The 144179-nt window shown below is 37.7% G+C and overlaps 5 protein-coding genes across 8 annotated transcripts in view; 4 read left to right on the top strand and 1 right to left on the bottom strand.

The window, feature by feature from the left end:
• Positions 1–6266, bottom strand: part of LOC148426802 (collectin-10-like) — an 8678-nt gene extending 2412 nt beyond the window's left edge. The window contains exons 1-3 of the mRNA XM_088412015.1: positions 6083–6266; positions 4223–4294; positions 875–946 (exon numbers count right to left, since the gene is read on the bottom strand). Of these exons, the coding sequence (XP_088268141.1) occupies positions 875–946; positions 4223–4294; positions 6083–6194 (256 nt within the window). The 5' untranslated portion in view covers positions 6195–6266. The remainder of the gene's footprint in view (positions 1–874; positions 947–4222; positions 4295–6082) is intronic.
• A 40361-nt stretch (positions 6267–46627) lies between these two features.
• On the top strand, positions 46628–69801 carry LOC148426801 (tumor necrosis factor receptor superfamily member 11B-like). The gene is made up of 6 exons (XM_088409355.1): positions 46628–46751; positions 59109–59336; positions 61456–61600; positions 64806–65021; positions 66525–66749; positions 67474–69801. The coding sequence occupies exons 1-6, from the start codon at positions 46668–46670 to the stop codon at positions 67866–67868; spliced, it is 1293 nt and encodes a 430-aa protein (XP_088265481.1). The 5' UTR covers positions 46628–46667; the 3' UTR covers positions 67869–69801.
• A 3145-nt stretch (positions 69802–72946) lies between these two features.
• Positions 72947–75381, top strand: LOC148426800 (uncharacterized). Its single transcript, XM_088409356.1, has 5 exons — positions 72947–72957; positions 73021–73435; positions 74130–74309; positions 74895–74976; positions 75064–75381. Exons 1-5 carry the CDS (start codon positions 72955–72957, stop codon positions 75317–75319), a joined length of 936 nt encoding a protein of 311 aa, XP_088265482.1. The 5' UTR covers positions 72947–72954; the 3' UTR covers positions 75320–75381.
• Positions 75382–76080: 699 nt separating this feature from the next.
• On the top strand, positions 76081–127827 carry LOC148426799 (F-actin-uncapping protein LRRC16A-like). 3 transcript variants are annotated; one of them, XM_088410795.1, is made up of 39 exons: positions 76081–76469; positions 80246–80343; positions 89882–89936; positions 96648–96703; positions 97498–97619; positions 98070–98167; positions 98340–98410; positions 98708–98781; positions 98871–98946; positions 103146–103234; positions 103445–103539; positions 103696–103782; positions 105683–105786; positions 106154–106231; positions 107140–107216; positions 107962–108066; positions 108155–108224; positions 111330–111411; positions 111497–111596; positions 111768–111822; positions 113674–113846; positions 113925–113993; positions 116290–116383; positions 116571–116669; positions 117970–118098; positions 118286–118417; positions 119061–119236; positions 119323–119410; positions 119522–119662; positions 119973–119990; positions 121000–121066; positions 121340–121566; positions 121642–121751; positions 121823–122071; positions 122314–122524; positions 123341–123377; positions 124221–124415; positions 124505–124651; positions 125688–127827. In XM_088410795.1, the coding sequence occupies exons 1-39, from the start codon at positions 76430–76432 to the stop codon at positions 125861–125863; spliced, it is 4170 nt and encodes a 1389-aa protein (XP_088266921.1). In that variant the 5' UTR covers positions 76081–76429; the 3' UTR covers positions 125864–127827. The 3 variants fall into 3 exon arrangements, with proteins under 3 accessions (XP_088266921.1, XP_088266922.1, XP_088266920.1); XM_088410796.1 differs by lacking the exon at positions 119973–119990; XM_088410794.1 differs by lacking the exon at positions 119973–119990 and having other exon boundaries at positions 121340–121751.
• Positions 127828–129051: 1224 nt separating this feature from the next.
• On the top strand, positions 129052–140840 carry LOC148426798 (secretagogin-like). 2 transcript variants are annotated; one of them, XM_088411896.1, is made up of 11 exons: positions 129052–129206; positions 129401–129471; positions 131774–131866; positions 135476–135565; positions 137036–137092; positions 137375–137452; positions 137553–137608; positions 138508–138553; positions 138660–138719; positions 140031–140099; positions 140269–140840. In XM_088411896.1, exons 1-11 carry the CDS (start codon positions 129137–129139, stop codon positions 140395–140397), a joined length of 819 nt encoding a protein of 272 aa, XP_088268022.1. In that variant the 5' UTR covers positions 129052–129136; the 3' UTR covers positions 140398–140840. The 2 variants fall into 2 exon arrangements, with proteins under 2 accessions (XP_088268022.1, XP_088268023.1); XM_088411897.1 differs by lacking the exon at positions 129401–129471 and having other exon boundaries at positions 129095–129206.
• Positions 140841–144179: the final 3339 nt, after the last annotated feature.

The following is a 144179-nucleotide window of genomic DNA, read 5'->3' as shown; positions in this document are numbered from 1 at the left end:
AATACTATATGGCAAATGCAACAAAAAAAATATATATAAATATGAAATAAATAATTTGGGGGCTTGGTACAAAATTGCAAGGCAAAACACCTGGAGAATTGAAATGGTCTACTTAAATTTACATTAAAATTGTCTTTCATCATTATCTGGGCCTGTTTTTAAACACAAGGCTATTCTGTTATGGGGATCAAAACCGGTAGCTCCACCGTTTTTTTTTTTTGTTTTTTGTACCTTCTGCCATCTAGTGGAAGAACATTTAATTCTTTTGCCTGTAAATTGACTGGCATTAGAACTTATATAAACAAAGACACATCATATTTGGTAACTACATAATGCCATTACAAATTATGTAAAGATTGACCTTATTTTTTGTTTTTAATTATCCTGAATTCATGATAATCTCTCATGGTTCAGGTTACAGGCAGCTGCCCACAAAGCACAGGCCAATTTAAAAACAACGAATGGGATAAAATCTAATGTAATTCTTGGTCGGTGGGGTATTTTGAAAATGTCCTGGTACTAACTGCGGCTATTTAAACAGTGTCTGGCCAACACGTTTGACAGGTGCCATCTTGCAGCCCAAGCGGCATGATACATGTTTTGCAATGCAGCAGTATTCTTTGTTAAGGCATATTTTGGAAACAGCCAGTGTAGTGCATGACTGTTAACGCTTACCTAATATGGCAGCCAGTTAGTGTCCGGTCTATCGTTTTTGTTTTTTTCTTAACTTGCAACATTTTTGCAGACACTTTCAAAACGTTATTATGCCTGCAATAATAAATTACAAAAAGTAACATAGGTTATAGCTATGATTAAGCAATGAATATGTACTGTATTAGAGTGGAATATATGAATGACTTTATCGATGTCATACCTTGATCTCCACTAGGTCCCATCTTTCCAATGTGACCAACATCACCCTTGAGCCCCACTTCCCCTGACATTCCTGGCAATACAGAAAAAGAGTGAAAAGAAAAGAAAAAGAACAGAAGAGATATTCTCAACATCTTTAAAAAAAAGTTAACACATCATGCAAAGAAAAGATGGCACAGTGTTTTTTGTTCCTGATATTTTACAAGAGCAATAATAATAACAATAATAATAAAAATAATAATACATATGGCAACATTTTCTTTCATTAATATGTGATTTTCGTGGTTCGCATGTCCACAGCACAGTTAAGGGACCCGAGTTAATTTTCATCTGGCTCCGGCCTCCCTGTGTGGAGTTTGTATTTTCTCTCTGAACTCGCATGGGTTCTCTCTGGGCACTCCGGCTTCCTCCCACACTCGCAAAAACATGCGTGGCAGGTGTATTGGACACACTAAATTGTGATTATGATTGTGTGCGTAAAAGGTTGTTCACCCCTCTGTGCCCTTCATTAAGCTGGCAACAAATTCAAGGTGTGCCCTGCCTAATGCCAGGCACCAGCAAGCCGGCGACCCTAGTGAAGATAATTTAATTTTTTTCCACAAAAAACTTGGTGTAATGGTCAGAGGCACTGCAAGACATTGTTCTATGGGGTGGCCTGGGTCAAACAATTGCAACCTCAGTGAGGGGCAGCCAAATTTGGCATGTAGAGTCAGGGTTAAACAAAATGATTGTGTTTTGTTAAATTAGGTTAAATGTAAATGTGCCATTTATAACATATAACTGGCAGTTGTCAATGAGTATGACAATAGTGCGTGTATGCTACTGCAAAAATGGCAGAATAATCTGGAAAAAAAAAAAAATTCTGTGTGTGAGCATGGTCACAAAGACAGTGGCCCTGGTAGTGGTGCGACATGGACCAAAGAAGACATTATCGCTTCATGCCATCCTTTAACAGTCATGTAAATGCAGTTAATTGGGGTGTTTTTTTTTTTTTTTTTTCCATATTCATGGAGGTACCCAGATCGGTGCTGCTCCGAATTTGTTTGAGCCAGACAAAAGCATGTGCCCTAGTATCTCATCCTATCTTTCAATTTGATATTTGCAGTTTGGCAGGTTGTTATTAATTCTCCTTTTAAGTTTGAAGTGAGAAAATGGCTGTATTTTAATAATGTAAGTAATTATCCATGTCAGCACACACACACAAAAAAAAACATTTAAGTCAAACCTCGTTATATTCTGCATGGAAAACTCCTTTTTTTCTGACCAAAACCCACAGATTCCAACAACTTCGTACTCAAGGGTTTAAAGTGTGTGTGTGTTTGTGTGTGCGTGTGTGTGCATGTGTATATAAAGTACAGCCAAGCCATGGCCTTCTGCTGTGATTATTTCCTCAGGAAACTATTCCACTGGAAATTAATGATTTTTGAAATAGAAAGTGACACATTGGAGAGGACTGTTGCTTTAAAAGAGAAGTGGCACACAACCTCACACACACAATTACAAGTTTATTTGCTTCTTGATGATGTGTAAGAAATGCTGTTGAAATTATACAGTAGAATAAAAATACAGTAGAAAATATCTATTAAATACAAGTAGTACTAAATGTATAAGTTAAAATGGTTTTAAAATGAATACAGTATTATGATTCTCTGCTTTTTTTAGAAAGTGGATGTGTAGCTTTGTCTTCGTTGTGTTAAGAGTTGACAAATGTTGTTTTTTGTCTGCTTACACTAGCCAGTTAAACTGTTCATCCATCTTTCAGATAACACTTGTTCCTATCGCTGCTGTTGCTTTTTATAATGGCCAAACCCTCCAACTGGCTTAACGTCTGGATTCCCCATGCAGCTGCTCGGGGATAAAGAGGTGAAAGGCCTCATTTTTCATTATGAAGGCCCATTTGAAACCACTTAGAGCTAGTTAAATACAATCACATGGATGGTGAAGGGACATTCCAAACTGCGACAAAAGCCTGAATTTTATATTGCTTTTTCAGTTGTCTAACTCTTGTATACTGAGCCAAATTTTTCATTTGTCAACGTTTGCTTCAATGCTGGCTTCCACATAACGGTAGTTAACTCCCACAATAACAAATTCACAGCTCAAATGAGAGTTTTAACTTAAATGAGGGGATGGAGGGGGCGTTCACTACTGTTTGTTGACATTAATATACCAAGAGCAACGCATTGTTTTTGTTTCCAGGGCATTAGCTCTCCTTTAGTCCCTCTTAAAATTCCCAAATTAAGCCACGTTTTCCTGTAAAATCTCTTCAATTAAAAAGGGGAATTTATGCGTCATCTGCTCTTGACATTCTGCAGTTAAGATGTTGGAGGCTACGTTGGTGCTACAATAAGTTAGTGTACACACAGAAACCATAATGGCCGACTACACGGCACTGAAGTCACTCCAAGTTGAATAATATTTACATTTAGTACTTACATTTATGAGATTACTTGAGGATTTGTGGACAGTCATCGTGTGTCTGCGCGAATGTCTGTGTGTGTCTATTGGTGTTTTACTCTGTTGTCACTGGCGATCCAATAGAAGGGCAGCATTAAAATAATGTTTTCACTTGAAAAGCTCTATTGTTGATCTCAAATCATGCACCTTTTATAAAGTATCAGGTAACTACAATGGTTTTAGGCATGTTGTTAATGGAATACCTCTCTGATAATCTGTCAATCAAAACCTAAAATTTTGGGGGGTAAAATTCAAGATGTCTTGTTCACTATGGAATTATATTTGTGCCACAATCGCGAGCGAGCAAAGAAAGATTTTGAGCGAGCAAAAACAGATGTTGAGTGCAGAAAAAAACTGAGTGAGCAAAAATAGATTTTGAGCTCAGAAAAAATTATTGAGCGCAAAATGATAAGCGTTTGAGTGGGCAACGATGGATTTTGAGCACAGAAAAAAATTGCTCGCTCAAAATCTCTGATTGCTCGCTTGCGGTAGCCCCCTCTCTCTCGCTCAACATCTTGCTCTCGCTTGCCCGAGATGTGTCCCCTCTGCGCGCGCGCTTTTGTACCTTTTATACCTTCTGAGGTCGTATCAGACCCATAGATGACAGCTGCAAATCAGGGAATCACCTATGTGGATTTTACACCTACCCATTTCACAAGCGCCTATTGTGTTGAACGTTGTTCCTGCTGTCTTGCAATTAAAAGAATGTTTGACCTCAGTGAGATAGTGAGGTTCTATTTTTACAGAACGTTCTCACTTGAAATGTCTTCAGTTTGTAGAGGGAATGTGGTGACTTTGTTTGGGGCTTGTTGCCTTTGTTCAACAGGATGGGTTACAATATGGAGGGCAAAGGTAATGCAGACAATGATAAAAATGATCCTAGTCATGCTACCTGGATGTCCTGGTGGTCCTTCCTTTCCCATTCTGCCCTCATCTCCATCGTATCCAATCGTACCTTGGTCTCCTGCATACAGGAAGAGGATAAAAGAAGAGGAGGTTACGCCAAACAAATTGGATTTATCATATTGTGTATATAAAATTCTCTTGTGTGCACATACTTGATAACTGATCTGGAATTCAAAATTGAGGGATGTGATGGTATGCAAGTTCTAATGTAAGTTTAATCCTTTGTGGATGTGTTTTTTTTTATTCTGAATGTCTAAAAAAAACGGCCTATTTCTTGTTTTAAGCAAAAAGTTCCATTGACCTATTAATTATGACATCATCTTTTGAAGTTAAAAACAAAAATGAGGTGTACAAGAGAGGTTTTGGCTACATGGGATGTCTGATGTCACTGCCAAGGACACTTTGTAACCTAGGTGCTGGGCAAATGCAGGATAGCAACAAACATTTTTGAACTGGGGCATATTAAGACTCTTACTTCTGGAAGGCTTATTGGCTTAATTAGTTTAGAATGATTTTCTTTTCTGTACGCCAAAATGAAATGTACACAGTAAGCTAAGTAATTCAGGCTCTGCTTTACTTAGATGGCAATTATTGCGGTTATTTATGGTGTAATGTAGCTTACCATCAAGGATTTAGAATTTAGGCATCAAGAAATACAATAAAGGGAATTATTTCCAGACTCAAACAGCAAATTAACCACTACATATTTGAATCAAAATAAAGTTAAATGTGAAATATCTTTCTTTTGGTGCTTTGGACTTGTAATTATTATACTATTTTGCTCAATATATGTAGGTGTATAAGATGAGATGGGTACAACTAATTGAACAAAGAACACTCATTATTTCTCCAATAAGCCGCCAAACAACATTATAAAGTAAATCTTGTGTAAACACCCATCTTTGCTGTTAGTTGCAAAGTTCCCAGAGTTCATCTTCCACACGAAGTAAATATAACTGAGGTAAATCAGTTTTTTTTTTTTAACTTTTTATGAAATTTAATCTCTAAGTTAATACTTTATTTTTGACAGCCCAATTTGATCCCTAACAGTCAGTGTTCCGTTGCTTACATCTTGTGGCCATCTAAAAATAGGGTGCCATGCACATCTATGTAAAAGTACGAGGTAATATGAAGCTTGAAAAAGAGGCACCGAGAAAGAAAAGTGACAAAGCGTGACGGCTGTGTGCACCACAAAACTCACTTTGCGGATCACTCGTATAATACTTCGGCAGTTATTTGTGTCAGGGAGTCTTGTTCAAATAATCAGTTTAGTTCAGTGGCAGCTGTCTAAATACACACCGTTTCAATGGGACTTTTTCAGTGCCACCACACACACAAACAGGTTCTAACTTCCTCACTCACTCTCTCCACGTCATCTTGGCACAAAAGTGGGAAAAAAATGCTGCTTGACTTTGCCTGGTGTGTGTTTTATTAGCTCTGTCTGAATCAGCAGGGGAATAGGCTACTGGATGTTGTAAAATGGAAAGGCATTCCCTCCTAAAAATCTGTGGGGTAGCAGTCAGCTCGCTGTTAAATGACAGGACATTACATGCTGGGTACCTTTATCAACAACCCTATAAAGCTCTTCAGAAATTATCCTTGGTGTTTCCTTGGAATTTTCCATTCCGTCTTTCTTCTGACCACATACAGACATTAACAAAACCAAATTGGAAGAGACAAGTCAACTTGTTAAATAGCCTTGTCTGAAATGAAAAAGTATTTGCATCGCTGTAGCCCCCGTTTATTGAGAGTTATAATAACCTAGGTGGAAGTGTACTATTTTAACCCTTTTGTTGTCATGCATAAGCAAGGCTCACATTAACAGCATCCTGTATACGTGTTTTACCTTTAGCTCCAGGTATGAGGGAGTTGTTGCAGACCTGAGGAGATGCAGAAACAGAAAAGAACGCCGCTGTAACACAAAATAAAAATAACCCACTTGTGTGTCTTGCCATCATGTACCAAAGGAAATTTGTGAGAATTGTATATGAATAACGCCTCCTCTATGTTAGTGTGTGTCTACCGGGAGATGTAAGTCAGTGTTAGACTAACAAGCAGATATCTTTTGGTTAGAAAACACTCTGTATCTCACACACCCGCGAACACACACACGCACGCACACACACACACGCATGCACACACGCACAAACATTCTTGTTTACATGGCCTTATCAGACCCTTGTCATACTATCAAATAACACTTACCAGAGTGTGGCATTCCTCTAAACTCAAGTCATGTTAATTAACATGAAATTCACCAGCTTGGAATCACAAGCTACTGTATACTTTTTTTTTTTTTTTTTTGTCATTTTACTTTGATACACTATGATTTATGGCCTTCATTCTTCAACGTCAAATCCAGGTACTGTGGACTGTGCATCTTTAAATTATTTCAAAAACAGGTACTTATTTCACATTAATGCTACGTTCACAACCAACACCAAAGAAGCATTTCACCACACTTCATTCGCTAGTGTTTCATCATGGAGGTGAACAGGGAACTGGATGCTTTATTTGTGTGCACCGGCAAAAGGGAAGGGCGTCGCTTTTGTGCAGTTTACAGTACGTCGGGAAAGCGGAGCACCGCTGACCACTTCCACTTTTTTTCTGTGAGTGTGGCGGAGCCAATCTTTTCTCCTACAAGACCTTCAGTTTTTCCTTGAGTCGTGTGTCCCTCACTTTGCGGAAAAACTCAGCTGACTAAAACTGTGCTAAATACGTTGGTTAATGCTGAACTATTCCCATTTTGGCACAATCCAACCGCTGCTAAAAAAAGAAGTAAATGTGCATACCAGGTATCCCAAGTTTTATTTTATACAATTGTCCTCATTCAGGTTGATGAAAGGTGGGCAAGGTGGATACTCCATCAACTGGTTGCAAAATAATGACAAGCAACCACTGACACCTTGATTTTACAGGGAACTTAGAATCTATCAACCAAGTGTATGGGCAGCATGGAGGAGTTTGCATGTTTTCACCATGCCCAGGTGACTTTTCTCCAGGTACTCTGTTTCTCTTCCACATTCCTAAAACATGCATGGTTGGTATAATGGACACTCTATATTGTCCTTAGGTGTGTTTATGAGTGTGAATGGTTGTTTACCTTTGTATGCCCTTTGATTTGATGGTAACCAATGTGGCCCGAAAACAGCTGGGATAGGCTCCAGTGTGCCATGACTCTTGTGAGCATGCTTTTGTGTACGCTGATTGTAATGTTCTGTATATAGGGCAGAAATGCAAATGTAAAAGAATTTGTGATCATGCCTTCATTGAAGGTAACAGAATCAAATATTTTACCCTATAATTGACAGGTAATCTCTTGCTCAAAGTTTACCTGTGATCATGAGGGCAAGACAATAGTGGTTGACAACAGTCCAAAAAACAAAGGGGAAGAATGAATGTTTGCTTGGATTTTCAAAATGATTGTTTAAAAAAAAAAAAAAAAAAAAAGCGATGGATCTGCTTTAAAACTGTATTTTTATTTTGGCCCATACCACACCCCTACACATAATTTAGTGGAAATTGGTTCCATATTTCTTAGCTGTGTGTTGGCCATCTCCTGAGCCGATATTGAAACAGACCCAAGGATGAATAGGCCCTCTGTTTTTCTTTTCGTATCACACCGAATGTCATCAGATCAAAAGGCTTTTTTGAGCTCCGAACTGTTGCCAATATGTGTTTGGCAGACCAGTAAGACAACACAGGCACAAAACCTATGCATGAACAAACTCTGGTTTCTCAGTATGCAGCCATGCCTGTGATTAGAGGAATTGAAGGAGGAAAACAAGAAAAGAGACAAAAAGGAAGTTAATCTGAAAAAAAGAGGACTAATTAAAGAAGAAGACATTGGAAGGGCAGCGAGAAGAAAATATATTGTGGTTGCTGCAACATGTTTTTGCCCCTGACAACAAGAAGACTGCTTCTAGATTTTTTTTTCCTTCTGGAGTGGCTTTTACTTTACTTTTGTGGCTTTGCAAGGATCATCCATGTGTGCTACTCTCTGAGGGACAACAAGAGTTTGATCATATCAAACGAATATTAATCAGAAAGAAAACAAATTCCTCATTGTCAAGTGCTTCCTTGGGGATTGGCTCAGAAGTCATGACTTTGAAACGTAACAATTTGACCTGGTGCTCATTTTTTCACAGCTTTTGCTATGTTTGGCATTTGTGATCGTCATTTGTATTTGCAGGCGCACAAAAAAAAAAAAAAAAAAAAGATTGGCCAAATACGCCCAGATCTGTTGGGAAATGCCAAAACAACCTTTGTTAGCAGTCATGGAATGACCTAATTTAACTGTGGAGGAAATGGTACAGGGCTGTATCAATGAAGTCAGTCATTTATGACTTCTTGATCCTCATTTTGAGCTACATTTAGTTTCTTTTTCCACATTCTGAACACTATTTCATGCCTTGCACAGACTATAGACTAGAAAACAAGTCAGGCTTCTTGCTCGTGATATCACTGATAGAGAAAGTTTCTTTTGGCCTCAACTGATGTTTGTTCAAAACTTCGAAGACTTCAGGATATAGTTTCTGCTGAGGAATTTATGGATTTCAAAATCTGTGTATTTTGGGTCAGCAGCTCCTTTTATGGCCCTGGCTTTTAGTGTTGCTGACAATAGCTGGCTGGTTGGGGAGACATGCTGTGAAGAACAACCACAGCCAACAACATGTCTTTGTGAGGCCAACATCGTGCTTATAAACTGCTAAGCGTCAGAGGCCATCTTGTTTAACCCTTCAACTGATGACATTGATGGACTTTCATGGATCATATTGTCTGGCTACAAAGAGAATTTGGGATTTCTTTACAGCAATAATACTGTTGCTCTGACGACAAACGGGTTTGTATTACAGATGAATAAATGGGTTGCACATTCATCTTTGTACATTTGGAGAAAAAAAAGACAGATGAAAAAAAGCAGAAGAAAAACGCCCAATGCAATCAAAATGTTTATTGGTTTTTAGTTTTTGGCCCAAATGATTCCCCAATTCCTAAAATTTTAGTTTGCCTTGGTGACTTAGTATTTAGCATGGACAATCCCAAGGCTAGATAAAAAAAAAAACAAAAAAAAAAAACCCAACAACTTTGGATTACTTCAGGAAGGGGATGCGGCATAAAAACCGCACTAAAAAACTAATGCATGTAGCAAAAAAGGGTGCAAAAATCCAACCTTAGAAAAGACAGTACATTTTTAATACATTTGCATGAGTGCGTCGCCACACTCATTTTTCATCGCTTTAAATGGTCTTTCGCTTCATTCCTGCCTGATGAGAACAACCCACACAAACGTACTTTACAAGCATCCTGAATCTAATTGTTTACATGTGGTTCATGTTGCTTTTTAATTAAGTGTGTGTTCACGCCCCGAGAATGAGAGGTGACTATAGTGGCCAACATCACAAAACATGATATGTTGCCTGACTCGCAGTATCGCTTACTGACTCAAATTCATCAACTGCCACTTTAATTTGTCTTCTCTAACTTGACTTGCTGAGTGACTTCATGTCTTAGAGGGCTGTCAGAAACAGTACAACTGTGATAATGATGCGCTGCAGTCAGACCTTTGAGCCAAGATGATGAATGATTAATCATCAAAGAAGGCTTTTTACCAGAAATCAATCAGAGCACAGTGGTTTTTGCTGTCATTTCCAGCTCAGAACTGGATGGTTTAGTCAAGCAGGAATCAAAATTTAAAAAAGGAACATAACTTGGAACAACAAAACTTACTAGTCGAAAGGCGCAACATCTACAGTAAAAGACCACATATAGCTACTTCTCTTAACCACCTAAACTTCTACTACTACTAGTGGCCAGTTTAAAAGTCAGCATACTGTATGAATACCAAATGTCTTCACCAATGATAGAACGTATGTAACACAATGAAACCAACCCAAACCACATTTTAAACAACAATAGGAGATCTGACGACACCATGACACTGATGACGCTATTCATCTTAATATACAAAGGCTGTACCAAAATGAACATGTTTGGCCTAAACTGAAAATGAGAGAAGCTTGGCTGAAAACCATAACTTTCTTAGCACATTGTCTTGTGGCAGATTATTGACTTCAGGAACAGACATCACAAGCAGTGTCCTACACAGGTCTAAATATTTAATTAAAATAAAATTAAAGTGTACTCTCCAGCTCTGAATATTGTTCTTGTGTTTTAACGCTTGTTTAAAGGAGGCTAAATTTATGTGCTGCGATTTTTCGTCTTTAATGTTATTCACCCACATCATTCCTCAATATACAAAGTAAAATCCACATTATATGGACAGAGTCTTTTTCTGTCTTAGTTTGAAATGACTGTTTGCATGCAAAACATGCACTGCATAAATAGTTAGCAGGTAGCACTCACTCTGGAGACTTGTGCTATATCAGAGGTCCCCAACCGCCGGTTCTCAACGGTCCGTGGGTCAACTGGTACTGGGCCGCATGGGCCACACCCGAAATAATGATGTTTTGGAACTGATTTCTTTTATCCTTTAACAGTTCTCTTACTTGTGGTTTGTTTAGCTTGATCTATTTTTTAGCGCTGCCCCTGGCCGTTGTTGATATTACATTTGGTTGTGAGGAAGGACTTTGTGGCTTCAATTAAGAGCCGTCACTGTCGGTGATGCACACGTTGTTTAGTCCCTCTGTGAAATCTGGCCAAAGAGTATCTGTAATTTGTACTTTTTAGAATGTTGTCATTTATAATAAGCCCAAAATTATTGTTTGTTGATCCAACAACATGTGACTGTGAATAAAAGCTAATGCTTATGTTAATGTTAAATTTATTTATGTAATTATTTTCTTAAGCATGTTATAAAATGCTGCCTTGTATGCGTTTAGCTTGTTAGCATTTTTATTTGTGCCAGATATTTCCCTTTGGTATATGTTAGCATATGCAAAGGTTTGCAAATGTTTTATATTGAAATAAATAGCATTTATAATTCAGCTATATGTTCTTGTACAGTTTGGTACATTTTGAGCCGGCGGCCTAAAAAGTATTTTTGAGACTCAAGCAAGCTGAGGACTCCCATTAGTTTATCGTTAATGGTGAGCTGATATTTTATGTGCCCTTTATATTGCCCATGCGAAGACCCCCCTCGGTCCACAATAATAATCTCAAGCGTTGACCAGTCTGTGGTGATAAAAATTTTTGGGACCCCTGTGCTATATCATACAATGACAGAGTAATTAATTAGTGGCTTCTTAGCATCCTTAATTTGTGGCTGAATATGATTTAGTGTTGATGTTGGTGGCGCTCTGATATGACCCCAATAAAACGTCACAAGTTGCGAGGACTCAAGCTAGCCACTTCGCGACCACAGCCACAAAGCAAAATGTCAAAGTGATTGCCTTCTACTGCATTGCATTGATGTCCATTGATGTCTTTTTATTGAAGTTGGCCTTCGCAACATAGTGTTGGCATGTGACGTGATGTTCTTCAGCTTTCTTGGTAGATCTTTTTTGGCTTGCCTGTAGTGCATTTTTTTGCCATTTTGGCTGAAAATTTTAGGTACGTGTATTTTTGATGCATTCCTATATTATACAGTATGAAAGGAATTTATCCATTGATTTTAGAATGGGTTATGTTAGTTTGGTGTAACACAGGATGAGTTCACATTTTTGCTTGCTCTGGCAAGGATTTCACTTCTGATTGAACATGACACAAGAATGGTGTCGACATGAAAAACATGGAGAGAAGCAAAGGTTGCGGGAAACGTTTTGTAGTCATTTCACACGTGTTGTGAAATCTCAACTAACCAAAAATAAATCTGGGGAGACAAAAGCATTTCCAAGTTTTCATTCCTCACTTGAATTTCCTGAAAATACAAGCAATCACCATGAGGAATTTAAAAACAGGCATAATCTGAGCCCAACTAGTACAGTTCACCCACAGGAATTGTTGAGCTATGATGATCAAGGCAACTCAGCATTCATAACATAATTTCATTTCATTAGAAAACCCACTAACATTTCCGTTTTATCAGCCCCTGTAGCGTATTACTCATGGTGGGCAACTCCATGACCGCCTGGATGCTAGTGAATCAAACGCAGACACAGACACATCTGGTAAGAACAAATGCATGAATCGAACACCAAATGGAACAATGATATCTAAACTTCATGTAGATTTTCTTTGAAACTCAGATGAGGTAATGACACGGCCTGGGCTTGCATGGATTTTTCTGGGACTGGTTCTTCAATTCTTCAGTAACAAATAAAGCCAGCAACAAATGGAAATCAGACGTCTACAGAATTGCTTGATTGATTGAATTGATTGCTGTTTAAAGAGTTGAGCAAGCAAAGTGATATGAAAATGATATGAAACACATAAAAAATAAAAGAGGGTGACAAATAGAAAGATTTTGACTAACCAAGTTGATCTGTAGGCATAAACTCAATAGCGTATGTGCAGGGTAACTTTTGAACTTTTTAACAATACTACAAAACCAAAAATGATGGAAGAAAAACTTTAAATTTAAAACATTTTCTTTCAAAAATTTTTATCTTATGAATTGAATGCTTTAGGCTCCGTAAGACAGAGCTGCGTACAACATCAATGTTCCATGGAGTACAAGCACTTCTTGGTCATCCTGTTGGTTTCTCTTAAGAGCAGATCCAGTCTCCTCAAAGTTAATAATCCAACATTTTATTGCATTTTTAATTTTATTCTTATTGCATTTTATTGCATGTTTTGATGGAACAGAACCATCACGTCTTTAAATTGTAAAAACATCGGAAATCCCGCTGCGCAGCTGTCAAACTATCACCGATTTTTAAAACATTTTTATGGCTATCGTATGCTGATGTCCGTTCCACTGATTCATTCTCAACAACATCTACAGATGTGCAATTCAAAATGTCCTCTCCACCTCCATCACAGTCTGGTATGGCAGCTGTACAGCACAAGACAGGAAGGCTCTTCAGCATGTGATCAAGACCTCACAGCACATCTGTGGAGCAGCCTTCCCCTCACTGCAGAACATTTCCCACACCAGGGTTCTAAAGAGGACACACAACATCATCAGGGACAATACTCACCCACAACACAATCTGTTTGAACTGCTGCCATCAGGCAGATGCTACAGGAGCTGAAGGGCCAGGACTGCCAGGTTTGCAAATGGCTTCTACCCACAGGCCATCTGGATTCTGCGCAAATCCCTCACACACTAATCTGTACCTTACAACCCTACACAGTGCAGGAAAGCTGCTAAATACATAATATTTGCGCTAAATGGTATTTTGCAATATCTTCCTCATATATATACCGTTTCTTCCACTCAATCTACTCCATAATATGCTCAGAATGTAACTCTATTCATTTATTAGTGTCTCATTATTACTGCCCTTATTGCTCTATTTTTGTTTTTTTTGTTTTTGTTTTTCGTTTTTGTTTTATTGCCTAACTTGCTACTTGCTAGATTATGTATGTCTACTCGGGCAAGTGAACAGAGTAAGAATTTCATTCTTTGGTATTACTAAGCATATGACAATAAAACTCTCGAATCTTGAAAATGGCAAAGTATTTACTTGTTCAAGGCCACTTTTGCGCAGTGTTGCCACTTGTTCATGTCTAGCGATATGCATTTCAAATATTACCTTTTTCTGGGGTCACCCTGTACTGTAAATGTGTATGTAAAAGAAAATTTGGTGCATATAAAATATGTTAATCTCCAACCGTCTGCAGGTTCACTTTAACAGAGATTATAGAAAGGTCAAGGCACACATTTGATTGACATGGAAATATACTGTAGTATGTATGACTCAAAATACTAGTCTTGAACCACAACAGCAGTATTTGTGAAGGACTGGGTATTTACATCAGCCTGAAAGTTTGCTGACTTTGGTTCAATGTCCAGCGCTTCTTCCAGGAAGCATTTTATAGAAAACACATTTCGTTTTAAGACAAAAGTTTGTCTTCTTCATCCATGACCAGTGGCTTTCCACATGTTTAGAGAAACTCCTCTGTTTCTAAACCTCAGCCATTGGTTTATTGCCTTAACCCAATCTTAACCTTGACTCAAGTTGTCATACTTGCTTTCCTTGTGTTGCCCGTTTGTCTATTTTCAGTTTCGAACACACATGAAACCCATTTTACCGTATGTTTAGGTCGGGAATGGTGCTTGAATCCAGTCTGACAATGTGATGCGCCCACCGGGAGCATCAGAAGCACCTAAGTGAATAATCGATACGGTCGTCCAGTTTGTGATGATGTGTATCAATAATGCAGCACATCATCAGCCATTTTCAGAACCACAGTCTAATTTTATTCCTAATAATGTGCTTTGTTTTACTATTGGCATTTGTTTTTGGAGAACTGACATGCGTAAAAAATTGATAAAACATAACGAGATTAAATAATATACAAGATTATTATTGCATCATATTTGTTGCCTTTATTGGCTATGTGACCCGAGTTCACTCGATTTGTTATACTTGATCACACTACAATACGACCGTCCATTCTGAATGCTCAAAAATGATCAGTAAATCTTAAAGTAGCTCTAAAGCTAAATTAAATGTCATGCAGATTCGACTCTCTACACACAAAGAGTGTTAGTAACAGACATTGCCTCATTTAGTGATTATAAAACTGCAAGTATATAAAATGAGGACTGAAAAATATGACAAAATAAAGGACTGATTTCCATTGTCAAAGGTTGTGGGCTTGTCTGACGAATGCGCTGAAGTGACTCCTCACTCAGCGGTCACCTGTCAATGAAATAACACTACATCTGGGATTTTTCTCATGCCTACACATTCTTACATGCTGCAGACACAAAAATACAGCCATTTAAAGCCTCTGGCGGCTGGAATATATCCCATGATTGGGTCAGCGCGGGACTTTCCATGCCATGATGAGAGGCACTATACACTAACTAGGTTGCGTGTTAACCGGTCTTCTGTCAGTGGGCTTGTCTGCTGTGTTACCTTCTCGCGTAGTCAAAATAACAGAGAAAATTCAAAATTGGAATGCCGGAAAATATTTTAACGCCATATCTCCACAACTGAATACTACATACTATACAGTTCCAAGCATTTGTCCAATTTCAGCAATTATCTTCAATCATACATTCTGTATTTAGAAACAAAGTTCAGATTTCACGAAACAGTGTCATTAAGAGATTAATGAAATATCAGTTCAGAAAGCTCAGAAAAACAGCAGCATGAACACCATATATGGCCGTGCATCATCATCTTCATGGTTAGAAGAGAAGCCAGACCTTTCGTTCATCAGCTAAATGTTATGAAAAATTCTGCTTGAATGGAAACAATGGAAGTTTGAAAATACTTTGATTAAATCCAAATTCTCGCTTTAGTTTAAGGCACCATTCCATTTGGAGCCTTTTCCCTCAAATTGTCACAGTCTTGATGAAATATCAGATGGGGTAAGATGCAAGCACGTCAAGTGGGCGTAGTTGTCAGATGGATGTTAAGAAAACAACTTCACTCTTTCTCATGCCTCCACCTCTCAGTTTTGGGTGTCACTCTGTTTTTCTAGCATACTTCATCCAGACATGTGGTTGCGTTTCTACACGAAACATCCCTCATATTCCTAATGATTGACATATTGCATTACATCTAATTCCTTCTGTGTGAATGTAAACTACACCTCTAAAAATGGGAAATAGGCTCTAGTTTACAGATGTTGAAACAACAGATTTCTTTGCGTTTCTTTCATTTGAACAAAAACACATTGCACATTTAAGTATAGGTCATTAATCAGTACACTTAAAGTCAAATGACTGGTCATGCTATAGCAAGATCTGCAGTACTGTAATGTATATCCATCCATCCATCCATCCATCCACACATATACCAGTAAACAATCACTTACATTCCTACCGATGAAAAATTCTCAGTCTTTAGTTAAACCAGTCCTTCTTAAAGGACCGGCATGGCTCGGTGGTAGAGTGCTCGTCTCTGTGGGTTCGATCCCCCGACCATCGAAACCATGTCGAAATGTCGACACAAAGTAGAAAAACGCTATATAAGTGAAAGTCCGTAAGTCCGTTCTTAAATAGTGGGGTGGACCCCCTTTGGTTTTGCCACATGAAGTAAAACTGCAATAAAATAGACTTGGCTTTTTTTTTTTTTTTTTTAATTTCAGGCACTTTGATGCACTTGAGAGTTTGTTTATGCTTTGGAATAACCTGCAACCTGTATAAAAGCTGTAAAAAGTAGTTAACAGTTGTTGAACATCACACCACATTAACACCTGTATAAAAGCTGTAAAAAGTAGTTAACAGTTGTTGAACATCAAATTATATTGCTTTTTTCTTATGTTAATGTTAAAAAGAATACAGTTTTCTATATGCATATATACAGTACATATTTTATTGACAATAATCTTATTTATCATGGGCAAGTTTTTATTTTTAGTTGATACATTCCCATATAAGGAGTTTAAACTTTATGTAATATGCTTGAATTCATCTGCTCCTTGTGTAGTATCAGCCACTTTGCGAGCATCCTAGCTGAGGATTGGGCTAGGATGGGGGGCAAGAACTTCTAGCACCCTCCCTAATGTTCTGAAAATAATTCTTTTTTGAAATGCAAAGAAAACACAGCTGAACGTTGACTGTTGCTATTCCCTGATTTATGAAAGTGAGAGGAAGAAGACTACAACCGAGTTCTTGGCTTGAAATCTGTATCTTATGCCGCACTGCATAAATCACTGGCATTCTAAATTTAATTTCGGGACCGTTGACTTGACAGAATGACAACAGAAAGTTGGATTTGCATTTGAGGACTGATGTTGAAGACTGCCATGTTGCTTTAGGCAACGCTAATCATGCATGTGTGTTTTATATTTGCTGGATCGAGGCAGAAGTCACGCTAGCAGTCATTACTTTATTGATGCAGATTTAACAGGTGCGTCATCGTTGGCCAAAAAAATTCTCTATTTTGTATTTGACCACCAAGGACTGTGCATTTATGGCTGGCAGAGAGAAGTGCAGTATAGCACAATGTGTGGGATGATCTCCTATTGTGTGGGAAAAGTGATGTACAGTTTCGAAGGGCTGCGTGACATATGAGTCCATGACAGTCTGCTCCACGCTCCCACACTCGACCCTATAAATCCTCCCTGTGATGCGGTGGTTGTACGCTGACAAAAAAAAAAAAAAAAAAAGCTTGAGATTCCAAATGTTGACTCTAAGACGATGACGAGTAATTGATTCCAACTCGGAAACAAATTGATGTAAAGCCACAGCAAAAGCGGTGAGCTTACAAACATGATTTCAAAAAGTACAGGGATGAGAGACAAAAAACATGCATCATGGATGTATAACATTTTTCCCATGGCCCAAAGTTACACCACATTTTCTTTTTAGGGGGAGGGGAGGGGTGTTATGTCTGCATTGGGGTCTTGAAAACAATAGACTATGCACAATAGTTTATGTACTAATACTGAAAAAGGAAACACAAGAAAAACAAACACTATCCGCTTTAAAACTTACGTTGGATTTTCATCCACTTTTCACATCTTGTCCTTATTAGTCATGGGTGAGCTGGAGGCTTTTCCCGCCAACTTTATGTAAAAATGAGATGAGTTGAGTAAGGAAAAAGTGGGCAACAGGGTCACAGAATTGCATATACATTAGGATATGCAATTGTGTGAACCTGTGGGAAGCGTTAACTATTTCACCGGACGCGACATAACAGAGTCACGGCACTCAACTAAGTTGATTTTAGTTTGAAACGCTAACTGAAGATTTCGGTTCGACAGTAAATTAAAGGCACTTCACTGTATTTCGTTCCTTGCATTTAGTTGGAACAGTGAAAAACAGTATGTACTTCTTGAACATGCGTTAATCTTATAAATACTTTTTAGTGCCTTTCCTCCTACCAGTCTCCTTCAATTTTCTGATGCAATAAGGACAAAGGACAATTTCCATACAATTGAGCAAAACTGGGAACAGTTGCTTTTTGACAGACATAACGTTGTTGGACAGAATTTAAACTTGTGGTTGTCATTGCCATTTTTTTTTTCTGACATATTTACATGTCTACCATTCAGGCATACGCCGCCTTGGCTCTCATTCTGCATTTTTTTTTTCTTTTCGGATTTATTAAACTGGATTTACATATGCATTCAACAAATCCATATTATTTACCATTTCTGTGTTCTGTCTTATTCTTTCTCCAGCCAAACAGTGATGACAGCATGTCAGTCACAGACTTGCGTTTTGCGTACATTCCACAGGGAATACGGCAAAACGCGGCATACAGCAAACAGGAAGGGAGGTGGAAAATTACCATGATGTAAAGCAGATTTTGATGACTGATTGAGTCGGTGTCCTAAACAAGTTCACGTTCATATCAGCCGAGTTTGCCAGCGGCATCTTTTAGGTTCTAAATAATGGATCATAGTTTTCTCTTTTGCACCTTTTCCACATTTTACGATACATTTAACAAAGCTCAACAATGCGACCGATTGACCTGCAAATACGTCCCACTTTACTGTGCGTGCTGGTGAAATTTTCTTGCGGTCGCATGGTGCAAGTACATACTTTAATTTGTAAGTGCATCAACAGTAATATAATTATTGACATTGAACCAACCTGCGTTATACAGTATATAATTATTATAACTTTTAAAACAAATTTTTTAACACTTTCAAATGAGTCCCCCGTAAAAGAATAATATTCAGAGCCTTAGTGTGCTGTTTTTTTATTATTTCATATATTTATTTATTATGTTGTATTGATTATTATTTTATTCTTGATTTATTTGTCATTTGAGCTTTACAATATGAGTTTCTACATACATCCGGCTATGTGCTCACGTACCCTTGGTGGGGACACACTAATCACACTGTAAAAGCTGGCGCCTCTGTGTTGAACAAAATGATCTATTATCTTGACTGCTTATCCTTACGAGGGTTGCGGGTATACTCGAGCCTATAGAGCTCTCTTCTTTGTGGGCCTGGTCTGAAATCAGTTTTTTACTCCCTTTTAATATTTTACCCTCTTTATATGTCAATTTTACTATCAACATCATAGTCTGTTCAGAATGGGCCTAAATATAGTCTTTTTTATATTCACTGTGTACCATAGTACAATCTAATAACAGTCAGAAAAATAGTTCAGTAGTAATATTCATGGTTTTGTGCATCATTTTGAGGGAAACAAGAAGTTAATGCATTTAGGAATGACAGCACCACAACATGTGAGAAACTGTCTCGATGAATGTATATAGTGTTTGTACCTTGACCAAAGAGAAGGCTATACCTGACAAAACTCCGTCATCGAGAACTTAAAAGATGCTGGAGGAAGCTTGGCTGATGTGATCATACTGTTTATTCAACACATGAATCTTGTCAGATGGATACAATAAAGTGACCTTCTCCTAACCTTACATCGGGGTTTCCCAAATTACAATTATGGTTTCTTCTGCGGGATCCATATTTCTGATTGACGACTGATGAACGCATTTATTCTGACAATCTGTGACTCATGACGGATGTAAACATTATATCCCCCTTTTTGAAAAAACAAAAAAACAAACAAACAAACTACGTGCATACACTGTTACCTATGAAATATTCAAACTAATCCATGATCCTTTTTCATGAGTTTTGCATCCATCTATCTGTACCTTCACCAATTCATCTATTGCTCTCGTCTAGAGAAATGAAAGGAGGGATATAACACTTATTTTGGATTTACTTTAAAAAAAAGAACTCAAAAGAGTTCATTAGTTTGCCAACAAAAGAATGTGAAACTCTCTGTACAAAACTCAGTTGCTGTTATATGCATCTACCTTTTGTATTGTATTTGGGCTGATAAATAAATTGAATAAAAAATTCAATAAATTTTTAAAAATCAGGAATTTTGAACTTGCGAGCTTGGACGCTAGTAGCAGAATGATGAATAAGAAGGAGGTTTACAAGATGAGTTAACAATCGTTACTAACTACTTAATTGTACCATTGAATCAAGATTTACACGGGCTATCAATAGATTTTTCTTTCACAAAAGTTGAATTTAAAATGTTAAATTTACATTGATTGAACCAAAATAGGTAAAAATTAGGGTTGTCTGACCAGTTTGCATTGACTTTATTTCTTGTACAATTCTAAAAAATAATCACGTTTTTTTTCGCCATATTTATGTTAATTGGGCATACTAAATGCAATGATCTAATTGTTGGCACGTCAATGAACGTCTACCTCACAATTTTTCAAGTTCTCTTCTCTGCTCAAATAGGCAGTGTGGAGTTTGCTTGTTTTGCGTAGTCTGGCTTCCTTTCACATTTCGTAAGCACACATATTATGTCAATTGAGGGGGTTTGGGTCAATATGAGTGTGAATGATTGTTAGTACTGGATATTCTCCCTCTCATCCATCAGGCTGATGAAGACGAGCGCTATAGAAAATGGATGAACGGATTTTGTTACGGTTTTTTTTTTTTTAATTCTTGCCTGGCCTCAATGAACTTTTTTTTTTTTTTAAAACCAGTCTTGTTTTATTTATATTTTTCTTATAAATCCAGAATTTTGTAATGTAGCCAGCGGAAGTATTGCTCATCACATCATGTTTGGACTAACTGGGACTCACTGACATCATCATCATTACGGCCCTCAAAACACACATCGTGGTTGTTCAGCCCATTTACAGTGCAGACTGTTTAACTTTTCTGGAAGTGGGGAAATTAAAGACACAGGAGCCATCTTAACGCTGACTGATTAGACTTGTGTCCTTCTTATCCCGCTTTCATTTTCTTTCATCTTCCAATTTATTTTCTGGGGCACATTTTTTTTTGATGCCCACTCATTGTCTGATGGCCTCAATATGTCACACAAGTCCTGTTGAAGAAGTAAACATTCGGCTGTTACCTTGGGCTTCCTGGTTCTGATGAGAGGAGCAGACTGCAAAGTGCTGGCACCATTGCAATGTGCTGGTCTGCTCAAAAGAAACATTTTGGAAGTAAGCATTACATGTCTAAATCACACCACAAAGGTCAATTCATTTGCACCTTTATGCATGCTTTCACATAAACAAAACAGTGCTTTTGGATAGGTTAGGAAATACATCTCAGTTTTCATGGATTACCTATCAAGATGAGTCAGGATATTAATATGGGAGGAAAAAATCATGCCCATCTGGTAAAGTTAGTTAAATGTCACATTTGAACAGGAAAAACTAACTGGGCTGTACATATTTTTCCAATTTTTCAAAACAGGATGGAAGCTTTTGGATAGGTTTGTGGAAACGGTGGCTTAAAGTCAGCTGTTGACGTCCGTGGAGCACTTCTGACTTGTGTGAACATGTCAATCTGGCGGTGCGCCACGACCTACAAGAGTATAGGCCTATTGTATTGAACTTTTTGTACAGTGGAATCTGTCGCTCTCCCTTGCTCTCCCTCTCTCCACACACACAAACACACGCCCACACACGCACACACACACACATATATATATATATATATATATATATATATATATATATATATATATATATATATATATATATATATATATATATATATATATATATATATATATATATATATATATATATATATATTTGTTACAGCAGGGGCAGTCCATCCGACTTGAATAAATACCCCTCATAATACCATCATTTACGAGACCATGGCTAGAGAAATCATATACAGAATCACACGTATGTATTACCGGGCATTGTATCACCTTAATTGTGTACAACACTGGCTATTTTCCGGAGCATTTAAACATGAATAAATCGGCATCACAATTAAAACGTTTTACTATACGTGACACTGTCAAAACTTTAAAATAAAAGGGATTTTAAAATTATTTATAATAAACCTTGTGGACAAATAATTTTAAATTGCTTTTGTTTTCATTATTATTCATTTAGGTCATTTATTTGTTTACTAACCCCGATATAAACATACAGCAACTGGCAGACTAAATAAATGCTCTTCCATTAGATGTCAGAAGCTGGATAATTATCCTGTCCTGTCCAGTTCGGACTTTTTGTTTGGTGGTCTGCCGTGAGAATTTTGTTTTATAAAATATGTTCTTTGGCTCAGTAAGGTTTGGGAAACACTGCTCTACTGTATACTGCAAGTCTACCCATTCCTTGCTGTAATTTTGCCTTAACATTTGCTAGAATAGAACAGACCTTTACTGGAATGGTAAAAGATGTCACAAATCTGCAGCCAAAATATCCACGCTTCTTTCCAGTGTTTGGGGAATAACATTTTGTACAAAGAAAAAAAAACATTGTTTCACTGAACATTTTCATATGTTAGATTAATTAACTGTGTTTCCACTGCTGGAACAAACAGAATCTTGCTGCTCGGCACCCTAGTTTTGCTCATAAATTGAGTTTAAGTTAGACAGATAATCATGACCAAAATCACTGAGGCAATATGTAGAGTTGGTCCATCTAAACTCAACTGGGGTTTAAATGATTCCGCCTGTCTTATCCTGTTCATCTCAAGTAGCCACAGGAGTTTGGAAACATCTTTATCATTAGTCACGGTCGTGTGTCTGGACCCTGAACACATACAGTATGTCATTTGGGCGCAAGTAACCAAATGTACTTTTGGTAAGCTTTTTATTCCTGCCTCATGATGATCTCCGAGTGTGGGTGCGTAATAAGTTTAAGAACAAATCAGAATCGTTTCTAATGTTACAGACAATAGAGAATTTCATCGTAGCAGGACTTTGAAGAGGGGAAATATTTTCAAATGATGGCAAAACAAGAAATAAGCGACCCATTCATTAGGTCCCCTAAACACTGGAATTTCCCCCGTCACAGTCAAAAACACAGTCACGCACACACTGTGTACACTCAAACACTCAGAAAATGAAACATAATTGCCTTTCTTATGAAAACAGCAAATTTCATGAAGAATTGCAAGCTTCACTTGACAAAATCTGTTTTCAAATTTGACTTGGTGTCTTTATTTTGGGCCAAACACTGTAGAGGGATGCAAAAGCACAGTATTTATGGCAATGCAAATACTCATTAGGATTACAGGTGAGCTGGTGTGGTGCCTATCCCAGATGATGTGATAAAGATATATTAATTCTAGATGATGTGATAAAGATATATTAATTCTAGAAACATTAACAAAAGCCACATTTAGAATATAGGTGGAAGCTTAAGTAACTGATGATAACCCACATAAGCATGGGAAAACCCACAAACTCCGCACAGGAAAGCCATAAGATTTGAACCCCAAAGCTGTCAAGAAGACATGCTAGGCACTCACAGTACACATTACTTAAAAAAAAATGTTACTTGAAAAAAAAGGTTTCTTGTCTCTTCCACAGGAAACGTTCTTTTGTTCAAATTTCCAAAAGACTTGTTGGCAGGGTTTAGCCACGGGTGGAAATGTGCACTGCCACAAAAGTTATTTTTGAAGTAGGCCTTGATTTAAAAAAAAAACAAAAAAAACCTTTAAGTGATAAATTGGGCTTTCTGCATTTTTGCTTCACACATCAACAGAAAAAAAGTATTTAGAGAACGTAATCATTATCATCGCCAATGAATCACATTGATTATCATGGGAAACGGATTTAAAACAGGCGTAATTTTCAAATAGCTCCTCTCATTTCAATTTTGTATTGCCAAACTTAGCAAATACACAACATTGGAAAATACTGTCTGGATACCAGAAAAAGGACTCAGTAGAAACTGAAAAAAAACAAAACCTGGACAAGAGTAGTGCCATTCAAAAAGGTTCCTCTGTAACATTCGTCCCTCATATCTGTTGTAGATTAATTAAATTATATAACTGAAACACTACATTAGGTCACTTAAGTAGCAGGGACTAATGTGGGTAATGTGCAATATTAGTAAATGAAGGATTAATGTATGTGCATTATTCGATCCGCAACATGTCTTTTTGAAGCACGCATCTGTGTGTGAGAGCATTGTGGTGTCGAAGGAAGGGGTGTCACTTCTCTGCGTAAACACTTACAGGAGAAATACAAACACAAGTGTGTTACAACTAATGTTGCTCTGTCCTGTCATCCACAATTATGCCTTAGTAAGAAAAGGTAGAAGAAGTTTAAAACATATAATTCGAGTAATTTGCCACCAAGGCAGATGCTTTCTAGGCTACTGGAATATTTTTAGAGCTCTGTTACTGTTACTATTATTCACAGGCTCAACTTTTGATATAAATGTATGCCAATCTGATCAGTTTGATCGTGACCAGACGACATTTGGCATTTTATCCAAGATCGGCAAATCAGATATGTATGTCGTATAAATGTTTTGAGGACCAACATGCCTTGTATTTGCACTGTAGGGGGTTATACTACACGGTAGGGGTTAAAAAATTATATATATATATATATATATATATATATATATATATATATATATATATATATATATATATATATATATATATATATATATATATATATATTGTTGCCAATCACTCAAAACTAGTCCCCGCAACGTAAACTTAGTTTTGTGAAAATGCATGCATGCACACATATACATATGGTATTAAATGGTATTTATTTCGCTTCTTTTATTCACAGTTGCATTAAAAACAATATCGTTGTCTATGCATTTATTTGTATTTGTTTTATTTTGCATTGTTTTACTGTAATATATTCTAAGTTCTCTGTATACATTTAAGATACATTTTAAAAAGTTCTGCGTGAATTAAGCACGCCTCTGTAATGTTCGATAAAAATCAAGCGCTTTTGGAATCTAGATGTGAAAATGAATTGCCTCAAGAAGTGTTGATATGAGTTTGGGTTGTGTGCAAATCAACTGAAAACTTGAATCCAATGTGTATAATAATTGAGTTCTTTAGTTTTCTATCCCTGTTAACTTCCCACTGAAAGAGGCTAAGCTGATGTTATGTCAGCTCAGTGTTCATTCAGACATCTAGTTTGGCAGCTCCTGGACGAGATGAGGGAAGAAGAAAAGAGGAAATTGGAACAGTCTGTGACCACAGAAGGGCCTTAGACGGTTTCTAATGTGCCCCACTAAAAAGAAGGGGAAAGCCAGGAATTTTGAAGGGGGTTTCGGCTGCTCCTCTTTCGCAAGCGACCTGGCTAGCTCCTCAGGTAGGGAGCAGGCCGGCGTGTCACATACGGTGAAGGAATTAAAGAATGCAGTCATTTGCTCAGGTGAATATCAAATTATTAAATGTCTTTGGAATTTCCAGTTTGACTTTTATAAAACTGTAAAAATGACACGTTTCTTCCCATCCTGCCTTGTTAAATTGTCATATTGATTAGAAGTCCTGTCATTCAACTGGAAACCACGTAAGAATTATGAGAAGTTAAACAGAAGGGTGGCATTTTCCACGCATGGCTATTCTTCATATAAATATGACATTTTCAAAAGAACAAACGTGACCATGATGGATCACAAACCCACATCAACAGTCTTAACTTCCGAGAATACACGCAGATACTGGCTCAACTAAGGCTTTATTTAGCTATTTCAATACTGGGCGGTCTCAGAAGAATCTAGTTAATCACTAAAACAGAACCTTGGAAAGAAATCCCCCCGCGGCAGGAATTGACAACATCTAAACCACATTTTAAGGAGGGACAAGGGCCCACTAAAGCATACTTAAAATTGTTGAACAGTTAAACACACATACACACAGGCATGCACACTCAAGGAGAAAATACACAAAAATTCAAAATTCTTTTCGATATCAGAATAGGATTATAATTGAGTTTGAGCCTTCTCCACTGCCCATGGGTGAGAGGAAGGGCATGAATAGGCAAACAAACATTCACTCCCACAGTAGCAGGATACATGAGTGCGTACGTTAAAAACATATGTAATTGTGCGTGAGCGAGAAAAGTGCATCAGAGTGTGGAGATTCTAGGTGATTTGGGAAGGCGGAAAAAGACGCGACTGAATGCTATTCCTGTTGTTGTTGATCTATTTAGTAGGCAGGTGGCAGAAATATTAATCAGAGATTCAACTTGATTTTGACGGTCAAACGCCATTCGTTAGCAACGGGGTGAAGCATTCACACTCGTAGCTGTTTGGATTTGGTGAGTCACATGAGTTTGCAAAATGTGAAAAGACAGCGTTGCAATGTTAGTACCACTGCACTTGTTTCGGTCAAGGCACAGGCAAAATTTCTTTCAGTCGCTTGGTAAAGATGAAGGCTGTACTGAACTGAGGTTTTTGGGCACCCCTGCACTACTCTATCTAATGGGGAAACACGTGCCTGGCAGAAGGTTTGATCATGATGGCAGCGCTGGCCTTGGTAGCACAGAAAGTGTGTTCAATAAAAACTCTGATTTACAGGCAACTCTGTTCTTATTTGCGAATGTTCGTAACTCGAATGTTTGTATGTAGAGGAGCAGGTAGCGCAGTTTTTTTCCTCTGCTGACATACTGTACATCATCAGTCCAATTTGAATGAACGACCTCGCCTACTGTCACACGATGTGAAAGCAAACTCAGTGGCCACAAACAATTTCTTAGGACTAGGAATTCAGAGTTCTTGGGCTTTTTGGTCTAAAGTCACTGATGAAGGTGGAATCAGGATACTGGCAGGAAACCCATGTGGGCACATGGAGAATATTAGCATATGGAAAAAATTGAGATTTGAACTCAGTACTTTTGATGTGAAGCAGACTTGCTAGCCATATGAGCAGCTGTTCTTCCACAGTCAATAATTTACGATCAGAATGATGGTTTGGTGATGGAATTGAGATTTATATCACTTACTTTTTTTTTTCTTAATTTGTAATTTGAACAAATTGGAGGTTGAGTAGATTAAAACCAACCTACTAGGTTGAACTTTATCAAATAGCGGGTAACCTTAGAGTGGCAGAATGTTCAACACCTGGAATTTTTTTCTCTTTTTTTCCTTTTCTTTTTTGTTTTGTAACTTTAGCCGTTCCGCTGTAATATAAAGAATGCGATGCAACAAAGATATTTCTATCCTGAGGGAATTCATGTTGCATTTCTTAGCAGCGCTTGTGGCAACACAGATGAAGGAATTGCAGCACCGCAGCTGAAATTCTTTGATGTCCACCTCCCTCCGGACGAGACCTACAGTATCTGGAATGCTGCGTTGGAACCAAATAATGATTACCATCACTTCCTGACCTCCACTCTTCCATATGGAATTGGGTCTCTGTCATATTCAGCAGGGCTCAGAAGAAATCAAATCATGGTGAAACTTTACAGACTTTCTTTGTGAGGAAAAGTTGACGAGATAAAGCATTTAGCATGGAGGAAATTTGCGATGAGGTTAAGTCCTTTGTATATAATTTGAACCATCATCCACATCCAAGACCAGTTTCCTTTATTGTTTATTGATAATGTACCCTGGACCAATTTTGGTCAATCCACGTTCACCACAACATTCAAAATGGGTAGCATGACGGAGTTGCCTTGTCCCCAAATTTCACCACTGCTTTGAACCTTGAGTAGGTTTAGAGAAAGGCTTAGGCACTCAGCTTGTGAAATAATTACTGGTTAACCACTAGTGACCACATTCTCTTCTCTGATGTTGCCTTCAGAAGGCTCAATGCAGCTGGCTGATGGTGCAGGCCTTTGTAGGGTGGCACATTGCAATGATCGTAGCCAAAGCTGGGAATGCCCCGTCACTGGATTCTTGGAGCCGATTCTTATATTTTATAGAAGCTAGGATGTGACAGAAGTGAGGACTACTCAATGTGGCCAACTTAGGGACTTGGGTACTATACTTAAAAACACTTTAACAACTATTTTTCAGAAGAGTGACTAGCAACAGGTCAAGCTGGTGTTATTGGAGACTTCTGAACAATATGAGCGTCCCACCAGAGCAGGAGAAATCCATCCACTCATGTCTGAGCGCCTAGGAGAGATTAACAAAATTATTCCAATGAAGAGAGAGCTCATATAGATTGACTTGCTTTTTGTTGAGGCATTATTTAAAAAAACAAAACAAACAACAACAAAAAAACGCAGCCTGAATCTAACTATAAAAGAATTACGGTAAGAGTGTTTTAAAAATAGGGACCACTTGGGTCTTTGATTCAGCTATTTGAATCAAAGACAATCAAAAGTAAATTTATATGCCCCTTTTGAAAACATAGTATACAATATACTGCACAATTTCTCACAGAGGTCCTACTTTTTACTATAGAGAAGATATAGTATTCCCCCCCCGACACCCTACCCCAAATTTCTGGAATGATGCATGAAACTTGTACATCAACATAAATTTGACTGACTGCCCTGATGTGGACAAATAAAGTGTGCCAGCTTGGTAATTCCAAAAATCTAGCAAGAGATGGCCTTACTGTTTGAAAAAAAAACTTGACCACAGAGAATCCAATGATTCACACAATGAATATGTTGTCTGTCATCACAGTCTAGCTCCTGGTTTGGTTTAGAGACGTGAAAGATCAGCGGTGAGTTTAGTCACCACTTTCACACCCTGTGAAAACCACACCCCGTAAACCGTGTAACCATTTTGGGTTCAGCGGGAAGACACCGCCTTGCAATTGATAAACTAAACTTAAAATTTTTTTTGCTGCTGACTGTTCCTTCAAAGTTTGATGTGAGTCCCGAATCCATACCTACTCTGTTTGACACTGTAAAACCTGGGCCTTGATTTTAACCCCCCTGCCATCTTCCATTCTCAATACCCGTATTTGAATGACTGTTTGTGTATCCTGCGATTGATTGGCGACAGTTCTGTTTGTAGCCAAAGTGAGCGGAGATATTCTACAGTTCAACCACTATGAGAATGTGGACAAGAAATGTTTTATTTATTTACTTTTAACTGGCCCTCGTTCCTTTTTCAGTAGCAACACTATTAACTTTTTTCCTGTCTTCTCAGTGCATTTTCCACATTTTCTGGTGGACCATTTGATTCTTTCCTTTTTCCCAGACACATTTGTTTGGCTTCAAGCAGACGTCTCGTTGGACCGTACTTTAGTTCTATCAGAGACATATTGTGAGCTTCCTAATGGTCTCACTGTGATCCCAACTGATGATTTTTAAGTCTCCTGTTTTATTGGCCCTAAACATTTCCATGAATACGTTGTACAAATGCACATGTACTGAGTGGGTGCACATTTGCAAAAATGTTGTTTTGAATCAATTCATCAAGGAAGTCACAAATATAAACCTAACTGAAGTTCAGCCTCAAGTCTATGTGAAAAAATGTTGATAATTACATTGTAATCTATATATAAACACACACACACACACACACACACTTTTCTTGTTTAGAAATGTTTTGGTTGTTTGTTTTGCCATGAAATGTAGCACATTTGAACTTCAAACAGATCTTCAATTTGCAGCCATTGCTCGCCACTTAAGCAAGACTTTGATTTGAAGGAATAATTTTGCTTTTACATTGGGGTGCCCAATGCCCAATTACAATATGACCCTAACTCATTCTTTGGACCGTCTTTTTCCTGGAACATTTCAAGTGACAGGTATTCGACATGGTTGTATTTATACTGATGGACGATTTGATTCAACAATTGGCATGTGCAGTAACATTTCTGCACATTTATGCTCCACTAGCCTCAGTACTCATCTGATACATGGATTTTATCTACATTTAGAAGAGCCTTGAATTTATTCTGAAAATATTGGATTCAGATAGGTTTTTTTTTATTTTTTTACATTGCCATGACACAAATCCCAATGGTGCCACTCGAGAAAAAGTGGTTTTGTGTCACGTGAACTATGCATTCTAAATCTCAACTGAGAGTATAGCTCTATCATTTGCAGAGGAATTTCAGCAAACAGTATTCATTGTAGTGTTCATCAAGTACTTTTTCTTGAGCCGGTCCTTGAACCCTGCTGTATTTAGTTTGTTTTCATTCATTCATTTTTTTTTTTAAATTCCTGTTGCCCCAAAAGCTTAACCCCCTCTGATCAAAACTAAACAATAGACCACAGTGCTGGAGCCAATGTGCTGCAAGCCAATGTGAAAATTCCCTTTTGGGCCTTACGTGTAAAGCCTCACGTCTTTGTTAAGGGTGAGAATCCTGCCAAGCATTACAACAGCAACAACATCACTGATTATTCACCCTTGACACGTAAATGCACCCACCGCTCATTGCTTAGCTTTACCAGCACCGCTACTGGCTGGCCCACACGCCCGTGCAAAAAGCGGCTTGTTGTCCTGGCTGCCTCATATTGCCTTCCCAGCATTAGACCACGGTGTGTATGCATGTGTGAGTCCACTCAGGAAGATTGGTTTGTTTACAACTGCATTGAGTGTGGAACGGAATGGTTCCTTACTGAAGGCTTTTGAGAAAATGTTTGTGGAAGGCATCACCAGTTGCTGATTAAGGCCTCAAAGGCTTTCCTTCGGCCCAACTTTTAATCCCTGAAATTATGTTTGACATGATGTTTTAATATAACAAATCTTTGGGGAAACATTTTCATTTCTTCATGAGTTGGGCTACAAAGTAGAACACACAAATCATCTATTAAACTAAAGCTTTTACCGTAACTTGCTGACAAATGCAAACTGGAATTTTGCATGTAGCTCGCATGATTTGTATACTTGTGTTTTCCCCAGCATCATTCAAACTTACAGCATCATTTATATCCGAGTGTGGTTAAGTCGAGATGACAAGGCGGACTGCGAAACAAAAGGATCACACAGATTTTACATAATAGGCATGAGGTAACCTCAAATGGTCCATGGATCAATTCATTTACTGAATGCTGAGAACTACGTCTCGTCAGCAAGCTGTCAAATTTCATTTGCATATGTATTTATAGACCACATTTGTTTCTAAGTGACATACACAATTGCACTTTGGCGCACTAGTTGTGCTCACTGTTTATGGCAGCAAAATGCAAAACATTGTGGGAGATCAATTATAAAACACTTGTAAGAAGCATGGTGGAATAATAGTTAACATGTCTGTCAACGTTAAATCTCGGCTCTGGCTGCCTCTGTACATGTTTAATCTTCTCTTGCATGTAGCCTGTTTTTGTTTTGTTTTTTTGTGCGGGTACTCTGGCTTCTTTGAGCAATTCCCACACATATATAATAGGCTCATAGAAAATTCAAACTTGCCCAAAGGTCCTAATTGTTATGTTCTGTGGTGTTTTGTTTGTGTTTTGGTTCGTGTCGGGGTTTTCTGTTCCTTTCTGTTTTGAGTTTTTGTTTGGCTTTGATTTGTCTTTGTACATTCTGAGTTATTTTGGTCTTTTGTTCATGTTTCTGTTCCCCTCCTGTCAGTGTCTCGTCAGTGTCATTGTGTCCACCTGTCCTCGTTAATCTGCTTCCCTTGTGTTGGCCAATCAGCTCACGTTTCCAATTGTTTCTTGTTCCGGTGCTACGTTTTGTCTCGTTAGTTATGAGTGTATTTAGTTTCCTGTCTCTTTTCAGTTCATGTTGGGTTATGGTCTAACTGTTGATGTCAATATTGTTGTTGTCTGTTAATCGGCATCTTCGTTAGTGTTTCCTATGTGCCTCCAAGCAAATGCTTCCAGTGTTTTTGGTTGTCAGTTAATTAGACTTTTTGTCGGTTTCTTTGTATGCAGTTTTCTTCCTTGTTTTATTTTTTCCATCCTCGCCTCATGAAATTATTTTGGAGTGCACCTTGCCTCTGGCCTTCCTGCATTTTGCATCCACAGTATTCCACCACCTCACCCCGACATTTGAATAACCTGACCAAAAGAGGATCTAGTAGGAATCATTCAGCGGTGGACACGTTGCCGCCGCGCCGCCCACTCATGTCCTCAGCCTGCCGACCATCAATGTTTTCCTTGTGTTAGCCCTCTGTTCTGTTCCACTGCCTTACTTTCTCCCGTATATTCAGGTAGTCCCGCCAAGCTCCCTTGTCCCACTCTTTGCCCCCATGTTGATTATGACCTTTACATGGGCACCCAGGCGACCAGCGAGGGTGCCCAAATACAAGTCACAATTCATCATCACAACCCACCTTTTTCTGCACGTTATGACTCTGAGCCGCCCTCTCCTGTATCAGTCACCACATCGTGTCACCCCTGTCACTTCCTGTCCCTAGTGTCTTTGATTTTCCCCAAGCCCAATGGCTGCAGGCTGATGTGGCTGGACGTCCCTGCGCCTCGGCGGCCGACATCTGAGACGCCTGCAAGTCGCCACCTGACTTTTTGAGTTTTTGGTTACTTTGTATGTTGTTTAATTCCTTGTTTTGTTTTTTTTTTTCAATCTTGCCTCCAGTCTTCCTTCATTTTGGATCCACTATCTTCCACCACCACACCCCACCATGCTCAAGCATGACACTAACCAATTAATTTTTGGGACCTAAAACATTGATTAAGATAAATAATTTCAGGTTTATCAACTTTTACGATGATCTGCAACCATTACAACTCGACAGATTAAGTAAAAATGAACAACTGATGTAATGCTGTTGCATAAATTTGCACACCCTCCTAAAACGGATTTTGTTTGTGTTCTGAATTCACACCACAATCACCTTCAAACTTTGGTCACATACGAGCCTGCTACCATAGGGCATTTGGTTAACCCAAAGACTATGTTCTCATTAACGGTACGTGTGGAAAAGCTGGCATATCTTGAATTTTGTTCAAATGCAAACCTCTGCGAATTTAGCTGACCGTTATGCGCCAAATGTGACCATTCTGGAAGGTAAGGGTGTGTTCTTTGACAAGCGCTTGGCGTAGCTGACAATTTGGTGGCAGAAAGTCAGCTATGCCTGCGGAAACCACGTCTTAGTCCAGCACCGTAGGGTGTGATTGCTCATAATTTTGATCAGTTCACAGGCAGATAGATTCAGAGATCTGTTCGAAATTGTGCATTTTGTTGCCCTGTTACCAGGGATCCAGCCCAAATGAATTAGTAAATATGCACTTATCAAAAAAGCATATTCATTTTCTCTGAATGGATAAGCAATAAAAAAAATAATACTGATTTAGTTTGTACTTATACACAGAGTTCAGCAAGTGTACAAAAATCAGTATTCTAGGCTGCTGTTTCTTCTCAGACTCTACCCTGGTACTTCTTGACCTGCAAAGAAGTTGAGACAAAATGGCGTATCTCTTTCTGCCGAGTCACTTATGCAATTGTCCAAATTGCCCTATGTCTTCAGTCTGCATGGAAGGAAGGATTGGCTGTCCAAGGTCCTTCTACGGCCTTTGGCTTCTTCTCGTCTTGACACCTGACATATAGCCTAAACAAAGACTTGGGTATAAAAGTAAGGTATGGGTAAACAATCTGTTCTCGAATGAACACTTAAAAAATACTGGTTAAAGGTAATGTATGAAAGTGTCCAAAAAAAAAAAAAAATCAAAGATATGCTAAAGCATTATTGAATATTATCAAAAATCATTGTTAGGCTGCATCTGAGATCAATAATTTGAAATCAATATAACAGCGCCAGCAGATGTGCATTAATGCCATAGTATTTCGATCACAACAGTAGACATCAAACCCTGTGAATTGTTGCAAAAATCAATTAATTGACTGTATTTTTACTATAACAATTATTACAGTTCAAAAAGGGAGAAGTTAAATGAAAAATGTTCTCTACCTAATGCAATATGTGGCCCCATATAATTCTGATCAAATTTGCTTTTGTGGAATACAAATTCAGTGGCATAATCCAGATATCTTTATCTATCTCTTTGGGCGCTCTTTTTGCCACATCTGTCAACTGAAAAAGGTAGTTGCACATGGCTCAGAAAATGTCCAATCATGGCTCATCACATGACCAATCACAAGCAACAGGTGAACTCAGAAAAAGTATTCAATTTAGTCTCTTATTTTAGTTTATTAACTGGTGCTCAATCCAGGTGTAACCCACTTGTAATAAATATACAGTACTTTACTGTGTATTGGCCTTTAGTTATATAAGCAGACCTTTTAAGGTCATTGAAAATGAAGGTTTCGGAAACCCTGACGCCCAGCCATTCCAAAATTGTTGGGTAGGCTTATCTCACTCGCATTACATCACAATGTGTTCCACAACTCATTCATGTTTTCACTGTTTTATAACTGTTTACAATTATGGTATGAATATCAAAGGAGAAATCAGTTTACTAATCAGTCAAATATATGTATGATTCCTCTTTTTCTCCTTGTGTGTTTGCAATGATGTTTTCATGAAGTGAGCTGTACTATTGACTACAGCGGAAAAAAAAAGAAAACAAAAATAATCCCCAGACCACCGAAAAAGTGAAACCTCTCTGAAAAAGAGCAGGTCTGATGGAAAAATGAGGTGAAAATTAACTTCAATATGCTTCATGACAAGCCCGTGTTAAACAAATACAGTGCGGTGTTTTGACGGTGCGAAAGCACACGTATGAGAACTGATCCCATTTCCCTTACTCGCCAGATTTAAGATCCATTCATCACATTCACTCTTCTTCTCATGCCCTCATGTCTGTGGACTTTTCTTTTTCATTGTGCACCTATCAATTTCTCCCACCAGAAGGATTCAATGCTTTACTCTTTGCCAGTTCCAGTCCGCCAAATTTAGCTTTCAACGCCCTTTTACTGGCAATGCACCCATCACTGGATTAAGCTCACACTTCTTCTGGCATCAGAAGGAAGAAAACAAATGAAAGCATGTGTGTCTGCCTGGCTATGTATTGCTTAGTGTAGACTGTTATTCTTTCAAGCGCCAGGTCATTGTTTGCATAAAATAAACATAGGTCTACAGTATGTCTCATTCGAAAGACAACCAATTTTTTTATTTTCCGGACTATAAGGCGCACCGGTATATAAGCCGCAGCAGCAAAAATTGAGCAAAAAAAAAAATAAAAAAATCTTTTGCCACGGATAAGTCGCACTGGACTATAAGCCGCAGGTATATGCTGGTAATATGAAACTTTTAAATTTTCTTTATATATGTTTTTTATTGTCCAACAACTGCAACATCCTCTCTTTAATAGACGGAATATTTAGTCTCAGCTTTATAATAATAGAAAATGGATGGATGGATATTACCAACAGAATACTCCAGAGTTAAATATCAGTTCAAACTCAAAATCAATACTTCGATAGCATTCTCTCTCCCGTTGTTTAATTGATTGATTATTTGAGTGAACATTGCCCACACTGCAAATAAATAATATATACAATCATACATTTATAAATACAATATATACTGGATCCTGTATATCAAATTTACACATCACAAATTTTTATACAAGATCTTATTCAATTTAGACCTTTTTTTTTTAATATATTTTAAAAACTCTTTTTGAGCACAGCCATTGATTCATATCATTTCAGTTCTATTTAATAGTTGTTCCATAAACTGACTCCTTGAACACACATTTGCTTGACCGGTGGGGAAAACCAGCAGATAAGCCGCACTGGACTATAAGCCGTAGGGCTCAAATTATGATGAAAAAGTGACGGCTTATAGTTTGAAAAATACGGTAATTGCTTGCAAATGAAGAAGGAGAGGGGTCAAAGAGCGGACTTTGCTGTGTAAAGGGAAGACAAATAAGCAAACAATCAGTAAATAAGGTTTACTGTGGAAAGGAGGCAAAGTCACCAAATTACCACTTTCTCTTTGTCTTATAAAACCAAACTAATATGTTGCAGCATCTATCACAAATGGGTGGGGTGCACTTGACACTTGACACTTGACAATTTTTTTTTTTTTTTTTTTTGTTAACTTTATCCACAAGTCACCTCACGGCATCCAATATGCTTGTTGAACAGACCGTAATGTCACACACCGCATCCTGCACAGGTGAATGCCGTTAATGATGAAAATGAATGAAAACCACATACTATGGCTCTAAATGTTATTCTTCTTCAGTGTTTTAATTTCTGTTAAAAGGGGACTAATTTAAATGTGCTCCAGTTTTTTTTCTGGTAAATCTTATGCTACTTAGAAATAAAATATGAACAACAATTAAAAATTGTGAATATTGAGCCAATGTATCATTTATTGTGATCTCCACCAGCCAATTTTGGAGCATATTAAAGAAGGAAAGACACTTCTTAATATACTACACACCACAGGATTATTGGCCAAGGTCTTTACTGAGTTGGTTGAAGTGAGAAAAGACTCAAATTTCACCTGATGGTATGTTTGCAGCCTACCGTTCCATTTTCCTTTGAGCTTTTTATACACAGGGGTGATAGGACTATATCAAAGTTGTTTAACAAAACCATTTGATTCCAATAAGAAAGTCACTGTTAGCTGTCTTTTGAATGGTATTGATTATATCACAGAAATACTTGAAAAATGAAGAATGGAGTGCCATTTCTCAGCCAAGTTATGATGGATAATAATTGTGTTGGCCATGAATATTTTGCACATTGACATAAGACCGCAAGTTCAGAGCTGTTCCGTCATCTTGGCAAGAATATCCTATATGTTGGGATAAATATCACCTTAACTGGACTCCTTTCTTCATAATTTATATATACAGTAGATGACTGAATGAACAGGTAGGTAGGTAGGTGGAAAGGAAGGAAGGAGGGTGCGTGGATGATAGACAGACAGATATTGCACAATGCAATATCTGGGAAACATGGTCAAGATTTCTAGCCACCATTTTACAAACCAGGGCTGTCAAACCAAATTGTTTCTCTTTTAAAATGTCCTTTGAATCTAAGAATATGGATTCCCTATTTCCATTTAACAATTTGCCCAGTTCAACTTAACACATGGGCCGACGTCCACCCACGCACTGTTCTGGGGTTTATCAACCTTTTTTCAGCCACAGATTGCCTGTACAGCACACACGCCCACCCACGCATTCTCCCCAATACACACTTGCATGCAGACAGGCCGAAAGGCAGGCCATTCCTCGGCGCGCAGCTAAGTGCCCAGTGCGGGAAAGCCCAGTGGCCTGCATTCCAGTGGCATCCTGGAGAGAGAGCAGGAAGCACGCTGCTGCTTTGCAGGCTGCTGGCCTCTTTGTCATCTTTTCCAAAGTAACCAGAGACTACAGGAGATTAGCCCAATGGAAAATACTTGCAGAGATAATAATGGAAAAAAAGACAACAAAGAAATGAGACCCATGACTCAAGTAGTTACCTTCGATATGTCATTTTTAGACCAAGATGGAGAGTTGATGTTGCTCTCGCTCCAGTGCCACTCTTTAGCCCCTTACACACTGCAGGAACTCTTTCACTGTTCCCAGGTAGCATGAGTTCCCCTTTCTGTTCACACCAAAAAACGTTCCTGGTCTGGAGGGTTCCCCTAAGTGTCTGCCGGGAACCTTCTAAGCGCCTTCTAAGCGCAGTTGCGAATAGGGTCTTCGGTTATGTACCTGGGTAACTTCAGGAGGGGCTGGTTGTGCTAACTAACGCTGAATGGTTGGTTGAACTTGGGCGTGTGTTGTTTAGCTCTCAGCAGCCACCATTATGCCTTGTTTTCGCTGTGGCCAGTTTAATATTTTGAAATAATGGAAGGAGAGAAAACTGAAAGGTGCATGGGTGCTCCGGAACAGACTCTATTGAGTATTTACAGGGAAGAGGACAGCCAACGGCAATTTACTTCAACTACGCAAAAAGTCAAGTCGCTGGCAGAATGCCCACAATGAGCGAGTGCATTTGTCAAAAAAACGTTTTTTAAAGAACAGGACACCAACTGAAGCTGATTCACGTCCCGGCAATCTGGATTAGAAACCGAAAATCAGAAAGTTGGACAGTAGGGAATGACATGTCATTTCTGTGGATTTCATGGTGTCATAAGGGTCACCTTGTCTGGTGATTTAAATCCGAGTTTAACACTGAAATAAATAAATTATCACCTGTCCCGTGCACCTTCTTAGATTAATTCAATTGCACAATGCACTTTGAACCAGGCTGACCAGCAATCAATGGGAGTCTTTCCAAATCAACATTATTCCTTTCAATAAGAGGGTGTGGCTTGCCAGGTTACATAAACTCACCTCCCAACTGTCACATCTCTTTTCCTAATAGTTTCTGCAGAAGCTATGTCAGGTTACTTAATTTTGGCACTGGAATGTGTGTGTCTAACCTTTTCCAATTGCAAAAAAGGAACAAAGTAATTTATATGAAATTCTGGAGGAGTTTAGGGCTAAAATATGAGGGTGATTTCCATTAAATTGTTCTGGTTGACTTTTGACCCTAGGGGGTCTTATCCCCAGTTGATGTAAAACTCTTCAAAAAGAACATTTTGTATTTGCTCAGCATTGGGGGATTTTTCTGCTTGCCCGAGGGGAGCACTTACTGCTTCAGATTTAAGAGAGTTATTCCATATTTACATGTCATATTAAAGGCGAGTAGCCAAGCTCGATTTCCTCTTTATTTAAAGGACGTCTTTTATTTTTACCCTCGTTATTTCATGACCAAATAACGAGGTAGCCAAAGGTGAGACCCTGTAGACTAAAGTGTGAGCACAGTAGCTGCACAGTGCACTCATCTTTACATTGGGCCTGTGCCACTTGCGGCTCGTGAGTAAGAACTTGTTTTGGTTGGTAAACATGAAGCATAACTACACACATTCAACCTCACATGAAATGAACATACAAACAAGGAAGCGGGCTGCTCCCTTTTTTTCTGTTGACTTTTATATATGAAATACATCCTTTTAATGTAGCTGGAAACATGTTTGAGAATGTTTTTCAGTTTACATAGACATGTCTGTTTAAATTATCTCCCAGGGAGTGGGAAGAGTGCTGTACAATTTCACACACTTGAGCATGTAATAAATACTTCATTTAACTCATATAAATACTTAATGTGTGGTGTTGAAAAACAAAGTGATGTAACACAGTCGTAAAAGCTCACTGTGCCAACTTGGCTTGTGTGCGTTTCCGTTTATGAATTCTCATTTAACGATAATCCTCAGCTAACATTGTAGCTGTAGTTTATTCCAGCACTTTTGCTAGAAACACTGAACACCCTGGACTGATACGCAGACCAGTACAAGGCATACACTATACTGTAACTGCAAATGTATTGGCTTCAATTAGCCTGACAGTGATACATGTTTTTGGGGGGAACTGAAAGGAAACAGGAAACGAAATACACTCAAAACTAACAAGGCAACAAGGAACACCTGGACAAGAAACATTCAGAAGAAGGAGTTGATTGGCCAACACAAGGGAAGCAGGTTAACGAGGACAGATGGATGCAATCACACTGACAAGACACTTGAAACAAGGGGAAAAGGAACATGAACAAAAGACCGAAAAACCCAGAATGTGAAAAGAAAAATTAAAGCCAATATAAACCCTGGATTGAAAGGAACAGAAAACACCTACACAAACTAAAACATAAAAAGAACACACCACAGAACACAACACCCTCAACTGTTGACACAATGACAGCCAGTCAGTGTCCACCAGAGTGCGGTTGACCTGTGTTTTCGAACACCTAACAACTCAATCACAAAAAGCCCAATGTATAAAAACAGGTCTACTGTAGTGCGCCTAATGAAAGCATACAATTTGAAATTAAAAATGAGAATGATTTGATTATAATGATAACATGATTAAAAACACTTTAAACATGACTGTAATTAACTGATCGTAGTTCGTCTATTAATCTGATGCTCCTAATAAAAAAATACTTTCAAGGAAATGAATGATCCAGACGAGTGCAGCAGTGTGATTAAACAGTACCAGTGATAACAGCAAAATTAATTTTCCTTGGAGCCAACTTGAGGAGGGAGAGGTAAAAAGTATGTTTTTTTTTTTTTAACATATGTCTTGACATGATATCTTGCTGGCAGATGCTGAGCTGCACTGTGTTTGCACTAGTTGTTTGGCTGGAGTGTAAGGCATTTTATCTAAGTAATAAAGTAAATCTAAAATCTAAACTGTGTCGGAACACTATTATTTAACGCTTACCTAATTGCCCCTGTTTTTGTTTTACCCTTTTATGTAGTTTGAATACAAATCAGGGAAAATTTGTGACAAGCTCTTGCAATCTCATAATGTGACTGGCCTGGATTTCTCTCGCAGCGTACATCGAATTTGACCAAAGTTTAACAGAAATTTATGCTGCCTATGTTGCTCATGTACATATTCAATAGTCCTTGCATTATGCCAGAGTTCCGTTCCTATTGGACTAATCAACCAAGGCTTTTTTCACAGTGAGTCTTGTTTCTGCATATGCCGCTATGTGTCACTCCAGACACGTCTGTCTTCCTAAGCGCCGGAGAGTTTCCCCTAAATCATATTGAGAAACCTCACAAGAGAAAACAAGGTGACCACATCAGCTGCTGTGGAAGTCCAGGGTTCCCTCTGCTGTTATTTCTTCTCTCAAGGCCACATATGAGTCACCGCTTGGACTGGCAAGACTTCCAACGGCAGGCACAAGGTCTGAAAGAACACTCATCGCTCTTTTTCATGCCTGCATCTCTGTCGCCTTAAGCTTCCCTGCTACATTTGTGTCCTAGCACTGTTCACATCACTCACCCCGCGTGACAAGTTCTGCATCCGCCTAAGGCCTTTGTTGTTGTTGTTTTTCTTGGGGTTTTCTGTACCACTTCTCCATTGTAAATTCCATCAGAGGAGTGAGTACTCTGACTATAACATATCCTTAAAAAAGAAATCTGAGCTGGACCGCAGGGTGGTGGAGAGAAGAATATGAGAAGGTCAAGACAATGGTTGCGCTTTGCCTATACAACAACAGAGCAGAGGCCCACGTTTCCTGACAAACATTCACTCTAAGGTCATTCATCTTGTTTCCCAGATGGCGTGGGCTAATAGGAAAAGTTACAGTGGTACCTGGAACTTCAAATGCTACAAAATTTATTCGTGTAAAGTAGGGGCCAAAATTCATGAACTCAGTCACTGCCATCCCGGTTGAATGGAATGAAATAGATCTGACATCTATATCCATCAATATCAGTGAATGAGTCAAAAAATGTGCTTCAGTTTAAACGAGTCTCCAGTTTTTTACAGGAGTCGTCAACACACTAGTTTTATTTTGTCTGGTTTACGCTTCCCTTTAGTTCCATTGTTTTTAGCTTTTGAAGGCAATAAAAGAAAATGTTCTGTCTGCTTGCCTGTTTTGCATTTGAGTTCCTCTCTTGGTGCTAAACCAGTCCCGGTTGTTGTCTGCCTTTCAGATGGAATAGGCTGCAGCACCTTAGCTTGATCATTGAATGAAAACTGTAACTTCTTAGCACACCCCCAAATACTTATGAGCCACATGCGTGCTGCTTGTGATAAAAAAAGGGTGTTGTGGAATGTGTCACAGTATGTCCTATCCTTTTACATTGTGGTTGATTCAAATTCATACTTGCGTGTGACAGTCACAATGTGATGTCTATTACCCCCACCTCTGTCTTTATTACGAGAGTATTTTATTATCTGCAAATGAACTGTAATCTGGTTGTGGTGTTCTGTAAATAGTGATTATGAGTGGTTGACCATTGGATGCTTCTTCTTCCATCACTCAAACGGGTAAACATGCACTCTCTGTTGTTTTTTGCCTGTTTCAGGCTTGGATAGACCTTAGCAAAGAGGCTGAGGAGTGTGATCCCTTTCTAGGTGGAACACACCCTCCTGGTCTGCCAATTCAGATGCATTGTCCCCAATGTCCATGCAATGTTTTAGAGGTGTGTAAATCAGGACAAGCCCCACAACATCCAGAGCCTTTAGGCGCTCCGTGCAGCTCTCATCATTGCCACCAAAGAGCTTTTTAACCACCTCGGTGACTATGACCCCAGAGATAGGCCAGTCCACGTTGGGAGTTTCCAAACACTGGTACCTCACAGGAAGCTGTGTGAGTGGAAGTGAGGACGTTTTTCAAGTAGTCTGCCCGTGACATTGAGGTCCGCAGTGTGACATCTCTGCTACACACAGTGTTAAGAGTGCACTGTTTCCCGTTCCTGAGACTCTGACTGGTGGACCATAATTTCCTTGTAGCTGTCCAAATGTCTCTCCGAACACCTCCGACACCTGGATTTTTGACTTTTCAACTGCCAAAGCCGCATTCTGTTTCATCAAGCTTTACCTATCAGTTGTCTCCGGAGTCTCAAAGGCTAAAAATGCCCAACGGTACCTTCATCAGCTTGAGGCATCCTTCACTGTTGGTGTTCACCAGCGGGTTCGAGGATTTGCACTGCGACCACCTTAGGTCCCCAACTGTGATTAGGTGCCGCAACAATGGAGGCATGAAATATGGACCACTCGGACCCAATGCTTTTTCAGGAAGCAGCGAGCTGGCAGCCACAGCATTATTACAAGTTTTTTAAAAAAAAGAAAAGAAAAATGCCATACGCCGCAGCTGACGCAAACTATATGCAAAGGTATTTGCAAGTTTACCACGAAAACCTCAAGCTAGCAGCTCTTCATAAACGCCTTCTAACAAGCAAGCAACAATAAAAAACACTTTTGCCCTGCAAACGCCACTGGAGCCACCAAATGTAAGAGCTACCCAAACAACACAGGATAATGGTATGTACAACGCGCTCGATATGAAGTAATTCTTGACGAAAGAAGAGAGTGGATTTCGAAAGAGTTCAGCTGCAACTTTTCTTGAAGCAGCGTGTGAAAAGAAACTTTTATTTAGTTGATTGTCACTACCCTGAGAGAGCTCAGCTAAATAATGTTATTACAGCAGCATCTGGAAAAACTTTATTTCATTGCAGCCTGCTCAATAAAAAAAATGTATCATTTTTAAATAGAAAAGTTTAAATCAGCAATAATTTTTTTATCTTAAAATGTTTCCGAAAATCTCATCATATCTCGTTCTCGTAGACTCAATCTCGTGAGATATCTCGTCTTGTGGGATTTGTATCTCGTCCACAACAATACACAGAGAAAAATGCAAGCGTGTGTGTTAAAAGAGGTATTTGCACTAAGATGCCTGCCTTTCCATATATTATACATATATACAATACATGTATTCACATGACTGAATAAATGGACTTTTGATAGATCGTTACAGTTGAAGTTTCCTACAGGTTTGCATTACTGTATGATTATCAGACATAAGAGTATTTTGCAAACATTACAAATTACAGTGCTTGGGGGAACTGAGTTCTTGTGTGTTCAAGCTCAAAAGAACATGTCGGCAATATGGTGCACCACCAATACTTTTAGGGCTATATAAGAAACATATTTTTCAACTAATGTTTCCAAGGAGAGTTCTGCAACGATAATTGTTAATTATCCCATAAATTAGCATATACCTTTATACTTCAGTGACATTCCAGTGTCAGTCCAGTTTATTATGAGTTAAGCAGAGTGATGAAGGGGAATGTGTAGTGCTTTCACAGATGACCTTTGCTTCTTCAACCAACTTTGGTATCTCAACATCAATAGTAAAATTAAGAAGCAGAATTTTCCAGCGACGCTTGTTCTACCTTGTCTAATTCCACATTTTTGCTGTCATCCACCAGCTTCTACATCCAGAAAGTCCTCAGAGCCACTCCCCCCAAGAAATTAATTCCACTGTCAATCCCATTCCATTCTCTGGTCATTTGGAAATTTCCTTCTGAAATGTTGTCAAAGATATCAAATCTGCAGCCATGTCATTGTCAATCATAATTTTTATTTTCTATCCAGACAGATGCTCCAGTATGTATAATTTAACCTCCTAATGAACCACACATACCAGATACCTACAATAACAATGACTGTTTCATGACCGACTATGAGCCATCGTGTAACATGACCTAAGCTTGTATTCCGCTTTTGCTTTGAACCTTGATAAAATGAGGGTATGATTTGAATTGCTCCACTGATTGGATGTTTTTCTAGTAATTTATTTATTATATAAAAACAAGGAGTGGAGGACAGGTTTCCAATTCATATTATCCCTATTGGATCAGTCAGTACTAGGGTTGAAGAAATTCCCACCACAGAATACAATATGGGTCATTAGTAAGTTAGAGCTTCCAATAAATGACTTTCATGCAGCTGACGTGGAACATTTTCCCACTCGATTGCCCTATTCACAATAGTCATGTGATTGAATGGCATTCCCTCTAGGGTTTAGTATACCTCTTTTTTTCCAAAATGGCAATGGATTTTTCAGTCCTTTCTCTGACCCTGAACAGCATAAGCATGATGTAAAATAGATGGAATACGATGGTTGTATTTCTTGGCCTGCATCACAGACCTGAGATGCAAGAATTTGAGTTAACTTGTGCTTTAGCAGTCAACGTAGTACAGTACGTCAATTGGGCTGTTTTTTTGCTGATGGTTTTGGTTTTTAAGCTCCCTTCACTTGTCAGGCATAATCAGTGTTGTGGGAAATACAAACTGACAGCTGTAACTAAATGCATCTTTTAACCAACAACAGCATGATTGAACATGGAGCCGTATCTCAAAAATGTCTTTGCATACGGGTGTTTGTCGAAGTTGAAGTACTACTCCGGTACGCCAGTTCCACTTGGCAAAGATTGAATAATACTTTATTTTTGTAACAGTTTTTTTTAATTGAAAATGATCCCAAACTTGTGATATCCCGTATTTATTTATTCATATTCATTTATTTTTTATCTCTGTGGCTGCAATTGTGATGCATGGAAGATCGTGGCATGAACATGGTTTTGACGGATCTTTAATGGGAATATATTTAATCGATCGATTTTAAAACTCAGTTTACCTGAATCCGTCTACTTTTTTCCCAGTCCTAGAGGAAACGCAATAAAAAAAGGAGGACCTTGACGTCAGGTCGACAGGGAACAACCAGTACAAATCCGAACACTAAACTAAAGTTGATGGACAGAGTCACAGCTGGAGATATATATATATATATATATATATATATATATATATATATATATATATATATATATATATATATATATATATATATATATAAAATCATGACATGAAAAATGTATCCCTTTTCCCTTTTTCTTTATGAATGTCTATTTCAACATAATGGAATTCAAACAGGATTGCAAGAGTGCAATCTGACAATTTAACATTTTGACAATTTGACGCGACAATTTAAAATGTAGCACAACAAAGATCATGTTTTGCAGATTCTTTTTGATGGACTGACAATTCACAGTAAAGTGGAATTTTCAGTTGTTGACAGCAAACACTGTCTATGGAAATTAGTTCAATTACTCAACACTACGATGTGTCATGGACCTGCTTGCTTGTCTGTTTAACTGTGACTGTGGTTACTCTCCCAAAACATCTATTTTCTATGACTAACAGCTAATAGCATGAATGAAGAAGACATAATAAATCTTGCACATAGGCATTTTTTTCTGTGGATTTTACCACACACTTCAAATACACCAAACTGTTCCACTTGTTATCCTGCCACATCGTTTTTCAGGTCAAGCAGACTTTAGTGGACGTGGTACAAACTCGAAAGGCCTTGGATGAATTCCAAATTCAGCCGCAGTGATGGACATACAAGTATGAATTAATGTTGCATCTTTTAAATGAACCTGTGGGCTGATTTGATTTAAATTTTATGATGAAGTATTATGATGTCATTTATTACAAAAACTAGTTCCGCGGTGAAATAAAGAGAAACTGTAAAATAGTGTGGGGAGGGGGCATTTTGGGGGGGAATAAAAATGGTGACCATGTCATAATGTAGAATATGAGAAGCAAGTTGTATTTTTAGATTAAAAAAAAAATGCATTCAAAATGCACCCAAAAGACCAGTTGTCTCTGGTTTTCTAGTCTTTATTTACCTGCCTTATATTAATGTGGTGATGTAACACCTGATTTCCCGCTCTGAATATCATTAAAGGATTATCTTACTATCTTATTAAATTATATGATAAACATTACGTTTATCATATAATTTATATAGTACACATGCAAAGAAAACAAAAACAACCTTCTGAAGGGGTTTTGTCCTTTAACATTGTTTGTACCCTGCCTCTCACAAAGACATACATACACTGCAGCTGATCCACAAGTGACGAGTGTTAAAGCTATAGGGAACAGAGTATTGAATATTATGACTTTATTCACTTAACATGCAGAAGAAATGTGGCACCCTTTTTCCTTCTCTATTCTTCATCTCTTATTTCTTCTGTAACCTTCCACTTACTTTTTGCTCGCACACTGTCACCCAAAACAACAAAAGCACGATTAAAAAAAGAATGGATAGATGTATAATACATTTGTAATTCCTTGCTTATAGATTCTGAGAAATCCCATAGTTCTACTTCTCCTTGGATTGGTGAACAGGTTTATTTTGCGCACTGTTTTAGTAAAGGTAATGTAAAGCAAAGAGTTTTAATTTAAATATGTGATGGAAATGTGATGTGAATTGTGAGACATCCTCGTGATATTCCAAAAAGATGGGGTCATTTCAGGAAAGCAGAATTGCCCAATGATAGTTTTTCTTTTTCAGAGGAAATACTTTTATGTCAGTACATAAATAAATGCATAAATTAAATGTTGCATCCCCTCCTAACATATTGCGCTTGGTCCCTCCTCACTTGTAGTAATCGTCCCTCTCTGTCTTCCTCTTTGACGTAGTCGGGGGGGGCACTTGGTGGGTGGGCAATGCACTCACTCTCTCTCTCTCTCTCTTTCCCTCTCTCTCTCGCTCGCTCTCCCTCTCTCTTTCTATGGCTCGCTCTTACACACACTCTCCCTGTGGCTCTGGTATAAGAGCGCATTTGTGATGGAGTCCACATTAGTACACTTTTATGCAGAGGAGATGAGTGCTTGGATAGCAAGTTCCAACCTGGCCATGAAACTTATACTGGTAAGCTGTATTTGACTTTTCTGGAGAAAAATGATTTTTTATTTATTTATGTATTTATTGCGCATTTATCTTGGTTAGGCTTGTGGCTGGATGAATCTTATGTTCCAGGCTTTAACTATATTATAAATGTGAGTAAAATTTGTTTCTTCAAGTTTTAGTAGTTTATTCTGCCTGTTCTGCACCACTGTAATTCTTGTGTGGCTACAAAACAGTATTTGTTTAAAACATGTACAGGGGATATTCAATCAGTCATAGTGGTGATAAAATAAGAGCAAATGAAAAGAAATGTAATGCAAAAAAAAAAAAGATTTTTTTGGAGCTTTCTGCCTCAAATAATGTATTGCTATATTATTGATCGAGTGGGTTCAGGATCAAGGTTGCGTGTTTTTTGTCACCCATTGTAATTTGCATGGTAGATTTTGAATATGTTTTTCATAGTGATGGCTACCAGAACAGAAAAAAAAAAAAAAAAAAAAAAAAAAAAACTTAAAACCTTTTTGCCATTCAGAAGCACCAAGTGCGGCCTTACATTTGTTTCTAGTTTTCATTTAATTTTCATTCAAGCCAATGTGTGCAAATGTACTTATTGCTTCAAACAATTCCTGCAGATGATTTTTTACACTGCTGGACACATTTGCAATGAAAATAGACAACTGTCATATTTAGCCAACTAATGACTCAGTCTTCTTACTGCTTTCAACATCCGGCTAATTAGCCAATAGCTTCCATCGGGAATTCTTCATATTCTTGTGCATGCTTCCAAGCGTGTCACGCAGCCAAGCAGCCTCTCAATCCGTCATTGAGAAACCTTGTGTGCGAGTCTGACAAATGGTATGCAGCCTTGTCCAGAGACACTGTTGTGCTTTCAGGCAGTGATTGTACCTAATGCACCTGTGTGCACTTCCTTTTCCCGGCGTGTCCCCAGCACATGTGGCTGCAATCTGTCTTCAAAGGCATGCTCCTTTCAGATGATGTCAGTGGAATACCTCAACATGAAATCACATAAAATCTTTTTTGAGGCACACAAGGACATGTGCGGGTCAATGGGCGAGTTAAAGTATATGCCTGATACGCTAACGCACTTATGTATTCTATTTCTCAATGTGTTCTTTGTAAACCCACCAGCTGGCGAATTTGTCTGTCTTTGTCCATCCATCCATCCATCATCCATCTATCCATCCATCACTCTGTCCACCCACTTAGTCCTTGCATCCTTCTGTGCATTCATCAAACAATCTGGCCATTTAACTGTCTATTCACCAGTTTGACTCACTATCAATTTATCCAACTTGGGTGTCCATGTAGTTCTGTATTTCACATTAATATGCACTTCTTGTCGGTCCCCCAAAAATCTAGCCACTCATTATTTACCCGATGTTTACATCAGCTACACTTTCACCATTAAATGGCTCTTCTTTTGCTGTCCTTTTCCCCGTGAGGGGTTTCCATGGCGTGTCATCCATTTCCATGGAAGGCTTTCTTCTGCATCATCCTCTCCAACACCAACTGCCCTCATGTCTTCACTCACTATATCCATCAACTTTCTCTTTGCTCTTCATCTCACTTTCTCTTCCGGCAGCTCCGTCCACATCACTTTTTTACAGATATACCCATTATATGCAACTCTTCTGGACATTTACAAATCATCTAAGTTGGCTTCTATGGTTCACTTTTTCTTCTATTTCATATCCTAGCTTTGTAGTGAAACAACTTAGAACATTAAACCTAACACGCTCAATTTTAATTTTTGCCTCATAACTTACTATGAAACTCTTTTCAGCTCCAGGGCATTGTAAGCTAACACTTCCTTTTTAGATAACACCTACTCCCTTTCTCTTGCTCCCTACACCATGGTGGAACAATTTGAACTCTGCCCCTAAGCTTTCAGCCTTATGGCCTTGTCCACTTGGTCCCCTCGACTTACCTTTGTCACAATCACCACATCAACCAGCTTCCTAGTTTAACCCGGTACACTCCCAACCTCCGGCGTGCCCAATTTTGCTGCTAGATTCAGTGCTTCCCTCTTCCCCTTCTGTCTATGAACCCACATTTCACTTCTTCTCGCTCGTTGGTTAATAGTGCCGATCGTGATCATAATTAACGCATGTCACGATCATTTCAGTGTGGATATCTTAGGCGGAATGCTAATAATAATTCAGCAAAGTTTGAAGCTGGATCAAGCCCTTCTTGGTGCAATGCCCTTTGCTTTTACACAGGCTTTTGATTGACCTACACTTTGCACTGGCTTGTGCCCTCTATGGGGCTGCATTCTACCACTTTTTAAAAATGCCGTCCTAAAAATGAGTTAAAATAGTCATTTTTAACTGGAGACATACCCTGCTGTCAATCCACCATTATATTTGACAATAAGTCACAACCCCTCTTTTTTGAATCTGTCATCCATCTATCATTTTTTTTCATTGCTAAATATTTGCTTCCTTTTGTAGTTTGCCTTTTGTAATTTTTAGAACTTGAAGTAAGCAATCCTATTCACATTTTAATCCCATTATCATAATGTACAGGAGCTACATGTGACAGTATCTGTTACCTCTTCCTTCGTTATCTTCACACCCTCTCCTTGCTTTCCTCTTGGATGTGTCCGTTTGTGTGACCTGCAGAAACTTCCCCAATTGTGCAATACTGTATTCCATTGTAAAAGCAAAGAGGATTAGTTTGGCGGGGGGGACCTTGTCAATCTGATTTCATACTTTTGAAAACTTTCGGAGGAATTCCAGGAGGGACTTGCTTTGGATGTGTGATTAAGGAGCAAGATGTTTTAAACTAAACGCTTACCATTGTAAATTGCAACTGCACACCTGCTTCCTCTTTTGCATCAACAGTAGAGCAGATAGCAGAAGTTTGCATGTATGGAGTGCAACTGGGGGGCAGGGTGTAGAGGCATTATTTGTTTTTTTTTTAGCCGTTTGTGGAGCGTGTGGTCAAGAGACAAAGAGAAGTGGGGGGGAGGGGGGTATGCAAAAGGTATGCAACTATTTGAATCAATGTCACCCTTGGTTTTTGTTTCATCTAACTTCCTTATGTGTTGTGTTAAAAACAGTATAACTGATGCAAATGTGGTGAACAGTTGTAGCACAGACAACACATTGTTGCACTCCGTACAGGGAGTAGTGGTGTTTACGCATGGCTTCAGTACAACATGCACAAATGTTTGCATGTGGTAGGCAAATATTTTTTTTGGCGTGGTTTTGAACGCAGAATATGACATTTTTAAAAACGTTAACACTTGAGTGGTAATTGTTGTTTCGGATTTTTGTAACCATTGACAGACTCGTGACAACCGGATAAAATGTTATTGATACCGCAACCGAAAGAAGTTATAATGTTGTAAAAATACATATTTTAAAGTGTCCTGAAATACTCTTATTACACTAACAATAATCGAGACAACCACAAAAACATTTACAGTTGTTGTTTTGTTTTTTCAAAGAAAACCAAAGTTAAAAGCATCAAATGAGATGCTTTGTTGAGCAATTATTGATGGACTACAGGAGGAAAAGCTGTGTCGCACTAGATCAATTGAGCAATGAATCAATGTCAGCCTGTACAGCAGCAGAATAACCTCCATCTCATTCCCCCTCTATCACTTTATGACCTTAAAAAAAGAGAGAGAGAGATTCCATATTCACGGGAAACAACTCACACATAAACATACTAGCACAGAGCTGGAATCCCCCCTCAGACCACCTGCGTTCTTCAGTTAACTGAAGCCATGTGCCCAGTGTACAAGCTGGCGCTTCAGGATTTCATCCTTTTGTGCTTCAGCCTCAATCTGCCACAATTAGAGGGTGACCTCAGATAACCCCAGATAACCCAAAACCCACGTTCTCTCAATATATTCTTTCTTGTGTAAATCTAAAAATGTAATATTAACCATTACATTTAAAGACAGCATAGAGGCATGTGAGCATCAAAATATCCAGATTTTTGTGTTACTGACATCCCTTTCTTTTTTGCTTTTTTGGAAAATTGGTAGATCACTTTGTGCCATGTTAGACGTGCTGAGGGGTTCTCCGTTGACATGCGCCTGACAATTTGCTGGCTGAAAGTAAATTAAGGTTATGCCAGCTGGAAGCGCCTCTACTGGATAAGGTCATATAAAATGGTCTGGTTATTTTGTTTGGGGTACAGGCATGTCAATTTCATTCACAAATGACAACAGATTGCATAACCCTCTTTGAATCCTTGTAGATAATAATTGAATGCATTATTAGAATGTAGCCTTATTTTCATCATACTGAATTTATGTTTATCCGGCCTCTTGAGCTAAAACGAACTTCGATAGGCTCTAGGTGACCCGATAAGAACAAGCACAACATCAAATGTATGGTCATTTTAGATCACCTTTGTTTGTTGTTTCATGAATATTATCGGTCAGAATTTCTTGAATAAAAAACACTAAGAATTATTACTGTTACGTAAGCTGACCTTCATATACAGTATACAGAGAGCAACCAAGCATGCTACGGCTATTGTGGTGTGTCACGACATGTTTTCAGTGTGTTTTCTTTAAAAAACTAATTTAGTTCATGCAGTAAAACTTGTTGAAGACCATGTTAGCAGATGGGTTTCACCAGTAGTATTCTTTTTTTTTTTTTTTTTTTTAGCAAAGCAAGCAGATTGAAAGAAGCCATTTTGTTTTAAGTAACATTTTGGTTATTCTTCAAACTGATTTGTTTCATCCAGCAAAAAACAAAAAACAAATGGAGCGGAAGGTTTTTCATGAGCTCACAAAGCTAACATCCTTAAGTATTTGTCCTTTTGCTGTCTATATCGCTGTCTCTACATAATTACATTTTAATCAAAAGCCCTCCCTTTTAATCCTTTGATTTCCGTCTCCACTTTAGTACCTTCATCCATGTTTTCCTCCCATTTGGCTAGGCTCCCTTTAGTACATTTGTCTCACTGACAGTGTAATTATGGATGTCAGTGAGACCTAGCTTCCATGTAATTTGGTTTCCCAATGATGGCCCATGTATGATGTCATCAAATGGTGTCTTCAAAGAAAAACAGGAGGTTGCTAAGTTCACTCAGTCTTTTAATTGCTGATAAACACACGTAGGGCCACAGGGCATTTTCCAGGAAATGTATTCGTTAAAACCTGATCAATTTTGGCAGGTTTGATCAAGAGTAATGAAACACGACAATGTTTGATTAAACTCGGGTCATCCAGGAAGCATTAAAAACATAACATTAGATATTTTGGACTCCCTCATTGAATAGTGCTTCCTACAGTTGAGGGAAAGTCCTTTTCTGTTACTGTGCCACAAGTAGTTCATGGAATTAGTATGTTTGGATGGGTTAAGTGAGACTCATCAAACACTTTTGGGAAAGAGAAACTCCAGCAAGCAAGTTAATTCCGTAATGTAAAAAAAAAAAAAATGGCAATGTGATATTAAATATTACTAGTTACTTTTGTATGAAAGTATCTTGTAGTTACACTACCCCTGCATTACCTATGTCGATACGTACCTATATCGGGGAAGAATATTGTACATATGTCTCCTTGTTAACATACAGCTATTTTTGTTTCTCATTTATGTGCCAACGAATCCATTTTATTTAATCTATTCTGAAAGAAAACTAAAGAGGAATGCCACAAGAGAAAAAAAAACTGAGATTGAAGTAAGATCTGCAATTAATTGCTCTAATTAATGCTTTATTCAGATTTGTGTTGTGATGAATGAAAATATCGATGTACACAGCAAAAAGGACCTTCAGCCATTTATGTTCTTTAGCATACTTGAATATATGCAGTTGTAACCATTTACCTCTTGTTGTATTTGAGACTAGCTAGGCACTGCAAGTTTTGCAACCTTGCGTTTCGACCATCAGGAGGGAAATAACTGTTTTCTTTTGTCAGTTTCCCAATATTTCGAAATTAAAATTAAAGTAAAATATTGTACATCCTGTTCATCTCTGACTCACTCAAATGTGGGGTGTTCTCAAATTTTGTTTTGGCAAGAACCTTTGCTATGGGTTGATACAGTGTCTTTGTTGCTATCCTTAACTGTGACTGCAGTTGCGGCTGGGTCCTTTGTCTTTATGTGGTAGGCTAAACTTGAGCTGCTTCTGTGGCGAGCAAACACCACAAAAAAATGCATATCACTCAATTTTATGAAAGTTGCCTTTTTTTTAAGTTAATCTTACCAGTCATTGGACCCTCTTCAATTTTCATGTCTCCCTCCGCTCCTGAACTTGCCCTCCCACCCACATCCAGAGCCTATTAGGTCATGCCAAACACAATGATAGCCAATCAGTGTCCACCAGACTGACCTTTGCTTTTTAACCTGCAACAACTCATGTGCAAGAAGCCAGATACATGACATAAAAACAGTTCTATTCATCATACAGAAAGCCTTAAAAGTTATAGATTAGAAATTGTATCAATGTGATTAAAAAAATAATAATTTTTGTCTGTAATTATGATCACAATGAATTAACGCAATGAAGATGTTAATCTGGCACCCTTTAGTTTTAACACTAAAGAAATGTCAGCTAGGGTTGCTAAAGTTCTAGGGCAAAAGATCCACTTTGACACAGCGGCTCAAGTGCTACCAAGTTAAAAGGTTAGCAGAGCTGTAGGGTTAGCACAGGTTAGCTTCAATTAATAGCATTTCGTTAGGTTGTCAAAGTTACTTCAGACTGCAAGTCAAAGTGGTTCGTAAGTTACAAATGAAACATAATAAATAAACTTGTTCATATTAATTCATGTCTCACCTCCCTTTATTTTAGCATGACTCCCAAACAAAACATTTATGTACTGCCTTTATTGTAATATAATTGAATTATCGTTTGCACTAAAAAATATAGAGAACAAAAGAAAACGTGTACATGATAAGAGGACCTTAACAAGTCATATAAAATTACATCGCTGAGGCGAAAAGATCGATTTTTTTTTTTTAGTTGATCAGAAATAAACATGCACGCACAGAGAGAATATGCAAAGCCCAAACCTTAGAAATAAGGGCTGATTACTAACCTCAACGCCCTTCTAGTTGGAGGTACTGTACTGTACGTGTGATTATATGGGATATTTTATGATCAGATTTTTTAAAGAATAATAAAAATCTTGGGTTTTTGTTTGAATGTATGTATTTACTACATCTGGATTACCTGAAGCGGTGAAGCTGTAATATTACCATCCAAAGCAACTTCATACTACAAATGCGGCCTCTTGAATGCATTGGTTCTCGATACTATTTTTCACAAGATGCGCCTCCTCTGCTGCTCCCAAGTGGTTACAAGGGGTTTTGCAGGTTTCATCACCAAACGTTTGATTTTAGTTATAGTCCACGTGGATCCCATCATAGCCTTATAACTAAACCAATGAACCATTCAATTTGTCCCAAAATGGATTTAATCAGATCCTATTATAGTTATTTTCATCTTAACATTTCCCAGAATGCATGTGCTGTCCTTCCCTCTCTGTTGCGTGCATTTCTTCTAAACTGTGTGCTGTCGCTGCCGTTGGACTCATTCCAAAGAGCACTGTGCGAAAGTTGACAAAATCACTGCGACTGTGACCATTTCCACATGTGCTACTAAACACACGCCAGTGAACTCAGCGTGACTTATTGATGTGACGGCTGTAACTGTAACCAGATTAGCTCAACGGGGGTCAGAGCTTCTCAATACTGTCTGTGGTCGCATGGCTTAATTGCCTTTTTAAATTATGACTATGATCGTTATGATTATGATTCCTGGTGGGGGCCACCCATGCTACAAACAAAACATGCATTCATGTTATGGCTCACAGAGTCATCTCATATGTCCTCAGAGGTTGATGAGTTTTGTCAGGAAAACCCACTGAGCTCACTTGGTTTTTGGAGCTTCGGTTTCCAATATGGAGCCTTTAATCTGTTTTTATTATCTTTTCACTGACCTTGGAAGCAACATAAAATACATTGGGTGTTTTTCACCTTCTTATGAAACGATCACCAAGAGTCAAATGTGCATTTAATTAAGAACACACAGCTCAACAAAGGCCAGCGGCGTCATTTTTAGTCGTAGTATTTTAGCATTCCTATTCGACCTTTGTGTGGTGATTTATGTAGTGTACAGAACATTTAAGAATGAGGCTTGGCATCTAACAGATCGGAGTCCATTATTATTATTATTATTTTTTTTTTTTTTTTTAAGTGCAACATAGTGTGGTAGAGCAGGTAATCCGGTAACTGAAGTCCTTGGGAAAGACACTTTGTACACCTTACCTGGTTTGTCACTTTATGCACAATATGGCAGCCACGCTTCTGTCAGCCTGTCCCAGGGCAGATGCGGCTATGCAACATAATTTGCCACCTCTGGTATATGAATAATGTATTCATTATAAAGCGTCTTTTGAGGGTCTGGAAAAGCGCTATGTGTAAGTGATTCATTATTATTATTATTATTGTTTTTGCCAGGCTATTCATTTGTTTAATTCATTTGTTGATTCCAGTAGAGTACCATTTGAGAAATATTTGTGGGAGTGGACATCACAGAAAAAAACTTTGATTGTCATATACCTTTTGACATCATTTAAAATGAGGGTCACTCACCCATCAATTAATGGAGTGTTGACATTTATTACAACAGAGCTGAAGACATGCTGTCTGCATCTGTAAAGGACATTTTGGTAATGAGTGTTGCTTCTATACTGCATAATATTTATTTATTTATTTATTTGTGGAGTGGGTGATGCAACTAACTGAAGAATAAGTTGATGTGTGGTGTCTAATTGATCAGAGTTCAAAATTTGAAGCACAACTGTTGGCATTTTTACTTTTTTGAGTGGGTTACATATAAACATGAAGTGTTGCATGACAAGTTGAAAGCAAAGCACTATTAAGGCACTAAATACCGTATATATTGTACATAAATATAGGTATGTTTATCTATGTATAACATAAGAAAGGTAAAACCTGAGTTGGTGCGGTGTGCCTTTCATTTTGACTTGTATAGTAATTGAAGTACTGAAGCTGTTTCAGCATGGGCCATTATTTGAAGTGTGTTATGTTGATAACATTTGACAACCAATTTGTCTATTTCAGTGGAAGGCTTAAATTGCAGAAATACTGTCATTATCTGTGTTTGTGTTGATTTGGTTTTTATTATATTTAGTTTTGTCTCGTTATCCCTGTGTCCCTTTTGTCATGTTTTATTTATTTATTTATTTAATTATTTAATTATTTATGTCCATCTAGTTGGTTAATTGTTTGCTGCTTCCGTTTCTCTCTGGTTCCCAATTTTGGATTGTTACTTTGCTTCTTCTACTTCTCTTTCTCTCTTTGTTTTGTTCACTTGTGTTAATTTAGTAGTTTTTGATTCCAAGTATAGTATATTCTTTTTGTTTTTCGGAAAAGCATTACATTTTTTTAGGGAACATTTTGCATTCTTGCCTGGCTTCCCCTGCTTCTCTGTAGTTGTGCCCTAACTCCTCCGTGCAAACCTGTATCATAACAGGCATGAGATCAAACAAAACCCAATCTAATCAGAACCAAATCAACGAAGAACACAGTTCACGACAAATATATAGCAACAACTGGCCATTGTTCTTTCTCTACCAAATTACCACAAAATACACATTTGACCTCAGATGCAGAAAGCATCCGATCAGGTTTGACAGATTTATTATTGAGGTAGTGTGTCGTTTGAGGTAAGCGGCTTAAGAAGAAACACAAACACACAGCAGAGAGGGAGGTCAGTGGTGCATGGTGGTAAAATAGTAGGACAGACTGTTTTGTATTGTGGTGGTGAACGGGGAAAGCCCAGCAGTAACCTCCAACAGTTACTTTAACAAACAGCAGCCAGGAGAGTTGACCACATACGGACCACAGCCATAACACATAAACACACATCGGCATTGCCCACACATGCAATGCATTATCCTGCACATGTACTATATATTAGTGGAGCTGCTTATTATATTTTTATGTAGATAAGATGGAAACAAACAAACGTGGGAGAAAGCACACACAGTCATATGTGATCACAATGCAACGCTGGCCCATTGAGCAACGAGGCTGCATCTCGGCCAACGGGAAAGTCCGCAGAGCCGCTGCTGCAGCCGAAAGGAAGCAGACTGTTGACTGACATCTGGTCTGCATGTGTCCTCCCCGGTCTGCATGGCTGCATGTCAAACATGCTTGCTAACTGACAGCTTCTCTTCCAAGTCTACTGCGAGCTGTTCGGGAAGACTCACAGCCAATTAGACAATAAATATGAAGGCTCTGTGGTGTATCTATGGCAGAGTGTTCCTCTAAGAGTTGTGATAAAGTGTGTGACGGTGGCTGGTGAGCGCTATCGCATTTTAAAAAGGGTGAGATCTTCTCCTTGAATGTGTTCCCACATAGTCCTGAAAACATTTAGGATTTCAAGGCTTAGGTCTCCCGACCTTCAAGCGTTCGCTAGCTGCAGCTTCGGGGTCTGCAAAATATTGCACAATAAATCATTTAAAAAAATATTCATATACCTACATATGGGGATCAACGGGCCAATAAAACAAACAATATATAGACCATTGGCTCCTTCAAAAATTAGCTTTGGCTAAATCAAATTGCTCTGATATGTTTGAAGCTAATATCTATCAAGTCAATATTATTTTAAGAGCAAAACCTATAGCCGTCTGTTCCAGGAATACAAGAACAAAAGATTTATTTAGTGAAGAATCTTTTTTTTTTTAAAGGCATCATACCCAGAATAAAAGTCCTAATTTGATAAAAAAAAAAAATATTTTATAAATATATATTGCACTGGGAAATGTTTGCCAAATGCAGTCTTTGAAAGAGGCAGCCACCAAATCAGAGGCACAAGAGTGAGCATGTGTGTTTCAGAAAGAACTCAGACAAGCCCCTACAAGTTACTTTACTAACATTACATTTTTTAATGCCATTTTGACATTTTTGCAACCAGTAATATTACCCTGTTTATGCAACACAGTACATTTGATTAGTCTTGTGTTTAACAGAAGTTAAACGAATGTAAACAATGACTGGCATATGAATTTTGCTACTGTCCTGAGTGGAAACGTTTCACCTTACGGGCGTTGACACTGAGTATCGGGTGTTAAACCTCACAGCTTGGTCATTGGAAGCCTTCAGGCTCTGTATTGCCTCGGACACTATCTGGGAAGTGTTCAGATTGCCTGGTTGACTCTTGGCATTTGGCATTTGTCTCCTGCACACATGATTGTAGCACAAAAAAAATAAATAAAAAAAAAGATGCAGACTAGTGGCATTTTGTCTCTTATTTTTTGGTTAAAACTAGTGCTGTCAAAAGATTTGGTTTTGTAAAGAATTGATCTAATTAGTGTCCTTTTAAACTCAACTGTACAGTTCTGAGAAAAACATTCAACCTGTTATTTTTTTACATTTTGATACATTGTGTTTTTGCGGTAGTTCAAACAATCAATATACAATAACAAATAAGTGGATTCATTTATTTTCTTCAACAGATGCTGTTGTAACTGGTTACCGTTTGATGTATTTGAGACTACACCTAGGGTGGCTTCACTGCATTATTGTCTGGACATTGTATTTGGAGCTCCAGACAATTACAAATCTACACTGACAATGTCAATACAGTGTATACGCAAGGTATACCACTGATGTGAAACCAACACAGTCAAATGTAACTGAATTGTCGCTTGAACCTGACTCTGGATGATTAGCGAGCTCAACTTTAAAGTCATGGTGGAAAAGGTCAGTTCGAAAGTGCTTATGTACATTGGCCTCACCATATCAGTGGGGCGGGAAATGCATAGCAGCTCGCTCGCAGACACATTTTGAGAAAACAAAAGATTTGTCTGATTTCACATGAAATGAGTGGAAGGCACTCCAGAGTCCCACCTATTAGTAAACAAGCTAATAATAAGTCCTCCCTAAGTTTTTACTTGGACTAAAACATCTGCATCCACTTAATTTTTTGTCCAGAAATCATTTAGTGTATGACGAAAGTAATGCCAAAGGAGCAGTGAAAAATAATGAAGACTAACAGGCACCATGAAATCATACAACAACAATTACAGCTTGTTTGGCGTCAATATATTGTGACTAATTGCTGCTTGAGAGATGCCAATAATGAAGTAGTTCATACGCAAAGATTCATCTCTCCGGATGATTTTCTTCTCTGACTCTTTGAAGCACGGGAATTGGCTGGAGGCCAACAAGTCCACCAGGAGCTACAACTTTACAGCTCTGACCTTTCCTTCAACTCGTTCTTACTGGAAGCCTTTGGACAGACCGCTGCTCCAGCATTCAGAAATATTTCAGGCTTGAGCTCAAAAAAAAGATGCGAAGTCGAGATGGCGTTCTCCGTCACATGTGTTGATGGTTTTTTGTTTTTTTTCCCTTGGTGCAGCTGTTCACAGCCTCCCTCACCTGGGCCTTCCAGCAGCAGGCCGAGCCATCCAAATACCAATACCGCGACCCAGTGACCTCTGACCTCCTCCTGTGTGACCAGTGTCCCCCGGGCACCGCTTTGAAGAATCACTGCACTGCTGACACCGCCACAGAGTGCCAAGCCTGTCCAGAGAGGCACTTTGCGGACAGCTGGCACTGGGGGCACTCGTGTCAATACTGCACCTTGGTAGGTACAGCGGTGAGAAGCAACAAAGTACAAATCCTTTAATACTGTTCTTTGGTACGTGTATTTGTCTTAACTTTCTAAATCGTTTGTATTATTTCATTTGTCATTTTTTCCCCCAGATTAATTGATCAATCGATTAATTGATTTAAACAGGGAGAGGTAAAGTCAACCCCGATTGAGATCTTTATTTAGATGTAGGGATTCTTAAAAGGCAGGGGAACAAAAAACGTGACAGCAGCGAAATGCAAGACTGTATACCTGTAAACATTGATAAGAATGAATACAGTTTTAGAAAAACAAGATATTCTTCAATTGGTGACTTGTTTGCCATTACCGCTACAAGATTGATTTGTGATGTAAGCACTGTGTCTTGTGCCAGCCTAAAAAAAAAATAAAGTTCCTGAAAAACCTCACACATTTTTTTTTCATTTTTAATCATTATCTCATTTAGCATTTGTTACTAGCATTTGTGACTTCACACGTCACAATTACATATTTAAACAATGTGAGAACAGCAGTTGCTAACACTTGGCGCTTAGAAGAGAAAATATTTCTATCTGGCTTCCTTCTCATCACTCTTCACTAACGTTTATGTACACATTTTATCTCTATTCATGTCAAGTTCAACCACTGCAAATATTTGAATCCCTAGCCCCAATACAGTGTTGTGAAAAATGCAGGTTACAAAATGCCTCTTTGGAAAAATATTGTCTCTAGTTATTAAACTACCTTTGAAAGGTAATCCGACTGCTCTCACCAGACAATATGGAGCACTTGAGCGCTTGAGTGGCAGATTCATGCTAGACCAGGGGTGGGCAATTCCAGGCCTCAGGGGCCGGTGTCCTGCATGTTTTCCTGTTTTCTCTCTCAAACACACCTGATTCAATTGATTAGGATTATTCTCAAGCTCCAGCAGAGCTTGTTGATGAGCTAATGTTTTAAATCAGGTGTGTTAGGGAGATAAAACTGGAAAACATGCAGGACACCGGCCCTCGAGTGCTGGAGTTGCCCACCCCTGTGCTAGACGCTATGATAAACACTAGCAACAGGCACCGTACAATACATTGTCACCATAATTAAGTCTTTTTTTAGTGTCGAAAATTAGCGACTGAACATGATTTTTAGAACAACGTAGTGTTGACTCACGTCTCCTGGAGCAACTGTTCAGTGCTGCGACACACTTCCTGAAACAACTTCAAAATAAAAACATATCGAGGCGTTTGTGTTGTTACATTATTTTTTATGATGAGCTTTATTTTGAATACTGCATTTATTAGTGTTTTACCGTAATGCAAAGCATTGAAGGGACAGTGTGTAAGATTTAGACCGTTTTTCATTAAAATGGAATAAATTAAATCATTGTAAATTTCAAAAACTTGCCAATGAATGCGTTCTTAATGACCAATCATAAGTTTTAAATATAATTGTAGGTCTAGTTATCATTAAAATATGTTACATAGGGGGTGGCACTTCTCCGGAGGTGGCCATGTTTGCTATAGCTACGGGCAATGGTAAATGCATCCCTTGCAGCACCTCCTGCTGTTTGTCTCAAGCGCATTCTCCTGTGTACCACATGTAAAAAACAATCGCCAGAATGGTATTTGGACTTCTGTCTAAGCATACAGCTTGAGTACTTTTGCCACCGTTGGCTAAAGGTAGATGGCTAAAATGCTAAATATGACTTCATTCTAGTTTTCAGAAAAACCTGTTTTTGTAATTAAGATTCCTGTGTACAAACACGCACACGCACGCACGCGCCCGCACACACGCACACCTACACACACACCTACACACGGGCACGCACTGTGGATTTGTCTGTTACTTCACTTATGTGAACTGGTCCGAAAACAAGCCAATGTTGCCTTCACATTTGTATACAGATTTGTCTTTACGCTTCACTTTTGCGGTTTCTCTCAGATCATTTCCTTATGTGCTATACTGTGTTGTTTGTAGAAGACCAGAAGATGGTTTTAGTGTATGTCTTTCATGAAAATGTTGGTTCAAGGCTGCGGTTTGTAATGCTGAACCTTGGTGACCTGCATTGTGTCTCAAAAGAATCATTTCCACGTTCCCCACTTAAAGGTCTCTGACTGTGTTCCGCTGTGTGCTATGTGTTTAGGTGTGCAAAGAGAAACAACTGGTGAAACACGAGTGCAACAGCACCCACGACCGAGTGTGCGAGTGTGCGACAGGTTTCCACCTTGTGGTCGAGTTCTGCATCGCACATAGCTCCTGCCCACCTGGCTATGGAGTTACAGCTTTAGGTGAGGGAAATTGTCATTAGCAATTTAAACTTCAACAATTATTAAAGATTCAAAGATATTCATTGTCAAATGTATAGCACAAAACCACACAGTGAAATTCTTACTCTGTCCTCCTTCTGACCAGATCACATTACAAATGGAACAAGTAATAGTTAAATATTAGGAAAAAGATTAAATGACTAAGTTACATTGACTGCATGTCAGCTTACAAAGGGTGATGCTTTCACTGTTTTTTTTTTTTAAAAGGATGGATGTTCTGTCAGAGCAAATTGTTTTTTTAACGTCTGTTTTTTTTTTTATTTTAAATCTAGACTGTAAGCGAAACTGATTTTGAAGGGATAGTGTGTTAGATTTAGACAGTTTTTCATTCCAGACAGCAGAAGGTGCTGCAGGTGTGCATTTACCATTGTCCGTAGCTATAACAAACATGGCCGCCGCCGGAGAAGTGCCACCCCCCATGTAACATATTTTAATGATAACTAGACCTAACTAGATGAAACTAGACCTACGATTATATTTAAAACATGCACTCTCCCTATAATTACCCTGATAAGGAAGTTTAATCATGAAAAGAGTTTCCTTTGTTTCTGAATGAGTTGTTCCGTTTAGACTACACGGGATCTTTTGCACGGTGCAGTCCTTTATTGAGTCATCACGGTTTGCATCAACTTTCATTTTATGAAAACAAATCCATCCCATCGTTCGTCACATTGACAAAACCTACTGTTGGTCATTAAGAACACATTAATTTGCAAGTTTTTGAAATTTACAATCATTTAATTTATTCGTTTTTAAATGAAAAACGGTCAAAATTTTACACACTGTCCCTTCAATTACCCTGATAAGGAAGTTCAATCATGAATAGAGTTTCCTTTGTTTCTGAATGAGTTGTTCCGTTTAGATTACACGGGATCTTTTGCACGGTGCAGTACTTTATTGAGTCATCACGGCTTGCGTCAACTGTTATTTTATGAAAACAAATCCATCCCATCGCTCTCCTCTGGACCACATTTTGCATTAAATACAGTATGCCTCGTTGCCTGCATCTATGACATTTACCCGCTATTCTTAATACCCTGTAATTCACACACCGCCATAGTAAAATAGGAGACAACTTTACTCGACGTGGGATGGCATTACTGGGGTTTCCCCTTCCCTAAACTGTATGGCTCCTTATGCGATGGGCATAAATGCGGTTGAGGGCTTAAGACCGCAAGATGAGCAAAAACCAATGCTTTGCCGCCTTGATGTGACTCAGCTTCTTCCCACTTGGCCACCTAACATGCCCTTTTGCTTTTCACTAAAATGTAGGTTTCTCTCAAAAGTAGCAAATACACAGTGGGCTTTATATTCATAGACAACAGCTGCACTCGGGAAAACAATTTACATATCTTTCTGTACCAACTCAAGCCTTGATGCACTTGTTTAAGAATTCGAACAGACATGATAATAGGATAATAGTAATACTCAAGAACTCAATTCAACTATTAAAAATCTCCCTAGAAATTTTTACTTCAGCCACCTGTAGAAGTCTGCACCCGTTTGAAAGCACCCGTTTGAAATCACTGCAAGTTGCGTGCATCCATGAATATAGCAGTTATGTGCAGGCAGAGCCTTCAAAGCACTGCCCAGCATGTAAAACTTTGGATGAATATTATTAAATATTGTATGTGTTTATTTTCAAAAGTATTTTCTCTTCTTTTAACTAGTATTTGAATCGATCAGATTTCAGTTCCTATTTTACAGGTCCCGTTTGAATTGTGGGGGATGTCAGAACTTTTACACACTCTGATTGCTTCAAAAGTTACTCCAGTGAGGATACATTGCTTGAGGTGGCTGTACACTATGGACGTATTTTTAGGAGACCTATATTTAGTCAACAGACCTGCCTTGGTCAACTTTCTTTTCCCAGCCCTCCAATTCATATGGTATCATATAATTAGTAAAAATGGGAGACACCGCCACATGAAATGTTGCAGCGCTCACTGTGAGGGTTGCACAATGGAGTGGGGGTGGGAGTTATGCGTGAAAAGTGCCGTTTTCTATTGGAAAATACCAAAATAAAGTCCAGCCCTGCACACATTTAGACCATACTTTGTGCCAGACTTTGCATGTTGTTACAAGGTGCAAAATGAAGCGAAACAAGTGTTGAAACTGAATAATGAAGTTCAATGTCCCACATGTCCCACTTTCAAGAAGCAGAATGAGGATGTGATTGTGACACACATCACCCACAATGTGACTTGTGCACTTAGCAGACAAATAATTTTGCATATGTTGGTCTAAAATACGCATACAAGTGAGTATGGATGTCCTAAATAAAATATGAGGAACCTACTTGGCAGCTAGATTCATAGTTTTTCTATGCAGTAAGCCATATTTGAAACAAGAAACAAGAAAAATAAGTTCTGGAGTCGGAAAGTCCTAATGCAAACTGAATTAACTGCAACCGTGACTCCATTGAAGATAAGTGGCATAAGTGACATTAAAAATAATTTTACTGAGCAGCCAGGGCAGAGAAGTGTGTACACTTCCTAAATAAATCACAATTTCCTGTTAAATAAACAATTCCTCTTTGGTATCACTAGCACATTTCTGACAACATTTTGGGTGAAATGGTTCAATGTTAAGAAATTTGAATGAAGACGTTCCACTGAATTTAAGGCAAATTACACTTTATTCTTGTTTCCAGTAAAATATACGGTCATGCAAAAATAAGCCCACTGAGTAGCTTCTACAGTAATGTCGTCACTCTCATAATGACATAGGCCCATGATGTGGTTGGCTTCCTCAGAATCATACTGTATCACCGCACCTTAACATAAAACAGCAACATGTAGTCATTTGATCATCTGAAATAACTTCTAAAATCATTTGCTTTGTCATTTGCTTAGCGTCTCTGTCATTGTCATGTAAACCATGTCTCAGTGGATTTACTGTAGCACTGTAGAACAGATATTATTGTGCCAAGATACATCATCATCTGTTCCCAGGCAAAAAACCCGATCCAAAACTGAATCACCGATATTTACTAATGGTGTTGTTTGGTCTATTTATGCCAGGGATTTTCTATCAAGTGGTAGAAGTGACATACATTGAAATATGTATCCACTTTTTGTAACATTTTTGTTTGGTGGTGTGGCCTGACTTTTTTTCGAGTATGGAATACAAACCTTGGCTTAATAAAGACTTCTGGTTCTTACAGGTACACCATTGAGTGACACTGTGTGCAAGCAATGCCCCGCTGACCATTTCTCCAGCAGCAGCTCCTCCACAGAACCATGTCGACCCCACCGAAACTGCACAGATGCAGGCCTCAAGACTTTAAGATGGGGGACGGCCTCTTCTGACAGCATCTGTGCGAGTCAAGACCAAATTATGGCCTTAGATTGTGCTCATCAACATACATTGTGCCACACAGGTGAGAACCTGAGGGAAGGAGGTCCATTGTACACATCAGTTGTTCACGGTATACCGCACACGTTACAAGATCAAATTAGTCTGGTTGATTTCTTTTTGGAATGTCATTGTTTCCCTTCCTCGGGGCAGGGGATTTTCTTTAGTCCTGTTTTCTGACCAGATTTAGGCTGTTCTCACTGCAGGTTATTTCTGCTTTTTTGTTTTCTTTTTGAGTATGTTTTTGTTTTGTTTTTGTTGTTTTCCATCCAAAATACAATCCGACAGAAATCCTGCGACCAAAATTTTTCAGAAAAAAATGCCATCCTGCGACCAAAATTTTTCAGAAAAAAATGCCATCCTGCATGAGTTACCAAAAATGTAATGTGAAAAAAAATCAATAATGAATTTGTAGGTATTGATTAAAGGTACTATATAAACACTGCTTCATTTTATTTAATATTGCCTAAAAAAAAAAAGAAAAAAAAAGACAAACGTTAGGATGTAGCATTTGTATCAATTTGTGGGAAATAAAGTGACCATATTTGGACATGATTGTGCCAGACAGCGATGTTATGCATTGGAAGCGTTTGCAGTACTGATACTCAGATTACACTCATTTGACCTTGTCAAGCCAAATACACTTTAATGACAACCAGACAAAAAGATTGGATTCAACAAAAATCTGAATTATGTCTCATGTGAATGAAACCACAAAAGCAGAGATCAAAGAACGAAATTGAATTTTTAATGAAAGGTAGGCCCTTTTTTCTACAAAAATTTCAAAATCAAGAGGCCCTTGGGGGCATGTTCATATATATATATATATATATATATATATATATATATATATATATATATATATATATATATATATATATATATATATATATATATATATATATATATATATATATATATATATATATATATATACACACACACACACACACACACACACACACATAAAGAAGGCATTTTTGAATCCTTCCCTTCCCAACTGAGCGATACCACTCATTTTCTAAGGCTGCTATGCACAACATTTCAGTATCTAAATCTGGTTTGTCGTATAGTCTATGCGCTACATCAGGTGTTAAGCTGTTAATTATACTGAATTTCATTGTATAATCCTGCAAAGCATTCAAAAGCTGTTTAAAAAATTTGTTAAAATTTGAAAAGAACAGACATCTTAAAGAAAGAATTCTATGACAATAACTAATATTAAAACCCAGAAGACTGCCTAAGTAATATGGAAGTGTATGGCAATGGCTTGTGTGTCTGAGTTATTTATTTTGTTGTTAAAAATGTTTAAAATATGTCCAAAAAACATAACCTAAACAGTGATCAGAATAAGCAGATTGTTAATTTTTACAAGTGAATGCAATATGCTTTCATACCTTAGAGAGGTTAATTTATGGAATGACAATGACGTGCAAATATGTAGCTACTTTACTGTTTGGAAAGGGATTTAAATGATGATGGTTTATTATAATAATAATACTAATAATCATTTTCGATCTTGTTCCAGATGTCTTCTTGTGTGAAGAGGCTATCTTTCAGTCACTCGCCTCCCCGCAGCTGTCCTCTGTACCCCTAGAACGTCTGCTGGAGAGTCTTCCGGGCCGGAGGGTGGATGGTAAGAGTGTGGAGAGGCTGAAGAAGGCCTGCTCTCCACAGCAGCAAGTTCTCCAACTGCTCCGGCTGTGGAGGCAGCAGAACAAGGACCAGGACAAGCTCTATGGCATTATAAAAGGTATTTTTAAGATGCTAACAAATTTATGATTACTCTCGCCTTTTATATGACTATCAACCAAGACATAGCTGATGCTATACAAATGTGTTTATTAGGCATGCATCGACTTTTCAGCCACCGAAAATTTTCCACCAAAAAAGGCAAAAGCATTTTCAGTTTTTAGCCGAAACACAAAACTGAAAAATACATTCTAAATGTAAAGAAGTGATGATGCAAAAACCAGCAGGTGTCTGTCGGGAATTTCACACGGCGTCGCTTGGTAGGCAACTACTGTTGAAAAGCATTTCAGCAGGTTGGAAAAAAAAAAAAAAAAAGGACACTTCACGTCACCATGTCACACTCCAACGTCATGTTCCGAAGGCCAACCTCAAAATAAATACACCAAGTAATACATGGCATCAATGCAATAGCTCTCGTCCTTTTTAACTGTGTTAGCAGTGAGGCTTGCCTGAGTCTCCCCAACTCCGTTTGTATTGCCATCACATCACAGAGCAACAATACAGTCCGGTCCCAAAGAAAATTGCTTAGTTTGATTCAAAATGATTTTTTTTGTGTTTCGGTTTTTGGCCAAGCGTTTCTCGCTATTTATAGCCAAATACTTTAATTTCGGTGCATTCCTAGTGTTCATATTAACTCAACACGTGAAACAACCAACAGGCTGCCCAAATGTACAAGTCGACGATGATCAAAGCTGTACACACCCCCACCCTTTTCTTCTACACAGGTGTGAACCACTGCGAACGAAAGGTCTCCCGCTGCAACAGCATGAAAAACTTAACGTTGACTGACCTCTTGGAGGTGACGAACAGCTTGCCAGGGGTAAAAGTCCACCGGGAGGATGTGTCAGCACTAGTGACTGCTTGTCACCCCAAGCAGTACATCCTGCAACTCCTCCACCTTTGGAAGACAGCCAACTTTGACCTGGATCTAGTCAAAGGCCTTTCTTACAGTCTGAGGGTGCTACGCAGCAAAGGGGCACCTCGCTACCTTCTTAAGGGCCTGAAGAAGATCAGCCGCATCATCGGGTCCACCTCCACACGCAAGACGTACGAGAAGATGTTTGTAAGCATGCTGCAGGATGAGTTGCAATTTAAAACTCTTAAGCCCTTCAATGAATGAGGGAAAACTTTGCATTAGGCATGGGCATTTGAATACATTTATGTATACACTATAAGAAAAATTAATTAATAACAACTAGTATATAAAATGGCCAGCACATCTGCCACAGTTTTAAAGTTCAATGTTCAAATCCAGAGTTCAATCTGTGGAGTATGCATTTTCTCAAAGTGGGTTTTCTCCAGGCTTCCTCACCTATTTAAATGCAACATGCATTTGAATATGGAAGTTTACCTGAATATGGTAGGTTAACTGGAGACTAAATTGTCGCTCGGTGCGAATAATATTCATATTGAGCGGCAACTATTCACGTGGTGTGTCTAAATGTCCCTTGTGACTGACTGACAATCGATCCAGGCTGCACATTGCTTTTTGCCGTCAGATACTGTCTGTCGATCTGAGCTTACCTGCAAACCCGAACAAGGACAAATACAGAAAATTAATGAATAAATAGATGGTTTGGGAAAAACCTCACTCTGTATGTTCTGAACTCAGGTTTTCAAGTGAATTCCACAAAGTCAACAGTTGTTGACGGTAAATTAGTTGTCTTGATTTTAATATCCCTCCCTAACTTCAGTTCACACTAAACTTTGAGGCGGCAGAAGCACGAATTACATAAACATACACCCATACACCGAAATTAGTTAAACTAAGCAAAAAATAGGTACGCCTAAATGATGTCGCAATAATTGTAATTTAAAATTAACATTACCTCTGGCATTGAAATAGGTCTGAATAATTATTGTTTTTGTTTTTGTTTTTTGTTTTTTAGGGAGGGGGGGGGGGCAAGTGTAAATTTTTCCGTCCCAGCCGAGAGGATTTAACCGTTTCAAGACCCACAGGATAATGCGTTCAATGATTAAATATACTGTACTTTACACTGACTCTGCCAAATGAAAGAATTAGATGCTCATCTTTCACCCTGGGGGTTGATTCTGCATTTTTCCATTCTTTTCAGCAGTAGAATGAAAATCAAAATGCATCAAAATGCAAAATGCAGCCATTTGTCCCAATGGACTCACAAACTCTGCTAATGTATTATCGAAAATGGGACATCCATAACACCTACTGGTTTTGACTCCACAGTACTTTTTGTGGGACAGCCAGTGTCCAGTGGGACAGCATCAGACACTTCCCAAGCCAACCCCAGTTAAAAAAAAAAAACGCAATTGACACTTATACATGTCAATGTCAATTAATGACTTAAGTCTTAAGGAGATAAAACACACATATAAAGCAATGCTTATGGTATTTCTTGTAGTAATGTAATGATATAATATAAGGCTGACTAGTTATAACACTAGTACTTTTGCCAACTTTCGGCCTTTTCATGAATTATACCTGTATGATCAATTACTATAAGCCCACCATATCGATCTTCAGAAAATATTTCATGGGAATGGTTTGAGTGACATAAAAGGTGACATAAAAACTATTTAAAATGTAAATAGTGCTAATTTTATGAAAAGTTGGCAAGAAAATTGTGTTTGTTTTTTTCTTATTGCTTTCTCGCCATTTGAGAGGAAGAATTTGATTTCATAATGAAATCCAGGTTAGAGCTATATAACTGTATGTCTTTTGTTGCTTTTGTCTGCGACTGCTGGCAAGTGAAGCTTATAAGAATTTTATTTTGTAATTGTCAGCTTTATGAATGTAAAATTGTGTTTTATTTAAAATAAGGAACTTTAACTTTCCGTTCTATGTAAAGGCTTGATTTTTAAAACTGCTTTAGATGAAATACTGGATTTAAATGCTGCAATTTCTTGAAGGGGAATGAGTTTTATTATTTGTTTTTACTATCGTTTTTAATATTATGAACATTTTCACTTTTAATATTATGAACATTGTTGTATATGTAAATATATATATGCACTGCGTAACACTAATGGCAAATGATTTGTACAAATGCATTGCTTTCATAAAAGATTGGACTTTTTCTGCTGTGCCTTGACTATTTTTTTAAGCATGCTGTATAGAATGAAACACAAGTAATCATGAGTCATCATGAATGATCATTGGGAGTTTTGTTCAGCGGAAAAATTGCCGTAAATTGATTAAACTGAATCATCATGAGTGAATCATTTTTCCAAACAGCAAGCAAGACAGAAACCAAAACTTTAGTCCTTAAATCGGTAATTTTTGTAAACTGTAATTTTGCAATATCACATTTGGCTGACTGTGCAAAGATTCTTTGGAGGAATGCAAACAAATCAGCACAAGTGTACTACTAAGAGGTGACAAAATGTGCAATTCAGCTTCGTATGAGTATTAAAAGTTGTATTCATTGTGGTTCTGCACCACTGAAAAACCGGAAACCGGAAAAATTGGTCACCCTTTTAATGTGCAAGGAACCAAAATTTGCAACTTACAACATTCTCATTGTGGCAGAAAAAGCGCAGGATTTAACGCAAATAATTTATGACAGAAAAAGTGTTGAAATTGAATATGACAAACACAAATTAGAAATTGCAAATAGAACATTTCTGTTAATTTCATGACAGTTTAGGAAAAATGCTATATTGGACTCGGTAGATCTTTCTTTAAAATGATCGCTCTACTCAAGGGTTGGGTAATCCTACTGCTATCCATTTGAAAAGGGAAAGTAGTATTAAACATCTTTAATGATGATTTACATTTAATTTCAAACATACTTATATGTGAGCATGAATTAAAATATACAGTATTCATCTCACTTCACAACAAGCAGAAATTTATGCTTATAGTGTAAATAGTCTTCAAGAGCACTCCCAGGTGAAATTTATCTTACCTAAAATAAAAAGAAAATGACTTTAAAACAAAACATTTAGTTTTGTATTAAAAATCCATTTTAGCTTATGCTTGGAAGCAAAACTAAAATACCAGAAACAGGCCAATGAATATTATGTGGTAGTGTAAAACTAAGCGAGGGATATTTGAAAACAAAAGATGGAGCAACACTTACAGTAGGGGATGTATATTCCTCAACTTTGCTATTCTTTTATTTTGCATACTTGCTTTTTATTTTTTTAAACACGTTGCAGGCCTAAATTTTGAAATAAGACGTGCAAAAAAGAAGACTGCAACAGTCTATCAGTTTGAACTTTTAGTATCTTGTCTTTAATGTGTTCAATTGAATGTATGTTGAACAATATTTGAAAAAATAATTACTGTATAGTATATTTTTATTTACATTCTACACATCGCTACATCATTAGAATTGGATTTTGTATTACAACCTTTGAAAAAATCACGATGTTTGTAATAATCGTATGAATCTGTATACGTTTCACTTCAAATTGACTTGAAATGAATAAACGTTTCTACTATATTAATATCGATATATTAATGCCTGTATAAAACAATTACAAATACTATCAATATCAGTGGCATCTCTGCATTTAGAGCCAGTACGGTCTGGGCCCACCAGATGGCGCTAGTGGAGCACTGCAGGCTCAAAATAATTGTCTTCATTTAAGAGCATAATAATCTGTAAATAATATCCTGAATAATAATATTCATGATGATGACAACCAATTATGTTACCAAAGCCAATCCGTTGTAAACATGTTGCATAATTCAAGGGTTTTGCCAAAGCCAAACACAATTTCTCTAACTGCGACTCAAAGCAGTGAGCAGCCTGTGAGCATTTGTTAAAGTGACCAGCCACCAAAACCGTTGTGCGCATGTCTTCAGCCGCTCTCAGGAGACAACCATTGGGGCCCGCTCAATGTGGCCCTGGGGCCAAAATCAGCCAATTAAAATAGATGCAAGACGTAACAAACTTGTTGAGATTTGGCGGCTAGCGGCAGCAAGCTAGCTAGGTTTTCATTGTAACCCAAAGGTAACCTAAAGGACAAAAAAGCAACTCATCAATATGAATGATGTAGATGCTTTCATAAAGAGTAAGTTAAGCACTTTGCCACTTGGGCAAACATTAGAAATTAGACGTTAAGGACGGCATCAGATGGTGGATTTTAATATTATCGAACCAGGAAAGGACAAAATCCGCACATTCAACCTATTGATTCAAGAGGAAATGGAAAACTGTGTGATTCGAAAATCACTGGACGCTACATGGACGACAAAAGGATTCAAAGATTTAAAAAAAAAAGGTAGATGACATCTTTCAAGAGAGAGAGAGACAGCACCGATGATACGGAGGAAAACAAACACTGTAGCAAATATGAAGTAAGCTTGTGATACCGTGGTTTGCTTAAGATGAGAGAGATTTTGCAAATGTCACCTTATAACACTCCGGCCCATGGGTCAGCACACTTTTCAGTAAGTTCGACAAATCTACAACATCTACAACATCTACAATGTACAACTAAACTCTCCTATACTGTCACTCAGAGTTGCATACTGGAAACACCCTGTCTCTGCTGCAGTTGATGATGTTCCATCATCTGAAACTTTGTTACTGCTCAATATGATCGTCACAACTCCAATGACAGCAACTGAGTCAGAAAAAAAAAATCAACGTAAAAAGGATCAAGACATTTATTTACAAGACTCAATGGGCCAGTAGAGATTAAATGCACAAGCGACTGTATGATGAAGTATTCATGGATTATTGGACTTTGACAAATGTGTTTTTGACAAGTTTGCCCAGTTGAAAGATCGACATGCATCCTTTCTATTCAAAGAGTGAACAACTCCAATGATTGTCACTTTCATCGGGAATCTTTTAAAGCTTGTAATCATAGAATTAATTTGTAAAGCTAACAATGAGAAGAATTGTGTTCTTGAATTGAAATAGAATGTATTATGGTTTTGTTGCTCGTCCCCACTCTTGTGCCCTACTCAACTTTTCATGCTAGAGACGCCACTGATAATGATTGTTGAAAAAGATTGAAGGTGAATTTCAGTTCCAATGAAAGAGGGGATGTTTTTTTTTGTAGACACGTCAGGTTTTCTGTCAAATACCTCTGATGAATTGCTATCTTGTTCAATTGAGCAAACTCGGGAATTAAAACACTTCCCATCAAATAGAAGTAGAAGTGGTTTGACCTTTAGTGAAAAGTAAAATGTTCCGTGCTCGATGCTACAGTAGCCTATATAAGTGAGTGTCAACGCTGTCAAGTCCAGACATATGAAACTCAACATCACCATGGTAAGTAGAGGGATCGCGTTGCGTTCAAAGTCACTCGTAAAAAACTGACTTACCTTTTATCAGCCGTGTTTTCCACAGCTATTCGTGTCGCTGCTGGTCTTGCTGATATGTGGCGTTCTCTGTCACGACTCGGCAACAGAGTCCCCTCCCACGTTTGAGTACAGAGATCCATCCACCGGGAAGACCCTCGCGTGCAACAAGTGTCCTCCCGGCACTCACATGTCTGCCTACTGCACTGTAGCCACGCAGACGCAGTGCAAGCCGTGCACAGAGGGCCACTTCACGGAGCTATGGAACTACCTGCCCAAGTGTCTATACTGCAACAAGTTCTGCAACAGCGGCAACAAGGAGGTGGAGATCGAGTGCGGCCCCCGCAACAATAGAGTGTGTCGCTGCAAGGAGGGTTACTACATGACGACGGCAGACTACTGCTACAATCATTTAAACTGCGCCCACGGATACGGCGTCCTGATTAAAGGTGTACATTTCAATCCTTTTAACGTTTTAAGTAAACAAGCAATATATATATATATATATATATATATATATATATATATATATATATATATATATATATATATATATATATATATATATATATATATATATATATATATATATATATATATATATATATATATATATATATATATATATATATATATATATATATATATATATATATATATATATATATATATAAAAAGACAACGCTATTATAATAAACGGGTTGCATTTTTTTCCCATTCTGGACCCAGCACTCGTTGTTAACCAGTTGTTCAGTTAACGACTGGCCCATCCAAGTACTGGTAGTGATAGAAAATCCATGGCTGGCTGCTTTAGCTACAGCTTGCAAGTACAAATTTACAAGCTTGTGCCAGACATTTGTTTATTTTTTTTTGCTAGGTAGGTTTTATGAGGCACACAGTTTGTACTTGCCCACTGGACACGCTCTGGTTTATCCTCCTCGTGTTGCATTTAATAACAAAGCCCCAAATAACCAACGTAGTAGTTGGTAAGCAGCTGATCTCAGCACAGACCCAATACTTTGTTGAATTTGCATATTTTCTTTTTTGCATGGGTTTTAATCCATTAACATGTATGTTAGATTCATTGACCCCCATGTGAAATTGGTTGCCTGTGAAATTAGCAAGTTTATTTTTTTCCCCCAGGTACATCACAAAATAACACGGTATGTCAAAAATGCAAAAGTGGCTTTTTCTCTGCCTCTTCTTCTGCCGTGGAGGCGTGTGCCAAGCACAAAGAGTGTGTCGATGGGCAGATTGTGCTCCTCAATGGCACTGCAGCACATGACACAACGTGTGGCCTCTGTGAGGACCTAGCAAATGGAGGTAATGTTTTTTCTCTTTGATGTACCCTGTAACCTGCTTCACGTTTGGTCTGATTCAACACGCTTATGAATGTGGAACAGACTCTAACTGGGACAGCTAGTGTAGAAACACTAATCCATTTACAATTGGGCTTTAAGAAAGTCTTGCCACTCTTGGCTGTAGGCACTGCATTTAGCAATAACATGAACCATTAGGGATGGGACATAAAAGACATAAAATCCCACAAGACATTATTATCATATCATAAGAGACATAAAATCCCACAAGACATTATATCTCATGAAATTAAGTCCCTGAGAACGAGATGAGTCAAGATTTGGGCAAAATTAGTAATATGAATTAATTCTGAATATAAATTCCCAGTTTTACTAATTTATTTTGAGCAGACTGCAAGAAAATAAACAATTAGTGTAGAAATGTAAACAGGAACAGGAACACTGTAGTCAATGTCTAAACTTGTCATCCAACAAACAATTGAAGGAATAAAGGTTTTTTGTTCCATACATTTTCCACACCATCATTGAATAAGGTATTCTTTGGCATCACTGATTTTTCTAGTATTGATGCTTTGGCTTTCCTCTCCAGGTGACCTGCTTAGGACCTTCTTGTCAAGATTTTTTAGTATGCACAGAATGCGCCTGGTGAAAATGAAGAGATTTCTAAACAGGTGAGCCCTCACTTAAGTCTGTACTGTACACTGAAGTATTTGCGGTAGGTTCATTATAGCATTTATTATCAATCCCTTTCTCAACAGATATATCGACAAGTCGGGGGAGGAAAGGGATGCCATGCGTATCTTCTTGCTTCAAAATTCACGGCGACATCATCATTTGCATCGAATAAGGATGTGGCTCAATAACGCCCCAAAGGAGCAGCTGGAGAAACTGCCACGCATGTTAGGCGCTTGTCAGCTGAACTCCATGGCAGGGAAACTGCACAAAAGACTTAAAGAGATTGAAAGGCAGGAACCAAACTGTACTTTAACACATTTATTCTCATTTGACCAATGACTACATTTCAAAACTATACTTTGCATTGATGAAACCTATTCTTTTGGTAATTATATACATTCCAGTCCTCAATTGATATCTGAAAGTAATTGAATTTACAGTGAATCTAAATAAAAATCACATTTTGCAAAAATTGCACTATCCAATAATCTGTAATTTATAATACTGAATATTAAAGCTTCAGATATCAGTCAAATATGTTTACACTATTTGTGTGTGTGTGTGTGTGTGTGTGTGTGTGTTTGTTAGTTCTCCACAATTTCGTTTTTTATTGAAATAGCTATGACTACGGAGGGCTTTCGCCACCCGGAAGTATGTGCGACGTCATGGAGAATGGGGGGAAAGAGGGGAGGGGGGCTAAGCCCCTGCAATTCATTAATGAACCACAAGATGTCACAATCTCCTTTCTCGAGTTCATTTATTTTAATGAAGAAAAAGAGAAAAGCAGACAGACATGTCTGCACTTGTTGTCTTTTAAGATAATTGAAAAGAACAACTTTTCCTTGACTGTACTATTTAGAAAATGATCGGCTTTAATTTACGTCAGTTTACGTGAGCCGTTAAGCTTAGGCTTGGTCTTCCGCTCCGGGTCGGTTTTCCTTGTAGTAGCAGCCTACTTTAAAAGCTCATTATCATCCGTCTGACACTAGCACAACCACCGCCCCCTTTTGCAAAGCCACGATCGGTTCTGTCGCATCATTGGCCTGGGAGGGGCTCATACTCCCGGTCTCCACCATTGGCTGTCGCGGAACAACCACAGACAGCTTTACGGTAGGGAGACAGCGAGGGAGGATGTTGTCCCGTCGTGCCTCCGGAGATACGGTTCATCTGGGCTCCTCAGCGTACTTTTCTCTCTGCCAACTCACGTCATCCTAAAACCCCTTGGCTTACAACAAAGCGATGCTCTCCACGGATCCAAGCCGACGTATTGTCCGGACACTGCGGGGGAATACGAGCATGTAACCGGCACGAGAAACACCGGCGAGGCGGTAGTGTGGCACTACCTTACACTTGGCTTTCTCCCTCTTTTGCCTTCATTCCTACCCCAACGAAAAAAAAAGAAAAGAAAAAAACTCAGCGTCGTGCTGTGGATACTGAAGTGAGCACAAAATGAGCGAGGACGTGTCAGAGGTCCCCAAAGAGCTCCTAGGTGAGTAAAGCTCAGCTTTTGTGGCCATGTGTTCAACGCTCATGTCAGACCCACGCGTGTGCATGTGTAGTGGTCGGTGCGAACGTGGCGTGTTGTTCCCCTGCAACACTGCACAGCCTCTCATTGTGCCCGACAGTGGCAGACAATAGTGTGATTGTCTCAGTTGGAGAAGCAGTCCTGCTTAACTATGGACAAGTCATGTTTAGATTCTTTTGCACAATGGTACTCACAAGTGCTTTTACTGCAGATGCGAAGATAACTGCAGCACAGCCTACACAAATGAGCCAAAACAAATTTGTTATTGAGTATCATGGTCCTTTTCCAAGGCCCACAATGTGCTGGTATAACCTTAATTCTGGTGGTAGTTGGGTATAAAGGCGGTGAGTGCTTTTGAAAGTACCACCAGGACTACAAAATGTAATTTAACTTTAACAATTATAATTAAATACATTTATGACCAAATCTTTTGTGGGACTAATCTGTGGACTAGAATGATGATGATGATGATTTTTTAAATGGGAATAAATTAGTTGCGCACAGCAAAAAATCAAACATCAAGAATTCCCTGTCACAGTACATTTCTAACTTCCAAATGCCACAGGAACAAATTCAGAAAACAGCTGAGCCGTGGCTTGTTGTCACCTGAGCCTGTAATGTCATTTATGGACAAGAGCAAGTGGCAAAATGGCCGCCCAGAAGGTTAAAATCAGGTGTATTTTGCTATTTAACTCATTCCCTATTCCCCAAACAATTACTAATCATAATGCTGTGTTTAGTCTAGTCTGGTTTTACAAATAGCATTTTGACTTGACTCCCCCTTTAAGAATGAACTGTTAAAATATTTAAAAAAATATGTTACCTGAAATACACAAAGGCAATGTGATTGATTACCATCTACATGCCTCTACTATATAGCAAGTAACAAATATTTACTCCAGCCGACAAGCCCAAAAAATAAATTATCATTGTTGCTGTTGACTTTAAAAACATATCTTCTTTCTGACAGCTGTCAGCACTAATGGAATGTTATTGAAACAGTTTGTCAACTGCAGTGGAGTTTAAACATTTTACAATCATCCAATGATGAGTGGTTGGATATAGGTTTACAGACACAAATTCTGACACCCTTTTCAAATGTAGCATCTCAGTGAAAAACCATTGTACCCATAAGTATAAAAGAAGTGTAGCCAGTTTGACGTGACTGTCTGTCCATGGTGTTTAGTTGCAGCTTTAAAACTATAAGACTCGTTTTGTGCTACTCTGACCCCCACATACTGTTTCATTTGACGTTTACTTTTCCCCCAGTTATGCTGCTGCGTGTTTAACTGTCTTTGTTTAGTATTTGACACCTTGGTGCAATCTTGGGCAAGCACTAGCACTTTCCATCCCATCTATGGACAAACCCTTCACCCTTTTAATGGGACATGCGGTGTTCAGGAAATGATATGGAGGCACTTCATCAGAGATGACTTCACTGGCTATATTGGCTTGTCTTGTGCATCATCCACACAATGAATCTTATATTTATGGTGCAGTATAGGGAAATAATCGACACTACCATGCAGTCATTGAGCACAATAAGGAATGTGTCATAATCACATGTCATGTGAGGCGTTGTGTGGATGATCACCCTTGTTCGGAACATTCATTCACTGATGCCGGTGATTCAGTGTCATGCAAAATATTCCATCCCATCAGTTTATGAGCCACGTGCTTGCAGAAAGGCAACTCAAATTTTCAATTTGTTCACTTACCATAAAGTGTACACATTTGGTGAAATTATTCACATGCCAATATAACTTGTCTTTTTAGTTCTTTTAGTAGCAACATGCATTGGCTCATTTTTATGTATCTACATTCTTGCAGCCAATAAAAGAAGGCTCTGATTGCATCTGGGGTTTGGGATGTATTTTGTTTTGCTTCTTGTCTGTTTTTGAACATTGTAGAAAAGAAAAACATAAAGAGGACAAAAAGAATAAATGTTTCTATTAATTTCTATCAGAAGTCTGCCTCTCAGCTGATATTTGGTGAGGGGCAGGATATACTCTACCTGTTTGCCAGTCAGTTGCAACGTATATAAAGGCATTCACATCTATTGACAATTTAGAGTGCACAATTAACCTACTATGCATGTATAAACTGCCACTACTGCCAGCACATACAGTTTAGTATTAACAGTTTAGCTGCCACTAAGTAGTTGTAAATCCACAGGAGTAAAGGAGCCATCAATCCTTTCATCATGCAGTGTTCCAAGTTGCAAGTCGCAATGATGTTAACTCCGCCTGTTGGAGCAAATCTAAATGATTATGGTCACATTTTAAAGGTGCCTTCATTATTCCCAAGAAATTATTTAAAACATTTTCTACACCTTACATACATTCTCAAACACTCAAGACTGTAAACTCATTCAATGTGTTATTTTATAATCTTCTGAATTTGTTGTACAGTTGAAGAAAATTGAGTAACCCGTGGAACTATTCTATAGTTTAACTATTTTTCAGCGCAAATGTTTTAAAACTTGCAATTTAAAAACAAGATGTGATCAAATTCAATGTGGCCAATAAGGTTAAACAATATATTTTTTGACTTACTGCCCAGTCGTATGAGTGAATACTGTGGTTCATGATAGACTAAATATCTGGAAAATCTGTCAGTCGTTTTTCACTTTTTATATGGTAGCATTCATTGTGCTTTTTTTTTTTAATGAATAATTTTAAGGTAATGTGATTTGTGCAATCAAACAAACATGGTAATGATCACTTGTTTTATTGCCAATTTTAACCCTAGGCAGTGGATACATATACATACCTTTGATGCAGAGACAAAACAGATACGTATGAAAGACACTGACATTCCGAGATCCAGTCTCCTTAATGCGATTAGTATATGATATTTACTCAAAAGTACACCTCTTTGTATCTACTAGGACTCTATAAACAAGAGTCAATTTGAACTAGAGGTTCATGTTCCCAATTAAACCCAAGTGCACATGCTGTAACTCAATCCACGGGGTGGCTGGCTGGTAAAATTAGCACCACTGTTTCAGATGAGTTTAATCAGGGGGATAAAAAATGTTTCTTTCTGCTCCAGCTCATTAAAATATTCAGGGTCTCATGTTGCGTACAGACAGCAAGATTTTACACAAGGAAATGACGCTCATGTTAGTCGGATGAACTGTTTTTAGTGCTTTTCCTAATTATTTGTTTCCTTTTGATCTGAAAAAGCCTGTAGGCAAAGATATACATGCCAGCACAGATGTGCTCAAGTATATTCTCCCTCTGAATGGATGAGTGGTAGTGTGAAGAGCGTGGAGAAGCAGCTGACCCACTTCTGCTCTCTAGGACAGCTTGCCAACTTTGGTGCTTCTCCTGGGTGTGAACAATCAACCTGAAGGGAGCATACGCTGCATAATATGTGTGTCTGAGTGCAGTAACATTCTACATATTTTTTTACTGCTTTATATAACTGCTGTTACCATCTAAAGTAATTTGATAGTTAACTCTTTAGTAATAGTAATACTCAGAACATGGTCATTTCCTGGGACATTGGTACATCATTCAGTTGGTCCACATATTGGTTATTATTTTCCACAATCGATATAAGCATTAACCCCCTTTAATCCTGAGGGAGAAATTCCAATGTAACATATTCCGATTTAACACTGGAATGCAACGATGTGAACTTCATACAATGTATTATTTTATTCATCCCTGCTAGTGCTCTATTTCAAATAAATGCCAATGCTGACTTGAACTCTTTCGTCTTTTTGTTTGTAGAGAGCATGCGGGATGCAGTAGGGAGGAAGGTGAAATTGTCACTGAGGAAAAGAGTCAAACTGGAGATCAAAGGAGACAAGACAGAGAATCGAGTCTTGGTGAGTCTGCTGCTGTTTTCAAGCATAGTTCCATTAAATAACTGTCTGCTTTTTGTTAACATTTCATGAAACTGTCACACATTCCTCTGACTTATTTATTGTTAACATTTGAAAGATATTCTCCCCATCACATTAAAGCTTACTATAACCTTCAGTCCAAGGATAAATTAATATATTGACTCAGACCCATCATCAGAACTATGTCTTTAAGGGAGTACATAAAATGCATTGGGGGAGCCCCAATGATTGTTATCACCCTATAAATAACTGCAAATATGTGTATGCATGTGCATGTCTCAAATGCAACTGTAACTTCTACAGATTGATTGAGAAACGCCATGTTATTCATCTTGCATAATCACAATTTTTACTAAGTGAGCACGACAACCACAACTCTTTACTCAGGTTCTGTTATTTTCCCATCCGAAATATTTCCAAATAATGATTGATGATTTACGTTTTGCCACAATATCTCTCAGACTGCAGGCATGTCTGATTCCAATCGGCTTCCTCCTCAAATCTAATTTTTAGGGCTGACTGTTAACACTGTTTTCACCAAGTTTCCCAGTATAATAATAAATCCAACAAATCCGAACAAATTGACCCATCTGACAGGTTAATGCCGCATGCCATCAAAAAATGTGACGCCTATCAACAATTTAGTTTTTGACATCTTATAATTGCGACAGTGGCAGCATTCGAAAAATTCTCACTGGTGCTCATGTACTACTCTGGGAACGGGTGTTTTCCAAGGGGCATAGTGCTCTCCACTCCCTGGTTGTATGATGTCACTATTTATGCTGTTCAAACAGTTGTCAATATTGTCAACCTTTGGTCAAGACAGATTGGGATTTACCAGTCTCAACCGCACCACATTGAACCATGTTAAGATGTTATACTTGGTGGAAAAAATGTTTTATTTAGGTCAATGCAGATTTTATTAGTAATACCAGTGGAACAGATTTCGAACTGAGTTGAGTCCATTAAGCCAAGAAGCTTCATTATCTTTCTGTCCCTCATGGACCTCATGTGCAGCTACCAGCTTTTAAATTAATTCCCCACAGTCTTAATACTTTGGCATGCATGCACTGAATAGTACTTTGCACTCACTGTTGGAAATCTAACAGCGCAGATAATGTGAAGCAAACTGGCAGTCATTTATTACATTTCTGACTTAGTTGTGTGTGAATGACTTCAATTAATTTAAATGTAGAAAAACAACAGCTCATATCTTGTTTACAGCAACTTTAGTGGCATGATAAACTCACATTCTGCTGTCCAACATGTACAATATATTTAGACTAACTTGGAGGCTCATTCATCAGGTTCACCGAGTAATTCTTGACCGAGTGTCAATGAGCCAAATAGCAACAGCAGTTTGAACCATTAACTGATTAACCATTAACATAAATATTATATTCCCAGTTGAGATATAAATGTGTGTGTGTGTGTGTGTGTGTGTGTGTATATGTATATATATGCGTGTGTGTGTGTGTGTGTGTGTATATATATATATATATATATATATATATATATATATATATATATATATATATATATATATATATATATATATATATATATATATATATATATATATCATTCTTTTTTTAGTAGTATAGTAAAGCTTCTATAAGTCAGTTGAATTTGTGTCTAGTCACTGAGAATTATTCCAAATACATTTTGACTCAATTTTCCCACCATAGCCATGTTGGAACAGAAAAGGACTTTTCTTATACTCTTTGACAAACCTTTAATTGGTATTATTTATTTTTCCTTAGGCTTTTGGCTTTTGTCCATGTAAGGTATCCCTGGCACTAAGTGGTCAGGCTTACAAAATGAGTAAGATGATAGATAAGGTCGTCACACAACTATTTTTCAAGTCATTTTGTCATTGTTAAAACCGGCATGAGTCATCTAGGAACATGAGCAGAAAGGATGAACATTACTTTCACATTTCCAGCATTCACTAAATGATTTGGCAGCTGTGTGAAGTGGGAAGCTTATGGCAGGAAACAAGTTGGTGTGGAAGAAAATTGTACTTGTCAGTTATATAGTATTCTCATTACTGTGCAGCAGTCAATCTTATATCAAAATGAAATATAGTCATCGAAGTTTTGCACCGTAGTAATATAAAACTATGTATCACTTAAAAATTGCCTTTTGTTATCTGAGAAAACCCTTACACCAATGGAGACAAATGCAGTCAGAACAATGCAAATATGTGGGAAACTGTGAGCGTTTTCAGTGAACTGCGGTATTTCATACAGGCAGAGAGCATGAGATTGTCCCAGTGACTAAACTGCTTGACCACACTCAAATAAACAATGAGCAGTTGTTGCTACGGAAAATAGAAAAAGCTGATTCTGGAATAAATACATAAGGAAAGCCAACATATCAATGAATTACAAAACTATAATTGGGATGGTATTAGCTGATTGTCATTTGGAGATGTTGCACACAAATTGTGAATTGGGGAAATAAAGTGTCAAATGTATTGTGAAATGTAATAAGTAGAATTCTTTTTCAAAAATCCTGCATTCTGTTTATATTATCCTGAGGAAAATGGCCATTCCAAATGTTATCTTGACCGTTTATCCTCACAAGGGTCATAGGCGTGCTGGGACAAATCCCTGCTATCTTCGGGCAGTAGGCGTGATACACCCTGAACCGGTTGCTAGCCAATTGCAGGGAAGAGAAAGCCTCAACCATTCACCCCCACAAACACACCTTAAGACAATTTAGAATGTTCAATATACCTATCGTGCATGTGTGACATGAATGTGGGAGGAAACAGAAGAAAACCCTTGCAGGCAAGGGTAAACCATGCAAACTCCACATAGGAAGGCCAAAGCCGAAAGTGAACAGACGACCTCTGCATTGTGAGGCAGATGTGCTAACCAATTTGGCATTGTGCCAGTCTATAAACATTTATTTTATTGAAAACTCTATAAACCTAACATAGGCAACAACAAGCCCTCGACCAGTGAGGATAAGTGGCTATAGAAGATGGATGCATGGATGGATAAAACTAACAATTTATGTTTAATATTTTCAATATTAACTTCCATAACAGTTCTAATGCTAATATAGGATTTAACTTCATTTTTTCCCTAAATTATCACATCTAGAAATTAATTGTTGACTTAGTTTAATGCTCTCAATTGCTAAACACAAAACTACGCTCATTGTTTTATCACTCATTACCCGGTTTCTGCCCTTGTGAGCGTTTTAATGAGCTGATTAATATTCAGTAGGAGGGCGAACTTGGACAATTTCATTGGTCTGCCGTGACGTGTACAGTAATTATATTGGTCAGATGTGTCAAGAGTGGGTGAACGTATTGTCTCATTGAAGCACTCCAGTAAAACTTAATAAAACTGAATCATATTAAAAGCTACAGGGTTCAAAATATAGGGAAAAAAATAGTGGTTTATAGTCTGGAATTTACAGAAATGTTATAACCAATTTATAACCCTCTTGTGCTCAATGACAAGGAGGAGGTTGATATAATGAATATATAGAACACCTGCCTATTTTTCTGCCTGATATATGGAAACATTTTATTCAAAGTAGGAATTATGACCAATTTACTTGCCCTAATGCCAGGGGTGTCCAAACTCGGTCCTCGAGGGCCAATATCCTGCATGTTTTGCAAGTTCGTTCTCCCACGCACTTGATTCAAATGATCAGCCTGATAACGATCCTGTGGTTTGTCAAGAAAAGAAACCTGGAAAACATGCAGGATACCGGCTCTCGAGGACCAAGTTTGGACACCCCTGCCCTAACATTTAGATTGACTACTACAAACTGAGTCCACCTATCAACTTTCGTAGCCTTTATTGATGAATAATGACCTGAATGTCATTATTTCAACTACACATCTAGTTGTATGTCAAATACACATAATGCTTTCTTAATTTTCCTGCTGTGAACTGCTTTGACTGTGAATGGAGACCTTACAGTGCCCTTCATATGTCCCGGCAGCACTAAACCTTGATAGATGCTCTCACCGACCTTCTTTGAAGATGGCAAGATGGAAGTTAAGATAATATTGTCTGCCCAGAAAACACTGAGTAGAAGTGTATATATATATATATATATATATATATATATATATATATATATGTGTATATATATATGTGTATATATATATATATATATATATATATATATATATATATATATATATATATATATATATATATATATATATATATATATATATATATATATATATATATATATATATATATATATATATATATATATGTATATATATATATATATGTATGTATATATATTTATGTATGTATGTATATATATATATATATATATATGTATATATATATGTATATATATATATATATATATATATGTATATATGTATATGTGTGTGTATATATATATATATATATATATATATATATATATATATATATATATATATATATATATATGTATATATATACACACTAGTTATAGTCATAATAGTTATTCTGAGAAAGACAGTTCGAATTTGTTTTGCTGCAATTGTGGATGTTGACTAAACAAATGAAAACAAGATGGAGAGCCGCCAGGAACTTTGCCATTGTGCCAGGCATTGTGAAATGGTGTTACTCATTTATAGAAATTTGACTGCCTTTCATAACTTGCAACGGAGTCCTCCATTTAGGATTTAATCTCTTGATCTCATGGTCCAAATAAAAGACAGTGTGTGGGAGTGTGTTTTTCCTTGACAAAGACTCTTACTGAAGGTTTATTTTATTTATTTATTGCCACATACTGTTTGCTTTTTAGGATTGTCTGTATTGTGACATATACGACAGTCTGATACAGCAATGTGCGAGTAATTAAATCAATTAAGAAATATCTTATGATCCACTACACAAAGGAGTCAAGGAAAGTTGCACACTAATCAATTAGTTAATCTTATATGCATTTTTCTAAATGCAATTGATTTTTCGGAAAAAGAATAGCTCAGATTCACAAGCACTGGAAAGATGCTCTATGTGCCACTAAAATGTGGTGTTTTATCAGGCTCACCAATAACCAATAGCATTTTTTATATTGGCAGTTTTAGCATATTTGAAGCTCACAATAACCTCAATAATGTATCCCAAGGGAAACATTACCACGCGGTAGAGTCTGGCCTCTGGTAAGCTCCTCCCACAGTCTTTCATTTTAATGACTGATTGGGTCAGGGTCATGGTCACTGAAACAGTCTTAATGGGAATTGCATACAATCATCAGCTTTGTATCGTGCCATAGTTCTGATTGATGACTGATTTAATCTTTCAGATCTTTTCCTTATTTTGTTCCAGTCTTCAGGCTTCAGTGTGACTGTGTTTTTTGAATATACCATAATAGAATTTGCTTCATTATCAAAGAAACATTACTCAGTTATCGCCATACCCGTGTTCAGACTGAGTTAATGAATTGCTTAAACGCGGATAGAATTGTTTGTACATTTTGCTGATCTGGGTAATTTGTTTTTCAGTACAGTCAAAGAGGTGTGTTGGAAAAGAGATTATGAAGTGGGTGCATGCCTGTTAATTTGCCCACAAGACAGGTATAACATTTGTACAGTTGATTTATAACAAGTGACTTACTTGCTAAACATGAATGGTGCACTATAGTTATGTCTGTTTTGTTTTTTTTTTATTTCCCCAATGAAATACCAGAGTTGGTATCATGGCTGTCTGCTTTCATTGTCAGCAAGTGAATGAGGTTTGTAGGTCATAGCCACAGTCAGTATTGATTGGACCGAAATCACATTTGTGCACTTTGTCAACCTACAGATAAAGAAACAATTGGTTAAGTTAATAATTAGCTTGACTTGACTGTGAAACCAAAACGAACGAACCTAATGTAACCTAAAGTCCTGTTTGCTTTTCCTGCCATCATGTCAGGATGAATACTTTCCGTGTTGGCTTTGAAGTGGAGTTGTCCTGACATGCTCATACTGGAAAAGCTTTAAATTGCATGCTGTTATGTTTTGGTAATTTCGCTACCAGATGTTTAAGTATGACACAGTCAGAGCCTCAACACAACCTCCCAGTGGAACTTGTCTGGTACATCATTTAATAAAATGTTTGGATCATTATTACGCAAGAGTGGCGGCATGCTGGAAGGGTGGTTTGCACACCCGCCTCACAGTTCAGTCCTGAGTTAAGTTGAAGCTAGCTCCGGTCTTCTTGTGTCGAATTAGCATGTTCTCCTGGTGCCCACATTGGTTCTCTCTGGGCACTCCGGCTTCCTCCCATATTCCAATAACATGTATATCATGTGCATGGGACACTCTAAATTGTCCTTAGATGTGATTGGGTGCGTGAATGGTTGTCCGTCCCTTTATACCCTGCAATTGGCTGGCAGCCAGCTCAAGGTGTCCCCCGCCTACTGCCCATCGCCTGCTGGGATAAGAACTGGCGACCCTCGTCAGAATAAGTGGCCATAGAAAGTGGATGGATGGATGGATAATGTAGTAGAAATTCAAAGCTGTTTTTGTTTCTTGTTCACAGGTAATGTCAGCACATAGCACTGAACAATGCCATGTTCCTCCTAGCAAACTAAACAATGGTTCTGATTTCAATTTAGACTGTTTTGTTGCCAGCCTGTCCACACATTCTGCTGTGAAAAGCTAAATATGGATTCACCATTCTGAATATTTTTATAAACTGAACCATTAACACCTGGTGAAAATATCTGGTATTAATGGATTGTCATTCCTTTTCATGGTTTGAAGTTAGACATTTAAGTTCATGTGGTTGGGTTTCGGTAGTTGGGGAAAACTTAGGCGGCTGTACTGCCAAAATCAAAACGATTCCCCTCCCTCTTCCTCCTTTCTTTTTAGTCTTTGTGGATGCCATTCCTTCCTTTGACGTATTTCCCGACTGCCTCCTCCAAAAGCATCCAACCTGGATGTTTTGCAGTCTTTTCTTGCCTCTGTCTGGTTCATACTGTAAATAACAGGGACACTTGATTTGATTGATCATTGGCACTTATATATTAGGTCTATATGTAAAAATGATGTTTATACTCAAGTTCTTCCTCAATGAGAAAAATGAGAAATTATTGAATTTTTTTTTTGTGTTATGTTTCAACAAATTCTGGGACATCCAAATTTGGGAAGAGCAATTGCCAATGAAATTCGTATGCACACTCCTACTCTTGTCCACCTCAACCTTGGAAACATATTTATTAGTGTTTTATTGACAGTAAATGTGAGCTGACAGAGCCCTAAGAAAATATATATTTGTACACCCACAGACTCCCCCTAAACCTAACCCTACTCCTCCATTTATGTGTGTATACATGGTATAAGGATGCTCTCAATTTGTACACAGAATGTGCATATACTGAAGTTTGAAGATGTTGATGAATCAAACATTTGTGCGTATAGCATACAAATTGGTGTGTGCACACAGTTAATGATTGAGAGCCAATGTGAATTCAGAATAAAAAATAATTATAAGAAAATCAAAATATTAATTAGTCATATCTTTTGTTTATGTATTATTTAATAAAAACCCTTGCTTCAGCTTTTTAACCTGCAAAAAAAAATGTTCCTCGAAAAATGAATTTACTCCTCAAATGAATTAACTCAGCTAAAAGGTTAATTAAGCTAGTCTACGAATTAATGAGTCTCCAGTATGCAAACTGGTGCCAGTTGGTGCCAGATAAATCAAATAATAGAGCATAAATAGCACTATAGGACATGATGAATAGACAACAGCATTTTCAAGAAGGGAGGGATAGGTAGGTTTGCAGTTAAATATTTCCTGTGAATGTGCCACAGCTGAAAGGGATCAGATGAAGCATTGGCTTCATTTCCTGAGGTTCTTCAGTGATTCAGACACAACTGTAAGGCATCATGGTGAGATGTTCAAGGAAGCGAAAACTCACATTCACACTCTCAGGCAAGACTTTACACTGCGTGTAGCCACTTTCATGGGTGACTGTTGGTTGAAATGTAATATTTGTGTTCACAAATTTGTGTATGACCTGGGCTCCACTGTTACCATAGAAACCCATTAAGTGCATCATGAGGGTGTGACAGTTCAACAAAAAGGATATGGAAGTCATGCTGGTGTAGTGCATAGAGAGAAGACACACATATGTACTGTATCTGTCTTCTCCTTTATTGGAGTTCACGCTGTGTCATTGATATTCATAATTTTATCACACCCACTGTCAGATGCATAACTACAGCCAAAACACAAACTGTATGTACAATTTGGCATCTGTTAAGGAAGTGTTGCTCCATTTTGAATGTGGCCCATGGTAAAACAGCAGTTTTTTTTTCTGGATCAAATGTAAATCTCGCTTTGAAAAGTAAGCGTTTTTGTTATACATTTTGGAAACTGGCAGTTTCAGTCGTGGTTAATGCACATTCTCAGATGGACAAAAATGTTTGAAACGTGCGTAGTATTGAACCCCCCCCCCTCCCACTTTTCTCTAGGTCTCTGTCTGCAACCCTCATCCCGCCCCTCCTTCTTCCCTTAACGATAAAATAGTGTGACGTTTTTTTTGTCTTCTTGTAGTCCCTCTAACATTTACTCTGACTTTTCTTTTATTGCATGTTTTATTTGCTGTATACCCTGATGTCTACTTGGCATCCCATCTGATGTCTTGTCATTCTTGTCATATTCTCTTTATAAATATGATGATGTCAAATAATCTATTTATCGGGCTGTATTGAACAAATGGGTTGACGGGTCTTAAATATTGCCTGTACCACCTTTGGTGGGGGCCTCCAAAGGGGATTTACATGGGAAAAAAATAGGATAAACCTTACAGTGTCAGTTTTATGAAAAATAAAAGTGCTTCTTAGCAGGGTGCCAATAAAAATATGTGTAATTTATTTAAAGGTCAGCTTCAAGTATGTATCTTTTTTGACAAGGAAATATCTGGTAAAGATATAGAGATAAAGCCATCGGAATACTGTATGTCATTCTCAACTCATCAACACATCTAAAGCCACATGCATACCTTGGTTGATTGTTCTAATTTCAGTTGTTTCAAAGGTCAAAGTTCTTTATGGTAGTAGCTATTGTTTTAGATCATAATGTCACTAATAATTACCATATAAACAATTTGGGGAATTCATGTGTTCTTCAAATCCTTTTTGTAACAATTTCATGCTCTGTCAGCATCTCAATAACATACTGTACAATGACCTTTAAAGGCAGATTTTCTGCATAGCAATGTTAAGTGTACGCGTTCCATGTATGCTCATCTTCATGTTTTCTATGTAGTCTGGTAAGAGAAGTTAATTCAACAAACACTGTATGTATAATATAGCTTAAGTAAAGAGCATTAAATGTTGAGCAAAGATTTTCATTGTTTCTTTTTTTTTGTCTTTGACAAAAAAATTTCCAGTCGCAGCATTTTCATCCTGATGAGTCAACAGAAGAGCCTGCTTGTCTTTTGTATCACTTCCTTTTAAGTGCTGATCATATTGTGTATTTACCGCTAAAGAGCATATTGTATTTACAGGCACAGACTCATCATTTTCCCTTCTATTTTTTTCTCTCAGGCTCTTGCGTCCCATCGAGTGTACCTCCTGACTGCACGCATTCCCACCAAGGTAGGTGGAACAAAGTTGACAGTAAACTTTTTTTTTTCCCATTAAAATAAAATACCAAAAACATTTGACATTTTTATTTTGGTGCATGGGAGCATAATGTTTCTTAATAAAATGCTATTGACAATTACTGTATTGATGCGTGTACATGTGTGTGCATACTTGATGTGTAATTACACAGCTGTTTGGCAAGTTTGTATGTGTGTGTGTGTGTGTGTGTGTGTGTTTTATTTTATTTACTGGAAAGCTGGAAAATAGTCTGTGGAACGTGGTGCATAATGCAGAGCCTTCTCAGTATTTTTCTTACTATAGCTCACTCTAGAGGACAAGGCTTTGTACACACATAAAGATATTTCACATCTTTATTTTTTTTGTGGTCTTTGGCAGAATACACATATAAAGGGATTGAAAAAAAAGCAGCATTAAAAGTTTTGGTTATATTGCGTATGGTGTGCTCTGATCATTTCAACATAGGTTCCCACACACTTAAAGACTATCTTCCACCGCCTGAAAAATCTAGTTCTTCACGTGATCATACGTAATCTCACAAACACGAAGATGACCAGCCTCTTCCGGGTCTGCGCCAGTGGTTCTTGTGTTTTTCAAGAGAGTTTGGTAAATACCTCTGAAAATAAATCCTGCAATCTGGAGAAGCCACATTATAAAGACAAGAAAACGATATGCTAAGCCTCTTACAGCCGAAAAAAGACTGGGTAGACTCCAGAACTCCCACGACTAGATTGTGGGAAGATAAGCAGTTCAGAAAATATTGAAGACATTCCTCATTGAACATCGACAGCCTTGACTAGTTTTGGACCTCATTATCAGCACAAATCCAGTCTTACCACACCTCACATAAAACGACAATCTTATAAGACACGAGATTGTCAGGCATTTGTCATTCTTGATTGGGAAGGGGCAAAATTGAGCTGATTTTTTTTCCATTGATTTTTTTTTTTCTTTAGCAAGTTTTTATGTGTGCATGGACAAAGAGTTGCATCAGTCAGAAATTCGTTGTGAAGAAGGAAAAAAAGTTAGTTGGTTTGAAGTGTAAGTCGCATTTATTTGGGGAATTTAAGTACGGTCAAGCTCGGACTCAGATCAAGATTTCTTGTTACGTAAAAGTGAGTGAGTTCTGAAATACATTCCAAAAGCATGATGCTTCTCTCAGACTGTTAGAGAACTGAAGTGTTGTTCAAACCCACTTTTTGCTGCTCGCTTTTGATATGCTTTGAACGTAGACATCACCATTGCGCTGCTGTTTTATTTGTATTTCTGCTTGTTTGCATGTTTTATATGTTTTGTGTTTTTGTTTGCAATGCTATTTCATTTTACAGCACTTCAATTGACCATGGTCTTTTTTAAATGTGCTTTAGACAACAATTCAAGCACATGCAGCTATTTGGTTTATAACATTGGCTATGTTTGGCAATTAATGGAAGTGAATGCAAACTTGCCTCTCTGAATATACACTTGCACACAGCCACTCTGAGAGTGGTGTTTGGGAGTCAGATTCTGAATGCACCCCTTATTAATTGCAGTGAACTAGTTCTAGTGTGATGAAACTTTGGCTTCTAACTACATAAATGTTTTGTAGAATAGTATCAGCTTGCACAGCATGTTTTTTTTTGTCAACAAAACACTGACATTTTATATGTCAGTGGTTCCTCTCCTCCAGTAATACAGTCAACAGTGAGCTCTTCAGTGCTTTATTGTATGCATTTACCTTATAGAGAACCAAATCACACGCGTTCAGTCCTTCCAGAGGAACTTGTTTCTTTGTTTTGTTTTTTGAGCATTGAGTAGCTTCCCCCGTCCTCTCAATGCTTTCACCACATTCCCATGCTTTATACTAGTTCCACTTAACTGGGGTGCCTCATGTACTATTCTTATATATTATTTTCAGTTAACAATATGAGTTTAAGACCAGTTTTGAAGTGAGTGAGCAGTGATGTCCTGTTAAGATCCTGAAGATTCACATTGGCCCTCTTTTTGTTGGTACATTTTGGGAATGTTTTTTGAAGCAGTGTAATTGTCCTTTCATTTGTCCACTATCCTGACTTAAAGAGTTAGACCCCTGGTTTATGAACTGTACACCTCAATAAGAAGCACTCCCAAAGCCATAATCCACATTTGCTCAATCACCACCTCTACTTTCAAGTCTTTTCATCCTATAATTTCACTGTCGTCCTCACCACCTTTTCCTAAATCCAGATTACTTCTTGCTCTTAACCCCCCTACCCAGCACCACCACCCTCCTCACTAGTGTGTCAAAGGTTAGCAGGGATAACCTACATTGTCTCATTCTGAAGAGCAAGGTGCATCAAAGAGTAATGTCTGCCTGAGGCTAAAGATCATGTTTAATCCACTTTTTTGCGTGGAGTGACTTTTGCAAGTCGTTTGTGTGTACAACCTGGTTTGGTTTGTTAAGCACATTTTTTGCAAAATAAAAATTTTGTATGTAAAAATAAAAAAATGTTTTTTGCTAATATGTTTGTGTATTGTGAGATTTTGCTCATAACACTTCCAAAAATATGTTTTACCATCCAAGGCAGTTCTCCAAAAATGGCAAAAATATGGGTTGCTAAATGGTGAGCTTGCAGATGCTAAAATCACGTGTGTCCATCAATCCGCTGTACTGTGTGGCTTTGTGAGAGATTAAGTCTGCCGTGCTGATTTTAAAAAAAGCTGATTGCTACAGTATATCTCACAGGAAAAATACAGATTTAAATATTCAAGAGGTATTGTAAAGCACTGACCCCCACACCACCCTTATTGTATTGTAAGTCTTTGAATAGTCCATTTGGCTCACTCTTACACGGGGCTTTTTTGTTGGTGCGCATATCACATTTCTCAATCTCATCGCTGGACACTCTAATCACTGATGTTTTATTTTATTTTTGTAATGTATATTAAACATATATAGGCTCTCCGTGTCATTTAAACTGAGTTTGTGTTTTCATACAGCAGTAGCAGGTGGGCAGCAGACGAATGAGTGAGCCACGCAAATGCTAATGCATTCAGTCATCTCTCAGCACGATGTTTTTTTTTCCCCTATCAGCTTCTGTGTGCCAGCATGTTTCTGTAACATTGGCTGGAAATCAGTTGAGCTGCTATGGCGACCATATGCACAACATATTGTGTCATGCTATGAATAGTTAAGTACAGTAATAGGAATAATCTGACTACACAGTTTTACTCATGACTCCATTTCAGAATGTCTGTAAGCAATTGTGTTCACAGTTGATGGAATTGATGGAATTTTGCGTATTGCACACAGGTTCAGGTTACTCTTCTATGTTTCTGCTGGTTGGTTTGGGTTCCTTTGACTGTGGTTTCATAATTTTTTGCCAAAATGCGTTTTTGCCTGTCACTTTTCATTAACAGGGCATTTAGAGAGTGACTGAAGAAACTTTTTTTTTTTTTTAAATTGTAACCCAGTTTTTCTCTACTAGTGGGGTGGGCCCCGCTGGGGGGCCGCGAGGCAATGCTATGGAGGCCGCGGATGACCCCATGGAAAGGGATTTGTCATTTTGTCATTTGAAGTGTATTTGTGATAAAATAAGGATTGGCATTTTTTTTTTCAGGCACTTTGATGCACTTGTTTTTTTGTTTTTTTTGTGTTGTTTTTTCATTTCATTCATTTACAAACCTTCAACCTGTATAAATGCTTAAAAAAAATAAGTAATTAACAGTTGTTGAAAGTTGGTTTGCATTGCTTTTTCCTTTTGTCAATGGTAAAAAAAGATACAATTTTTATAGATAGTCTTATTTATAGTCTCGTGGAAAGTGGAGGGGGGGGGCGTGGGTTGTGAAATGTTTTCACTTTCCTAGGGGTCTTTGCAAAACATAATTGAGAAGCGCTGGTGTAAACTAACATAGTGTTACTTTTGTATGTAAGCCTCTAGAGGGCCGTTTCCACCAACAATATCTACTCTACTCAGTTCTACTCAACTTGACAAAATCACAGTCTCCAAGAAATCTACCCAGCTGTACTTAATCCGATCCCTTTTTTTCAGTACCGCTTACCTTGCTGTGCCGAGCAAGAGTTAACCAACATCATCAACGGAAAATGTGAAGCTATTGATAAGATGAATTATAGACATATTTTCTGTTTCTATCAATGTTTTCTAAAATGTAAGTGCTCCAGTTTCAGTCTTGTGTAAACACAATATCAAAGTGGTTATGTATCACTAACATTTAACATTTGCCTTCATAAGCAACCCGTGGACCAATTTACCAAGTGCTTACAAAGTGAAACCTCTTTTTTTAATGACTGAAACACAGACATTTTTTCTGTGAAAAAAATATTTGTATCTATATTTTTTACATTTTATTTTAAATTGTAAAAGAAAGCTTTTTTCTGGAACTGTTGTAGCAGAAAATAATAGAAATATTGCTAATGGTGTACTGTACTGCTGAAATGGTACATCCATTCTGTGTACAGTAAAGGCATTTTCACAAATTTGTTTGTATTGAAAAGTAGTGTTTTCTACAACTGTAAAATTATATATACTGTATAAAATTATATTCCTCAGCAGTTGAGGTTCCACATGAGTATTTTATTTCAATAAATAAGTAATCATAATATTGTTCACACAATCTAATGATGGAATGGAATGAAGCATTTTAGTACAATTTCTGTTCTGTAGACAAAACATTGGTGAGAAGCTTAGATCTTCCTGGAATACACACACGCGCACACACAGTGTCAGAGTGCACAGTCTGTTTATCGTTTCCCCCCTCTCATCTGTGAGCCAATCCTCAGAAATTCAACTCCCACCTGGAATTGTCTGCTGTTGCTTCCTGGTCTGCCTTCAGGCTCTGTGTATAAGAGACGCTGGTGTTGGAACTTAAGTACTTGCTTACTTATAATATCAACAATCTCAGCCACAGATATCCTCCCACTATCTATCATAGTGAGATTATTTTTTTGTTATGTCCTTTTTTGGTATGAAAAACTAGGCGACTGCTTTTCTTGTGCTCAAGTTACCATGAAATGCTTCTTTCCACACTTTGATACACCGGCATTTTTTGTAGTTGATTTTACAAATACAAATTAGTGTTGTGATTACTGAATGTTTTTGTAATGAGATTATTCCACCAAAAAAATCGAGTAATCGAGTAGCTCTCCAAAGACATAAAAAAAAAAGGTGTTGTTTTTTCCCCGAATAATTTACTAAGTTGAGCGGCTCACACAGTTCAGGGACCCGAGTTGAAATCCTGCTCGCTCAGGCATTCCTGTATGGAGCTAGCATGTTCTTCCCTAGCCCATGTGTATTCGCTCCGGGCACTCCGGCTTTCTGCCACACTCCAAAAACATGCATGGCAGATGTATTGAACATACTAAATTGTCCTGATTGGCTCCTGAATGGTTGTTTGTCTCTGTTTGCCGTACAATTGACTGGCAACCAGTTCAGGGTGTCCCCGCCTACTGCCCAAAGCCAGCGGGGGTAGACACCAGCAAGTTTGCAACCCTTGTGAGGATGAGCCTCCAGAAAATGAATTCATGGATGATTTACTGTTTGAATGTGAGTTGAATTTAGTTGCTACAAATACTCATTTTCCATTATTGTCTGCATACTGTACGTGAGTTTTTAGACACCAACAAAATTTGAATTGTTAAATGGTTAGCAATCCCAGTTAGCATTATCATGCTAATGATGACCATTTAAGGTACACCTACATAATGTTATAATCACACTACACATCCAATAGTGTCTTCAAAATCACTTACAGACTTCAACAATTTGCCATGAGTAAACCAAAGAGTTTAACTGCCTGTTTGCTCCAACAAGGTCACTTCCTCCTAATTTGTCTTCTTCTGCTCCTGCTGCTTCTTCTTCTTCTGGATGCACAGGACACTTAATGCTTGACAGCCCTCACTAATCTCTTGAAGACCTAAAACCAAGCTACTATACATTATTTGCTGTGATGGGTTATAGTCTTGAATAGGACAGCCCTTGTGTTTTTTGAGGTTCACTACTTTCTTACCTTTTTTCTCAGAAGCGCCATGTGCTAGTATTGTCTTTAATGATAGCCCGCCAACTACAAAATCAATGTGCGTTTAAGCACGCAAACAGCATCAGCCATTTGGCCATGAGGTGGTGCCATGAGTCAAAACTGCTTTCAGATGTTTTCACTTTACCCCCAACATTTGAACATTTGAAGTATGGCTGTGCTACAATAACTATCTTATTACTTTGTTTTTGACTCTCTTTTAATTAAAAAATGATCCCAATCTCAATCACCTATAATTTTATTTTATGTTCATCTTTTTTTTTAGGGGGTCTATCTCTTTGCCAGCCAATACAATACTGCATGTGTCTGCAAGAAAAGTCTGTGCAGAAAACCGTGGCGCAAACATGCTTAGTTTGTTGACCTGTTTTTAAAAATGATTTACCCGACTTAATCGACCCCCCCCCCCCACACACACACACACACACCCTAAATGGAAATGTCTTTTTATCGTAACCAAAACACATGTTGCTCCAGGGTTAAGGTAATGTGTACACGAGAAACAATAAAGGACTACATGCACCTATTAATTATGGGCAAGCCACTATTTCACGAACATTTTTCAGACATTAAGTCACTGGCAGTGCCTTGTTATTGAGACATCACAACGTATGCGCTTAAATATAGTCACTAGTTCACACACAAATATTGAATTAAGTGTATTTGCTCATGTATTATTCTCTCTTTTGTGTTTAGGTAGAACACTCCTTTAACTACCTGGAGATCCAAGGCATTACTTGTAACAAAGCAAAACAGGTAAAGTAAAATCTCATCTCAAATATAAATACTATAAAGATAAGATGAAGCTGACGAAGCCGTCCAAACGATATGGCAATATTGATAAACAATCTTGGAATTACCCATGCTTCGTTCACAAGTGAGAGAGGAAACATTTGAAACTGGGGTGTGTTCTGAGGGAGTATTTTCACTACAAAAGCACAATTTTACATGGGGGATCAGTTTGTGAATTTTTGAAAACACAGTTCAGATCAGTTATTGCATACCTCAACCGTATCCAAGCTTTGAAATCCACTGGAGAGCTGTTCAGTTTGAATCCAGTTGAGCTGTTGGCATGATCTACTTTACAACATAGAATAATTTGTCTCATTACTAAGTTCTTGCAGCTCAACCTTTGTACCACTGATCCCCAAATGTTTTCACTTCTTAATATTTGTGCTAAAGATTCCCAGGATTATGTTAATTTTGACCTGTACAGATGGCGCAAATGCATAACCATTAGCATAATTGGAGCAAATAGTGTAATGGTTAGCTCATCTTGGAAAAGGTCATTAAATCTTTTACTTTAATTATTTTGCATATGGACAGGTGTGTGTCTATTACTTGATAAGATGGATAAATTAGTGGATACTAGCAATGGAAAGGATTATAAATTTTAAATGACATATCCAAACAACATGCACAAGGATGCAATTTTACTTTAACAGTAGTTATTTTTTTAATCATTGTATTTCCAACTCTCTTGTTGATATGGGTTGGAAAAGTAGGATCCTGACTGACTAAAAATGTATTTCTTTTGTCTTTCCCTTTAGCTGGTTGTAGAATATGAGCGTGGCTCCTTCTCTTTGAAACTGCTCTCCACTGAGGAGGTCAACGAGGTGGTTGCACATGTCGGAAACTGTCTGCACAGGATATGCCCAGGTCTTTCACCCAGGTGAGTCTAATAGCATTCCCAAAGAAACATTATTTCTTCTATACATGTAAACTTGTCGACACCAGGAAAATTTGCTCTTGCTAACTGGTTACAAATTAAGATTAGTACTGTCGTGGAATCCCTTTTCCTCTTGGTGACAATTGGTCATTCTTTATTTTATAAAATTGGAAATCATTTAAAACTTGCGATGTCCCTTTCTTGGAGAAGTAATTCTCACTTGCTGATATCGCACCATTGCGTACGTCTCCAAGAAAGATCCGTGTGGAAAACAGTGGTGCAAACATAGTTCTGGCGGAGTTTCGCAGATGTTTTTACTCCAAACTATTTTTAAAGTTGACTCACCCGACATGTTCTATTCTTTTCCACAGCCCTAGTCAGGACTTTTATATATTACTCTTGGAGAGAGTGTATACAATACGTTTGATTTTTTTTTTTTTTTTCTCATGACAGTAAAGTGATAAAGAAGCTCAGCATGGAGCCTTCTGACAGACTGACTTCACTGCAGATGTTATGGGAGAAAAACAAGCCCGCTGACCCAGGGCCATGTGGTAGGGAACAGTGATTTCACAGAGGTCATACTCAAACAGTCAAGTCATACTCAAAAAAGAATGGCTAGAACAGATCAAATTTGAAAATGAAGCTTTGAATAATTGTGTTTTCTACTGTACTTTTTCATTGAATCCTCTCTTGCTATCTTCCTGATACTTGCTTGTTCTGCAGGTGGCTTTTCTCAGATGTACAGGTGTGTATGTGACTGGCTGTCACTGCCATACAGAGAAGAGGTCCAGTGGGTCAGTATTATTTGATTTATCGTTAATTACAAAGAATCAAAAACTTTTCGCCATTTTTCGACCCTTTTTTCCACTACCAAGTGCATGAATATATATGGCTTTAAACGAGATACTGTAACCAAAACTACCATAGCACAGTAAGTGTATAAATGTCTGGTCTTTCTCAAGTTCTTGTAGCTTGTCCACAATCAAACCACTTTTTCATCATTGAGGAGATTCAGTACAAAGATGTCTAATGTTTCTTGAAATTCTTGATGTTTTTCGAAAACTGGCTTGAATGAATTCTTCTTTTCCCAGGATGTAGACACGATCTATTTGACACAAGACACCAGAGAGCTTAACTTGCAGGACTTCAGCCATTTGGAAAATAGGTGCGTGTTTTTTTTATTGCTGTTCGTTTCAAGTGCTTGATTAGTCATACTGATGTCTTCTCTTCCTCTACCTTTGTGCTGTTTTTCAGAGACTTGGTGGCCATAATTGCAGTTCTTGAGTTCAACCAGTGGTTCACCAAGCTCACCACTAAGGACTACAAGCTGGTAAGCTCCCTTTCTCTCACCACTGATGACCTGTTTGTTGATCTAAGGACCCTAAAAAACAGTTTTTCCTCATTTTTCTAAGATGACCACGAATCAAGTGTCATTATGTACAGAAATAGTGGAAAAAATGGTATCTTGTGGTCAATTGCATTTTTCTTTTGGGGTTTTTACTCTGCTCTCTCAGCAGTTAAAAATAATTGCTCTCTTTGTGCGACACTTTTTTTTTTCCTGACAATGTTTATAATGCTGTCTTAATGTTTTTTTTAATTCATTATTGATATGGTTGTGAAGATGGTAGCTCATTGTCTGCCACTCTGTTTTGTTTCTTGTCACATTTCAGCTGTAACATGGACTTAAATGCCCTCTTCCTCACACCTGTAGCAATACTTTATATAGACATCTTAAGTGGTTACAGATAAGAGGTTGCGCAGTATATATATATATATATATATATATATATATATATATATATATATATATATATATATATATATATATATATATATATATATATATATATATATATATATATATATATATGTATATATATATATATGTATATATATATGTGTATATATATATATATGTATATATATATGTATATGTATATATATATGTATATGTATATATATATGTATATATATATATATGTATATATATATGTATATATATATATATATATGTATGTATATATATATATATATATGTATATATATATATATATATATATGTATGTATATATATATATATATATATATATATATATATATATATATATATATATATATATATATATATATATATATGCATACACGCACACATACACATTTTTCATTTAGAAAGATTCTCCACATTTATATTTGTCTCCACAAAATTATGTAGAGTTCTGTCTTTTGTTTCCCCACACGTCCTTCTCATGCCATTTGACCGAGGATCAGTCAAATGTTCTTGTGCGATAAGACCCTCAAGATCAAAACGAGACAAAAGGACACCATGCCCTCCCTGCAGGTCTCCATTACCAGCTGTCTTGTTTTCAGGCTTCAAGCTGTCTCACCAGTTACCACGCTTAGCTTCCTCAGTCTAAACAATTATCTCATGCTGTCGTCATTGCCAATTCGTTGTGTTGCATTTAAGCTTTTTCATCACAACCATGCCATGTGCATATTTAGGCTGAAATGCTCTCAGAGGCTCAAGCGTTTTAATGTGTGCCTTTTCTATGCTGGCTTAGATGCTATTAAATGGTCACTAAGACCATTTGAGCGGGGGGGCAGCTTCAGTAATTCTTGATTCAATTATTAGTTGCATTTAAAGATGACATGGTATGTTATGGTTGCCATGCCCATTATCAAGATTAATAGTATTAGCACAGTATTGCTGAAGGAAAAACATACTGTACATGCACACCAAAAGCATTGCAACACATTTTTCTTTTGACGATGTGCCCCAGTGCATCCTGGAGATGTTTCTTTCAAGCAAAATTAAATTAACCCAATGTACGTTTTGGATAGAAACGTTTTTTTGAAACTTTTAACAATAACAAGCATAATTAATTTGAAATACTGTGTGTTAGTGCTATGGTATATACAGTAAGAGAAACACCATTTAACATAGGAGTCATACAAAAAAACAGCCATAGGCTCTATTTAAGTTAAAAAGAATTTTTGTCAACTCAAGCTTTTAATGCAGGTCTTTAAATTTTTTCTAGTCACAACCTCAAGTAGGTTGATCTTCAACCGGAGTGCTGAAATAACATCTGATTTTACACAAGAAGTAAAAAAATTAGCATTTGTACTTGGGTTGGAAAAGTTTGCGATTTCGATTTGATGCCGATTTTGGGGTCTCCAATTTGACTCTGAATTAAAAAAAAATATAATAATTTTTCAAAAATAATTTCTGTTTCGCTTCAGCCTGTAGTGTAAAGAATCATCATCCTACTTCCGTCTGCTTTGTAAGACAGAATAGCAAAGTGAGACAAACTGTCTTTTTATTTTTTTTACATTTACATTTATTTAATTTTTGATTTGTAAGGGGCATGTCCTTTTCCACAAAAATAACATGTGGACAGCCGCTACTCCTTGAAGTAAACTATAAATTATATAACTTTTATAGCATAAAGTAAGACGAAACAAAAATAAAAAAGGTAGAACAAGATACATAACCATTTAACAGGAAATTGCAGTACCAAAATATTATTTAAAAAATGTTGCCCAGTTAAAAAATATAAATATTTCTCATTACATTAATGATAAACAAGTTATAAAAATAATATTTTTCAAGTGGGCAGTTAAATTGAGAGCATGGGCAAAGCATGAAACGTGCCTGTTCACCTCTGAGCATATTATATCAAGAACATTATCCACCACATTTGTAACATAATATTTAGTACAGTATAGGCATATTATACATATTAATGTATTTTCATCCAGTTGTGAGTAATACGTGATTCATCCAGATGTGAGTAATACGTGTGCATGGAGTTTGCATACATTCTTTTGTATTTTATCTTGTTTTATTTCATTTTGTAGACATGCTGGATTTGGATCATGTTGATTACGGACCATTTGCTTTCGGATCTGTGTGAATATTTGTTTCTGGTTAGCTCGTTTAATTCACGTGTGGGTGCGAGAAAGCGAGGATAGTCGTGGTGTCGTTGTTGATCTATAAATCAATTATTTAGTTTTGTCTGTAAGCTTATATGCACGGGCATAATTGTGGACTCTACACTCAGGACTTGCTAACATCCTCCTGAAATGACAGCTTTTGATTAAGACCTTTTGAACTACTGTATTCCAAATTTATTGTAGTTTGGAAAAGACCTTTCCGTTTCTGTAAGACAAAGGCACATATGTGCTCCAGTCACAAATGTACCAAAGAGCAAAAAAGAGTGCGGAAAAGAGAGTGGATCAACAGCAACAGGATCAAAATATAGGTCAGTTTGGATTTCAATGAAGAGGGACAGGGAGAGCCACTTGATGAAATAATTCAAGAGGTACCAGGAAAGAGAAAAATACACTTCTTCTTAACTTCACAGCGGAACAGATCTATTCACATTCATACATGAACTGAAGGGCAGAACAACTACTACGGCTACTCATGTTGCACTAGGTTGGTCATTTAAAAAGAATTGTCTGAAAATCATAATTCATAAATCTTTTTTTTTTGTTACTTCCATCACATGCAGACTGTGTGATTTCTTTCCACCACAAGGGGTGGGTGATATAATTATATTTTCTTTTTAATTGTTTTCTTACTTTTGTACTGTATTTTCAGGTATTGCTTGCTACCCTCTTTCATTCCCATCACTTTTTATGTACTGTATTTTCAGGTATTGCTTGCTACCCTCTTTCATTCCCATCACTTTTTTTTTTTTTGGAGTTCATAGCTTCATGTCATCGACATGGGAACAACAGGCTCTTTCTTCCATCTTTCTATCCCCAGCTCTGCTTATCTGCCCTCCTCCCCACTTTCTCTGGCTGTGCGTGGGACAATGTTGCCAGTGTTTTGGCCCCACCAGAGTTGTTGGGCCAGAGAAGCAGCCCCTAATGGCAGGACTGTCAATTACCAAGAATAACAAACACCACAATGGTTCAGTAAAGTTCTGGTATTCTGATGGAAAATTGTTGTGGCCATGCAGATAATCAGTGACTGGCTCTAAAAACATTCATGTGTCTGCATGAGGGAGTGAGAGGCAGCACACAGTGAACTGGGTCAGTGAACATCTAGGAGGGGCTTGTACTTCCAACTGTTGAAATTTTAATTCTGTCTAAATTGAGTGCTTTAGCTTCCACAAGGTGATGCAACCACAGGGAGACAACTTTGTTTGAAAATATTTGCTGAATTGTGCCGTTTCAAGTTGTTCCTTGTCACACGGTTGCAGATTACCACAGACCAAAATTCTTGCCGCTGGATTTAATTGACTTATAAGGGAGCACTTTCTCTACCGTTTTTCAAAGTGAAGCATGTCTCAAAGCACATCCTGTTTCTTTGGATCTCTTTGGTCTTTGTTTTTCTGGGTAATTGCATTTTAGCGTTCATTATGATTACAGGATGGAGTGCAGCTGTTCCAGTTGAATAGTGTGACTATTGTGATTTTGATTACAGTGAAAGTCTTTAATAAGCCTAAACTGCTTATCATTTCCTATTACTGTCCTTCACCGCGTTTTTCTTATCTCGTCAATTTAACCTTTGTTTTTTTCCAGTCAACAGATGTTTGTGAGCAGATTCTCAGAGTGGTTTCTCGCTCCACTCGACTTGAGGAGCTGGTACTGGATAGCGCAGGACTCAAAACGTGAGTAAAAATGTCAAGTGTATGAAATAAAGGCTTGAGCCTCCTTCAAGGGTGAACTTCAATTTTGCCTTGTTTCATGGTTCAGTTACTATTTTCATATTGTATTGCTACGACTCCATGCATCAGATTCAAGTCCAAAGTTAGGATATTTTTTTACCAAAAGCTAGTAAGTTTTGGGCTTGTCCTAAATGTCTTTTGTTCTCTCATCAGTGATTTTGCCCAGAAACTCGCAGCAGCCCTTGCACACAACCCCAACTCAGGACTCACCACAATCAATCTTGCCAACAACCCACTGGAGGACAGAGGTATTATATATATAATAATATATATAATATATATATAACCAGGACACATCAATTTGAGTTCCAATCCATTTCTATATACGTTTTTGTTTATGTCAATTGTAAATTGTAATCTTTTGGGAGGGTGTGGATCTTTCGTTGATAAAAATGTCCTTGCAGGTATTTCCTCTCTTGGTGCTCAGTTCGCCAAACTTCGTACTGGGCTCAAGCATGTAAACCTCTCTAAAACTTCAGTGTCACCCAAAGGTATGTGTTGTCTGTGTCGACTATATTTAACAAATGGTTTAAAACATTGTAATTAAATTAATATGCAATGTTATTACTGTTAGTGAAGATTTTAACATGATGATGATATGATGTAATTTAAGGTTTCTGCTTGTCTAAATACTCCCACTACAATGATGATACTAACACTGAATAAGTACGCTAATGACAAAGCAAGGCAGCTTTATTTGTTTAGTGCCTTCCATACACAAGGTAATTCCATGTGCTTTATATAATTACAACATTTAGAACCTGTTACAAACAAAAGAACTTAACATTCTGTTTGAGTGGGTGATAACAGGAAACAAAAAAGCCGCTTGTAGTTTTTTTGCATGTTTGCAATTCCATGCTAAACATCCAGACATGTTTTCAGATTTCTTTTTTTTTAAATAGAAGTGTCGTCAATAATAGATTGTAGGTCAAATTTCGTCTTGGTTTACCATCAAAGTAACCGCAGCAACACTCAACGCTGTCTTGAGGGATGCTCTGTAAACAGCATTGGCCTGGGGCAATCAATAAAGAGCTATCATTTTCCACAGTGCACCATTGCTTCAACCCATCCTTGCTTCGCTATTGTACTTTAAGGCTCAATCTATAATCCCAATTCCCAAATGGCCTAATACTCAGAACTATACAAAGGACTCCCTACTGGTCTTAGAAATGTTTATATTCGGGGGAATTTTTAGACATACATTTTTCAGATCTAGATGAAATGCTTAACATATATCTCTCTATCTTAAAGGTTTGATTGTAAAATTAAAAAAGGAAAGAAAAAAAAACAAGAAAAGCCCTAAGCCTATATTAACACAGTTACTTCAATGGTGCACTATCACTTCCCTCATGGCTAGATGGCAAAATTCAAATGCACCATACAAGTTGATTATTATTTTTCATTCAATTGATGATGATTAGATGTGCAGGTGTTAGTCAACTTCCTTCCTCATTGTGTTCATGGATTTCTGTTCGCTAGCTTTCATCATTCTATTTTATTTCAGTATGTCTTTTTCAATTTCTTTACTAGCCTACTGCCTTTGCTGTTCCCGCTATTAGGAAACACAAAATATACTGTATTTAGTGGCAATTTATTTGTATGTTCATTTAATTTAGTGTGCAGGAAAAGCATCAATATAAAGTTAGTTTGAATTTGAACATGGAAACAGCATCTGATTTTTTTTTCCAAACCTAATTCGGGCTCAGGTTTGTTACATAGCAGATTATATTCGGCAAATATTTGTATGTTCATTTAATTTAGTGTGCAGGAAAAGCATCAATATAAAGTTAGTTTGAATTTGAACATGGAAACAGCATCTGATTTTTTTTTTTCCAAACGTAATTCGGGCTCAGGTTTGTTACATAGCAGATTATATTCGGCAAATGGATTGAAAGTTATTAAACAATCTATTTTACCAAAATGTTCAGACTGGATCCACCCGTCAATGCAGTCCACAGACCGAAAACTGATGCAAGCCTCTATAACAATGACTGTGAGTCATACGATAAATTTGACATGGCTCAGCAATTCTACGCATCATACGTCAATGTCATGCACCCCAAACGTCAATTATGTAAAGACCATCATCGCAGTGTTCAATCCCAATGTAACTGGCAGGATTGTTGCAGATTGCGTTAGGTTGTCTAGAGGTCATTGTCTCACACTGATTTCTTATCTTGACTGAAAGGAATGTCAAACATGACAAGTGGATCGACTTTCACTTTTTCATTTATGGTCTTTTCTCACTGCCTGTACTATTCTCTCAGTCTTACAATTTATTTCCTTCCATATGCTATAAAAAACACAAGTAGAGATTTGAAAAATGCTGACAGAGCTTCCACTTGGTTGTGTGTGTTTTTGTGTGTGTGTTTGTGGTTTCACACATTTCAGGGGTGAACAGCCTTTGTCAGTCACTGAGTGCCAACCCGTCCATCCCCAGCAGCCTTGTCCATCTGGACCTCTCAGGGAACATCCTCAGAGGAGACGACATGCAGGTGCCCACAAAGATGCACATATTGCTTTAAGGCCTGTTTGCATGACATTTAAGACATGCCTTTTTTTCTATTGTAATGCATTATGTTATTACTGTACAATAACAACAAAAACTTATTTTTTTTTTAACTCCAGTTATAGATTGTATTTGTTGCTCGGCAGTAAATTCAGTTGTCTGACTAAGCCGCTGTAGTCATCTGTGGTCCAAACACAAGGCGAGGCTGATTTGATTCATCTTCTGAGAAAAAAAGCAAGAAATTACATCTTGAGCTGTATTACAGACAGGCCGGGGGAAAAAAACACAGCTATAAAAGTCTTGAGGCTGAATAACTAAATTTCATTCATTAAAGTAACTCTGTTTCTTTGTAGCATTTTTACAATTTTTTGAGTCAGCCCAACCGACTGACAACCTTGGATCTCTCCAACACAGACTGTTCATTAGACCAGGTGAGTAGGTGCCGAAGATAAATAGCACAAATACAACATTATTGGTGAGCACAGCAGAGTTTCAAGGCGACGACAGTATTTTTAGTCTACTTATTTTTAAATTCAACTTACGTAACGCAGACAACTTTTTTCCAAGCCCTATTAGTGATACATGACTATGATGATGATTAATGTTTTTTCAACCTAATACAATTTTTGATATGGTGTCTCCTAAAATGTAGTAATTTCAGTTGGTTAAATTGATTACTGATACATTTAAATAGAATTAATGGCTAGCAACTGAAAATAGCTGGCATAGGCACCAGCACGCAAGCGACCCTAGTGAGCATAAGCAGCAATAGAAAATGAATAGATGGATGGATAATGTGAGAGTTGTGTTTAAAAAAAAAAAGATCTACATTTAATTGTAATTAGGAAGCATGACGATCTTATTCTGACAACGTATTGCTGTGAGTCTGAGATCCAAATACATCAATATTGATTGGTCTGTGATGTAGCCAGCTGTCAGTCTTTGAAAGAGGATAGTGACCCAACCACATAAACAACAAACAATAAAAGGACTTCTGTACAAAAGCAAAAAGACAGCTTCAAAGTCACATGGATGGTTCACAGACTATGGAGGATATGGTCTTTGGAAATATGGGTCTGCAGATCACCTGCTATAGTAGACCAGCCAAGACACCTGGTTTTGTTCATTATTTTTAGTCATGGATTTGCAAACTGTATTATTGTCTTTATAAGTCATGCAATAAAATTAGAAGTTCGAACACTTCACAGGAACCGTATGTTATGGCTGAAACATTTAGTATAAAGATGCTTCTGTTGTAGTGTAGCACAAAACACACAAAAGAATAGATAAAGGAAATGCATATAATTTCTTGATATAATGGTTTTATGACATTTTCCAGGTTTGCTCTGCTCTTTTACGAGGCTCGGCCCAGCATCTTTCAGTCCTCAACATTTCAAAAAGTGTCTTTCCTCACAGGTGAGACCCAACTGTTGTGTCTTACATTGTTCAACAAACTTGTTTCCATGCTGTGCTCATTGTTTATTAAAGAAAAAAGGCAACTTTTTGCATCCCCTCCATTCATTATATTTTTAGTGTGACACCTGCTGGTGACTGAGTGTCATGACAAACCTTTTGGCTTGTTTGCACCGCTTGTGTGTGTCACAGCTGGGTTAGGGGAGGTGTTTTCAATAGACTGTTATCTAATTCAACTCAGTCTCACGGGACTTGAGATCATCATTAAGGGTACAAATGGAGCCTATGTTGTGAGGGGCCCGGGACCGATGACTACAGAGGGAATTATGGTCATGACTAGAGAGAAAAATAAATAAAAAGAGAGAATTCCCTAACAGATAGTTTCACTTTATAAAATATTAAGATACATATTGAATCATCTGTTATTGGAGAGAAACATATCTTCAATAGAAATCCCACATTTAGTCAGGCAAGTTCATTGATATCTACCGGTATGTAAAATGACAACAACAAACTCATTGCATCATACTGTCTCAATTAGAGCTGCAACATATCGAATTGAATTGTAAATGTAACCTAACTACTCTTGGATCGTATCGCACCCCATATATCTAATATCTAGGAATACATATCAAATCCCATTTTTTTTTGTGAGTGATGCACACCCGAGTTCTGAGTGAAGGAAATGGAAAGTCTGTGTGCTATGGCAAAAGCTGGTGTCATTTTACATTTGTTTCCTTTTCCGTAGGAAAGGCAAGGAGGTGCCACCATCGTTTAAGCACTTCTTCAGCAGTGCGATGTCTCTCAGCTCCATTAACGTATCAGGAACCAAGCTGGCGCCAGATGTCCTTAAGTGAGTCAAACACAACAACAACAAAGTCGTTTTGGTCCATCCATTTCTACATATTTAATTTTTGTTTCCATCCAATTGACTATTCCAGAGCTCTTCTGCTTGGCCTAGCTAGTAACCCCAATGTGAAGGATGTATCTCTCGACCTCAGCTGCTGTGAGGTGAGACTTGCCCTCATCACACGGATACAATCTGAGAGCGTTTAACATTATGCTTTATACTAGGGGTGCCAGATCAACAGACTAATTGCAATCAATTCATTACAATTATAGTTAAAACAGTTTTTAAATTTTGTTGTTATAATTTTCAACTCCATGCATATTGTATGCTAATTACATCAGCTTTGGATGAAAGGGCAGACAGAAAAAATAAAAATGGAATAGCATGTGAGAGATATTGGTCTGTTGACCGGCAAATGTAACATGCAAGGGCCCATAATATGGTATTTTAAGCTTTTCACAGTTATGTGTATGCATAAAAATGAGTAAACTTACCGTTGATGCACTGGAAATTCAATTTTTTATGAAATATGAGTTGTTTTTGGTAGCTGGATTTCTAAACAGGAAATGAAATGGCTTGTTCACTGTAGCCACCTCTCACCATCTGGCTGCCTCTCTGCCATCATGACTTCCCTCTAAAGCTGAGCGTCATGACGCAACAACAATAAAATAGCTAACATTGTGGCAGTCAGTAATGGGAGTCAAGCAGCAGAGTGATTGAAAAAGCCAAAATCAAGTGTTTTCATGACATTAAAATAAACTGGAGCTGCTAACAAAGCAAAAGACTTTTCAAGAGCGAACACACCGTAACTCCAATTTGTCCTTTGAAACCGGTCCGGTCCGGTCGGAAAACAACCATTCCTGGTGAATTATGTAATACAATTTTAATTGTAAGGCCTTGTGACACCCTGAACTGGCTGCCAGCCAATTGCACATGGGACACAGGGATGAACAACCATTCACCCACCTAATCGCACCTAAGGACAATGTAGAGTGTCCAATACACCTTCCATGCATGTTTTTGAAGTGTGGGAGGGAGCTAGAGAACCCAGAGAGAACCCACATGGGCATGGGGATAACATGCAAACCACACAGAAGTGCTGGATCGAGCTAGAATTGAACTCAGGATTCTGAACTGTGAGGCAGACATGCTAACCACTCTTCCACCAGGGGTAAAATCTCTGTGTTAAATAGTTTGGCTATCATTTTACATGAAGCCCACTGATAATAACGACACTTTTTAGCTGATGGTCTTTAAAGCTTTGTTCAAGTGCCATTTTCAGCTTAATTTTAGGGCGTGTAGCTTCTAATCATTTGAAACTGATCCTCCTTTACTGCAATCAGCTTTTTAGCAGCTACTCCAAAACCATTTGACAGACTGGTGGCATGCCAATGGGTATTATTCCGAGGCTTTTTAATGAAATACTTAGCAGACAGCAGGCGGGTTAGAGGGTGGTAGTTGTAGCTGGTGGGGGGTATTCCTTTTCCTACTCTAATTTTGACATCATATTCACTTTTTTTCCCCCAAATCTCAGTGCGGTTCTAGAAAAAATAAAAAGCTCTCTGTAGATTAAGTTGAATCACCTAAGATAATACATAAAAGAAACCACTCAGGAAATTCAATTTCAGATACCAGTATAAATCTTCTTTTACTGAAGCTGTGAGGATTAAATGAGGCATTTCTGCCATTATTTGATACCCTAATGAGCTCTTTGCTGAATGCAGGGCTCTGAATAGGCAGACAGTCCACAGGAAGTGTGTGTGTGTCAGTGTTTTGTGTACCTATATAGTCATTAAGCATCCGTGCGTGTTGTTGTTCCTAATTCTTGGCTTCTTTCTGATACGCTGTTCTCTCCCCTTAATGCCTCTGTAAGCTTGGCCATTGTGTAAGTACCAATAGGCTCCAACATACTAATTAACTTCTCATTGTTTTTCATTTTTATTTGCGCATCTGGCATTGGTTTATTGTTCTTAAATAATGCTCACCTTCTTCTGTCTGAAATTATTTCTCCACCGTTTTGTGTGTAACTCATGTGGTTCATTACAGCAATGAACTAAGTAGGTTTTCATTCATTATCCACTTCATTCTTATGATGATGGCTCTTAAATACACTCACAGGCCACAATAATCAGTACACTTAGACATGTACTACAAAAATGATCAAGAATCCTTCCTTTGAAAAGTTTTAATGCTTAGAATTAATTATGTGCCCATTAAATGTGGTATAGATTTTGTTTGGGTTGCTACAGTGGAACTGCATTACAATATTCAATGCATACAGAAACGTGTTTCAGTGGACTCGATTTTTGTCCACATTTTTCTATTTGACAGCTTTATTCCAAAGTGGATTAGTACAGTGGTCAATGGGATTAAACACACTGCATCCAGCAGAATTCTACACAGGGATGAGGCAAATAAACAAACAAAAAACTGTTGGAAACAAAAAAACGCACACAGGCCACACAAGAAAAAAAAAATACATAAATAAAGATGATATTACAATAATGAAATGAACGCAAACTTACTGCAAAACAAATTCAAAACAACAAGATAAGCAGCACCTCCTCAATTTGGCCACCGTAGTTTAGTTCCTTTTTTCGTCTACAAAGACTAGTTTGTTTTTGTTTTAGTACCTTGTAAATATCATAAAAAAGTCTGAGCTGTGCTTCATTATTCATGCTGCATCCACACCTAACTATCTTTGCACATTTGCAAACCACGAATAAGCGTCGTCCTTATCATTTATTGCTTTGTTTTTTATTGGTCTATTTTGCTTTCACAATTTAGCTGGACTGAACTGGGACCTCGATTATTGTATTTGGTGCCATATCGTGAAATGTGTGCTGCTATGGCAATAAAATGCATTGAAGGAAAAAGTGAAGCTAATACTTGTGATTATATAGAATAGATTAACTATATTTTACTCATATATATACTAAATTAAAGGCAGTATTTGTGGCTGGGTACAATGAATACACTTTGCCATTACCATCATCACACATAAGTCATGGTATCAATGTTTTTAAGTCAGCCTTTTTTCCCTTTTTTTGGCATTTTACTGTGTAGTTGCATGTTCACCATGAGAGTTTGCCTTAATGCATCTTGACAAGAAGCACTTTGTGTCTATTTTTGAGTCCCATTGGTTGAACATCTGCGAGTCTCTTTTCAGCAACTGTCGAGTCACATGTTCAGTGGTTTCACAGTGATGAGCATGTGCAATTATGTGTGTTTTGTAATTATCTTACTTTGTGCTCTTGTTCCAACAGTTGCGTTCTGGAGGGTCCCAGATACTTGAAGGGTGCATTGCTGAGATTCCAAACATTTCCAGCCTGGATATCTCTGACAATGGTGAGCCACAGCCTTCTATATTGAGTTTTCTCTCTGTGTTCGCTTAGCATTACAGTTTTCTGCCCTTTTTGGGGGGAATTTGCAGGCCTGGATTCTGACCTGTCGACGCTACTGATATGGTTGGCAAAAAACAGATCAATAAGACACTTGTCTCTGGGCAAGAACTTCAACAATATCAAGTCCAAGTAAGACGACACGCCTGGGTTTTATACGACTTGACAAATGAAAAACCTACTACTGTCATAAAGTACGATCGGACCAGCAAGATGTTGTTGGTCTTGTAAAATATGAGTAAGATTGGTTTTCAAATATGTACTGAGATCACATCCTCTGCTCTTGCTGTCTCTCTGATTCAGAAACCTTGCCCCAGTGTTGGACAGTCTGGTTCATATGATCCAGGAGGAAGAGTCGGTGAGTTTTTCATTTCCTTATTTGTCTGGGTTCGAAAACCCGATCATGATGACAGTTAAGAAGGCCTCCCTCACGTGATTTTGGCTGCATCAGAATCTCATGTGTGTAATGTTGCTACCGCTGTACTTATGTCTTGATTGTTGTTGAAACAAAAGTCCCCTGTCTTAGTTGAACATTGATATATTAATACATTATCATGTCTCACTTCCTTACTCTTGCTCTATACATTGCACCTGCACTCTCTCGCTCCATAATGGTTGCCCGCCTTTCTTTGAGTGAAGTGGTGAGTGGAAAATTGCTTGCCTGTGGCTGTGTCATTAGATGCAGGAGACTGACGAGAGTAATCCGGTGATCTAAGTGGGAGGGTTTACACAGAAGGGTGAAAAAAATTGATGTAAGAGAAATGAAGATTGATTGAAGGCAATGGGTTAAATGCAGTATTCACGTACGATATGTAGGTAGAGAGGAAGTGGCAGATGTGATGAAGCAAGAGGACAACAAAGATTTGTTCTTGGTCAAACGAGAGGCACAGATTACAGGGAAATTGTTGATATGCAAACAAGCATTATAAGTCATTGATTATAGGACTTCCTTTAATAAAAGGGTTTTTTACATTGACGAATTCTTGTTGCCATGTAATGATGATGTTGATCTTTATGATTAATATGAACAAAAACATCTAAACACTGATAATTTTTACTTATTTTTTTACAAAAAGCTATGCAATCTGTCCATAAGGAACAGCATTTTCAAAAGTGTGCATCAGAAAAAAATAGCCTAAACATCAAATTAAGAAAAAACACAGAATAAAAACACAGAATTTTTTTTTTCTCATACATTAACAGATAAAATTATCCATCCCAGGATGAAGCTGCTATTCCAAAACAATACATCTTACGAAGGAATGGTAAATTGCTCTATAATTTTGCAATAAATTATTTTCTCATACATTTTCTTATTTTCGCAGCATAATTAAACTGGGTGGGTTTGATAACCGCGGTAATGTTTTCTTCACTTCAGTTGTTAATAAGGGAATTTGGAAGCCAATTTCTCTTTATCCAAAGGGATATAATGAGCCTAATAACTGCATTTTGTCAATGAATACTGATGTTGTGATTGCAGGCCAAATTTCTCTAGAATTATCCGAGTATGCTTGTCACACTACCTTTGTTACATACTATCCATCCATTTTCTGTAGTCGCTTATCCTCACTAATGTCACTGTTTGTTACATATTACATTTCGCAAAGAGTTCAATCCAGGGTGTAAAGCGCATTGATTTTTCATTCAAAATTAAGTGGGTCACACTCAGTGCTTTGTTGTTACCCAGCATGCAGCACTGAGTCATACAGGCCACCTTGCTTGGCTGCCCTGCAGCCATCTGTGCATGACTGAGAGGCAAGATTGTGAAACACTTTGGACAAACGCACCATAAAATGCCATCATTTACAACAAGGGGAGACTAATCTGACTTGTTGCTGGTTATATTTGCATGCATAATGTCTGCAGTCTGCAAACACTGGTTGTAAATAATCCCACCTGCACCTCTTTGAAGTAGGCATGAAATAATAATTTTCCACCTCTGGTGTTATTGTGTTAAACAACTGTTTTCAACCTGTTAAACCTCTACAATACGATTAAGAAATTAGTTTTGACAAGCACACAAGCTTCCCTCATAGTGTAAGATTTATAATATGAGAATGCTTTGACAGCAAGAAATTACAGAGCCCCTTTGGTGACAGGAGATGAAAAAAAAAAAAACTGCACTAATCCATACCTCAGTTTACTAACCCGTAAGAAATGCAGGGATGGCCCCAAAAAATATAATAAGCTACTTTACTTTCATCCCCAGCCCCTCACCTCATTGTCTCTGGCCGACTCTCGACTGAAGAGCGATCTGACTATAATCTTGAATGCGCTCGGCAGCAACACGTCACTCACCAGGCTCGACATCAGCGGCAATGCCATGGGGGACATGGGTGCCAAGATGCTGGCAAAGGCGCTGCAGATCAACTCGAAACTCAGGTGCCCATAGGTTGGAAAATAGGCATATACTGTATTGTCAATGTCTAATTGTGTAACACTTGGCACTTGTCATTACAGGACGGTCATCTGGGACAAAAACAATACTGGCCCTCAGGGTCTACAGGATGTATCAACAGCTCTGGAGAAGTATGTTTCAATGTGCATTTGGGTGCATGATTCTGCTTGTTCCATTATATCAGTGTTGACTAACATACAGAACGCTGCATTTCAAAAGTGGCCAGAGTGCTTTTATTTTTCTGCATTCTGTTATGTGATAGCTTTATTTCAAATTAAGTGGATTGTTATAATGACTATGAATTATGTTGATTTTAAAATAGCAGGTTTATTGGTGTATTACCTCTTAGATGTTGTGATAACTCCCTGCTTTTTTGTATTATTGTTTCTTTTGTAATGGACGTTACAAGGGCAGTCTTATTCAGAGATTTGGGCTATGGGCCATCACTCCGCAAAGATTGATTAGACCAATCGCAATTCTAGTTTGTTCAAATTTAGCATGATTTGGTTCAATACACAATGCTTACATTTCTTGGTTTTGTGTTTATGTTGTTTGGGAGTAACATTAAATAGCCTAAAGCTTTTTTATAGAAATATTTACTATCTATGAACTTCTGCTTGTGTAATTTGCTGTATATGTATTCCATATCAGTAAGTAAATGAGTAGTAGTTCTTTAAGAATAGAGATGAGTTTCCTAGGGTTTTTTTTCTTTCTTTATTTATGTATTTATTGACTGATGGGGCTCGTCTGCACCACCTTCAAAATTTTCATTTGGGGCACATCCAGTATTTCTTTAGCGCTCATCAGCCTTCCTCTCGGCTTATCACAGTCTCCCAAAGGTACATCTCCCTAGCTGCAGTCACACGATTTCATTTTTGAAGTAATGAAATAACAATGTGTTTGTGTATATTTTGTCCAATTCAATTTCCTCCTTGCTGTTGGTCAAAGGCATATAATGCGTTCACAACGCTTGACTTTATATTAGTTTCAAATATTCTACTGTCATCCTTTTTTTGGGAGGAGGGCACCATAAAAAGCATCTTGACATTACTTACTTGACATAACATTTGTTTTAAATATTCAGCAAATATATTTAGCATTGTTAAATGACATACAAATAGGCATTTCAAAACCAATTAAACTAATAGGGGCAATACCTAGGATCAAACTTGTATATATATTTTATGTGTATACGGTATATAATACAAATACAAATTGAACTGTTGAACTATTGAACTGACTGTCACACCTGACACTCATTTGATAAAATTATGGGGAAGAAGTGTCACGAATTAATAAAACAAGTTTTTTTGTTTGTTTGTTTGTTGTTGTTTGTTTTTTTTGGGGGGGGGCAAGTTGAACCATAACTTTATGGATCCAGTCACCGGTTTACATAAATGGATTCATTTAGAGCAGGGGTGTCCAAACCTGCTCAAGGGCTGGTATTCTACCTGTTTTCCAGGTTTCTTTCCCAGACACACCTGATTCAAAGGATCAGCTCATCCGCAAGCTCAGCAGAAGCCTGTTAATTTGAATCAGGTATTTCGGGGAAAGAAACCTGGAAAACATGCAGGACAACGGCCCTTGAGGACCGAGTTTGAACACCCCCGATTTAGACCTTTCAATAATTGATTTACTTTGATGGAATAATTGTATATATCTATATATACTGTATGTTATCATATAAAAACACATTGCTTGCACACCTCTTAACTCACTCACTCTCATATACACACGCACTCACATTACAGACATAAACAATTCCTTATATGGTATTATTTTGAAACTTGTAACCGCCTTCTTTGTAATCTTTGTAATAAAACGAGCAGGAGAGCCCCAGAACACTGGAAGACCCTGGTGCTCTCTCCCTCTTTTGCAAAAGATCGTGTTTGACTTTTCTCCAGTCTCTCATTATTGATAACTCTGACATACTTTTTTATTTAACTTTTTTTTAAAGATGGATGGACTATACCAGGGACTCCTTATAATAGATATAATAAAAATATAATATTACTGTATTATGTTTCATAGCACTACAGTACACTAAATTACAGTACTATAGTGAAGAAATCCGGTTTTTGTTGTCACTTTTATTTTGAGGATTTGAAAAAACAACAACAAAAGGAACGCCGTCTTCGGACTTGAGCAACAAAATGGCTTTCCAAACATATCCCGACATTACTCATTTAATGTGACTTGTTTTCTGACGTCACTGGACCGTTTCTCAGTATTGGACATGGCAGATGTTTTTGTTGTTTGACACGTGATTACAAAGCAACCATGCAGGAAATCCTTTTGCATTTGCAATGGAAGCAAATTATTTGATCCGAGAACTGTCGAATCTTGAATTTGAAAGCTACTGCATGTCCAATTTCCCCACTTTGCTTGTGTCTTTTCAATTTTCTCTTTTGGCTGTGTGTCCAATAGGAACTTCACTATTCGTTTCATGCCTATCCCTATCATTGATGCCTCTCAGGCTCTGAAGGCTAGTCCAGAGAAGACAGAGGATGCCTTGCTCAAGGTATTGTAACAAGCTTCATTAGTTCCATCAGTCACATTCTGTTTCGTGTGTGTTTCTATGTGAGTCAACTTGAAAACAAGAAGCAGTGTAGACGTACAGAGACTGCACTGACAAATATTGTTAAATACTGTATCACTCACATTACATGCATCGCGTTTGATTTCCTGTGCCCCCCCCCCTCCCCCAGATTGAAAACTATCTCTACAGAAACCATGAAACCAGGAAATATCAACAAGAGCAGGCCTATCGTCTGCAACAGGGCATCGTTACTACGACGACGCAGCAGGTTTGTAGACAGAGATCATTTTCATCTAATTGTAAGTGATATAAATATAACAGCAGGGCTATGTACTATCTTTTGGATTGGCCGCACCGGTGAAATAGCACCACTATAATGGAAGATGTAAGTGTAGTTTCCAGCTGATTTTGAAATGTCTGACTGCATTCGAATTAGGGCTGCACAATTAATTGAATATTAATCGGGATTATGATATTAGCTGCCATGATTAATTAAGCCGATCCTTGGTGATATTAACATTGAAAAAGCTGGCTACACTACATGTCAAATCAAACACTTTGTCATTCTCCCACCTGTTTTCATGACAAAAGCTTCTGCATTTCTCACCGCAATATATTATTTACCAGTGTGAAATGGCATTGAGTTTCTCATCTGATTCCTAATATATAAAGTGTTAGTTGTCAATTCAGACTCATTTTGAAAAATGTGATTGGCAAAAAGTTTTAAAAATTCAGTTTGAAATGACCAAAAATGACATTTTGACTGTTAATTGATTAAAATTTGCTTAAAAGTAAAAAATGTGCCTCGTTCAATAGGCTTCCTTTTTTTCATTGGTTTGCACTTATCAAGTATGTTACCTGTGTTACCCTGTGTACCGTCTGTTTTAATTATTATTTACTTGAACTATTTATTATTATTATTCGTAAGTATCAAGCCTTGAAGCCTTTTTTGTATACTGCTTGTTAAAAAAAGGCCAATAAATAGACATGTTTGGCTAAACATGATGAATTAATGATGATTTCAATATTGACCAAAATAATTGTGAATATTATTTTGGACTTAATTGTGCAGCCCTTTTGCACCATGCACCATACACACCACATACATAGTTAGTGTCTAGCACTAGTGGTGGAGACTTGCCCATATCATATACTCACAGCGTTGTTGAGCAGTTTCATAGTTTCCATCTGCATTTTTTTAATGGTGGTTTGTCAATGCTGGTCGCGTGATGTAATGGCAATAAAACAAAGTCATAAAAACGATCAAGGTAGCTGCTCCACCACCACTAGAGCTGCGAAGGCCAACTTCAAAGTAAAAGCCTCCAATGGCTGTTCCATTGTCGTCCACATATTTTGAAGTTGGCCATCACAGCACACCATTGGCATCTGACATGATGTTGTTGCTTCTTCTTGTGTAAGTCCTTGTATGTATTCATGCCAGGTGACTTGGCTAAATTTTTCACCAGCGCAGACTGTAAAATTGGTCGCAGTGTCTCATTTTTGTTGTCATTTTACAGCTAAATTGCACCCATCGTTGATCTTTAAGGTGCTGACTTCTCTTTATCTAGATGATGGACCGGATTTGTGTGAAGGTGCAGGACCACCTGAACTCTCTGAGAAACTCTGAGACTGACGCCATCCTTGAAGATGTCAGGTCTGCTGAAAGCCTCATCAAAGATGCAAGGAACTCTAAAACAGTGAGGAACAAGACATGTTTGATGTTTGATTGCACAGTGTATGAAGTGATGTTTCCAATGCATTCCCAAGCCCATCTGTGAGGCATTTCAAATATATATATATTTTTTAATAGAAATAACCAAAGAAAGGTATTGTTACAGTTCTGGTTTAATGTATAATTGTTTCTTACTTGGCGTTTCTTCACAGCTCCTCCCTAACCTCTACCACCTGGGCTCTGCCTCGAGAGAGGAAGTGCACAATGCTTCAGTAGGCCCCATTCAGGAGAAATTGGAGTCTATGGCTGGCGAGGTGACTTCAGTCATGGATTGTCAGTTGCAGGTATATATCATGACTTATTAACTTCATATTTTGCCCTGGCAACATATACATTTAAAAATCATTTGGCGATCTAAAGTCTCACTGCTGTTGAAGGGGCTGTTTTGTATATTTCAGAAGAAAATCAATGGTACTGACATAACATAAGATACAGTTTCTATATGAAAAAGAATGCCCATTAAAAGGTAAATTATCAATTTTGCGGATCATGTACTGTAACATACTGCTAGATGTGTATGCATATTTTGACCCCCATTTTGAGTTTGACAGAAAAAAAATACAGCAATTTTTGATAGCACTTGCCCTCGTTTAGAGCATGGCAGTGTACAACCTGGAATGGTCGCCAGCCAATCGCTGAGCGAATACTGTGTAGACAAACAGCCATTCATGTTGTCCCAAAGGACCATTTAGAGTCTTCGCCTAACATTACATGCATACTTTTGAAATGTAATACGGAAGAAAACCCACACTAGTATAGGGCAAACTTGCTTAAGTCCCCATGGACAAATTTGACCCCTAAGCAGCAGAAGTATGGGGCAGACATACGAACCACTAGGTCACTGTGGGATAAAATACTGTATTAGAAACATATTGTGTACTTAGAAAAAAATATATATATGTATTGTTTTCAATTCAATCTTTCCAGAGCCTGTTGGAATCTATGATGGACACAGCTGAGTCTCTGTGTCCTCATGTGATGAAAATGAGTCATCTGCGCTCAGACCTGGTTAAGGCCAGCTCAGCCAAAATGGTCATCCCCAAGAGTTTTGTCACCAGGACGCTTTTGGATCAGTCTGGTGTTGACATCATTAATAAGATCAGGCGAGTGTCTTTACTAAGTGAGTAATGTCATGTTGACATACAAGAAGAGATCAGACCTTGAACCCTTTGTTGTTTTTGTCTGTCAGTGAGGTGAAACTGAGTCTTGCTTCCTTTCTGTCTGATCGCATCGTTGATGAGATCTTAGAGGCTCTTTCAACTTCACAGCACATTTTGGTGCGTAAATCAATCACTTTTGTGATTACTTGTAACTTAACAAAAGATCACCACCGATTCCGCTATTGTTTTCCAACTCATGCTTGAACTTTTCTCCATGCCCTCTCTCAGGCAGACCATCTAGTGCGGAGAGGGCGGCCTTTGGTGCGGCAAGAGTCTGTAGACATGGATGTTTCAGAGGAGAGAACTCCTAAAAGGGTTTCCACTGAGATCTTGGAGGGCGAGCGACTGGATGAACTGGAATCATGCATGGTAAGGGAATTGCTCAAGTCACTTGTATTTTGCGTGTGTAGCAGATACTCGTGTGATTGACAGGAGAATAAGAACTACAGCCATCATCCGGTGGCATTTACTTCTCATTGTTCTCTTTTTCCCTTCCTTCATATCTTGTCTTGGCTTCTTCTCCACTGTCATCTCTACTACCTTTCTTCTGTTTTAAAAGCATCTTCTTTAAGCTCATTGCAATCATTGCTATTGTCCTCAATTTGCTTTTTTAGGCTTTATTGTCTTTTTCTTCAATTTTCCTCTGTGCATCCTCTTCCTGCACCTTTGCTCCATGGAGATAATGTGCTGCACCAGTGTAAGTAATTGTGGATGGGCCTTGTCTACCCTCACTGAACCTGCCTGCTCATTGGTCACCTGTAACAAAGATCTGTAGTATCAAGAAATGTTTATGGTTGTTATGAACTTTCATCTACAGACGATTTATCTACATCTGAAACTGGATGTATTCCTTTGTGTACCACTCAAGCATTGTGTTGATCCATTAGTGTTTTAGGAGTGTATCCCTCTGCCACATAAAACATATCAGTTTGTATGTGAAGCTATGTAACTGTTTACTTTTGTGGTCCAGTTTCTGGGGAAATGATCTGCCTTTGACAGTACATCCGCATGAACGAAAACAATATGACTGTCAAATTGCTGTTAATTTTACGAAATTCTAATTACGTTAGTATTCATCACAATGAATACTTTTTTAAATTGCCATTTTCATTGAAAGGTGCATGTACAACTGGAATTTTTTTCTGTGCAATGGGTATCAATAATGTGCAATGGGCATCCAGTGTAGGTGGGACACTTTAAGTGATAACAGCTAATGTGTGCATCACTATTTTATGCTGTGACGTTTTTATGCTATTAAATTACTACAACACATGCCCTACATGACAATAAATTCGATATTGGGTTGTCCATCAGATTTATTGATTAGCAAGTAATGTGTACCCTGCGTGCTGCCCAAAGACAGCTGGGATAGGCACCAGCAAGAAAATTGATTGATTGATGGGTGACCCAAGACTTTTGTTTTTTAAGTTTCCTGAAAAAAAAAAATTGGAATTGTTTTGTTTTGGGGAATGTTTGTTATAACATACTGATAGATGTATGGTATTGATGTATGTATCATATTGATATCTGTATAGAATATATCAGTAAAATGTTTGAATGACTTTTCTTTTCTAGTGCTTGATAGTCCTCCTTTCTATCTGTTTGATCTGTAATATTAAAAAAAAGGAATTCAGTCACATTTTACAAAAGTTTATAAACACGTTTTTTTTTTTTTTAACAATTATGTGTATGTGCCTCTCTAATAGATGACTCCAAAGACCAAGAGGAAAAGCATCCATAGTCGAATGCTGAGACCTGTCTCTCGTGCCTTTGGTAAGATGCACACATTAGTGTGTTTAATTTCAACTCTGGCCATTTTTAGGAATGATAAATTGAATTATTAATCTGACATCGAATCAACAAAAAGAAAAGCAAAGTAGCTTTTCAACACACCACAAGTATCTAGTCTGTTGTATATTTTATATTTGTATGTTGCACATTGGCCTATACCTCTCTGACAGTTTAAACATTTTTGTCTTTGTGTCTATCAATGATGTTGCCAGTGTGTCTTCATTGCTAGTCCCCTTTCCCCAATCCTATGAATAGAAATGGAGTTTGACTTGGACAAGGCGCTGGAGGACATACCAGTGCATGTGGAGGACACGCCGCCGCAGTCACACACTCCTCCTGTTTCGTCTCAGCCCTTACCAAAAGTGGAGCAACGTCTGCCGGGAGGAATGTTGGAGCTTCCGTCCGAGGAAGAGAAGAAGCTGCAGCACTTCACGAAACTAAGGCCCCGCAGAAACAAGAAAATGCAATCCAGCAAAGTACCAGTGAGTGGAACTTGTTTACACACAGTTAATATGATTTTTGGGATGACAACGTTTTGTTTGCTTTTGCTTTCAAAGCAAATGAGCAGCGCTCCGCCTCAGGATGGGGAGCAAAATGGCCTCATGGGAAGGGTGGATGAGGGTGTGGATGAATTCTTCTCTAAAAAAGTCACCAAGATGGATTCAAAGTAAGACACACTGATATTCTACTCTGTCACATTTGGATTTCTGCTCAAATGTTGGACTGTTCTCTCTTCAGACGTTCCATGAAGAGCTCCGAATCTCACGATGGAGAGAAGAAGAAGAGCAAAGGAGGCTTCCTTAACCTGATCAAGCGCTCTACCAAATCAGATAAATCAGACAAGCAGGAAAAATTAGAGAAAAATCACGGTACCCCTTCATCCTCAGCTACATCTTCGAACTCTTTAGTGTCAGTTTCTAGCATTGCTGAGGAACCCTCCTCTCCGAAGTCGACAGTAAAGAGTCCAACGCCTGAGCCAAAATCCAGGTAACAATGAACTCATTGCATGTATACGTAGCACCTAGTAGGAAGTAGTCTTTAATTCCTTGTGAAATAGTGTCAGTTAAAAGTTAACACTTATATGATATTTAAGTTGACTATTATTTGGAAATGGCTAATTTGTGAGCAACTTATGATGCAATTGAGCAAACCCTAATATTATGATGCTTTCTGGTTATCTACAGCAATGGAGTTCACATTTTTCCACTTTTTCATGGTCACCCTTGCAGGGATTCGTCCACTCGTTCACAGCCTGCCGACTACAGCAGCGGCTCGGAGCGCTCCGAGGAGCTTAGGACGCCCGACTCCATCGACGAGCCGTGGGAGGGCTCGGATGGCCGAGGGAGTCCCCAAGGAGGCCGGCGGTACCCGGGCATGCAGATGATGGGTGGTGGGCTCTTGGCCGAAATGAAGGCCAAGCAGGAAAGGAGGGCGCATAAAGTAAGTTGGTGTTATATAAAGTGACAATATATAAGATTTAGACCGTTTTATTACAAATGAATAAATTAAGTTACCTGTATGATAAATTTCAAAAAATAATTTTGTTCTTCAAGACCAACAGTATGTTTTAAATCTAATTCTGAGTGTAGTTATCATTAAATGATATTACATAGGAGTGGCATTTCTCCGGAGGTCGGGTGTCTGTTATAGCTACTGACACCCGAAGGAGGGTGTGTTTTGCTGCATTTACCGTAAAGTCCATAAAGCCATGGGCCTATGCGAAAAATGACTCCCTTCAAACAAAAATACCAATAATATAGAAGTCTAGTTTTTTGTTGTTGATCTGCAGTTACAGATGGTCCACTGCATAACCATATCCACATCAAGCAATTGCAGTTTCTGGGATGTAACATGTCCCAACGAAAATGCTGTTGGAAATAGCTTTCTATGACCCGCTTGGCATGTAAATCTTTGCTGTTTTTGTGGGGAATTTGCGCCTTCTTGTGGAGTGACACATTAATGCATGCTAGGTGCATTAAGAAATGCACTCACTATGACGTTACTATTGGAAGTAAGACTATGGCATGTTCCAACTAAGTTGCAAATTTTTGCTGAGTTGCCATTATAGGAACTCCATTGTAAACACTAACTTTATTGCCATGAAGAAGTACTCTGCACCCGTTTCCTTTGGATACCTAATCTAATTTAACTTTTGGAGTTTTGCATTGCACGTGCTCTTCTATGACAGAATCAAGTATAAAGCAAAGACCAGCAATGTTCAAAAAATAAAATTGACTTTTTGTTGTTGTTTTCCAGTCCTCCAGCCCTGACAGACCTGAAAATAATGCCACAGGTGATTTAACATGCTTACTTCCTTTCTGTTACTATGTTGGCATACTCAGTTTTTATGAAAAACATGTTTTGTGTAGATTACATAAGTACCTCCTCTCTTGGTTTTCACTGTGCACTTATTATTAACACTTTTTCAATATGCAAACTCCAGTTCCAATAAGTGTGGACGTTGTTGCTAACATTTATTCAAATCAGAGTACAAATATTTATAAGAGATGAGATGTTTAATGTTTGATGTTAAAAAAAAAAAATGAACGTTGGATTTGTTTGTTTTTTTTTTTTTCTCAAATATTTTTGAATTGAAAAAAATAGGTCTGCTGAGCCATAATTACTACAGAAATGTATGTACTGGTATAGGAGCAACTTATGCTGCCATAATAACTCAACTTTCAAAGCTTCAACAGTTTGTTTCCCCAATGCTTATTGAGTGTTGTTTAGAGTACGGGTTATATGACACAGCGGTAAACCACGTGGTACATTTTTGTGCTGTAAGACGTGTTCGTATCTATCCGGTGTTGCTTAATTGGTCAAAAATGACTTATTTACACTTGTTTATTAGACTATTCTAGCAGTGCACAGTATAATGGGAGGCAGAACAATGAAATGTTATTCATATGTCAGAGGTTACCTAATTTTTTAAACTTTTGTGTCATTTTTCTTTGCTTTTGTGCTGTGAAATATTTCTAATCTAAAATATGTTTCTTTGGTTTGATCGTCTATATACAGGCAGATTTCAACACATTGTGCAAAGGCTATACTTTGTGTAAAAAAAATGTGTGTTTAATAGCTAAGCTACATTGAGTTTTACATAATTTCGTCACTGTGACCATCATTCCTTTTACAGGTTCTCCAGAAAAGGGCTTACTTCGTGTTGAACCAAAACCTGAACCTGCTCCTCGTGCTCGGGCTCCGTCATCCTCGGGCTCTCCTGGAGGCCCGGTGAGTCCTAAACCGGCAATGCCCGGGGGAACAAAGCCCTCCTTATCCTCGCGGCCCTCCCTTCCTCAGAAGCCAAGGACGGCCAGCAATCGGAGCATAGGTACTTTCCAAGCTTCTTTGCCTGGTATCACCTGATAGAAGTACAGTATCCCCGTGTATTGCTTTCATCTTATCTTCTCCGTAAAATAGATGAGAGCTCAGACACCCCCAATGGCGGGGGGCTGTCTCCAAAAGTGACATCCCTCCCATCGCTGAAGAAGGTGTTACCGGAGAAAGACAAAGAGGGCCTCAGCACTCTCCAGCTGGGAGGTTCTGCTACTAAACCCACTCAGGAAGGTGAGTGGCATCCGTGTGTACCATCACTCACATGACCTTAGCATATGTCTGCCGTGTCTTCCCTAGTAATGAACATGTGTTTAAGCAAACTTATAACAGGAACATGATATACAGTAGGGCATTAATAACATCAGAGGAATGATAACAAAATAATAGTGATACATGCCATCTTTTTTCCACTATTATCTTGATTTATCGCTCCCCTACCTTTTTTTTTTTTTTTTTGTGAGTTGAGGTGAAAGCTAAAGTGTAATGTACCAGCATTACTGAAAGCAGAGGTCCCCAACCGCTGGTCTGTGGATCAACTGGTACCGGGCCGCATGGTCCCACACCCGAAATAATGATGATTTAGAACTGATTTAGTTTATCCTTCAACAGTTCATTCATTTGTGCTTTGTTTGGCTCGATCTTTCTTTTTTGGAGCCGCTTCTGGCTGCTGTTGCTATTACATTTTGTATCGAGGAAGGGCGGTGTGGCTTCGTATATGAGCAGTCACTGTCATTACTAACGTAATCCATTACTTCAGGGTTAATAATGATTACTTCAGATTCTAAAGTACTATATGTACTCATTTATTATTACCCATTCTTATTATAATAACAGCACCTGTTTAAAAAAAATATGTGTTCCCCATTATTGCAACCATGTTGAGGAGTCTGCCAGGAGCATGTGATTTTTAAAATCATACGTACATGAATTACTTGTATTATAACTAACACTTTTACAGTTTTAAGTTTAATTTATTTAAATGCATTTCCTCCATCAAAACAAGCTTACATTAAATTTGAAATTATATATTATATATTATTGAAATTATATATATATATATATATATATATATATATGTATATATATATATATATGTATATATATATATATATATATATATATATATATATATGTATATATATATATATATGTATATGTATATGTCATCCTCCATGAAACAGAAAGTGGCCTAATTACCACTGACTTTCTCAATTTTAATTTACACTTCTGATTGCCTGCCTCATTATCCGTCTCTACCTTCTTTCAGGGAGAAAAGCGTCCGTGTCCGAGCCCACTCAGCGCTCCTGCCATCAGCGCAGCAACTCTGATGACCAGGGCGCCTTCAAAAGCAGTAGGCCGTCTCCAAATCCAGACAAGGACAAAACAGGCAAAAAAGCTTCCAATCCTGAAGAGGAAGCCGACAAAGAAGTTATTTTAATATAACCCCGTTATATTGAACTCAAATATTAACCCATGATTTTCATTGGAAAATGACTGAATGGGCAATATGAGGAATGATTTGCGTTTATAAGATGCACACCATGACTACAAATGAAAATGTTTACAGCTAACAGTAACCTGCTAATGCATCACCACAAGATTTTTATACTCTTTCTGATGTCACCTACTTAACCAAACATTCACCAAGAGCTTCCTTCTTACAAAAATATGTTTTCATACAGTATCCATTCATTCAAAGTGTTGCTCGGTGTTCAGTCAATTAAGAGTGTGAACTAAGCAATTAAAACCAGAGAAGAAGTGGCATGACCTTCGGAACAGCAAGTGTGAGCCGAACACTGAGTAGATGCTTCGTAATCATTTATGATCATCTCTTTGCGCTATTTCTTGTAGTAGCTCGTCTCCCAGGGACCACACTTAATCATGACAACAATGACACTTATCGCCGTACTGTACCTGCAGTCTAATGTAGTCCTAGACCCAAAGTTAATTTCGTTAGTTGCTAAGATTTTTTTTCTAATTGCTTCAATCTGTTTGTGCTAACGTACTACTATTATGCAAGTATCTTTTTACAGGACAATACAGGTTTAAGCTGAGCATCTCAGCACACAGAAATCACACTAATGTAGCTTACCCGTACTGAACAATCCCCACTTCGCCTGGTGACTAAGCTTTGCGGATTGGGTGGCGCACTCTAGCTTTTAATCAGCAAAGGCTTCAGCACTGTTAGCAACAAGCGTTCACGTACTGTGAATGGAACAAATGATATTCCTGTTTCCCTTTAACTTGCTGGGAAGCTCTTGTCTTTTTGTGTATAGGATATGAAGTCATGTGATTTCGTTTCCTTGCGTTTCGAGCTTGAATACAAAGCTTTTGTGTTGCATGCCACTTTTTGTCCTGTTGTCCTTCTAACTCTTGAGTTCAAGATGCTTTGTGATGCCATTTGTTGGCACTCATCTGTATCCTTCAGAAAACGCTGTGTAGTCAGGGCTTTCAACCTTAATTGACTTGAATGCAAAGTGGAATGAAGTGGGAGTGTTTGTTTCTCTGTTTGTTTGTTTTTGGTGCTCTTGCGTTGCTTCTGGACGCTTACCTTGACAGCACAAAAACATCTTCAAGAGTGACAAATGTTGTTTTGTAAATAGCCTGACAACCGCTACTTTTCAATGCATGCGCTGCAAAAGGCGGAGGAAGGTAAACATAGGATCCGGTTGGGATCGCTCCAGCTTGAAGACTTCAGAGTAAGAATAAGCCGTCTGGCATCGAAGCACAAGTGTCACGTGACGGCCAATAGAACTGTTGCAGTCTTTTTTGTTTGTTTGTTTTGCGGAATGCCTTTTTAAGGCTAATCAAGCAAATAACGCAGTTCGTGTTGTAAATAATTTCACTGGCCTGATGCCAATTTAATTTATTTTTATTTCTTTTTTTTGGCCAAAAAGATGTTTTGATCACAGGTGCACACGTTTGCTGCAGCTGGCTGTGACAGAGAAAATAACAGTGAACTCCTGAGTGAGTTGTGTGTTTGACTGCATGACGTGCACTATACTGTATATATTATATGTCCCTCGAAGCCTACAAGTGTGTGTGTAATACATACACAAAATATGGACACTGTGACATTTTCTTTTTTTTTTTGCACATGCAAACAGTTTGTTTCAGTACACTGCTTGAAACATTCGAAATAACGTCCACAAACCTGTCACGTGTACAATTTGTTTATAAAACGTACTGTCTTAATGTATGCGTTTGGTATGACATTAAATCTTTAACATTTCTGTAATGATAAAAAAGGAGTAGAAATGCAAATCTCACATAAATCCTTAAAGAGATATTTTGCACATCATACAGTTTGATTTAGTAGTTTTGGATCACTGTGTTGCTTTCTTACTGTCGTTGAGTTTGTTGCGTCCTTGTGAATATTAACGTTGATTAAAATAATTTACAGGCTTTGGAATGTGTTGCTCTTTTTTCCTCGCACTTCTGGGTAATTTAGAACCCTACAAAAAAATATGAAACACAATATAGTTCTTGGTTACGGGACTGAAATTTTGTGATTGTTGATACCAAGGCAACCTTCAGTAGTCCCTAGAATAACTTGAATTTGACAGAGTAAAATAACAAAAGTCTGAACGAAAACCAGATATTGTTTCTACATTGTGGTTCAACAAAGAAAATAATGCAAAAGACCTACATAGATGAGGTAGTTTAGACCCACAAATTTTACTTTAGTGGCATATTTAACCACGGTGTGTACACTTAATTAGCATCACAAGACACGCATGGAGTTTAGGGCCTTGCCGCTAAACAGCAGGCGTGTGCAATTGTGCACAACTTGCACCTAATCAGCGCACAAGAAAACGTGCACAAAACAATATTAAATATTAGTCTTGTTAATGAATTAATTAGACAATATTTTTCTCTATCATTTTACTCAAAGAGTGACAAATCCTTATTTCAACACTAATAAGGATCAATACATTTACAAAAAGCACAATGGGCCAGCAGAGATCAAATGCACTAATGCATACCGTCCATTGAAAATGACTTCAGTCATAGCTTATTGGACTTTGACAAATGGGTTTTTGACAAGTTTGCAAAGATGAAAGATCAACGTGCATCCTTTCTATTAAAGAAATGAACAGCTCTGGTGAATGATACTTTCATTTGAAATCTTTTAAAGCTTTTATTAATTATTTATAAATAGATACAAAAGGATGGCGTTCTTGAGTTGAAATCAAATTTATAGTGTAGGTTTTGCTGCTTGTGCCCACTCCGGTGCCCCTTACAACTTTTCATGCCAGAGACGCCGCTGGTGACACTGGCGCATGGCCACAGCCTGCAGGCGGCATGTGTCTCTGCCCAGACGCACGGAATTTTGTTGAGGAAACATGATTATTACGAGCGCTGTCGGAGTTTCATTGGTTATTTTTTTATTATTGGTTGTTGTTATTGTTTCTAGTATTACATTTACGTTTTACCATGCTGCGATGTGATCACTGCGTTTTTTTATTTCTTTGACAGCTTGGTAACTACTTCAGGTTTGTCCACGTGTTTATACTTTACCGTTGTGCTTTTTAAATGCATAACCACCAGATGGCATTAACAAATCATTACAAGCTTGTGCGCGTGGGTCGTGTACGCGCACTTCGCACAAATTGGAGGGGTGTGGTTTCCGCCTAGAACGTCTTATCGTTCAAGCAAGAGTTTAAAAGACAAGCCACCTCTCCTCCCAGGAGTCCGTCTGTACTGAGTGTCACAATGGACAGTGCCTTTGACAAGCTGGACGCTGCTGGTTTCTTGGAAATCTGGCAGCACTTTGATTCAGATGGTAAGTAAGAGAGAGACATATCTTTTCATTTCAAAAGAGACGTTTAAAGTGATGCATTCTGTTTATATCTTGTGAAGAAAAGTTACATCTTACATCTTCAAATGTTGCATGTTTTTGTGCAGGATAAAATCATTCTTTGATTTCGTTTGGATATTTTCAATTTGAAATAAATAAAATACTTGTGTTCCCTCGAGACAACGGCTACATTGAGGGCAAGGAACTGGATGCGTTCTTCCGTCACATGATGAAGAGACTGGGGCCACAAGTAAGCCCACTTAGCACTCTCAACTCATTTAATTAGCTCGTGACGCCAGCAGTTCATATAAGCATTCACATCATTCGTCACGTCATCATTAATGATGCGTAATTACGCAATTGGAAATGTAAGGTACTGCAAGTTCTGCACAAATTAGATCGCATGTGTCTTTGAGTCTTCTTTGTTCGATTTCCAGGGTGAAAGCAACAAAGATAAGTGCATTGTTTTTCTCTGTAGCCTCTGATAAATAGTATCATATGATATTAACAAACTGGACACTTCAATAGATACACTTGCATAATCTTAGCCAGTGATTTCCAACTAGGGTTGGTGCCGTGGCTTTTTTTTTTCAAGTATGAAATTAGTGTTTTATTAGTTATGAATATAACGTTACTTGTCCTTATGTTCTTGATATGTAGGGGCAGGCAGCACAATTAAATGTGCTTCCATTTGCTGGCGGAAAGGACAATAAGGCTCCATCAATTGATATTCATAAAAGCTGTAGCTTTTAGGGGGTATATTACCTTTGTTTTCAACTAAATGTGCCCAATATTTTCAGATCAATTTTCAATGTTTTCAGTTATTATCATTATGCATCATTATCCAAATGCATCATAAGAAATAATGGTCCATCTAGCCATGATCTTGGCCGCTTAGCCTCACAAGGGCGTTTGGAGGCTATGGCAGCTTGCTTCAGGCAGTAGGTGGGGTATACCCTGAACTGGTTGTCAGCCAATTGCAGGGCACATATAGACAAAACACCAAACGCACCGGAGGGCAATTTGGACTGTCCAGTATACCTACCCTGCGTGTTGTGGGGAATGTGGTAGCAAACCGGACTACCAGGCACAGGGAGAGCATGCAAACTCCACACCGGAAGAAAATCAAACCCACAACCTCTGAACTGTGAGGCGGACATGCTAATCAGTCTTCTGTTGTGCCACCCAGAAGTAATTGTGACTTTGCAAAAATAATAACAAGGAAGAGAAGATGAGGAATTTCATTATATATATTTTTTTTATGTTATCTAAAACAGCAGATAAAAATGTATCCATGCGACCCTATCCTACTAAGCAGCGAAGAATTGCAATTGTTTCAAGAGGTGGCGAATGTTGCGTTCTTATCCAGATTCATCAAGGTTCTGTCAAGGTGGCAAGTGTTTGCCTAAGGTTTGCCAGACATTCGCCTGCACTTTTCTTATCACAAGGGAATTTTTGAGCATCCCACCAACATTTTTTTTCTTCACTGGCTATAATCATCTTCTGTATAACAAAACACACGAAAATTACAAATGTGTCTATTTAACGATAACGAACATGATTGATGAAATAAAAACCTCTTTGAAAATGAGAATGAAAAAGTGATTGTGACTAGTTCATTTTTTATAGCCGCTTATCCTCACTTGGGTGTCTGGCTAGTCAATGTCTTTTTTTCTACTTTATGGTACCTTATTATTGTACAGGTACCCATGCTGCTATGGAACGTTTGAGTACATAATGTGCAAGCTTGCTGAACCGCCTTCCCTCATAAAGGTCCAGTTCAGTCTTTTAGATGGAAAAGGTTTGCCTAGTTACAACAAATGGTTCCTGACATTAGAATGATGCTGAAGACAAACATTGGCTTTTCGCTAATGGATCCGGCGCCAGCATGCTCCACTGCAGTCTGTGCGTTCTCCAAGTCTCATCATACATGTTTCCATAGTTACTTGATTCTAATGTTTAAAAAAAAAAAAGTAAGATTTGAAGATGGTTCTCTGAGTTTTTCTGTGCTTTTTAATGGTTTGTTTTTGTAGTGTGACAAGAGATTGTCGCCCTTTCTTGTTGGCCATCTTGAAAAGAAAATAAGCACCCTTGAGACTGCTGCACAAATAAGTAATTGATTGTACCTTTTATCGGTACAATTTCTTGTCACTTTCCAAAACAACACTTTTGCAGCCTTCGTCAGGGGACGCCCAATTATTTTGGGAAGCGTTTCAATCTCGGATGTATGAAAGCAACAACGAACACTCAAGTTGAAAAAAAAAAATACTTTAAATATGGTACAATATGGGAAAAAAAGAGAAATTATGTTTTTCTTTATAAAATAATTGTCCCTGTAAAAAAAAAAAAAAAAAGAAAAAGTTAAATGTTCACCTTTGGCCTCATTAGATCAATAATGGAGTCTTCCTATAAATTGATTACTATGTAATCACTGTATCAATTGGCAAACAATTGAGATATCATGTCACAAGTTCCTCTGCACATCCAGTGGCGTGAAAACACTTTATTCTGACATAGAAAGTTGAAATGAATGCTCATGTTTCTCCCTGCAGGAGAGAGTGACTGAAGAGCGAGTCCAGAGGCTGAAGCAGAGGTTCATGTCCGCCTACGACGTCTCTGCTGACGGAAAACTACAGATCCAGGAGGTACTCCATTATCGCCCTTTATTTACAATGACATCGTTAGACTCGATCTCAACATAGTGCCAGAACAAACGTGCCTCATCAAATTTATGTTTTAGTTTGATGGTAATTTGTGACTTTCTCCATTTCTTTCTTTATTAGAAAAACAAGCACACAACTACCCCTGTTTTTGTCTGACCAGTTTGGTCTGATCAATTAGAACACCAGCGGATAGAGCCAGGCGTGACAAGCGTTGACTGTCTAACGATTTGATTCCGATTATTTTTGGGTCTATGATTGGATTCAGAATCAACTTTTTAATTTAAGACCATTTTTGCTTTGAAATGTTTTCATTGACAATGATTTCTGCTTCAGACTTTACATATATTTATCAAGTTTTGAATGAAAAGCATGATGATGAGGCTTTCTCCATAAAAACTTGTGTGCACATCAACCGCTACCCTATTCTTTTTTTGATTCAATGATATACCAACCACTCAAACGGAATAAGGAGGCCTTGCTATTTGATTTGGTATGGTAAAACTAAGTGATGTGCGGATGGGCTAACCATTGCTGCACGAGCCGCCCGTCCCCAAATTTATATTATAAAGTTAAAACTCCAAATGAAACAAATCCACTTCCTGTTGGCTTCCGTGTAACACACACCAACCGTGTGTTGCAAAGGCCAACCTAAAAAAAAACAAACAAAAAAAAACCCACACCAAATAATACAACGGTGTCAATGCAATGACCGTAGTAAGCATTTGTTATGAAGTCTTCATAGTGGTGGTTGCTACTAGCTTGCTTCACGCCATGCCTTCTAACATGGTGTTCTAGTTGTTTTTTTATTGACAACACAAATATATAATAACCCAAATATATACAAACAATTGGACATTCCAGATAATCATAACATTGATACAATAAATATATACAGATGACAGATTTCACCTAAACAAATTAGCATAAATGTCCAGAATCACTTTTCCTTTTTTTATTGTTTAAGAAACTAACAATAACGTTCAATGTCAATTTTGAACGTGACATGGTGTTGTCACGTTCAACGTATTTACACAGAAGCTGACAGGAATTTGATTTGTTTTATATTTTTAATTCATAAACCCGATTTTTTTGTTGCACACTTCTCGTTACATTCCCATAATAGATGTGTGAATGTAAACAACAGCAAATCATTCCAACTGCGCACATTCATCGAAAAACAAACACACAACTACCCCTGTTTTTGTCTGACCAGTTTGGTCTGATCAATTAGAAGCCTCATTCGTAATTCACTGCCATTCTCTTCTTCCGCTGCTGCATTTGGACTTCTGTTTTTATTTAATTCATGTTTCAATGACAAAGACTCAGCCCTAATTGGTTTAAGTCTTCTCCGGAGGCTTTCCAAAAGGAAGCGCACTGACTGACCGACACTGAGGCCCTGTCAAGTACTATTCAAATATCCAGTCAATTCTCAAGGGGAGCCTTTTTCATCCAATCTAATATCCGCCTGACTGACAGCTGTGATTTAAAGCCATAGTTTGAAGCGGACAATGTCTCTTAGGCTCCACTTGAGCGTGATCAATTGGATGCAGAAGCAGTCAAGGATGTTTTTTGTTTTTTTCCCCCGCTCTTTAAAGCATGCACGCTGAGATATTTTCCAGTTTTAGTTGATTTAGTTGTGGACCGTCAGGGCCTATGCTACTGTTCTAAAAACACCCGAGATCACTGACCTTCATTTACAACCAAGATGTCTTCAGTTAAATGAATTGATCCCCAAAGATTTCTTCTTATCATATTGTTGGGCTGGGCTGCACTTGTTGGATTTTTTGGGGGGGCCAATCAGAGTTCATTTTTTATGAAATTGAAAATGACCTCACAACGCTCAGCATTTGTCTGTCCTCCCGTATAGTTGGAGGAGATTAGCTGGAGCAAAATATGTTCCAGCCGGGTTTGATGATCCAAACGTATGTGGAGTGATCAGTATGGTAGTCCCGTGAGATACGAGTTTATTTCTTTGCATGGTTGTGTTTGTATGTCAACATACTTGTATCTCAAATCATCTTTTCCTGTTGAAATAAAGGGAAACACATTTAGATGCACATTTTAATATTTGTCAATTTTTCTGTACAGAGGTATGGAATATGAATGCTGTCAAAAAGACGTATGCATGTTTAACCGTTCATGAATATTGCTCTAAAAATATGTTGAGTTTGAATTGTCTTCGTGAGTACAACTCTAAATTGTGTTTGATTTTTTTTTGTCTCTTCTCGAGACAATAGTGCACGCCTGTGCATGAATCTCTTGTGTGGATTTTGGATGCATGACTCTGATTTCTTTGGGGTTTGAGTTGAATATGCAAATTAAGATGACTACCAGGCAAAGTAAGTTGATCTGTGAGTCATCCGGGGCGCGTATGCATCAAGCTGAGAATGGCGGCAAAAAATACGGAGCTTTCAACAGCTCAATAGCTCAATTTCAATAGGATAATAAATGAGCGTTTTTAGTAATGCCCAAATGAAGCTTTTGTGGGACATTTGGGGCCAACTGCTTAGAAAATGGCTTTGTCATCTCAGGTCATCTCGATGTAAGCCTGTCAGTCCAATATCATAACATCATTTCTGAACACCTTTGACATTCAAGTTGCAAACTATGTGATGTTGGTGATGCTTCACCTGAGGAGTGATCCAAAGTTGTTACAAATTGTCGTAATTTCTTTGGATAATTCTATAGTTTGGAAGCTAATAACCTGTGAGTTTGAATACATATCATATTTGAGTTAGATTTATAGAAAATAAATTGTAACTCGGACTCTCACGATGTTATAAAGAGATTAACAGCCATATAACCGCAACAAATGAATAAACGATAAACAAGTATACAACATTTTTATTTGTATTTAATCTTTTTTTGTTGAGAGGATTCCACTTCAGTCTTCGTGCATGCATTAGAGGCAAGCGTTTTGCAAAGAAAGGGTTCTTTCAAATCAACCGCAGTGTTTGTTTTTATTTGAAGCGTTTATTTGATGTTATTATATAAATGTTGCATCTGAATAGCTCCTGATGATGATAAGCAATTTCTAATAAATTGAGACAAACCCTGCTCAAGGCCCCATGTTGAAAGAGGCTTTATTATGTGGTTCAAGTGTCTTATATTTCATCAAGTGTTATTCTGTGCAACAGAATTAGGAAGGAAGTGAGCAGAAGAGTCAGGGAACTGCTGCATCCTCTCTGATAGGCCACGTGTTAAAGAGTATGCATTTGGCACCCATGATGGTGCATTGCGTTTGGGAGTCAACCACTAGCTGCAGTGGGGGACGCTATTTCAATGAGATTGATGCCAGCGGCCATGTTTTAATCTACTAATGGTCATACGGTAATGCTATTAAAGGACAGACGGGAGGAAAGTCAGCCCACCCAAACACACATTTCTTTTCCCTTGGTGCTGCCTACAAATTCAATGATTATCTCCTAAGGAGGATACGAGCCACTGTAACTTTATTTTCCCATCATCTCATGTTTATGGCATTGTAACATTGTGTTCACCGGAACCGCATTGTATCAAAATCAAAATTGAACGTTTACATCGTTTGCTAAGAAAATTCTCCTTCCCTCAAATATGGACTTTATTTTCCAGTTGGCTAACATGATCCTACCCGAGACGGAGAACTTCCTGTTGATCTTCCACAGAGAGGCTCCCCTTGATAACAGTGTTGACTTCATGCAGGTGAAGCCACTCATTATTATGTGCATTGATGTATAGCTACAGTACGGGTTTAAGTGCAAGTTTTATTAGGCAATGACAGAAGGCTTTTATCAAGCAAGGGACCATAACGATTCAACCCAAGTGGTGTTCACAATAAATCCCGTGCACCTTACTACATCGCAAGGTAATGACAGTTCCTGAAAACAGGACATTTAAATTCACCATTGAAACTTGAATCAAAAAAACAAAACAAAGAAAAAAAACATGAAATAGTGTTAAGCATGGGCCGATATGGCAAAATATCGAGATTTTGAAAGTCACAGTTATTTAAAACCGTTCAAATCTGACAAAACCGGTAAACCCGCCCCCACCCCTCACGCTGCTTCAACCAATCACATCCACTTCCTGTTTTTTTCGGCTTCAGTACTACTGTAAGTCACTACTGCGGCTAACGTGGCTGACAAGTTTATGCTACTTTTGCAGAGCGTTTTATGGCAAGAAAGCGTACCGTCGACGTGAAACGACAGAATCCACATTGTACTATTAATTAATACACATAGTAATTGAGTTGTAATACACTACTAACGCTCGACAGAAGTAAATTTCAAATCAATAATTTTTCAAAATATTGTGCATGTATATATTTTTTTTACATTATTGCGCACGTCAAATGTTTGTTATTGTTACAAATCCCGTATTATATATTTTTTGTTTGAAAATAAAACGTTTCATATAATCCAGCAAAATGGGGCCATCGCTGCTCTCTGATGTTGTCATGGATACGCACTTGAATCTTGATTGCATGTTCAAGAACGTTTCATAAAGAGTGTTTCCACACAGCAAAAATTTAAAAAAAAAAAAAAAAAAACAAAAAACAGAACAATTCAAATGTTTGGAAAAAAATCAAGCCATTACCTCTTTAAGCTCAGCTGCAAAATGAAATTCATCCCATGTCATACACTCATCATCCACGTCATACAACTGAAAGACATAGACAAAATGTGCAAACGTTGAAGAATCTAAACAATAAAATATACAGTATTCTGTTTTGATAAACACATTTGGTTTACTAATTACTTCCAGCACTAATCATGAAATCAATGACTTAAGCATTCAGGAAATTTAAAACATTAAACAAAACATTGCAATAGTACTGTATAATTGATTAACAATATAAAAAATGTATTAGTGTTAAACTATGCTTTGAGACTCTTTTGGAGAAAAGTCAACCTGAATAGGAATTTTTTAGACAGGCATGATTATAATTTGAATGTGTAGTGCCTTGTCAAGCTCATATTCAAATCACATCGATTTATCTTTGACATATGGTTGTTGCACCTCAACTATCAAGCGTTTCTCACAAGATTCTTTTATTAACGATGCATCAAATAACACTATAATGAATGATAATTTTCAGTAGTACTGTCTTATAACCCCTTTTCACTCTTGTCATCCTCCCTATTAAATCCTGTTCCACGGATGCCACTGCAGATCTGGAGGAAATACGACGTGGACTGCAGCGGCTACATTTCAGCCCAGGAGCTGAAGGTAACAATCAAAAGCTCTCACAAAAGCAAGCGGGGAGCTGTGCCATTTTTCTTTATGACAAGGGAACAGAAAAGCCTCAGCCGCTTTTTCCTGTCCTTCCACTTTCACGTTGACATGTTTAGCATATTTAACCGCTTGAAGAGGCCTTCTACATGTGCGAGTAGAAACCGGGAATACGAGGGACGACTTTAAAAAATATGATCGCTTTTCTCTTCTTTCTGGAGCCCCAATGTGTAAAAACAAACCTGATTGCATACAGCTTGTGTGTATGTGTTTTTTAAGGCTTTCTTGAAAGACCTGTTTCAACAGCATGGTCGGAAAGTGTCTCCTGATAAGCTGGAGGAATACACAGACACAATGGTATGATGGAACCCAATTATTTGAGCAGAGCCTCAACGGACAGAGAAGCTGCTAAATCACCACATCACAAAAACCACTTTCAAAATGTTTTGTGCGGCAGATGAAAATCTTTGACAAGAACAAGGATGGTCGTTTGGATCTCAACGACTTGGCCAGGTATGTAATCACAGGGGAAAAAAAGCATGACTCATATGTGGAGTGTTTGCTGCCATAGTAACCTACTCACCATTTTTCAACACATTCTCATTAGATCAAATGTGAGCGCTATATTAACAGTTCTTTGTATGTTCTTTGTATTGATTATTGCATTGATTACCTTGTTTAGTTTCAAGCATTGGATGGCCAAAATATAACTATTAAGGGACAATCTAGAATGTGACTTATAGAAGCACTCATTTCCAATCGAAATTATAAAGGGTGGATATTAAGAAAATGTGACTTTTTAATTGCTTGTCTACAAAAAGTTGGATTTAAAAATAACATCTAAATGGATCTAAAATTGCTCTAAAGGTCTAAAAGTGGGCTTGTCTAGAGCGCAAACTTTAGTAAATCTACTTTTTGGTGTTTGGTGGCATGTTGTGACGCAAAATGAGGGCGTTATCTCAGTAAGTCTTGGTAGACACTGCTCTAACCAGCTAACATGTTTTGTTTTTTTTTTGATGAATCATTTTGTAGGTATGTATGTGTTACTTAAGTATGTATGTGTCACCACAGCAGGTAATGCAGTGCAACGTTGGACTGACTGCCCTGTTTGCAAAAATACTTTATTCTTTAAATAATAATGCATCACATCACTGATGCCACAACCACAATAGTATACGCTGTATGGATACCATAAATTGACCAATTTAAGAAAAGATTTTTGAGATATATATATATATATATATATATATATATATATATATATATATATATATATATATATATATATATATATATATATATATATATATATATATATATATATATATATATATATATATATATATATATATATATATATATATATTAATCTCCTAATACTGATGTGTTATGTTATTATTTTGCTCAAATAGGATCTTGGCTTTAGAAGAGAATTTTCTGCTCCAGTTCAAGTTGGACGTACGTGTTACATTTTATTTGATAAAACACATTCTTTAGAGAGAATAAAATTCACTTGTTTCCGTTTTAAATATTCCAAGAACTTGTTTATGTTTATGTTCCCTAGGCTGGCAGTACTGTGGAAAGGAAGCGAGATTTTGAGAAGATTTTTGATCATTATGACGTTGTAAGTATGATTAGGTTTCCAATAAGTTAATGAGTGTCAATAACGTTTACAATTCAATATGAAAAACCACCGGGGGCTTCATTTCATTACTGCATGGCCGCAAGAAGAGTTTCCATATATTTCACAAGTGGTAGCATTGCTTTTTCTTGATACAGCACCTTCCACTTTACTTATTCATGTGTTCCATTTTAAATGTAAAATACTGTGCGCGGTCAACAATGGTGCTTATTGGAAGGCTGGGTCATATAGGTAAAGTGCATTAATGAAGTAAAACACCTATTAGGTTGCCAGTTCAGTCTTTGCATAACAATTGTCTTTTCAGCACTGATACAATTATTTTATTCTTGTGCACAGAGATGAGAACTGGTATGCATATCTTTGTGTTAACAAATGGCCACTGCGAATGCATTTGGAAAATGGATTCAATAGTAGGGAGACCAGGTGTCCTGATTTATCCGGTACAGTCCCAGTTTTGAGACTTGCGTCCTGAGTCCCGATGGAATTCCCCATTGCAACTTGCACCACCAGTTGATGTGGAGAAGCAAAAGAAATGTATTTTCATACTTCACTGGAGATGCGTTTGTGGCCACTAACACACAGAAGGACGCTATAAACATCTTAAGAAATACTTCATCAATGCACACAACAGTACTGACTATGTGCACTTTGCAGCGGGTATGTGGAAACGTTTTATTTTTGACAAATCCAAATAAGATTAGTTGCATGTCACCTCAAGTTGCAGGAGTAAAGGATACAAATCTATACATTGGCACAACACCAAGCACAACTAAGCAAAAAGGTTTGCATAATGCTGAGCGCATTGACCAGTTTGGCACTCTTGAGCTGTCGTCTCAGATAGCCTTTTGCAGTAGCTGAAGTAATAACGCAACCCCCAGCCAGCAGGTTGATTAGTGTTTTCATTCTTTCATTTTCAGCAAAAATATAGTGTCCTGGTTTTTCATTTTGAAAATTTAGTCACCCTGTTCAATAGTCAAATCATTTTGAGGTGTGGATTGCATTTAGCCTTTAGTTTAACTAAACTTCATTTGGACATATATCTTATGGTGCAGGGAATAAATAATTAGCATATAGGGCAAAATAACACCTGTCAATATGTGTATAATTTCCTTGTTTGAGTGCGGTTTGGCCTTGGATTTGGATTTACACAGAAGTAAAGCATTACAAGTTTGCAAATTCAAGTGGGTCGATTAAATGTGTCTAATGATTGGAGCAACCCACATAAGGGTCAAAATGTACCTCTGTATACTACAAAGGCAGTTTGTTTTTCATTGATTTTATCCTCTATCATAGAACAAAACTGGAGCATTGGAGGGCGCAGAGGTGGACGGCTTTGTCAAAGATATGATGGAACTGGTCAGGGTAAGAACTGATGCTTGAAAACCATCACTTGTTTGCAATATTTAAAATGAGTCGAAAGTTATCAACGTGATTGTTGGATACAAAAACAATGGTGAATTACAGAACTATTTAAGAGGGTGACTTTTTAAGTTATATTGACAAAATTTCCCACTTTCTGTCCGGTCACCAGCCCAACCTGACAGGTCCTGAGCTAGACAAGCTGCGAGGGATTTTGTTACGTCACTGTGACGTCAACAAGGATGGAAAGATTCAGAAAAACGAGCTCTCGCTGTGCCTGGGCGTGAAGCACACACCTTAGCTGCAACCGCCGGAGCATCATGCTATCACAGTGGATTTTCAAAGCATGAATGTAATCTATGTGAAGCAAAGGTGGATCATGTGGTTCATGGGTGATCTTGGCCAATTATTGAAAAGTCTGTTTGACTTGAATAAGATAAAAAAAATACAATAAAAACACATTGTGATACCGTGTAATTTAGAAAATGTTGTAGTGTGCATGTTCAAGGTCAAATTAAATAATGCAAAGTGAACGCATGTGAGTAAAGGTAACACGTATGCCATGGACTTGATTTTCATAACGTACTGTTTTTGATGAAATCAAAGAATGAATCACAATTGCTGTATCTATTGGTTGCTATGGCCAAAAGTACTTGGTAACCATCTTTTGTTTGTCTTTTTCATTCCGTTGTTGTCATGTCCATGAGATGGTGCATTAAATAAAAGAATAAAACTAAAATGGTGCTACTTGTTCATTCATTTGAAAAATAAGTAGGCTCTGCAGCTTGGATGGAGATAGAATCGACAAATTTATTTCAGTGTTAAGTGATGTCACCCAGACGTCCATCTACTGTGAAAAAAAAGTAAAAAAAAAAAAAAAATATATAAGTGATACTTCATTCACTGTGGGAAAGAGAGTCCAAACAGACTTAAAAAATGCCTTACTACACATGGTCTTTTTTATAATCAAAATGAATACACCATTTTTTGTTTCTTTTTCATGTATTTTAAATGCTTACTACGCATAAATGTACATGTTTGGGCTAAAATATTGATGATAAAAAAAACAGTTCATAACAGTTGAATTAAAACATACCTGCCGTGCTCAGATACAGAGGCCGAGGGGGGCAAACGAACTGCGACGCTATAAACAGAAAAAATGAGTAAACTGAAAAACAACGAGAAACGCCCAGAAAATGCAATATTAAGATGACAAGTCAAAAAAAGCAGCAATCATAAAAGTGAAATGTAGGCAACAATTCATAGTTTAGCTTTTTTTAATATTTCTTTTTTCAGAGGAGTAGTGTAAATTAGGGTAAATTTTATGCAGATGAAAAATATTTTCCAGAGATTGACCCTTGTGCTGAATTTCGTCCATTCCTTACATCAAAAGCATTTTGAATCCATTGAATGAAGTACTGTATGTGCCATCTTTCAACATATTCCCATTTTTGCCTTTATAACCGACCACGTCCTCTTTCAGTTGCAACCTGTGTGTTCCTTGACTGATACGCTGCAGGAAAGTGTAGCTATGTTGAAAGACAAGACTGGCTCTCATTCACTTAACTGGGCCCATACATCAACTGTCAGTCGGGGAACATTTGAGCACTGATCGATCCCTTCTGAGAGATCACACATCATGAGTTCGACCGGCTGACTTGTTTGTCCAGACATGCCATGGTCACTAAAGGGAGGTAATGGGGTGCACCTAAAAGCTTGAGTGCCCTCTCTTTCCCCAGAGAATTGCACCTGTGTCGCGCGTGTGTGCGTGTGTGTGTTTGTGTGTGTGAGAGAGAGAGAGAGTGCGAGGGAAAGAGAGAGCGAGAGAGAAAGTGTCACTTTCAAAAAACAGACCTTGCTTACTGTATATGTACAGATGGTGTCAAGTTATCGGTGTGTACATGTGTGTATTTGAGAGTGTTACACAGCTGCCTAACAGCTGCTCCAGTACAAACACATTCTCATTTAGTGAGATTCAGTTTCTTTTGGACCATAATCCTCATGTTCACACGCTGTTCAACACACCTAATGGATCACAAAGAAACCCCAAAGGATAAAGCTTGAATGCTAAGCCTCTGTCAGTCATTACTCAGAGAGACAGTAACAATAATGCAAATGCTGAGTCAAAGACAGTGTAGGCGCTGATGTTGATGTGTCATTGCCCAAAGAGCAGGACATTAGTGTTCTTTTGTATCTTATCCCAATGGAAAATGATACTCCAGAATACAGAATATACAGTATATATATATATATATGTATATATATATATATATATATATATATATATATATATATATATATATATATATATATATATATATATATATATATATATATATATATATACACACACACACACACACACACATATATATATATATATATATATATATATATATATATATATATATATATATATATATATATATATATATATATATATATATATATATATATATATAGAGAGAGAGAGAGAGAGAGAGAGAGATGAATTGATAGATACTAAAGTAATGAAATACTCAAGTGATTTATTTTAAAGTGATCAATTACTGTAGGTAATAAAATTCTAAAATAATTGATGACTTAGTACTTTAGTGCCTAAAGTAATCTAGCATTAGAGTAATTGATTTTTTTTTTAATTAGTACCAGTTAGTAATTTGTGGTTTTAGTATCTGATTACTTTTAATACTTGAGGACCAAATGTATGGTGAAGAAGTGCTGAAAAAATTACATTTGTAATTCTGTACCAAAAATACTTGATTATTTGTAATACTTTAAGACCTGAAGTAATAAATTATTTTAAGTATTGAATAACTAAAGCAATACTTTAGCACTTGAGTAGTAATAAAAAATCGATCACCATAGTACTTCCCTGCCTAAATTACTTTACTACTTGTTCACCTTAAGTAAGTACCTGAAGTAATTAATTACTTTTGTTTTTTAAGTACTTAGGGTAATCAATTACTTTAGTGCTGAAGCCATTTTTTGTCCTTCTTTTAAACAAACATAAATAGGTTTCTAGACGCTTAACGTAAAAATATGTTTTGGGGATTGAATGCGTTATCTTCCGTGGTATACATTCTTTCTATTTTGTAGTGTTCGTCCATGTTACTCACTGCAGATTTTCCCTGTTGACTTGAGGCGGATCAGCCAATTGCAGAAGTCATTTCATATTTTCAAGTCATTCAATAGAGGGCGCTACGGTAACACCCTCCTGCCCAGCTGTCATCTTGAAAGGTACACAAATGAAATACACTGCCTTCATTGAAAAAGAATTGTTACAGGGCAATAATTCAAAATATATTTAGATAAAATGTTTGATAAGTGACGCTGATTTGCTGATCCGGCGTTTGAAAAGGTGATGTACAATATAGTAAATTTTTCAGTTCTATTGGTGCTTGTTGCAAAACCAGCGTAGGGGGCTTCATATCTGAAGGCTTCATAAATGACCCACTTGGGTACATTTACTGTAAATACTATCTGCAGCAAAACAAAATAACCTCTTGCGTTGATTGCCACTGAAATACCAATAATAGCTCTCTGTTCCGTACTACTTTATAAAGAAGCCTTGAACCTCCATACTCTAGCTTGCACAGTACTTTCGTCTAGTCGTCAAATTCAAATAATGCAGTGTGTTCTCAGTCAACTATTTTTCACAAAATGCAGAGAACGCGTATTAGACATAGTTAACTCTTCAGTGAATATGCTGTTGTGTTGTCAAGGCAACACAATACATTTATGATTGCAGCCGCAGTAAAACATATATGAAATAACATGACTCGTGTAATGCAATTAAAGTGGAAATAATTTGAAAATGAATTTATTTTCTTTTAAGAGGTTTGGTGAAGCTGTAATAAAATGTTTTAGAATCAGAATACCTATCATTGATTACTGGGGATTTTTGTATTTCTCACTAATAATAATAATAATAATAATAATAATAATAATAATAATAATAATAATAATAATAATAATAATAATAATAATAATATCTGTTCAATAGACAAATCATCAGCCACATAGCATGTTTGTCTAAGTAATATTTCAATGATGTGTGAAACCAAGAATTACAAAAATAGAATG

The sequence above is a fragment of the Hippichthys cyanospilos genome, chromosome 3 (assembly GCF_059441005.1).
Source record: "Hippichthys cyanospilos isolate Australia breed blue-spotted pipefish chromosome 3, RoL_Hcya_1.0, whole genome shotgun sequence".
Classification (NCBI taxonomy): Eukaryota; Metazoa; Chordata; class Actinopteri; order Syngnathiformes; family Syngnathidae; genus Hippichthys; species Hippichthys cyanospilos.
The sequence above is the reverse complement of the archived record's forward strand: the minus strand, read 5'-3'. Positions and strand labels throughout refer to the sequence as shown.

Bases quoted from the DNA above. Each gene is read 5' to 3' on its own strand.
- LOC148426801 (XM_088409355.1), top strand. From the start codon at position 46,668: ATGGAGTCCACATTAGTACACTTTTATGCAGAGGAGATGAGTGCTTGG. The intron at 59,337-61,455 runs GTAGGTACAGCG...CTATGTGTTTAG, and splicing joins CGTGTCAATACTGCACCTTG to GTGTGCAAAGAGAAACAACT. The intron at 66,750-67,473 runs GTATTTTTAAGA...TCTTCTACACAG, and splicing joins GCTCTATGGCATTATAAAAG to GTGTGAACCACTGCGAACGA.
- LOC148426800 (XM_088409356.1), top strand. The intron at 73,436-74,129 runs GTGTACATTTCA...TTTTTCCCCCAG, and splicing joins ATACGGCGTCCTGATTAAAG to GTACATCACAAAATAACACG. The intron at 74,310-74,894 runs GTAATGTTTTTT...TTTCCTCTCCAG, and splicing joins TGAGGACCTAGCAAATGGAG to GTGACCTGCTTAGGACCTTC.
- LOC148426799 (XM_088410794.1), top strand. From the start codon at position 76,430: ATGAGCGAGGACGTGTCAGAGGTCCCCAAAGAGCTCCTAG. The intron at 108,225-111,329 runs GTGAGACTTGCC...TTGTTCCAACAG, and splicing joins TCGACCTCAGCTGCTGTGAG to TTGCGTTCTGGAGGGTCCCA. The intron at 122,525-123,340 runs GTAAGTTGGTGT...GTTGTTTTCCAG, and splicing joins AGGAAAGGAGGGCGCATAAA to TCCTCCAGCCCTGACAGACC.
- LOC148426798 (XM_088411896.1), top strand. From the start codon at position 129,137: ATGGACAGTGCCTTTGACAAGCTGGACGCTGCTGGTTTCTTGGAAATC. The intron at 129,207-129,400 runs GTAAGTAAGAGA...TGTTCCCTCGAG, and splicing joins GCAGCACTTTGATTCAGATG to ACAACGGCTACATTGAGGGC. The intron at 138,554-138,659 runs GTACGTGTTACA...TATGTTCCCTAG, and splicing joins TGCTCCAGTTCAAGTTGGAC to GCTGGCAGTACTGTGGAAAG.